Here is a 141465-nt window from a genome sequence, read left to right as displayed (position 1 = left end):
CAAAGCGAGAGGCTGTCGTCACCAGAAAACGTTTCCTTCAATCTGTTCGTCTCCCTCGTCTGAATCTGGTCCCTCAGACACAAAAGCTTCAGTGTGGTGATGTTGATAAAGTTTCAAAAAACAAGATGAGGGAAAAAGCACAGAAATGTAAGTTCACATCCTGATTAGCGAGTAAAGAAATAACTAATTTGTCTATCTTGAAATATACTTATAATAAAACCTGTGTGTTAATATTTAAAGCTAATAATCTGGATAAAACCATATAAATAAACATGACAGCCGCACAAAAGTGAGGCCAAATACTCTTGATCGCCCCCTGGAGGCTGGCTGCATTATAGGCCGTAAACCCGCCCCCTACGTCTTATCAAATGGGACATGGACCAAAGTGAAACACCAAAGAACACGTTAAACAAAGGTCATACATATAAAATATATAAATTTACAAGATCACGTTTTCAATAATCAAGTAATAAGTGCAGAATCCACTCATCAGAGATTATGCCTCAGTGCAGGTTTTCCCTCGAGGCCTCACGTCTGAACAAGAACTCAGAGAACCAAACGTCGGACGGACTCACACTCGATGGGATCCGACCGAGAAGAAAGAATTTAGTGAAGCTAAATAAATCCGCGGTGCTGCAGGCACTCAGGGCTTTAATGGGAGACAGAGGATATAATCTATGCTAATCAATTTAGTCTCCGTTGACGAATTACATTCTTAAGCCAACAAACATAACGGCTGCGTCGTGGCCGAGCGCGGCAGACATAAAAGTAATGGAATCTGTCAGAGAGTGAAATTATTCCAATACTTCTCATATTATAACAATATGTTGTGTAATGTATTTCTGTCAGGTCCTCCTTAAGAGGCAGAAAACAAAGTCACATCCACAGGAGAAGCAGGGAAGGAGGTGTTTTAAAAACGGCATCTAAACAATAAAAGCACCGTCATTAAATCATCCACAATTTATTCCCAGTCGGCCTCTGCATACACTTTTTTTAAATCCTCCATTTTATTGTTGTTCACTAAATCACTTACATACATTTTTAAGAAAATCTGTTTGCGACATCATTTCCTTGTGTTTTGATGCAGGAAACAAACGGGAAGAGATTATGATGAGATAATAACCGAGCACTTCCTGTTCCTCGTCTCTGATCCGTTTACTTGCTGATGGCATGTCCAGCCCCTTCCTGGGTTTTTCCTCCTCAGACCCAGAGAGTCATTTGAGAATCAGATCTCAAACGTGTCTGTGTCTCAACATCAATGTTCTTCTGCTTCATGCTTAAATCAAAACTCTCTCACGAGGCAAAGTGAGATTTGAACCCACTGAGTTATTGACTGTGTGAAGCTCGCAGCTCGGTGTCTGCTGCTAACACCCGTTAACAGTCATCGCCTGAATGGAGCAGATGATTCTTTCCTCCGTCTCGAGGACAAGAGAGTTTTTAAAATCTATTATTCCGCCAGCGCCTTAATGAGACTGGACCAGGCTTGAACATCCTCCAACACCCCCGTCCTCCTCTCAGGATGACACGCGATAACGTCAGTGACTTAATGTTTGATGTTCCAGAGCCGTCGTCGGGTCAAATTTATAATTTGTCCGATCCTCTGGTTTATGAGCTAACACCTGCAAAAGCATCGGCCTCAGCTGTTCTGTGTGTTTAGTGCTAATTAGTGAACTAACACATCAGCATGTTAGTGTTGCCATCGCCCGGCTTCCTCCTCCTCCTCCTCCAACACATCCTGCTTCTCCCGTTACCAAAACCGTAGCTGCCAAAAGCTTCGACAAATCACCTACACAGCTGCATCTTAGGGCTATAATTATCTTTTACGAATAAAAGTCCAGGGATTTAAAGGAGAAACTGCTGATCGAGTAGAAAGGAAACAGAGAAAAAGATCTGACGTGCACCAACCCGAAACTATTACACCTTCAAAATAAATAAAAATATGTTCAAACCTCTTTAAAATGTTAGGTTATTAGAGATTATTATTTATCATCAGTGGTCCGTCTGATCTGTGGAGTTCCCCAAGGCCTCATCCTTGGCCCCCTGTTGTTTTCTATATACATTTCCCTTAGGTCATATTTCTTTTAACCTCAACATTCATATCATTGTGAAACAGATGTGTCCAAATAAAAAGGACGTTATTTTATTTTACTCATTTCCTTCTTGGCAGAAATAATTAAGGGCAAATACGATATACAATAAAAAAGAAAATTCAAAGTCTGTTTACATTATGCTAAATAATCGGTCCTGCTCCCTGATATGAAACCAGCAGACAGAAAACGTTCTGTGTTCTGTGATGTGACCTTTAACTAACGAGTCACACAAGTCTCCTCATGACGCTCGAGCTGAGGAGCTTTTCAGAAACCAGGTCTTCTCCCTCTGAGCCTGAGACGGTTACAAACACTTTCACATCATCTGGACTAATGCACTTCTCTGTGTTTGTGGCAAAGCTGAAAGGAAACGTCAAACCTGCAGCCGCTCGACTTCTAAAGCGACATTAAAGAGACGCCTTCCACTTCATCGTCACCGGCTGATTCCAGGTCTGGGTTCAAGGACGTCAAGGTTTTTTGTTATTTACACAAACGGAGCTGAGTAAAATTACGGTGGCAGGCTATTGCTAATCCATATCTAAAATGAACCTGTGTGGCCAGTTCTGTTCTGAGCACCATCAGCCGTAAATCACCTTGTCTATACGAGGCCATTACTGAGAGCTCGTAAACGACACAGTAATCAGCCGTCAACTCATTAGCAACAAGAAGATAAATCAACGTGGTCTTATCACAGCGTAGATTTGTAAAGAGGGGCAGCGACACGGAGGAGGAACCAGCATGAACACACAAGTCGACGGAACCTTACTCCACTGAGCTAAAAATATTAAAAGAAGCATTGGGTGTTTAAATCATTAAACTGTTAATGAAGATGGAAGGCATGTCTCGGCTTCCTCCCACTCATCACATCACATCATCACATACATTAAAAACCAAACTTATAAGACACATAAACACTTGAACAAACATCAGTGTGATAAGAACCACGTCAAAATGACAGAAACCATCCTTTTTTAGTTTGGTCCATGTCCCATCCACTAACATGAAGGATACCTATACTGCTGCCAGCCACCAGGGGGTATCAGGATGCCTTGGGGAGCTGTCAAGTCATTACTATTATTTACAGTCTATGGTTTAAAAATAAATACTTGCTGCACACAGTAGCTGCATGTTTATGAGGTATAAACATTAAAAAAGTAAATATGCGTAATTATATTTAGATTAGTGCGAAACTGAGGGGTATTTTCAATTTGTAAGTATTGTATCGTTGCTCCACAATACATTTGAAACCTTTTAAAGAAACATTATCCAGACGGAGGTTTATGACTGAAACGCTGTGTGAGGTCATCAGAAGAGAGATGAATGGGTCCTGGTGGCATCAGGAGGTTTCTGGATCGAGGTCGAGATTAATGAGCTGGAAAATGAGCAGCTTACGTTCAGGAGAAGCCTGAGAGGTTCACACCTGTGACACGTCTCTGTTTCCAAACACAGCAGCAGACAGGTGCCGCCGAGCCGCGGGGACCAGCCACACACACACACACACACAACACACACACACATATTATGGCTGCTACACAAACTGACTGTAATCTCCTCGTGATTAATCACATTCAGAATCTGTCCTGTATTTGCAAACCCCCAGCGTCGTCCATCTTGAGGACGACAAGAGCACGATGTGTGTACACAGGGAAATGCACACAGGACGATTATCCACACGTGCACAAAAACAACTAGTCAGTGACTGCATGTTGTCTCCTTCAGCCGAACCCCCCCCCCCTCCCTCCCTCCCTCCCACGCTTACACTCTTGATGTCTCACTATTATGTCGGTGAATTGGAGCTGAAGAGAAAGCGGGAGTTCCTGACACAGAGCTGCTAATGCAGAGGCGCTACACTAACACGTAGTGTGAACGGTCGGGGGGGCACGTCCAGAGTACAGTGAGGGATGGATGACGGTCACACTGCACTCACTGCACACTCTCTCGAACCCCCCCTCCCCCCCCCCCCGCCCACCGAGTGGCCTCACAAACACACAGATGAAATGATGTTGATTATGCTCAACTCATCGTCATCTTTCATATTTTAAATAAATAAAATGCAAAGGCCAACGCAAAGGAAATCTGCAAATTTCCACATCTTGAATTTAACGAATGAAACATCAGACCGATGTGGAGCAGGAGAGAGAAACCTGGAAACATCACGTTGACTCTCAAACCACAGAAACAGTCTGTGTCCACTCTTCAGTTTATTGTATCTAGAGCGTGAAAACATTTCTCTTAATTCAGGGTTCAGTCTCTTGCCCAAGGACACTTCAGAATCCAAGCTGGAGGAGCCGGGGATCGAATCAGCAAACGTCATGTTAGTGGACGACTCTCTCTGACCCCTGAGCCACAGACAGACCCCCCCCCCCACCACCACCACCACCATTTGAACCATTTCACGGCCCTGCTCCTTCTCACTACTCACATGTTCATTATTTACTGTAAACACACTTCTATCTTCTCATCCGAGAACACACGTGTCCTTCAGCAGATTAAATAGCGCACGTCTGTGTTGTCTGAAGTGTGCATGTGTAATTTGTCATGGTGTTGTCCATCCTCAGGCTCTGTGAGACACTCTCTGCATGTGTGTGTTTGCGTGTTTGCATGTTGATCTATGAACATGTATGTATGAGCCCGCCCACATCTGCCTGAGGTTCCTGTTTTTTGGCCGAGTGACAGCGGAACATGTTCCAGAGTCTTTTCACAGCTTCCTGTCCGGGAGGGAGAGCAGGTGTGTGTTTGGCTCAAAGCTTCAGAATAAGAGACGTCCAATCAGGCACCAGCAAGATGGAGGAAGAGAAAGAACGAGAGAGAGGAAAGAGTCGAGTGAGGTGAGAACCTATGACATCTCATACTATGAATTACAGGCAATGTCAGGATCTCACAGGATAGAAAACACACTATATGTTGATTTATTTTTGTCTGTGACCAGGTCCAACTAAATATATACACAGTATGTTCAACCTGCAGAACACTCAGAGGCCACTTGGAGCTTTCTACCTCTTTACATCCGCGCCAAGGTGGAAACCATCATGGATCCAGCACTTTATTTATATACGCTTCAAAATGTATCTTGATATATAGAATTATTAGAGATTATCTTAGCTACACTAGTGCTTATTGCAGGTTCCTGCTCTTTATGTCTCTGTGCAGCAACTAAATAAGTAACTAGGCCCTAGAAATGATTATTTAAATTTATAAAATCCAGAGCTGCACCAAATTTCCCCCAGTTCATAGAATATTTGTTACCTTCCTAACATGAACAAATCTGTTGTGTAGTTTTTGTGAGATCCTGCAGAGAGACAGACAAACAGCATTAAAAACCAAACCTCCTCTGCAGGATGTAAACATCACAGACAAACTTCTGTAGACAACCAAACAGAGAGAGAACAACACTCCTGCAACGCTGCTGCAGCCGGGAGAAACGAAAGTGCTTCACCAAAATCAAACATTGAACTCACCATCACAACACAACACGGCAGAGAAAGCAACAACAAATCCCCTGAAGGTGTTCTCCAGATGTTTCGTTCACAGATGTCCGACAGACAATCTGACACTGAGTTGTTCACGAGACAGAAGATCAGTGTGTTCACATGTAGCAGAGAACAAGCAGCTCATTAGCTTCCAGGTTAATCCTCTTTGAATCCTCCGGGTGTAAACAGTGTAGTAACGTGAAGAACATCAGCTTTCATCCTTTTTTCCCCGAGTTTCTACATCATTACCTTCTCCACAACCTCGTGGCGCCTGCACTCGCATTCCCTGAAAACTTCATTAGAATTAATAAAGCTAATTCGATCGGGAGTAAGTGAGATGAAGCGAGACGGAGAGTGTCGGGGGGGGGGGGGGGGGGGGCATGGACATGCTTGAAAGTCACTGGGGCGAGTGAGGGAGCACCGGGGCGAGAGAATCACCATAGAAACAGGAAGACGACATGACAATGGCTCCATCGGGATCTCGAGGAGGAACCACAGCCGGAGCGAAGGAACCAGTACCAGTCAGAAAGAGGAGTGGGCGGGAGAGAGAAGGGAGATCACATGTTTCTGTTTGTTTATGTCAGTTTGATTCTACGTATGAATTCATACGTCTCATGATTCAATGGAAGCTCCGGAGCTTTGTTTACACTCAGGTGATGTGTTCTAAAATGTGTCAGCAGAAACACACAGTGATGTGGGTTCAGTGGTAACAATAACAGGGAGGGAACCGTGAAGATGCACATGCACACACAGAGACAGACACACAATTTGACATCATACTGAATGTATTCACAATCGAGCCAGAATGAGATCTGTTCTTTTACCCAATCAGACAAACTGTTCCCCAATCAGCTGCTTTAACATGCCTCCCTGAATGTGGTAGAATTCAGACCGACACACACACAACACACACACACGCACACGCACACACACACACACACACACACACACACACACACACACACACACACACACACACACACGCTCTCACTTTCTCTCAGATCCCAGCCTCGATGTTGCCGTGGTTCCTGGTAACCAAGTGTGTTGACGGTGACGGAGCGGAAAGAGATGAAGAGGAAGAGGAAGAGAGAGAGAAGGGAAAGATGAACCTCGATGAAGAGGAAGAGGAAGAGAGAGAGAAGGGAAAGATGAACCTCGATGAAGAGGAAGAGGAGAAGAAGGGAAAGATGAACCTCGATGAAGAGGAAGAGGAAGAGAGAGGAGAAGGGAAAGATGAACCTTGATGAAGAGGAAGAAGAAGAGGAAGAGAGAGGAGAAGGGAAAGATGAACCTCGATGAAGAGGAAGAGGAAGAGAGAGGAGAAGATGAACCTCGATGAAGAGGAAGAGGAAGAGAGAGGAGAAGGGAAAGATGAACCTTGATGAAGAGGAAGAAGAAGAGGAAGATAGAGGAGAAGGGAAAGATGAACCTCGATGAAGAGGAAGAGGAAGAGAGAGGAGAAGATGAACCTCGATGAAGAGGAAGAGGAAGAGAGAGGAGAAGGGAAAGATGAACCTTGATTAAGAGGAAGAGGAGAAGAAGAGAAAGATGAACCTCGATGAAGAGGAAAAGGAGAAGAAGAGAATGATGAACCTTGATGAAGAGGAAGAGGAAGAGAGAGGAGAAGATGAACCTCGATGAAGAGGAAGAGGAAGAGAGAGGAGAAGGGAAAGATGAACCTCGATTAAGAGGAAGAGGAGAAGAAGAGAAAGATGAACCTCGATGAAGAGGAAAAGGAGAAGAAGAGAATAATGAACCTGGATGAAGAGGAAGAGGAAGAGAGAGGAGAAGGGAAAGATGAACCTCGATGAAGAGGAAGAGGAGAAGAAGAGAAAGATGAACCTTGATGAAGAGCGTAAAAATCACGTCACGACTTGAAAAGACTGATCTCAGCAGCCGATGCAACAGGAGGCCGAGTGTGTAAACCAGTATGTTAACACGGAGAAACCATGGCACAGGCCACAGTGGAGAGGCTGGGAAGTGACAGGGTGCATTGTGGGGGTTCGGAGACATCTGAGGCGGCGTTAACATTTAAATGTCATTTGCTGGGACGGGAGGACTTGTTGGCAGCGCGTGACCTCGGTGGGGGGGGGGTGATCGTCAGAATAAAGAAAAACGAGAGAGAGACGGAGAGAAAGAGATGAAAAGATAAAGACAAGAGCGGAAGGAAATAGAAAGAGATTTCATGAGTTGCACTGACGCCAAATGCTTTATTGTGTCGTGGAGAATTCACTGACTCCCAGAGTAACACCACTATATTCACTCTAACCACCGATTTCACAGCGAGAAGCCACAAAGAAATCTCCCACGAGGACGATAACACTTTCTCTACAGTTTGTCTCTGAGTATAAATCCGATGGAAGACAATAACTTCACTGTATCTGAGCAATAAAGAGCTGCTCCCCACGGGGACATCGTGATTGATGCCTGAGAGTCCAGGCAATAACGTTACAGCATAAATTTATATCAAGAGGGAACATTCAACCTTCAGCGTTGATACAGACGTCCATATGAAACCATGCGTCTGTCTTTATGAGAACATCCAATAAGGGGAAGAGAACTGGTGTCGTGTTCGTACTGGTTGAATCCCCCGCGGTCGCAAACCTGCAACACTTGAAGAAGTGAAATCAGCTCTGAGCCATTAGCTCCTGACAATGAAAAGGGAATTTGTTGCACGTCAGTTAACTTGATTGACTGACACGTCCCTCGGTGTGAGTTGAGCTGTATTGACACCACAGAACCCGGTGGAACGAGGCAGCGCAGAGGCCTGACTGTCTGCATGGACGGGAAAAACTTCAGGGACAAGAGTGCAAGCGAGCACACGGGGAAGAGATCCACGTGGAAAAATGTTTATTGGTTCATTTTGAGACCGTTGACTGAGTGTCAACAAGGATTTGGCCGAGAAAACCAAATAAGGAGAATGAGGAGGATAATGAGGGAGTAGAAGAGGTGGAGAAGAAAATACAGGAGGGGGAGGATGAAGACGTTGATGGGGAAGATAAGGGAATAAACAAAGGATTAAGAGGAGGATGAAGAAGTTCACGAGGAGGAGATGGAACTATTCAAAGAAAAGGAGGATGACGAAGAGGAAAAAGTCGACTAGGAGGACATTGAAATTAAGAAAGGAAATGAGGAAGAGGAGAAGGAAGATGAAGAAGAGGAGAAGGATAAGGAAATAAAGAAAGGAAAGCATCAAAATTGACCTGTTTGTCTCTGCAGGTGCAGACGAGGTGTGAACGTCCATCAGCAGCACTGACGCTCTGTATCTGGACTGAATCTGACATTTCTACAGGACGTCCAGGTTTATATCTGACAACAGACTCATCTCCACATCATCGTTATCGAACGCTCACATCACTGCCACGAGAGAAAAAGGTACAAGGCTCCAGTTGATTCATTCCTCCAGCTCCTCACACTCTCTCCCTCCCTCTCCCCCCACTCTCCCATCTGTCTCCCTTTTCTTTCTGACATAGTGAATCGCTCCTTGTGGGAACTAAAACTCCCAGATTTCCTAAATATCTGCGTTCACGGCGACGCAGGCAGAGACCGTGGAGAGGGAGTGGGAAGCAGCTGGAAGTCGGAGGCAGTGCAGAGAGGTATTGATTAAAAGAAACACACACTGTGGTCCGAGCCGCGCTGCCTGAGCCGCCTCGCCTTCCAGGAAGAGCTGCTATCAGAAACACACAATGTGCTGGAGGTAAATAAACCATCACATCCACACCAGTTGGCATGGGGACCAGTAGGTCTGCACTGGGCTGCCTCCCTCACTCACTGCTGTGGGTTTTTTAAGGATGAAATGCTCTCAATAGCTTTATGGCCCAGATTATAGGAGTTCAGCGATGACTATGAAAATATACACAACACGTGTCTCCACCTCCAGGTGCTGCCATCTTGAAAAAGGTGACAAGCGGAGACACAATGTTACACAACTCGACCGATCGCAAGTCAGTCGATCGTGACCTCTCATCATTTTTAGAGCATCTAAAAGAAAAAAGAACTAAAACCAAATTTATAGAAAGCGGGCGGGGTGACCTATTTTGCAAGCAGCCACCAGGGGGCGATAAAGACACTGTCATGTCCATCCTCATATACAGTCAAAGCTAAGTAGTCGCTCCAGCGTATGTACGGGACATTGATACCGAAGCTCAATCATCTTCAGCTCCAATCGACGCCATCTTGCCCTGATGACGTCGATTGACTCCAGGAGGTTTTGGCTTCGTCTCTGGATCGGGGGAGGAAGTGAGGACACGTCATCCATCTTTACAGACGTCTACGCTTGAACACACTTCTGTCACAGGTTCCTCTCCGGTCATCGATTAAACTCTGTTCTTCAAATGACACATTTAATTGGATTTTCCATGTGACCGAGCTTCAGCTTGTTTGTAAATCCACGTTTAGTATTCACGGCTCCATGAATATATAAACTGACCTCGGCTCCATCTCCCTCCACCTCTGACTCTGCTCATCAAACACACAAGTGAAGTCAAGTAGACTCACTTTAAACACTGATCCTGGGCTGAGTGAGAGTCACGATTCTACACAGGGAGGAGCTGCTGCTCGTTGTTGTTGATTGGTGGCTCAGGGTGCGTCAGGGTTTGGGTCGGGTCTCGGGATCCTGTGGCCTCCGTCAGGTTTCTGCCCAAATGTTTGAACTTGAGCAAAAAGGGACTAAAAGCTGAATTTCTGTCTGTCCAGTTGTTAACCTGCATTCTAGGCCGACTCTGGGTTCTGAATTACAGGGGGGGGGGCTAAGTGGAGCTGAAAAGGCCATGGGTTCCCCTGAAGGTAAACTCAAATTATGTAAACCTTACAAATTAAAATTAGGAAGCTGCATGAGAGCAGTGTACACGTGAGGCTGTGGCTCGGGGGGGGGGAAGGCCATCAAGGGTTGTTGGTTTCATCCCATTCTTCCCCTTAATTATACATCCAGTGTCTTGTGTTCAGAACAGGAACCATCACTGACGTGAGCGTGGCACAAAAGGTCGGAGGGTCACTGACGTCATCAGAACTCTTCCTCTGGCTGCAGATGTCAACGCACCGAAACGCTGGATGAACCAATCAACCTCTTCACATTTCACTTCTCAGGCCCTGCTGCTGCTGCTGCTGCTGAGATGAACAGAAATAGAAAAACCCTGACAGATTGAGGTAATAGATGATGATAACTGTTATTATCTCCGTCCCAACACCTCTCTCATCCCAATAGCATCGCTGCCTGACCTGTGCTGCCTCCGCTCCAAAGATAGATCACAGAATAAAAGACAGAAACGCACTGAAACTCCTTTGTGCTCTGCGACTGCACGACAATCCCCCGGAGAAGCAGGTGAGGCTGGTGTAGTGTGAGTCTGAGACAATCTCCTGAGAGCCCGGCTCGTACCGGAGTGTAAATGGGAAAGGAAGTGGCTCATCCTCCGCTCACAAAGGGAAGCTGGACGTTTGTCCTTCAGGCTGCACATTCAAGGTCTTTGAGCCTCGACACCAAAGAACCACGACCCGGCTGCTTCATTGTCAGATCTGTGCGATGTACCGAAGAACACAAAACCAGGTGCATGCTTCTGCAAACCTGCGATAATCTGAAAGGTCAGAGTTCCACCGACCCACTGACCTTTGTGCTGGTGCAACATGAGGCAATGAGACATTTTCCAGTTGGAGATTTCTTCCTGCGACACGAGAATACCAACTTTGTAAACAAGGTTGAAAACGAGTCCTCTGGAGAAAATGTGTCACCGAAATAAACCCTTTAAACCTCTTCTTCACGCTGTAAACTTAGCAAGTTAAACCCCTCATTTAAGTAAAGCTCTGAGAAAAACCCCAAATGTGTTTGTGATGGAGGATGAATCCGGAGAAGAAGCCTCGATGAAGAGTTTGAGAGGTTCCAGCTGCGCGAGGCATCGACCTGTGAAGGACAGAACGAGGTCTTCATCGATTCTGAACACGGCCACCGACAGAGTGTCAACAGGCTTGTTTGGTCCTCACCCAGAGTTCTGCCTGATCACATGGACCAAGAGAGAGAGAAGATGCTCATCCGGCAGATTGCTCCAGAGATATCACCAACTCCCTGCCCTCACCGAGTCTCCACTCCTCTCCACAGCCAATATTGATTTACTGTAAATTGGTGAGTTGTCCCCGCTGCAGATAGTCCAAAGGTTGTTTTGATGCAAAAGAAAAAAGGTTTTCCTAACTTATCTGCTTACAGCCGAGCTAATTATGGTGTTACAGAACATTGAGTTAGCAGCAGGAGAACATTAGAGCTCCAGCGGCAGTAATGGCTCGGCACACGCCCACTAAATGAATGAGTCTGAGAAGGACACATACTTGAGGAGATAATTTACACCGGTGCCATTTAGAATAACATCTCTGCTCATTAATGGGAACACACTTCAGACGGCAATTTTAATTATTTGCACAAACAAGACAAAGCAGAAAGAATGAATGCAGCGGTTTACAAAGGTCCCGTCCTCGGGCCCGGTGGGTTAATGAACTCGTCTGGCGGAACTGGTACGACACAATTTGATGCTGCAGAAATAGCCGAGGGTGCAGAAGCTGAGACGACTCGAATATTCACACGTACACACACAGCGAGGAGAGAGCCTCTCCTGAGACGAGCATCGGGTCCCTGAGGCCCCGGATAACGAGGATTCTCCAGAGGAAGCACGAGGCCGGTCGTCATATCAATAGACTCCACTGCCAGGATCAATAACTCCAGAGCACAACCAACACAGAGAGGACGAGGAGCACAGGAAGCAAAGTGCACACACTACACCACAAGCACAACAACGGACACACAACCGGCTACTTTCTGCTTTTATCTAGTCTGTAGTTCCTGATCCCCCCCCCCCCCCCCCCCGAGTTAAATGTCCCTAAGTTCTTGAAGCCGAGCGAGTGGACGTGTCGAAGAAACAAGAAGAAGAACATTTTCTTTGTGCATCATGTAAATACACAGAATCTGTAGGTGAGGGACAAGATCTTTCTGCAGCATCCTGGTGGATCTAACGTCTTCTGAACCTGAAACCTCATCAAAAAGGATCACCCTTTGATTTAAACGGTGAAACGGAGACTAACAGGAGGAGGAGGCGTGACCTGGATCTCCACCATACCGGGAAAAACATTGGCCCCCAGAGGCCGATTCATTTAACAGACGACAGGATTTGAAGATGTGTATCGAGTGATGGAGGAGTGGAGGAGCCGCGAAATGTGCTCAACCAATCGTGAGTCAGTCTCAGCTGTCAATCAATGCAGCTCAGACCATGAAATAACTGTTTATTCACCTGGACGACCCAGTGAGTCCACTGGAGAGGACAGAGCTCCCCTCCAGTGGACTCACTGGAGAGGAGCTCTGTCCTCTTCACCGTGAGAGGGTCACACAGATTGACAGGAAGTGGAGAACAGAGCTGCTGCAGATCGAGTAAAGACCGAAGGAGACGAGGTGACGTCCACTGTTCACTGTTCATACTTCAGCCTCTTATCTCCCTCCTCTCAGTTGTTCCCTACACCCCCACCCCCCCCTCCCCCGTGTGCCACTCCGTCAGTTATTCCACAGCGAGGGCCGCGGAGAGGGTGAACAAACAGAGCACCTCTCCACCGAGGCGAGACGGAGAGGAGGAGGAGGAGGAGGAAGAGGAGGAGGAGGAAGAGGAGGAGGAGGAGGAGGCGAGCGCAGCAGCAGCAGCATCCTGTTGGATCTAATGAGACAGAGGGGAAGAGAAACCGGAGGAGGGACGCTGCCTGTCTCACCGCGCCGTGCAAACAAACCTCCCCCCCTCAGCGTCTCCTCCTCGGCGAGCAGGAGACGCTCTCTGTGTCGCAGATGTTTGGGGAAAAGGAGGCGACGCTGCTAAAAGCCACTTTAATACGACTCAGAAGAAAAACAACTGGAGACAACTCAGCCATTACGCCGAGTGTGGTGCAGCTGCCGGTGAAGGTGAAAGGCTTGAGGGAGAGTGAAGCTCACAAGATGCAGATATCTCCAGATCATCTGCCTCATCAGCCAGGGAGAAAGATTAATAATCAACTGAATCCTTTAATACACGGTTTAAAAGTCTCTCTCCTCACGACCCTGCAGAGACGGTTCCTCCACAGACAGATGTGTCACTCCAGATGTTGTGAGGAACCTTGTGTGAGTGACAGGTGACAGTCATGTTGACATCCTGCAGACTGAGCCGTCGCTCTTTCCTCACGAGGAGTCGACACGTTCACCGAGAGGTCGCCGCCGAGACTCAAAGGTCACCGTTGTTTACCGTGAGTGCAGGAAAAAATATGATGACATGATTTTATTGAATCGAGAGATAAGCGGATTGTTCCAGCTCTAACATTTATCAGTTTAGAAACCTTTATATTTATTGTAGCTCTGAACACATGCTTCCTTTTGTCCATTTGAAATATCACTGCAGGATAAATAATCCCGTTCCACGCCCGTCACTCTCTTCTGTCTCTCTCCTACAAACCTCTGTTGATCACCTGCAGAGCGACCGGCGTCTGCCAAACAACGACACACTGGTTTTAATTAGCCGCAGACTGAGTCATGTGTGACGAGGGAAACCTGCCAGTCGGCCACATCAGCTGCTGCAGTGCACTTCCTCTGCCTACAGGAAAACGACAAGCATCGTTTTCAGCCACGCGTGACTGGAACGCTGGCAGCCGAGCCGGCAGAGACACAGAGGCGTGTGCACCAGTGTGTGTGTGTGTGTGTGTGTGTGTGGTCTTCTAGAGAAGTGCTTGTGTGTATTTCACTTGCGCATTAATTAGTCCAACAGATCTGTGATTAATGTGCACTGTAGTGTGTGTGTCTGTGTGCGCTCGCCAACTTCCCACTGAGCCCGATGAAGACGCATCGTTCCTCGGAAGCGCCCGGATCCCGAGGACCTGTGGCTCTTCACCAGGGGACGTCTCTCACGACCGGAGCCGAGGACGCAGAAGGAGACGGACTCGCCAGGAACCTGCCAGATGTGCGTGTCGGTGATAACTGGCCGCCAACTGGCCGCTAGCCGCCGTGAACAGGCCCGGTGGCGAAGGGGCGGACGTGAGGCGGATGTGTCGGATCCACCGTGTTGTAGTGAGTCACCTCGGCTCTACTGTAATTTCTCTTCTCATTAATATTCACAGAACTCGTCGGCTGGTTGGCGCGAGCTGTCGTTAGTCAGGAGTTATGTACAAACATGCCAATGCTGCAATGTGATAAATGTCTCCTCCACGTCAAAGCATCCATTGGAACAAAGAGTGCCGTTCATACCGCTGTCAAGAAATAAAAACATATTTTATATTCACGACACTCATAAATATCAGGACCCTCCACGTCAAGATTCATGAATTATTCTCTGAGAAATCAATAGAATCGTGGAAAAAACGTTAAAAGAAATTCATCCTCTCTCTCCGCCGTTATAGCTCTACACAAATCCGAGAGCAAGCGTTTCACCTGTGATGCATCGAGGGCAAGAGGAGGCGAGTTGAAGCTGGAGCGCAGGAGATCCGAGTGCAAGCAGCACAAATGGAAAAAGGATCTGGCTCCGCCGTTTGCGCTCACACACACGTCCTGTGTATCTGCAGCGAGGTCACGAGGGTCAGACCGACGGCCGCAGATCGCCCGAGGTTCAAAAGGAGCATTTATATTCCTGCTGCCGGGGTTCAAACATTAAACTAAAGTGACCCACCCCCCCCGGTGTCTGAAAGAGCACTTTGAAGTCTCCCGCTGTGTTCGGCCTGTTGCCTGAAAGAGAAACATGAAAGGAAATCACAACTTTGAAGAAGACACGAGCGCCCGACCCTCGCCCTGACCACTCAGAGCTTCCGGGAATCAAACCCACGGGTAAACAAGTCTCTGACACTGGGATGGGTGCCGCTCTGCAGACCGGAGCCTCAGACAGCGGTTACCACAGGAGGCCGTGGTCAACAGCAGCAGCGTGACTTCATATCAAAGGTCAAGAGGCTGTGAAGCGAAGACGCACTGAAGCGTTCAAATGTTACTGACGCACAAGTAATATTTTAAAAAGTAAACACAAACAAATATATAAACAGCTACAGACATTAAAATATGAATTATCTGCAATTATCTGTTCATCAATGATGGAACAAATAAAGACAATAAGTCAAATCTGCTGTTTATTTAGATTTCAGGAAGATTCTCTGTTTACATAAGTTCAGGAATTAAATAAACTGGCTCCTACACTTCCCATAATGCATCATGAGAGTGTCTTTAATCCGTTACCTCATGCATGTAGTTACAGGCCCCATGAATAATATCAACAACTTAATCTAGGACGGGAAGTTGTATCTGGTGAGACAGAATAACACCTGACGCTGCAGTGGTTTAGAAAGTCGGCACATCGCTCCACTTCAAAAACACAGGACGGCCCTTTCCTCACTGTTCAGATTCTCACAGCTTCGCCTCTAAAAGCAGGAACAACCCACTCGACTGCAGAATCAACCACAAACAGCAGAGTGTGAGCTTCGTTCGGTGTTGTGAAGGTTCCCAGTGGCTGCGGTGCTGCCCTATGATATCAATGTTCTCTCTAAGCAGCTCCTCTCGCCCTCTCTCCTCGTGTCCCCGCTGCCTTGCCCAGCGTGTGATTGGCCGCGTCGGGCACTTCATCAGAGCTCAGGGCTCATGGTCTTATTGATTAGGCCTTTCAGCAACACAGGCAGATTCATTCTCTTATTAGAGGGCTGCTAATGCCTGATCAGGACGGATTAAAGGTCTGCCACCGCCTGCGGCTCCACCGGCTCTCAGGTCGTTTCATTAGGCCTGGGTGGAGCCGCGTAATGAGCCCGAGCACTGGGATCCTACGGTAGAACCACAGATTCCCAGCAAAGAGGAAAACGCTGTTCATGTGAGAAAATGTATTATTGGCTTTCAAAAGAGCAGAAGTGAATGCGTGTTGATTTGAAGGAAGCAGCAGCCGAGCCACAGTTACATCATCTCACAGGCTGGATTCAAGGATCGATAAAGAACTGACGAGTCCCTTTTGATTGATTGCAAAGTATTTGTGTATGAATCTTTCATCCATCATCGTTGCATTGATTGAAAACGTGCAGCACGAGGAGCTTCACACACGTCTGTGGGTTTCCTGGATACTCAAAATATTTATCCCCTGTTTGCAATCTTCCAAAAAAAGGGAAACCTAGAGAAACTAAATTCTTATCAAACAAATTATCACATTTATTGTCAGAATTCGTCGTCGGGGGCCAATCAGATCTCCAGTTCAACCCTGGCCCCACCCCTGGATCCGCCCCTGCCCTTTCCGTTTGTTCGTGAGCAAGATGACGTGAAATCAAATGAACAGATTTCCATGAGACTTGGAGGATGGACGTGGTGTCGGTCAGGAAGTGACACATTCAATGGATCTAGTTCCTGAACTGAATTTGGTGAACGGACATCTGTGAGTGTGTGAAATCTGGTGCAGCTCGACTGAATTCGAGGGAACCTTCGGGTTTGAGCTCAAACGAGAGTCGTTCTTCTTTCACCATGTTATTTTTTTTCATCATTTAAAACCAAAGTCTAATGACGATGACTAATTCTCTCCTGCAGGCAGCTCCTTCTCCCTGTGGAATAGATTTCTCACACTCCAGGTTAAGTCGATTTAATCCTCTTGACTTCCCTCCTGAAGATCTGAGGACGTGTTCTAATGTCTTGTTTTTCCGTCTCTTGTCATTTGACATCACTGAATCTCTCAGGATCAGATTGGACTGGAACCCAGTGATTTGACTGGAACCCAGTGAGTCGAACCAGTAACCCGGAGAGGATCTGATTGATTGAGCTGTGCCCGGACACCTTCAGACCCCCCATCCCACAGGAGCATGCTGAGCACAAAGCAAATGAACCACACACACACACACACACACACACACACACACACACACACACACACACACACACACACACACACACACACACACACACACACACACACACACACACACACACACACACACACACACACACACACACACACACACACACACACACACACACACACAGAGAGAAACCCCCGATCACACCAAGCCACATACTGCCGTTGCTTGGCAACCAAACAGACACTCTCACACACACACACACACACACACACACACACACACACACACACACACAAATACACAACATAATGGATCATTCGTATCCAGCTGTGTCAGCGTTGAGGAACAAAAACTAAAAACCTGCTTCTCTACCTTCAGGTTTTAATGATAAGAAAAACCTGATTCTTAATACATGACATCATAGAAAACCAGCAACAATATGTTGCTGGTTTTCTATGATGTCACGTATTAGGAATCAGGTTTTTACATGTTTAAATATTGGTTTTGATATGAATCAGTGCTTCATCACCTCGGAGCCTCTCTGGGCTCGGCTCCACATCCACTATCGACCTGGATTGATTGATTGATTGATTGATTGATTGATTGATTGACTGTCATTTTTAAAATTATTTACGGCACAAATCGAATCTGGACCCTCGAGCAGCATAAACACAAACACAGTAATATGTCTCTGAGTTCTTGAGTTTAACCAAGCAGACGAATCGTATAATTATCAGCCTCTGCTCAGCTGAAGCAAACATTTCTAACATAGCAGATATGATGGCTTCAGACTCTCTACGATAATGATCCCTCCTCCTCGAAGTGTCAACTGCCTTCAATGTTGAAAAGCAAAGAGAGGCACCCCCGCAACGAGAAGCTTGATGTTTAAATCCCAGCAGTAAATTACTCAGAACTATTGACCCGTCCGTCGCTCTGCCAATCACGACTCTATTCAGACAATAAGAAAAACCCCAGGCCCATTACATGACGTGTGCACAGGCCCGGTTTATCTGAGCGCTACCCCCCCTCCCACCCCCCACCCCCTGCCAGCCGCCCTCTTCTCTTGGAGCTAAGAGCTTTTTCCCAAAAGCTAAATGACAACTCGGAGCTCTGAAAGCATCTGTCACACAACTGAGGCCCATTCAGCTGATCAGTGGCAGAGCTGACGTGGACTTGTTCCTCACGTATCAAACACACTGAGCATTGATGTAGTGTCAGTACAGATCGGGGGGGGGGGGGGGGGGGGTTGATCTTTCCTTCCACTGTGTTGCCAGAGGTATGCGGACACCACAACACAACATGAGGAAATCTGTGTCCCACAATGCATCTTGAGACGTAGAGCACAACCGAGGGTCAGCAACCCGGGGTTATTATTTACCATCATGCACTGCAACGCACATTTTCAGAGTCGGACGAAACGTGTCATGATGTGAAAACAAAATGGTGTCATTTTCTCGAAGAATCAAGGACGTGAATTCAAAGGTTGAAACAATAAACGTGCACAACAACTATCTCTGTTATCGTCTTTACAGTCGTACTTGTTGAAGAATATGGAGCAGCTGCTGGAAGTGGGTTGATTCCACTATTCATTCTTTCTCTCTCTCTCTCTCTCTCTCTCTCTCTCTCTCTCACTCTCTCTCTCTCTCTCTCTCTCTCTCTCTCTCTCTCTCTCTCTCTCTCTCTCTCTCTCTCTCTCTCTCTCTCTCTCTCTCTCTCTCTCTCTCTCTCTCTCTCTCTCTCTCTCTCTCTCTCTCTCTCTCTCTCTCTCTCGCTCTCTCTCTCTCTCTCTCTCTCACAAAAGAAACCACTCTTCCACTTACGACACCCAGCGGGCGAGCTACTCACCCGGTGAGGACCACCACGAAGTCCATTACATTCCAGCCGTGCGGAGGTAGGAGCCTTTGTGGAACGCGAAGCCCAGGGCGATGATCTTAATGGCGGCCTCGAAACAGAATATTCCAATAAAGTAGGGCTCTGTGTCGTCCTGGAGAGAACAGAGAGACGATGAGGAGGCCGATCTTTGTGTTGGAGGTAATAGAGTTGGTTAATGAAGCGCTCTGTCAAAGGGGGGGGGGGGAAGCAAAAGATAGGAAGAAAGATGGCTCCTTTTTACTGCTCGCACCAGCGTGAAGAAGAGAGCAGGAAGTGGAGCGCTCTACTTCGGATGAAAGGAACGTAAACACAGTGAAAACACAGATTCACACACACAGCATGATCTGAAGGGCCCGTCGGTGTTGTGAGTCCGAAGATCCAGGGTCAGTGGTGCACATGGGTTCAACAGGGGCAAGGAGCCACAACGTCAAAGGGCCCCCCCCCCCCCCGGACCCACCAGCATCCAGCTTTTGTGTTAAATCAAATGAATTCAATATCTTTGAGTCTGCAGGACGCTTTTAGCTTGGATGTCATCGTCATTTATCTCCATAATGAAGATTTAACCAACATCGACTCAAGGTGCATTGAGTTCTCACGTCATTTCAAACTGTGCCGAGGTTTTGCCATAAATCTGCCGACAACCCCTGGTTTTAAAAACATTTGCACGATTTTTTTTACCACAACTGATCTTGGAATTGTATTAGTTGCTTCGCTGTCGTTGCTAATGATTGATAAAGAAAATTCAGATTAGGGAGCCGGTCAGAAAACCTATTTAAAAAAAAAAACCAGGGACAAAACCACCGGGTCAGAAATGACATGTTAGTTAAACGTCATTTGGACGAAGCACCTGAGAGACCATTGTGTCGTTCAAGTTTCCATCGATTTCAGGCAGAACCAGTGAATTCCCTCCCACCATACCAGCGTGTCACAGTTGGACCAGGTGCTCCATGAGGGGCAGTTCGCCTCGGGCCCTGCTGTGAGTCGGATCCAACGCGTACAAACTGACAGACAGTGTCCCCGCCCCCCCAGCCTCCTACATAAATAACCAGGTGAAAGCGGTGTGACAGGCCGGAGCGCTGGAAGACATGTGACCTTTTCTAATCGCACCGACTCCAGTCGACACGCAGCGATAACAGATCCGTGGGACGGGGGGGCGGCAGATCGAGCGTGAAGGACGCCGCGGTAAAATATCAACAGTTTGTTTGTCAATATATCGAGAAGCCAATAGAGCCGTCGTCGGCCAATAGGAGAAGCTTTGAATTGTTTAGTAATGATTATATTCATAGAAATCACTGGATGTGTTATGTAACGAGGCTGGAGCGCTGCCCGGGTAAATGTTAGCGTCTATCAAGCCCATGTCCAACACGGCTGATTTGTGATTACTGTACTTGTGGACGACAGCTGGGGAAATCCCAGAGGCTCGTGCTGCTGAAGACCTGCGACCGGGACTAGCTTCCGTCATGGCCTCCACTCACAGCACACCTCCTCCTCCTCCTCCTCTGCTGACAGAGCTTCATAAATAAAAGCTGATCCCTCGTTCTAATTAAAAGGCTTCTCGTTGTGTTACATCCTCGAGGTGGAGGGGGCATGAGAGAGAGTGAGAGACGCTTTGTGTAACCACTCCAATCACTTTCTCAAATGCTCGGCACTGCGTTTTGTTGTTGTTCCCCCCCCCCCCCCCCCCCCTTACAGAAAGAAGCCTTTGCATCACAGCCGCTGAGAGACTTCAGCGACGGGAGCAGGTGGTTCGACACGAGGGGAATTAATTGACTCTTTCCCATCAAGCTGTTGCTCTGTGTTACACTCTCTGACGCTCTATTTGCAGACAAACCCCCCCGAGCGACGAACGCCCTCAAAAACAAAAACACGGCAAAGTGCTGAGCCGCGAAGCTAAGTGCTGTTCCGGGTGGATGTGGGGGGGGAATGTGCCACTTGACCCTCGGCGTGCCATGGTCGAGTTTTGGTTTCTCCCTCAGACTGGTGAGCGGAGCGCAGATCAAAGTTTGGTTTAATACATATGTTATATATGAGATAAAAACAGGGGAAAACACCCGGGGTTATTGAATAGAAAGAGGAGAAACTATACTGAAGAGGAGATGCTTTTACAGATTTAAATAAAGATGTAACCCATAAGAAAGTTGTACTATAACGTGAATATAGTCGCAATTTAACAAGATTTATTTATTTATTTAAGTTGTATTTTATTGAGGAAAAAGTAATATTCCCGATCTAAAAAAGACACGTAGCCTAAATTACGACTTTATTCTCCCAAAAAAATGACAACTTCATTCAGGAGATCTGATCTCAAACAACAGGAAGTGATGTTGGAGGAACTCACCAGACGCTCGGACATGGGCGTCTTGTCGTGGGCCGGCAGGTGCTGCTCCAGGGCCAGGACGATGCAGTTGGCGATGATGGTGGCCAGGATCAGGTATTCAAATGGAGTGAGAAGGTTAAGGAGCAGTTGGAGGAGAAGTTGAATCATTTTTCAAAACATCACAACAATCAGGGCTTTTCAGATTTCCTGGAAACTTGCGATATGAGTCGGGGGAAGAAGCCATTAATGAATTCTGGTGGATCTGGATCAGAAAGCAGATGAGCCTTTGAGATGTCCACCATTTTCTCAGAGAATAATTCATAAATCTTTATGGTAAAAGAAAGAAATCTGTCTTATATATGGAACTGATATCAGAGTGTGTGGTGCAGCTTGAATTAAAGGTTCCTCGACACTGAGCTGGTTTCAGAACCAGAAGCTGCACCGAGGCCCAACTGATCCAACAGATCAATTCACTACATCTGGATTTCTAACAACCAACTACCTGTAGATGTTAGCAGGTGTTAGGTGGTGACCAACAGATGTTCGGGACGTAACCTCAGATGTTCTGGCTTTGGTTCGAACATGACGGGAACACTGAGGCTAAAAGGAAATCTGATTATTAGCCATGTGACCACTCAGTGGATTAGACATCTTCACCTCTTTGACTTATTGAGACCGAACGCTTTGCCAGGACTCATCTCTCCATCCCTGCTCACAATCAAACCAACAAACAGACGTACAGGGGGGAAAGCGTAACCTTGCTGCTGCTGTGTGTTCATTCGATGATAGTTCACTTGCACGAGGAGAACCAACACTGAGATGTGGAGGCTGAACCCTGTGGACGTGTTCGTGCGTGTGGGCGCCTCCAGCACCATGGAGAGTGCGCGCTAATCTGATAACGTGGCGCTGTTTGCTTCCTGAATACGCGGCTCTGCGCTTTTACGCACGCAGCTTTTTTTTATGGACTCGTCGCGCAAATCAACAAGCGATGTTTAATCATGAAGAACCGCCACGCACGGGCGAGGGGGGGTTCTGAGCCGACAGTTGGCTGCTTATCTGTGAACGCGGACGCCCAGAGGCTCCGTGAAAGGCCACGACAATAGGGGGGGTGAATAGTGGAGTGTGGGGAGATGTGTGTGGAAGGAGATAAGGAGCAGGAGCGACAGGTGCAGGAGGAACAAAGCCCCCCCCAGGAGGAGGCACCTGCTCCGCGCGTCAGGAAGGATATGGCCACTCCGTGATGCGCTTGGCGTACTTCCTGATGAGGTTGTCCTCCCGGAAGATGAACAGGGAGCGGTTGACAGTGAAGCAGTTCTGTTTGACCGGGTTCGGGTTGTAAATGGCCATAGTCCGGGCTCTCTGCGCCATCGACTGCTTGTACATCCTCTGGCCGCCCGGTGCGCCTCCGCCGCCGGCACCGCCGCCCCGGGCTCCCCCTCTCCCCGCGCCCGGTCCTCCTCTCCCTCCTCCGCCTCCGCCGCCGCCCGCGCCTCCTCCATAGCGGCTGGGGAGGTCTTCTGAGAAGCGAGGCATCCTGGAAACAACGCACAGATCCAAACGGGGAAATCCAAAGCGGTGTCAGTGGGAGCGGGGGGGGTGCGCATCACAACAAACACACTTCATCCGAACCGCAGGTCGGGAGGAAGCGAACAGAACCCAGAGGAACCGCGGGGGGCCTCATCGAGGAGCTCCTTCTCTGGAGCCCCGCCGCTCACTCATCCTCGGGAAATAAAAAAAAAAAGTTTTACGCGTCACAGATTCTGTTGCGTCCTCATCAGCTGGAGAGAGGAAAAAAATCAAATCACCCCCCCTCCCCAAAAAAATTAAAATCCCCAAAACATCGCGTCCGCATCCAAACACGCGCTGAGGCGTCAGACTGTGGAGAAGCTTCCTCCAGCTGAGAGCAACACACACGCGGCTGCAGCACCACCGGGCACCGTTTGATTCCTGTGTGGAGGTGGGCTGTGTGTGTGTGTGTGTCTGTGTGTGTGTGTGTGTGTGTGGAGCTTTTATACCCACTTCCCCGTGCAAGCAAGGAAGGAGGACATGTGACGTGACTCAGCCAATCAGGGACTGGAGCGTCTGTTCGCTGCTTTTATTATAAGAGAGTGTAAAAGTGATCCAGTTTAAAAGGATCGGTGATCAAAGAGTTCTGTATCAAATAAACAAGGAAAATATGATTGCACAGATTAAAGCAGCTTGAAAAATATTGTTATTGGCTTAAAAAACATGGGGAAATACGAAGATAGGTAAATAATGTAAAAACAAAAGTGCAGACTCACCTTGTTGGCAGAATACACTTTAAATATCTACTGTGTTCAACCTGTGGATGTTGTTAGTGTTTGTTTCATCCTATGTTTTGTTTTTTAATAATCATCATCATCCTCATCCTCTGCAGCCAAAGAATCGTAAAGATACAACAGAGAGGCCATCTAGTGGTGAAGTGTATGTACTGCAATAAGAATAAAGGATAAATAGCTGTTGGTAGATTTTATTTTTTTTGTACAATCTTGACTTGTTGTTGCAGCAGCTTCTGTCGAAATAAAATTGCTAATTGTTTTAAATTGAAAACTCAGCTTCCCTTCCACTGTCATCCAGTATTTACTTTTATATTTAACAAAAAAAAGAATAAAGGATTTTTATTGTAGATACGTTTAACCTCACCTTATATTGTATTCCTCAGTTTCAACTTATTTTTTCCTTTTAATGAAATGTTATGTGCTGTATTTATTCCTAAAGTTGTATTTTGGCTTCTTGTTTTTGCTATTTGGGGAATTTGTTTCTTGTTAGTGTTTTCTTGCAGAGTTTGTGTTATTTTATTTTATTTCCTGCACTCTGTGACATTCTAACAGATTTAAACTAAAGGCTGGATGGAGATGATTCAGTGGGTCTGACCTGCGGGCCCATGGGGAACTGTTGAGGGTCTCGTGTCTCCAGATCAGCTGATCGACCCCATCTCTCCTTCCGGTTGAGTTGAATCCATCCAGGTGTAGAACCGAGTCGAAGTTGCTGCAGGTGCTTTTCTCCACATCTGTCCAAGATGGCTCCTCCGGTTCCTCCGGTTCTCTCGGTTCCTCTGGTTCTTTCGGTTCCTTCGGGTCCTCCTGCTCCCCGGGTCCTGGTGGATCCTCTCCCCGGGGCACCCTGGCAGGTGACCCGGCCCAGGTGTCCTCATACTCCGCCCCCAGGGTCAGCATCCTCCAGGAGCCCAACGTGGCCGAGCGCACCGCTGGTGGTGGGTGGAGGTAATGCAGGTCAATGCATATTGATTTATTCTATTCTGTTAAAATCACACATAATCCCGGTATAGTGCTATCATCTGGTGTGTCGAGGTTTGTGTTGTCAATGTGGAAGGTTTAGAAAAGTCCAGTAACTCTTCATCCATCCCATCTTCAAGAGGGTGAAGATGTGAGTGAGTTAAAAAAGTCCATTTTGCTTAGGAACCACTGGAACCAGGTGAAATGACCCGGAATTATTTCAGCAGCCGCCATGATGAGACCTGTTTGAATTCTATTAATCACAAGGAAAGGGTAAGGAGGCCCGAAGAGCTCGACAAACTCAACAAGCAAATGAAGCCCCTGTTTCCCCCGGATGCTTCTTAACACCACAAAGAGATGTGAACACATGATGAGAACCAGGATGAACCAACCATACTCCACCGTGGATCGTTTCTCTGCCCATCTGGAGACACGAGGAAGAGCTCTCTTCATCGCTGCTCTTCACAGATACATCCAGCCGAGCGGTGCAGTGGAGCTTTGACCCCTCACACAGCTCATGAGCGACTGAGGCTTCCCCAAAGGCAGCAACAAAAAGGTTTCTCCCACTCGGGAATGCGGAAAGGAACTTCCTGTCCTGCCAGCGAGGAACCTTGTTATCAGACCAACCATCCTCCGAGCCAAAGGAGAGATTTCTCTGATTCAATCATCGACTGGGATTTCGGCGTCCGCCCTGGTAATCAGGAAGCGAGCAATCATCAGCCAGACCTGAAAGGCCTGAAGACGCCCGGCCACTCACTTCCCACTGTTTTGAATTCTCCTCCCTGGTGCCACAGGCAGAGCTGCACCTTAAATTCATTATTCTGTTATCCTCCTCTTTGTCCATTTTAATAAATTAGAAGAAGTTTCCAAATTTCTGTTTTCCCACCATCATCTTGAGATATTTACAGCTGATTGATGAGGGGGAAAATGTGTTAAAAACTGTGACATTAGAATGATTTAACAAAATGTGAAAAAGACGCTCAGTAGTATCACACACAGTCAGAATATAACAAACATCTTCACCCCCTATAAATCCATACTTCAACTTTAAATGGAGTATTTGTCCATTGTGGTAAATTCTGCTTCTTCCACCCCCGGTGCAGTTTTTGTCAGTTTGCAACGAGCTCTTCTCTTCTCTTCAGCAGCTTCACCGAATTCACAGCAGAAACCGAGAAGCTCTCATGAAGGCAAATGGAGAGAGTGGGAAGCGTCGGCCGCTCCGATGCTACAGCTGCTCAAACGTCTCAGCTCCAGGCCCCCCCCCCCCAGGCCCCCCCGAGCCACGGCTGTCAGGACTGAGCCGCTGCTCGCTTCCTGCAGGCGTCAGGTTGGAGATATTTCAGTCGTGGTTGATAAGATAACGTGTTAAAAAGAAATATCCTGGTGGATAAGAAAATCCCTGAACACATGAAGAGACGAGCGAGAAGCGACCGGATGTTTAGAGTCTGCAGAAAAAAACGTTTTCAGGTAAGAAGAGAAACTAGTAAATCGGATTAAATGCATTAGTAGTAAATTTATTGAAAAAGATACAACCAATTAGATGAATGGTTCACGGTCCAGAAATATGTAACAGAACGTACTGGAAGTGCATTTTTATAACCTTTTTTTACCCATTTATATCTTTCAAAACTTTGCACAACAGTCACTGCTTTACTAACAACATTTAAAAAGACGGGTTGGCTTCTGTTGGCAAAAATGGCGAAAGGAAATTAAAAACAGGCTAACTACAGTAACTACGATTAGAAAACTGGAGATAAAATTAAACATAAAAAAAACTTAAAATGTTCTCTTATTTTACAAACTATGTTCACTTGGGTAATACAAATGAAAACAAAAGTAAAAACCTTTGTCAGCACCATGTTATTTCTTTCAACTCCACTTCAGTTTAATAAATTCCTCCAAAACCGTGGCAAAGTATCTGACACATTAAGATCCCCATGCGTAATAAAAAAAGATCAGCCAATTTATTCAGACTAGAAACGCCTCGTTCTTGAGGAATGGTACAACATCGTTCTATCATCTATACTCACTCGAGTAGCAAATAAAAAAATGGTTCACTTTTTTTTTTACATCGTTTGAATCAACTTTCAATTTGGAACCAGGTGTGGTAGCAAATGTTGGACATTCATTCAAACACGGCAACGAAGATGAAGTGACACAAGGAAAAGGTGGCAACGAAAGTCATTAGTTATCTGCTGATTCTGCTGGAATGGTTCATGATCAACGACCACATCGGTCAAACAGGTTAAACCCGGCTGTACGCCGAGGTTGTCTTCGCAAAAGACAACGATACGCTCATCCCGAAATCCTTTATCATGATTCTAGGAAAAAGCCACTCAACGATGTCAATCATCTTTATCAAGACCAAGCGCACAGGTCTCCTTCCTGGAAAGGATGAAATGTCAGGACTGTTGTTTGAATCATCCCTGTGAAGTTTGCTGTGCGTGACGTCGCTGCCCCCTGCTGTTACACCAGGTGGAATCAAAGGAGCAGCGACTGGTTCCAGGAGTCTGTGCATCTGCTTCTCAGTGTGAGTGTCGTCTATGGTCCATGGTCATTTAATCAGAAGTGGAGATACAGTTCAAGTTTATAGATAAAAGTCCAAAGTTCTTGGTGGATGGACGCGGGGGGGCGCCCTCTGTCCTGCACGTGCAGCGAGGCTTAGTGTGCGGAGGCGTCTACGAGGGGCTGGGGGGGCGGTTGGAGGAGCTGGTGTCGGGCGAGGCGCTCGGCTGCTGCTGCTCCTCCGGCGTGCTGTCGGCCTGCAGCGACAACATGGCCGCCGACGAGTACTTGCACTTGGAGGAGCTGCATTCGCAGTTGAACAGTTTGCTCTTGACTTCCCAGAAGTGGTCACCGTAGTTAAATCTGCAGGGGGGGGGGGGATACAGTAAAGTCATTTAAACAACCAACACACAGGGTCAGCAGAAACACGGGTCTACCGTGGAACACTTAGCAGAACCACTTTCTAAGGATAAACCTCTGAATTGGCTGTAGAAGCATCTTAAGGCTTTTCCCTGAGGTCAGAACCAAGATTCATGTGTTTGTTGCATTTTACACAATTGAACGTCCTCGTCCTTCAAACACGAGACAGGAACAAACGAGCTCCCTTCTCTTCTTCTATCGTTTAATCCTGTCTCATTATCCACCCGTTTATATTGAGCTCCACTAAAGTTAAATGGCTTCTTCTTCTTCTTGGGTCACAGAACATCGTGGATATCGGTTCAGGGTTTTTTCTGAGTCGTCCTGCTAACAGACATTAAAGGACAAAGAAAACCTCCTTTGAAGATGTAATAGAAAGTTGGTTTACCCCAGCTCCTCTCCAGCTTTGATGTTCTCACTGGCGAAGAAGGCGATGTGTGGGAACCGAAGGTCCTGGTGCGTCGTGAACACGCGACAGGCGAACAGGTTGGGCTCGCACATGTGGTTCAGGAAGCGGCTGATGTTTCCATAGAACCGAGCATCGATGCAGTACATGTCCTGTGGCTGGAAGGGAAATGAAGGAAAAGGCTCAAACTACAAGACAAAGAATCAGCTTCTAGTGCACAGATATCTATCTAAAAGAGTTAAACGTTACAATTCTATTGTAGTAAAAGAAAAAACCTAAATGGTCAAAAGTTTATTTAAATATAAATACATCAATTAAAGCTCTAATTTAAATATTTGTTTCCCAGTAAAACCTGCAGACTTTACCTTATCGTCCAGACTGAACAAGTAGGCGTCGTTCTGCCTCATCTCTGCTTCGGCTTCGGAGATGATCTCCCCGACGTACCTGTGAGGAAGCAGACGAGCCATCAATCAATCAATTAATCAATCCAATTTGATTTGTATAGCCCATATTCACAAGTCCCAATTTGTCTCAAAGGGCTTTAACATGGTGAGACATCCTCTGTCCTTCAACCTCAACAAGAGTAAGGAGAAACTACTAAAAACCCTTTTAACAGCGTAAAAATACTTAGAAACCTCAGAGAGAGCCACATGTGAGGGATCCCTCCCCCAGGACGGACAGAAGTGCAATAGATGCCACGTGCAGGAAAACATCATCAAGATTAAAGTTGTAAGCATCATTGATGAGGTGGTTTGAGAAGAACTCAGCTCTGAGATCCTGAGCCTCAAAGATTCAACAGCTCTGTGCCTCTTCACATCTTTTCAAATATTAAACCCAAAAGGTTATTTGTTAAATTAAATATCTGACCAGGGAGACGTTATTCAACACAGAGATGGTGAGTAAGTGGATGAGTCAGTTTAAAAATATAATCCAGAACAAACTGGTTGGTTGTTCTGTGTTTGTTAAAATTAATTTGACTGACAAATCATCAGTTCCTCTTATTTATCCTGCTTTAGAAACTGCCTCCCACAAAGAGCACAAATATCAAACTGGTTAGACTGGTTATAGCTGCTGTGTTGTCTGGAATGTAAACCTTTTAAATGAATCTAGTTTAATATACTGTCTATAGAGATTTCTTATTTGACTATACTTATGAATAAAAAAGTATTTAATTGACCAACTACAAGCTTCTAGTATCAGAATACTTAGAGTGATCACTATACTGATGGTAAATGTTACAGAAATGAATTGTTTATGAATAGAAAACTAAATTAAGCTGTATAATCATTAGTGTCATATCCATTAAGCTGGTTTCCAAATACGACCGTTACTCACAGAAACTCAGAAGTGTTGATTTTTAATAAAAGCTTAATAAGATGGTCACAGCTCATTATCAGGACGGTGACTGTCACCACAGAGAAACACCTCCGTGACACTTCTGAACACGGGAGGAGGAGAATGATAATTATGTCTCACGAGCCGCTACCATCTGGAACCGTGTGTGTGTGTTTGTGTGTGTGTGTGTGTGTGTGTGTGTGTGTGTGTGGGTGTCACAACATGTCTATTCGAGGTCACGCCAAGATTTCTGAATTAAAAAGAAAACAGTAGCAGAACTAAAAAGGACACAAACTGTTTGCTGTGTTTTGGTGAATCAGACGTTTTATCTTGTGAATAACTGGAAATGACACTGAGAAAAACCGAAAGACGACAAATAGGTTTAGAGATGCTCATGTCCTTGGAATATAGACAAAGTGTTTCATTTGTAAAAATGGGACTCACTCGCATACGAAGGTCCCCTGTGGTATGTCCTGCTGGGCCCGGACGCCCCAGCCCTTCTTACTGGTCCTGAAGAGCTGAAGTCTGCTCCTGAAGATCCACAACATCACAACGGTTTAACACAAAACCTTTAGTTACCTCTGTTCTACAACTTTATACAAGTCATTCTCATAGTGCTGCTGACATGTGTGTGTCCAGGCAGTTCATTTTTTACCTGAGTCCATTTTGCACGACCCGGTTCTTGCAGGTTCTCCAGCAGGAACATGCATGGTTGCACTCGAAGATGAGCGGAGGCTCCTCACGACAGAATTCAGGGAGAAGACAACCACTCTGAACACCACACAAAATAAACAAGATCTTAATAGTTTGAAACTGTAGTTATTATTATTATTATTATTAATATACAGCGATTATTATGAGGAGACCCGGATCATTTGTTGTACTTCTGGTGTTGTCTTTAGTGGTTTGGTATGGATGGGTCTGTCACAATATTAGATTTACATGGTGGCAAAAAGATTCACAATGATGATATTATCACAATATTTTTAGAAAAATTGAAAAATTAATAATAATGATCATTCAATTTAATGTGTTTTTCTCATTTTGGAAAATTAATGCTGAAACACTATAGAACTACCACCTACTAGGGCTGGTGACTTAATGATATCATTGATTGTCATGGATTTACCCAATATTATTATGTGTGTAATATCGAGTATATCCAGTATTAATTTACTGTTATGATTATCATCAATGAGGATATTGCAACAGCACCTCGTGTCCCAACACTTCCAGGTTTATCTGAGAGTTGTGTAGTAGTTTGTCGTTACCTTGTCGTACCAGCAGCGCAGGCTGAGCTGTCCACACATGCAGATACTCGCCGAACAATCTTCCTTACAAACGCAGTACTGTTGAAGAGAGAAGAATCACAACCGTCACTTCACGCTGCCCAACATTCATCCGTCCTGATTAACCCTGGGAGGAGACGGTGTCTGACTCGCCTGGAGGTGCGTTATGTTCCTGTCGATGTTCATGGGGGAGGTGACACAGTTCTCAGAGATGTATTTGTAGTTGTCTGGGTACGTTTCACTGTCCACAGAGTTGACACAAGGAATGGGAACTCCCTCCTGCCCCAGAGCGATGTCACTGTAAACGGAGGGGACACCATGGTTAGTGCTGGAAATCGGTCAAAAAGAAAAAGGGTGAAAACGGTGGCGTTGTCCCCTCTGATGAGTCCAACTGTCCCTCCAGTGGAATCCTGCACAATGTCTATCAACCTGTGAAGGACTTTCTCCTCTGCTCGACCGAGTCTGCTGCTCTTGGCGTCCCTCTCCTTCCTGTTGGCCTGCAGAGCCGCCCAGGCCTTTGAGTTGTGGCTGCAGCAGTCCGGAGGAGTTTCTCCTTCGCGGTTCTTCAGAAAAACATCTGCTCCTCGAGACAGGAGAACCCTGAGGAGAGCAAGGCCACGTGTCATTGACCACGCACAGCACATCAGAGTCACTCCTCTTGTTTTCAAGTGCATTAAAAAGCTCATTGTTTAAATTCTGTTTCAAGGAGGGGGATCTTTATCTCACGTGACACATTCCAGGCGATTCTCCCGAGCAGCGATGTGCAGCGGAGAGTCTCCGTGGATGTTGACAGCCTGCAGGTCGCAGTGGGCGTTCAGCAGCAGCTCTGTGATCTCCACACTGCCGGAGAACGCTGCCCAGTGAAGGCAGATGTTTTCCTCCTAAATAAAAAGAGGAAATTTCGTAAAACCAACAATTACAAAATACTTTTCTGTAAATGGTGACGGACGGGGGGGGGGGGGGGGGGGGGGCAGATGCAAACCTTGTCCCTGACGCTGATGTCCGCTCCTTTGGTCAGAAGCAGCTTCACCTGGTCAGCGTGTTTGTACTCAGTCGCCCAGATCATGGCCGTCCAACCTCCGTCATCCTGAAGAAACACAATCATCAGCGATCAGAGTGCAGATACAATCTTCAATGATTATTATTTTTAAATCTGAAACAGATTCTGTCTTGTTTGTCATGATTCAATTCAATTCTTCTGCATCTTGGTTCATGTCTCCTTGACAGATTAATCCAGAGTTTCATTTACCGCTTCAGATTTAATCAGAACATTTATTTCATATAAAATCCCTGAGAAAATCAAATGTAAAAACGTTCTGACCTGACAGTTTATGTTGATCAGTCCTGTGGAGAGAAGGTGCTCCACAATGTTGTAATGACCGGACTTTGCCGCTAGGTGGAGACACGTGAAGCCCTCAACATCCTGAGAAGAGGAGAAGGTGAAGTAGCAATGAATGAAGATTCGATTTTGATGTCTCACAGTCGACAGTTGACTTCTAAGACCTTGAACATCCATCAAAGAACATTTCTACCTTGTGCATGGCGCTGGCTCCAGCTCTCAGCAGGTACAGCACCGTCTCCATGTGGTTGTTCTCACAGGCCTCCATCAGTGGGGTCCGCTGGTCCTCGTCACACATGTCCAGGTTTGCACCGGCCTGAAGCAGGACAGTGAATGTAAAGTAAACCTGGTGGTGGAGTTACTACAGGGGCAGAGCAGAAGGATCCTCAGGGTCTTACCTGTACGAGCATGTGGCAGATGTCTTTGTGTCCTCCCTCAGCTGCAGCATGAAGCGGAGTGCGTTTGTTGTGAGTGTCCATCTTGAAGTTGGGGTCAATGCCGTCCACTGGAGGAAAGAGAACAGGACGTAGGAGCAGAATTAAGATGCTTGTAAGTTAAACAATTGTAAGATGCAAAGAAGATTAAATGAAAAACAGGATCTCACACGTACCCAACATGAGCAGCACCCTCTTGAGTTCTCCCTGTTTGGCTGAGAGGTAAAGTTGCTTTGGGTGAAAACGCAACTTCTTGGGCCTGATAGAAACAAACACAGGAAAAAGAAAATCTTAATATATCAGACTTTTGATCGTTCAGACGGATGAAGTTTAAGTTCTTGTGGCAGAACTTACTTCTCAGTGTCGAGAGCGACCAGGATGCTCTCCAGAGTTTCTCGCGGTGGTCCTAGAGGAACTGTCGGCAAAGCGGTTGTTACCAAACTGGCCTGAAGTGTCGCAGTCCTGGACGACCCAGGGGCCGCGGAGGTGTCGGGGGGGTGTGCAGAGCGAACAGAGAAGGAGCTGTCGGCCCGGCCGCCGGCCTCCGACCCGACCGCTAAACGAGTAGAGCTGGAGAACAGACGAGAAAATACTTCAGCGATTCGGTCCACACATCTTTTGTCTCCGATGCTTATTATAAAGAAAGAGAACAGGATTCTTTAGTGAATGTTCTATAGAGAGAATACACAAAGGTTTCTACCTTCACATCGTGTACGCATATTCACCTGTAGACTACTGTAGCTAGTTGCTTTCGATTATCGTTTCAGGTAACTTCCCGTCTATTCTGACGCCACAGTCAGTAGTTTACCTGCCAGTGGTGGTGTCGGCTCGGCCCTCGGGGGCCCCGGGTGTGGCCGGTCCGTGTGCGAGCGCGGTGGGCACGGTGGAGGTGGTGTCCGCCTTGGCGATGGTGACCTCCTTGGCCTTGCTGGCCTCCTCTCCACAGTGAGGGCAGAAGCTCTGACCTTTCAGCACCGAGGCACAAGCGCGATGGAACCGGTGAGAGATGCTGACGTCTGGTTGGCACTCCATGAATGTCCCCTGCTCGATCGACAACACAATGGATTATCACTGTGTTCAGGTGTGGAGTAATGTTTTGTATAATTTGGCCTCCAGCGACTACTCACAGCTCTGCAGAAGAAGCCGCAGCCCGGGCAGCACTGGTGCTTCACCATGCCGTTGCGGTGGTCTTCACACAGAACCAGCAGCTGGACAGAGTTGGACGGACGCATCATCTCGTGTTTCAGGACGGCACTTTGGCACCGGCTCAGCTGTCCGTCCACGCTCTCTGTGGCCATGCACTTCCTGTCGGCCAGGATGAGGATCTCTCGACTCTTGGGCGTCTCCATGCGGCAGCTGCAGAGCGGAAGCTCCTGAGACTCCTCGACCGCCGACACTACAGCCACAGAGAAGACAGGTTAACCTCCATACTGGTGTAACTCAGTGTCAGTTAAAGAAGGGATTTGATTTGTGGGAGTGAGTGATGTCCAGTAATGGAACTTTTTCAATTCTTCCCCCCAAAAAAACAATCCAGCCAAGATGAGTTCTCACAATATCAGTGTGAGTAATGAAATAAAATATAAAGTCAGTAAGATGATCAGGCAGTAAACTGAGAGGTAGCTACTTTTTCGGTTGCTTTACAATCTAACATTAGGATGGGTAAACTCTTTATAATTATTAAGAGCACGTTCCATCTTCCTCTCCTGTCGTCGGCACTCACCTTTATTCTGTGCCGGAGCCACCAGCTGTTGGGGTTTTCTGACGTTGAGTGAATCTGGAGGGACGATCCGGGTGTTTTCCTTTCCTTCAGCTTCCAGGGCCGGAGCTGAAGCCTGAGGATGAACCACCAGCTCCAGCTCTGAGTGGAAGAGCAGTGAGCGGTGAGACAAACTGAAGATACAGCCTGAGCCAACTGTGCTATCGTCCAATCTGATCTGACACTGTGACAAGCAACCAGACAAACCAGTCTGTCCCAGTAATTAGCATCTCTAATGTTTTCATTGTGGATGGAGCTGAGCTAAGAGTATTCAATATTTCAAAATATGTTTGATGTTACAGTCTTGATTAAAACCAAAAACAATCAGCTGCCACTTTTGTAGAGAACTTAAGAATCCACCGTGTCACTTTTGAATAGGTCAAAGAACATTTCTAATATGGACCTTTGGCACCAGGTTTAAATTGACTTCTTAAATTTAAGTGCAATATGAACAATAGTGAATACAAATAGCTTTTGTTGTTGTGGCGGGACGGCGTTCACCTTTGGCCTTTAACCTCCTTTTCCGTTTCCTGGACGGCCGGAGCCACGCGCTGTCTCCTTTCGTTTTCTTTTTCAACTTCTTCTTCAGACCCGACTCGGTGCTCTGAGGCGGAAAGACGCGGTTAATTCACAGCGATGATTTCAGAGGCACGGAGAAAGTTTTTCAATAACATTTCAGCTGCACTCACTTCCTATCATTTTCTGTCAAAAGAGGTGGAATGAGATGAGATCTAATGCTCTGATGTGGTTAGAGGTGGAGTAATGGTGGCGAGTGGCTCTTACCATGTCGGACTCTGTGCCCTCCTCCTCTCCCTCTTCTTCTCCAGACTCGTCAGACTCCTGCTCATCTCCAACCTCCACCCCAAACACAAAAAACCCAGCCTTCAAAACATCACCTCAGAAACGCTTGCAGGTTAAAGTGCATGAATTACACATCTATTTAAAGACACTGCCGTTGCCCACATATCCACTCAGATGTCTCAAGTGTCTGATGTTCCAACCTGGGAGATGGGCTCAGAGGTTTCCTGAACAGCACTGACGGGTCCTTCTGACATCTGTGGTCCCTCCTCTTCCTCAGACTCCACCTCCTCCGACTCTTCCTCCTCAGATGCGTTTTCTACCTTCTCCCCATTTATGTTAACTGCCTCTGTCGTCTGTGCGATAAGAAAGGATTTAAAATGGTCACCGCAAACACATTTATTTACTTTTTACTAAGCCAAAGAAAATGTGGCTCTGGAACAAAACATATTTTTAACCTCCACCACAAACAACTGAATGAATCGCTACGAAACTCGGTGGAAGGATGGGACAGAACCCAGTAACTGTTGGCATGGATCCCAACAACCGAGTGGTAAATGAATGTTTGGGTGTTTTCAGGAGAACAGACCTGTGGGATCTTCGCCGATTGTTGTAGGTCCTTAAACATCTCTAGCACAGATCTCTGCTTAAGCACTTTGGTTTTCTTCTTGGGAACCAGGCTGTACGTTCCCATCCTCCTCTTCTTCTTTCGGGATGACAGTCCTCCTGAGAACGAGCCTGTCGTGTGAGAAGACAAACAACACATTAGCACTGTGTGTGTAGTCAGTATTTCTACAGTAGATCAGTAATCGTCACTGGACCCTGTCTGACCTAGTAGGAGCTTGGCGGGGGCCGGAGCAGCTGGAGTAGTTGGAGGTGCTGGTGAGGAGGATGACGTGGTTTGTGCAGAAGCTGGCGTTTCTGATGGACTCTGAGGTAGATGGTTCTGAGAGGGTTGCTGCGAGGGTTTCTGCACATCAGGTGCAACGTTAGTCTCCATAGTCTCGACCGTGGCACTTTTGGCTTCTCTTAATTCCCTGTTCAGAAGCTGGAGGTGAAAAGAAGCAGAAACCTTTAGGATGACGGTTTTGGGAGGAGACACAAACCACCCAGACTATTTTCAAAAAGAGTAGATCACAAGTCTCAATTGCATTTTTCAGTCACAAGGGTTTGATTAATCCACAACAACCAGGTTGGTTCTCAAAGGTCCATAACTGTCGGGCTGTAGAAAACACTGTGGGGAAACATTTCTCTATGATCTATATTAAAGGAGATATAACCAGTCAAATCAGTGTCCCCCACTTAAAGTTCAAACTGGGTCCGGGACATTAAATTCTGGTTCCATATGTTTCTCATGTGATCAACTGGGAACCAGGTCGGTGTGGTGCAAAGCTAGATATTTCCCCGTGTTCATAACGTTTACCTTTTGTGCCGGGCTGACAGCAGGCCGGGACATGGTCTTGCGTGCTCTGTGTATTGTGACGGGAGCAGGAGACGGCGCTGTGCCATTTTTAGTGTCCGATATACCCTGTCCCGACGTAGTAACTGTACTGGGGTCAGTCCGTAATGCACCCGAAGTCAGTGCACTCCCTGATGCCGGGGCAGGTTTGACCGCGTGTCCCCCTGCTGATGTGCCCAAGGGCAACCAGCTAGTCCTGTGAGGGGAAGCTCCCAAACCTGGCATCGCTGCAGAGCTGCTGTCCTGCTGCTGCTTAGTGAGAATGAATCCATTGCTTCCAGTAACAGAAGCGTGCGGTGGCTCCAGGTCCATCATCCCATTTTCATCGATCAACAGTAAAGTCTTGCTGCTGCCTGTCGCGGAGCCGTGTGTCGGGCTCTTGTTCCTCGTGCCGTCACATTCGATGCCGTTGAGCGTTGCCTCGGCTGCAGGGGAGGAGGCCAGTCTGGCTGCTACCTCTTTGTCTCCGCCTGTGGACCAAGAGAATCAGAGACATGATTATAATTACAATGTGAATTCACCCCAGAAATAAATTGGTTTCAGGTTTAAGTTGTACAATACCTGACTTCTCCTCTCCGTTACTTGCTGGATCGAGTCCCTCTTTCTTTGCAGACGCACCTTTGTCCACGCTGCTCTTGGCTAGACCAGCCGGCTGATGAAAAACAAAACAAGCGTGAGTTTTATTTTCATTATTAATTATTGTGTTGATGACTGTTTTCTACAGTTAGTTGCTTTGTATGTAATGCATAGGTCTTCATAGGTTTCCTAAGATATGCCATTTAGAATTCCAGTGCTGAAACAATGAATCAATTAATTGATTAGTCAATTAGCAATTTTAATAGTCAATAAGTCCTGAGGTCATTTTTCAAACAAGATTTTCTGGTCTACGCTTCTCCAATGTGACGATTGGGATCCTGACCATAACCCTAAACTGAGTTTTTTTAGTTTGAAGTCTAATGATAAATAATGTCATGTAACTCCATACAGGTCTTTAATAATTAATTTTCAAGGTTTTTAATTGTTGCTGTAATAAGGTTTTTCAAGGACTTGGTGAATTGTGATTAAAATTAGGATTAAGTATCAAAATATATCTTGAGACTAATCGTCCTATTTACCTATGACTTTCTTTTTTATATTCAAAAGAAAATGACCTTGTTTATGCCTATTTAAAAATCACCACGTTTGAAACCAAGATTTCCTGAGAATGACTTATTTGAGAAGCTGAGACCAGAAAACATTTGCGATTTCTGCTTGAAAAAGAATGAAGGTTTTAACAAAATGTCTGTTGGCTCCTTTTCTGATTACTTCCAAACCGACCGTGGTCTGACTTTTATTCCCGTCAGGCTAATCTTCTGTGTTTGTGCTTTTCAGTAACGTGTCACAAGATTAAACAGTTGGCCAAGAGAACCTCTAGCCAATCAGAGGAGCTGGAGACGTTTGCTGCAACCTCAAAAGAAATTTCAACCACCCACGGACTGTTCTTACACAGGAGGGAGCAGCTGAAGAGGCAACACCAGGAAATGTGTCTCCATTCAGAGCAGGCCATCGACCTCATGCTCACACCGGAAACAAAAGAGCCCCGAGAGAGAAACTTCATGAAGCCGCTTCGGTTTTCTTTTCGGTGCAACTTAACGTGAAAACTACGTCTTTGTCCCTAAACACTCGGGGACCAGTGTAATGTCAAAGGAAATGAACCCAGGCCAGTTTGTCCCTAAAGAGCAGCACAACCACTGCACTCTCCTCAGCCGTGTGTGAGTCTCGTACCCAGCAGAATAAAGGTGAATGTACAGTCACATATCTCGATTGTCTGGAAGCAGAGGAAACACAATTTCCTACAACGAGCCCAATCACAACATCTACGAGTGACAGAGAAAACCGGAACAGCCAGTTAAACGCTCTCATCCGAGGACGCTCACAGTCGAATCCTCCAACCTAACAGAGAGCATCTGCCCTGACACCTGCAAACAACCGAGACGCCAACTGAAAGAGCCACGAGGACAGACGTGCAATGTGCTCCCGGGGCCCGGAATCGAACACCAACCTGCACCTCGTCAAACAGAAACAAGGCCAGGCCAAGAATCGGCCTGAGAGCTGAAAATCTGAGGGCGTCTTGCAAAGAACATCTATGAGGACAATCCTGTGGTGATGACGATCTCAAGGAATCTAGTGAGCACGTGTGAAGAGGAGAACAATCCTTCAGTTCCTTGTTTCAATGGATTGAGAAAAGCCAGTTGCATATAAAAAAAACACACACACACATAAGCACCATCCCTCCCCCTAGTGGTGGAAAGTGGAACATGCACATTGGAGACAGAAAGGAGAGGGGGGGAAGGGAGACAGAGAAGGCCGCCTGCAGATCTCCGCCATTTCGCAACCAGATTGTTTACAGGCACGACGTGGCCATTGCAGCAGTTTTCCACTAGATGGGGAAGGTAGGGATTTGGAGGCTGGTGGATGGGGATTTGGGTGCAGCTGAATGAGGCTCCAACATGAAGCCAAGGCAATGAGAAGAGCCTCTATTTAAATAAAGATGTTAGAAGAGACCCAAGCTTCAGCCATGACTGCAAAAGTGAAACTCTGGTCAGATCGGACCTTTTTATGAAACTGCAAATAGAAATAAGAAAAAATTCTAAAGCTATAAAAATGTTCATGGTTCAATCACTCACTGTCCTAACAAACATAACCTGGACCTGGTGTGCGACAAGGCCCGACATCCGTTCTAATGTGTCCTATCTTTAGATTTATTGCGAGTGGGCTGAAGAGCACTTCAGAGCCACCTAAACACAAAGCAAAAACACATTGCACAATCAGCTGCGCACACTGCTAACAACGAGCTGGCACCCCGAAGATTAAGTACACAAATGCATTTTCATGCAGCCTTTAGAAAACAAATGATGGATTTCCATCTCACATTTTTCCATCTCTCACCCCTGTATAGTAGCATCTGGTTGTGGGCCTCACCTACAGGTTGTGAATGTTTCCACAAGGCCTGAAGAGGTGAAACTATCCAGGATTGGCAAAATATCTGCTTTTTTTGCAGCAGGTTTGGTTTTAGTTTATTGTCCTATCTAGTACTCTAAGTAATTAGATCTTACAACCACGAGTTTAAGAGTGCGTCTTGACGAGGCGATTATCAAACCTCAAATATTAACAACCTTAGTCCTGAAGGAAACAGCTCTTCTACCAGGACACCAACCTCCCTCTCCCCCCTCGTTTCCTGTCGCCTCTCTGTTGTCCAATCTCCAAATAAAGAGGAAAGGTGGCCAATATATAAGCCCCTTTGAATAATCCCCAGGAAGATGCCAATGATTTACCTGCAACTGTAAACTAACAGATAATGAGACGGATTGTATGAGCCTGAGTCAGAGAGTGGCAGCTGGTACACAGCAGCCTAACTATCGTCCTTTAGATGTATTAGCACTCACAGGCTTCTTGTGTTTCAGTATATTCCTGATCTCACAGCCAAGGCTGAACAAGCCCCAGGAGCGTCAATATAACACAACAATGAGGAATACATGAGCGAAGAGGTGGAGGGATAGAAGAAGAGATAAGAGAGAAGAAGATCCACCGACAAGGTAGCTTCCAGATCTTCAGGACATTAGACCTCAGTCCTCCTCATATAGACTTCATATATCGAGAAAGGCATCACATTTCCTGTGCTGTTAATACATCAGCTGTGCTATTCCATGACATCTCGCTCGTTACCACTGCTCCTCCTCCTCAAGTCCTCGGTTTCAGGAATCCAGAGCCGTCCCTGTTGCAGATAAAGCTGCAGCAGCTGAGAAGCAAATCATACACACTGAGAAATCATCTCATTAAGAAGGCATCAGTAGCTCAGACCAATTGTAAAAAGGAACATGGGAAACAAGACCATGCATCTCCTCAGACCATCGTACCCAACTAAGGGTGAAGAGTATACAGCCATGTCTTTTCCCTCGTTTGCCTCCAGGAAGCATCATACCTGCTTTCTTCTCATGGCCTCCATTGAGAAGAAGAAGGCGTCAGAGGGAGTGCGTGTTAGAGAGAGAGAAATAGAGAGAGAGAGAGAGAAAGAGAGAGAGAGTAAGAGAGGAAGGACAGGGAGAGAGAGAGAGAACGTGCCGAACAGATTGTTCCTCTTTCTCCTTTTTCTTTCCCCCGCATGCACATTCACCTCGTCGGTCATGTGACCTGGTGGCTCCCTCTGTCGGCCCTCTTCTTCAGAGGGTCTCCACGGAGCATGCTCAGTCACTTCAAACAGCTACACCACTCCATGTCTGCAAAATGGAAGACCTCATTCCCAACAAAGAGATCCACTGGAGCAGAGGCACCACACAGAATGCTGCACATCCGTCCAACCCAATATTTCTATCCCAAACACACTCCCTCGTTAATCTGTGTCATCCTGCTTCTCCAGATTGTACAGATCGCTTCTGCTGCTTCTTCTACCCGTCTGTGAAAAGGCCTCTAAGCCTGTGTGCTGGCCCAGTGACGAGCACCTCGGGAAGGTACAAAAATAATAATAAAGGGTCAAAGTAAAAAGAGATAACAGCCCTAGAAGCATATCAGATGTCTGTCAGGGTCCTGACAAGTCGAGCATTGGCCGTTGCAGACGTCGGGCCTCATCCAAACCTCTCAACAGGAGAGTCTTTTGTCTCTGCCAAGCCTGAGGCCAATGAAGTCAGCAAAACACAACGCTGCCAGGCCATGCAACTCATAATAAGTCACAGGAGTAAAAGCCTTTGTTCTTCATGAGGTCTGTTCTCTTCTCATTTGGTCTATGATCAAGCTCATTTTCATGCTGATTCTAAATTAGGGCCTTGCAACTACTGATTAGTTTAATTATATTAATCTGTTTGTTACTTTTCAGGACTCATTTGGTCAAAGAAATAACATGGGAAGGCAGAATTGCCCATCAAAGGTTCCCCGAACTCACTATGATCTATGTCGAAAGTCATAATCAGATTATATAAATGAGCACCAAGAAGCAAATCCTCCATTTGAGGAGCCAGGAGCAGCAAATATCTGCAGAGTACAGATGTCGTGGCTTAACCTGTATTAAGAAAATACAAACATGACATAATTTGTCAGAGGTAAAGGCCAACAGGGCGGGGAAAGAAATACTTAGTGCAGTTTAACAGGAACAGATTACTGTCTAAGCAAAACCCACAAGGCAAAAGGAGACGCCACCCATGAGCAAAGAATAATCAAACTAATGACAAAGCTTCGACCTGCACACAACTAAAACTTGTGGTGGTGAGTCTGAAGCTCTTAAATCTGAAACTCGTTTTAAAAAACATTACAATTATTATTTTCAACATTCTATTTGAAATGCGATCATTCATTCGGACGTGTGGGGGTCAAGTTCATATTCGAACTTTAATGAGGCTTTGTAGAAATGCATCAATGCCTCTGAAGCAGTTTGACTCCTCATCCAGTAGAGGGGGGTCATTATCGGCATATTTCGTGGTAAAGTAAGACCGTAATGATTTACTATGAAAATGGAGGAAGCTAGCAAGCAACGCTATCCCGAGTGGACACCACAGAATCTGAGAAGCAGAGTGTGGAAGTGTTTTGGGTTTTAAACCGTGGATGTACACAGCAAAGTAAAGCTGCTTCCAGACATTTAGTCTAGAGCCAATTCTCTTGAATTTGACCAAGAGGTTACGTCTGAAAACAGGTTAAGAGACAAATGCTACACTGTCCCCAGGTGCTGCGGTGGTGCTCTTTTCCAACTGATCAAAGAAATATGCAGAAGTTGTCTGTACGTCAATTTAAACTACCGTCCAATCTCATCTACGATAGATAGCATCCTTTAGTCATAGTTTTTCTAGATGTGTCATGAGTGTACTATAAGCAATTGGACATACCTGCAAATGAATAAACAGTTTTGTGTCCATCGCATGTCAGACAATTAATCAACACCCCCACTAGCTTACTGTGAATTTTCCAGAAATGTTCCTGCTCTATCTTCACATGGGCTCTCACTGACATTTTACTAGGAGTTCCAGAACATTTCAGGAAAATACCTGGATGTCAGTCTGACAGTAGTTTAAGAGGCTGAAACACTACTAAACACATCAGTGAGGATTTCTTCTTCATGGCCTGAAAAGAACTCTTGAAACTTCACATCACGTAACAATCCATCACACATGATGGTTGAGGAGATCTCGACAAAGTGAAGCAATATCTCCCTCACATTCCTCACAATATTACTCAATCATTTTGGCGTCTTTTTCTCTAGAAGCATTACCAGGTCAAAACCACTTTGGTCAATGATAAAAAAAATATATATATATATCTTTCCAAAAGCTTCCTCAAATGGGAAAATGTCATGCTACTCTAGTAGCTCAGCGAGAAAACACGTCAAACCTGAGTGCCTACAGCCCAGGTTCGATTTCAGCCCAACGCTAATGGTTATAGATGACCAGTTCTCCAAGAAAAAAGCGTCTTTGAATAGTCAACTGAATTATCTTTCCTCTAGCGCCACCATCAGGCCAAGATCTCCCAAAATCAAACACTCAATTTATTATTTTCAGCTAAGCAGACAAAAAGCCAACAATCCTTCCTCTCGAGGGGATTCACAGAAAAACACATTGTCTAAAATATCTCTGTTCAATGCGGGTATGCTGCACCTTTATCTCTGCCTTCTCTGTTAAAAGGTGTGAAGGCAGAATGGCTAGCCTCGAGGTTCTGCCTTCACGCCAGCAGCAGACATGTCATCGACCTTAATGTCTATTGAAAAAAGTGAAAGAGCACGAATGACGTCACTGTTCTGTTGCATGAGACATCGGAGAAAGGGTGGAGGCTGAGGTATCAGTTGAAATGAATGTTCAACATCAGGAAATAACAAACACCTGTACGTCATCATACAAAGCAGCGGCCCTGCAGATCCTATTACCTCACGTCAAGCTGAAAATATACCCAACACAATACTTATCGGTACGGTTAATAAAGTCATCTGTGTCTAACAGTTCACACAGCACGTTGCTACCGGCCTGGACATGAAAATGAATTATTTTCAGACTGAGGCGTGAGGTAATTGGTTTCCCACCTTCTTATTCATCTTAAGGAGTGAGATTGATAAAGCCTCGATGGTTGGCACACATCACCGATTGATTCCAGTGAACTGCAGGGTTTGACACATTCCTGAGCCCCGGGTGCAGGAGCTCTCGTCAGCAAGATGCAGCGACACAGTGAAGCATGTCGCTCAAAGATGAGGGAACATTGCAAGTATGCATGACTGTATGAACTGAAACATACGGATGTGATTGTAATTCCCCGGAGCCTAATGTAAAATGAGTTTATTCTATCCTCACAACCACCGATTGGCTGGTTTATTTGCTTGAAAGAAAGAAGCCTGAGACAACTAAGCCACGATCAGAAATAATTACTGGTTCATTTTCTTTTCCATCAAATATTCAGAATCAGCCCCAGATTCATCATTCAGATTAATCAATTTATTCAAATCAATAGTGAAAAACCAGTGATAACAATATCAGTGATTTTCACTATATAACAAAGTATAAGTTAAAACAATGTTTGCATCATGTTAGCACAGTGAGGAGGTGTAACACATGATTAGTCCACCTCGGGTTTGTACTATGTGTCCTTGTTTATCAAGTGTTTATCAGCCTCGAGTCTACAATCCATGTTTCCAATATGCCAGCATGGATTATGATTATTACTACATTGTTTAGATATACAACACCTGACATATTGGCAATACCTCCATCTTTCCTATGGTCCCTGCTGTTCCCTTCACATCTGTCAAACTTGTTCAAACTTGAAACTTCGATAGACCTTTGTGTTCGACGCTGTCCTCTCTAGTCAATATTGTATATTTTGTTGATGTGCTTTCTTTGGTAGTGTTTCCTCACGGTTGTCGAGGATAACAAATCTTGTTAGACCCCATGACACAAACTGTGATTGTGAACATGGGCTACACAAATACAAATGTGATTGACATATATCTTGATGAATATCGATACCTTCCCAGTCACGTCTGGCTTCATCCTCCAGCCCTAGTTCATCGTGTCTGTCTCGAATGCATCAAAAGGACAAAGTTGTGTTAGCGGAGCTTCACAGATATAATCCACTTTACTCCCACAACTATGTTAGAGCGACCCCTGCAGAACAGGCATGCATCGCATCTCTCCAGTAGAAAGAAAGAAGGACAGACTGAACCTGGGACACATTTGCACATCTCTGTGTTGTTGTGCCCGAGCAAAGAAAGTCACATCTGTCTGTCTGTCCTGGTGCAAACCTGCAAAACAGCGCAACATGTCACAGGCTGGTTTGCAAGGACTTCGGGCCAGGACAATACCCCACGAACAGCTAACAAAGCCGGGCCTGCAGCAGGAGGACGGAGCCTCGCTGCTGGAGGGGTCCACGGTGGAGAAAGGACAGTGTCCGGAGCAGGAGAGCCGGTGTGAGAAGTGGCGCCATATGTTGACAGTGGGAGCTTGCGAGCAGCGCTGCCTGCATTTGACTGCATCATTGATCACGGAGCTAACACGCTGCACAGCCCGGAGAGGACAACACAGAGACCCGGGCATGAAGCCGTGTTGTCCCGCATCACATGCACACACCAGCCCCCGACGTTTAAACACAACCATCAACACAAACATCCGCTTTTAGAGGCGATTTTTTGGGGGGAAAGTGTGCACAGGCTGCTAGCTAGCGCGGCAGCTAGCTGCTAGCTAAGCAGCGATGTGGAGATTAGCCATCGGTGAGCGGTTGACACACAACGCGGCAGAAACGATGAGCAACGACGGGTCAAAGGACAACGCGTGCATGTGTGTGTGGAGCTTTATTATCCGCTAAAGCAGGAGCGGGGGACGTGAGCCGGGAACGTGTGTGACGGAGCCCCGGAGAGGAGCCGCCAACGCGCCTGCAAGGATCATTCATGTTCCGGGGTGCAGCATCTTCCTGCCCTCCCGGTCCGACACAAAAGCAGGAGGCTCCGGTGGCGGCCGGCGGGGAATTCACGACGCCCCGCCGGCTCGACACCGAACACTCGCCGGTGTGTAAGAGGGGGCTCGGGCTGCCGGGGAGCGGCGCGGTCCCCGGGAACCGGAACACGGTGTGAAAGTAAAAGAAGGTGGCCGCGGGTCCGGCTCACACACTCACCTCCGTCCCGACCGAAGCCATGGTGCTGCACACTAACCCCGCCCACCCGACACGACGTCACACTTATGCATTTACTGAGGGTGTCATACCTGGAGGGACGAGCATCAATAACCAACAATCATAACCATAATAATAATGACAACAATAATAATAACAGCATTAATGATAATAACAAAAGTAATAATAACAATAATAGTCATAATTATCCTCAGATTCTGAAACAGACAGAACTGTGTTATAACAGAAAATGACGATAACATAATTAAACATATTGAAAACTATACTAGACAATACTATTATTAACTTTATTTATATACCTCCTTTCAAAACACAGTGACATGTTGCTTTATGAGTTAAACTTTTTTTTAATTTAGGCAAACCACAGGAAACCATTAAAAAGCAAACAATAAAGAAGCAATATGAATCATGGAGCAATTAAGCACAGATACATTAACATTTTTTATTTTTATTATTTATTTGCCTTTATTTAACCAGGTTGGTCCCGTTGAGATACAACGACCTCTTTTCCAAGGGAAGCCTGGATTTAACATTTTTAAAAAGAAGATCAAATAAATACAAAAAGGCCATCTAAAAACAAGGACAATTGCCTCTAAACTGTGTCATCAAAGGACAATTCCCCCTAACAGTGTGTCATCAAAGGACAATTGCCTCTAGATTCATGATTCAAGAGTTTATTGACATATACATAACATTACATCAAGCAGTCGCTTGCAATGAAATGCTTTGGTCAAAGGCTCTCTTAAGGCAATGCTCAGGATATTAAAAGCAGTCAAAAGAATAAAACAGGAAATAAGATAAGATAAAATAGAATATAAAAATGTAAATAGAAATAAAATATACATATTGAAAATATATATATACACCTGAAGGGGAAAAAAAGAAAACAATAGATAACATTTCATAACATATTCCAGTAGCAGACAACCTCTCCATTTAAGACACTGTCACACCAAGCAACGAGATTCAAACTAAATACAAATTGACAAGCTAACTTAAGGTACGAGAATAAATTCCTCTAAAAGTGTCACGATATAAATGTATACACAATAATACAGGACAGAGGTTGTGCTGTGGCTGGACAGTTGCATCAAGCTCTAACTGTTGTTTTTAAATATGTTTGTGCCTCTGTAGCTTTCCTATCATAAAGGCATCTCAACCACCCCTGTTCCAATTCATCTATCACCATAATCCTGGAGGGATCCTCCCAGGCATAGTACTGTTGTTATTCCTAATTGCACAACATCATTTACAGTAGCTGTAAGGATGCCCAGTAAATGGTTACCTGGTTTGTTTAGCTGTATTTGTAATGAACTTGTTTGTTTTATTGTTTAGGAGATTTAGAGAAGATCTGGTGTAGAATATGTCTGGCCCTGTTCCAAGCCGCTCTCGAGTTTACCCTGATGTAAACACACAGAGACCTCGGGAATACTGGGACTATGAGTCCCATGTTGTTGAATGGGGGTTAGGCATATTGATCGGACTGTTTGCAGTATTTGTTTTATATTGCTTTGTTTGGGAAATACTCTAAAGATTAACTGACTGTTATATTCGTCTTCTTTTGTTTAAGGAACCAAGACGACTATCAGCTTGTCAGAAAACTAGGGAGAGGCAACTATAGTGAAGTGTTTGAAGCCATAAACATCACAAACAATGAAACAGTGGTCGTCAAAATACTGAAGGTATAGGGTCAATCACTCAACCAGCTCTTCTAACTGTGAAACAATTAATAGTTTTTCATTTTATTGGGGATTATATGTACCTCACCAAACCGCCCCTGTTCACAGCCGGTCAAGAAAAAGAAAATCAAGAGGGAAATAAAGATCCTGGAGAATCTGAGGGGTGGCCCAAATATCATCTCACTGTTAGATATCGTCAAAGATCCCGTGGTAATTTGTTCTCCTTATTGCACAGTGATTCTGGACTAATATTTTAATACATATATGCACAAACCAATGTTTTCCCCTCCTTTTCAGACACGAACGCCTGCTCTTGTCTTTGAACATGTGAACAACACAGACTTCAAGGTTTGAAATCTGTGAATTCAAAAATATATCAATATTTATACAAATATATAAATTCTGATTCATATATTTATTTATTTTTACAGAAATTGTACCAAACCCTATCTGACTTCGAAATACGGTATTACATGTATGAAATCCTAAAGGTAAACAGCTTTTGATAATGAATATTTACTGTACGTTTTATGTTATGGCCTTCATTGGTTCTTTTAACATTTGCCAGATACTTCACATCAGAAAATACTCCTAACACATTATTGTTCCTCCATTACCATTTAGGCCCTGGATTACTGCCACAGTATGGGGATAATGCATAGAGATGTCAAGCCACATAATGTAATGATCGATCACGAACACAGAAAGGTATTGTCTATTGCGTCAAGCATTTTCTTAATGTTATCTTTCACCTGTGATATCAATATGATCATCTAAATTATATTATATTTTTTAACTTCCAGCTCCGTCTAATCGATTGGGGTCTGGCAGAATTCTACCACCCAAACCAAGAATACAACCTGAGAGTGGCCTCCGGGTTTTTCAAAGGACCTGAACTGCTGGTGGATTACCAGGTGAGCCTCACATTTTTATTCTGCATGTCAAATCATGCCAGTTTGCCTAACTTGGCAAGTTAGGATTTGTATTATTCAAGAGGAAAGACATTTTTTCAAACTTTATCTCTTAATGTTCACGTAGCCACCTCAAGCATTTGCCCCTTTTAATATTTTTGTAGATGTATGACTACAGTTTAGACATGTGGAGTTTGGGTTGCATGCTCGCCAGCATGATCTTCAGGAAGGAGCCTTTCTTTCACGGTCATGACAACTACGATCAGGTATGAAGAACTCTGGTTACGGAGCTTGTGGCTCGAGCAGTGCAGTGATTAGGCCTAATAGTACAAGGTTTTAATTTCTACACACTGAAACTACAGATGTTTTCCACAAGGTTTTTCTCAAACTCACTTCAAACGTTTTTTTTAGCAGGGGTAGACATATCTATTCGGTTCTTTGATGCTCTGAAAGTAGAAGAAAGTGATTTAAAGACAAATGTGTGACACAAGTGTTAAAGTGGTGTTTATATAATTAAACAAATAGTGTAATATATATACAAAAATTACATCTTGAACATAAACCGGATTTGCCTGTAAATTGAGAATTATGCCTATTAGTATAAACCATTATTCATAGAGGTAACACTTACAGAGGGAAGATCACTGGTTCTGATAGATTTTATAATAGAGAAATGTGCATTCTCAAACTGTAGGAACATTTCACAGCTATTTCATGAAGTCAAATCTATATCTGGACCACTTTACTGTCATAAGATATAAACTTCATACAAATTCATACCCATAAATATCCCTCTCGGGATTCAGCAAATGTCTGTATGTATCTTAAACATTTTGAAATCGGTGTTTCCTGAATTTCAGCTGTTGCGGATAGCAAAGGTTCTGGGCACAGAGGCCCTGTACGACTACATCGACAAGTACAACATTGAACTGGATCCATGGTTCATTGACTTTCTGGGACGGTAAAACACTTTGGCTGGATGACCTCAATTTGAATATCATTGTATACTTTGAGCACACTTTGGGCTCATGAACACCTCACAATATAACTCTGTCCCTGGTTTGATCTCCAGACACTCCCGTAAAAGCTGGGAGATGTTTGTGCACAGTGAGAACCAGCACCTGGTCAGCACAGAGGCTTTAGACGTCCTGGACAAACTGCTGCGCTACGACCACCAAGCCCGGCTCACGGCCAGAGAGGCCATGGATCATCCCTACTTCTGTAAGTTCGCTGTTTGTTTTCACCCTGTCTGCTCGTCCTATGTTTTTTGTGCACTTTATTTAAATTGGTTCGATTCTTGTCACCACATGAATTTGGTTAACGAGTGGCTCAAATCCAATTGTGTTTGCAGATCCTATCGTTAAAGATCAGGGAACAGGGGCCACTCCAGGAGGGATGGCTGCAAGCTCCACACCAGTCACCTCTTCAAGCATGGAGTGGTATTCCTCTCTGGAATGAGCCGCCCTTAGGAGCAGGAATAATCAAGAGTTGTTTTTGTCATGTGTAATTTGCAATTAAAACTAGATTGTGACTGTTTACCAGTCTAACAAAATAATCAATACGTCTCAATAACACTCGTGGTAATAAAGCTAAGCTTTAAGAAGTGAATGTCGGTGACTCTCACCCACTACTAACCTGTAGAATACAGCATGAATGCAGCAGCAATAAAGAGCCGGAGCATTCAGTTCATAAATATATGCTCTCATTTTTATTCCTAATGATAAACGTGAGGCATTCCACATATACAAATAAATAATATACGTTAATAATGAAAGAAAATAAGCAAATGTTATTTTGATCCAGCAGTTTCTAGACATCGCCAGTAGAGGGGGTTAGAGGATTGAAGCAGAAGGATCTAGAATACTTCGAAGCCGCCTGAACGGACTCGCATTGGCTGTGGTTCAGACATGAAGACCAATGATTGGTTGTGATATCATCAGAATGTCAGATTGAGCCAATCAGAGGCCGGGTAAAGGCGGGTCTTAGTGGTAAAATCAAATATCACATCCGGCGGCTGCTTACGTTCAGTTGCCCGGGAAACCGACGTGAAGGAGGAAGTCGCGAATACAATAACTTTAAATATGAACCTGTAATTTAGCTTCGATCAAAACAACGGGATAAACCAACCGCTCCGTTACATCCAGGAAGTAACGGGGACACGTTAGCATTAGCATTAGCCGCCGGTAAACGAGGGACAGCGGCTCAAATCGTGGCAACTGGGTCGAAACAGTGTGACATCAAAGGCAGCTGGGTCTAAACAGAGTGTGATCAAAGGCAGACACGCTCTCCGCTCTCTGGATTCGAGCTTCCCTCACCGCGGTTGACCGTAAACATGGCCCAACAAGCTGCTGCTCTTCAGACCTACAACAACGAGCTGGTCAAATGTAAGTCACTTCATCTCCTAATGAGCTTTTATTAACAGTCGCTGAGCATCATGGGAGCTGGGTTGGTGTAGTTCTCACCACTTAGTTTAATATTGTGGAAGAAGATGTTCCTGTCCCCGGTGTTTTCTCAATGTACCCACATCCACGTCCTCTATTCAGCCCCATGACACTGAGGTCCGAGCTGAGGTCGACTTTCTTCTTTTAGTAAAATTACCTGAGAGAAAACACGTTTACATACGTGTGTAATTAATTTAACAGAAAAACCCTGAACCCGCAGAGACATCAGGTTCCTACAGTTCATTCACCTCTGCAGTAATTTCCCAAGTTTTACTGTAAATACTATTTACTACAACTTGTACATTACATTATCTCCCATGAAGTTTTCATGCACTATTATGATTTGCACTCCTCATCCAATCCACCTTGTGCCTTATGACTGTGTACTGTGTCCTACTGTGTACTGTGTCCTACTGAATATTATGTTTTACTATATATTTCGCTTACTTGTATGTTCTGTCTATCTTTACACCGGGGAGAGAGACAAACAGATGTACACATGGAAGGATTGATGATCAAATGGACTTTAAACTTTTGTCTTCACTGTTAGTTTGATCCCATCCACAGCTGTTGTTTTAGATGAACCTGTGACATGATGGTATAACCCGTCTCCTCATGAATGTGGCTCAGGAGACACACTTGTGTTTCCTTACTGTGACGCTGTCTCTACTGCACAGAGAATTAAACTCATCTGAACCAGCCACCTGATTTCCACCTGAAGGAATATGTCCTCTTCCCGCTCACTGTGTTTTCATGCGTAAAGCGATCTGTGGCTCCGTCCCTCGTCTCACTGAAACAGATTATGAGTCTTCTTTGCTCTGCTTGTTGTAGTCCTTTGACCTTCAGCCGACACTGCAATCAGATTAACTCCCACTACAGATTACAACCGTCTATCATCTGGAAATCACTCACACAGACTAACACAGTGCATCTGATAGTATAAGCGTTTTACATTGAGATCCAAATCTGTATTTTTATGCATTTTAAGCAAACAATGAATAAATATCAGCATTTTTATACCAATGAATGTGTTAGATTTACTTTAAATAATACTTGGGCTCTGACTATCATTTTCTTAAAATAACAATAAATGTATTATGTTGATAACACGTGACCCAAATTCTGTAGGTGAGATCTTCATACTACTTCTGTTCTGACCAAATTTTACCGTGATGAATCAAATCCTTGCATTTCAAATGGTCTAATAAACCCTCCTTGTCTCTGTCAGGTATCGAGGACCTGTACCACAGTCGTGACGAGGACGACCGTCAGACCAAAGACGAGGAGGCGGAGAAGGATCGAGTGCAGCACGACGTCCGCGTCCTCACAGAGAAGCTGAGCCGACTCAACGAGAGCCTGGCGCAAAGATACGCCAACCGCGCCACCTTGGACCGCACCATCGCCGAGTCCGAGGCCGCGTACTCCAAGGTGTGTGTCCGGCTTCCTTTCCAGTTTCTACTGCAGAGCGAACGATGATCGCATTCATTCCCACTTCAGAGCAAAAGTCCTGCTAGTGGGTGTTAGTGGTTTTCTGACCAGTTAAACTGACTGAGGGTCACAGCTCCAGCAAGTTGAGGCGTGATGCTGAACTGTAGATCAGTTAAAAAGACGTAGAAGTTATTAAAAACCAGAGTTTAATTTCCAATATTCAGCAGGAAACTCGTGTTAGCGAGTGATGACAGAGGCCTCAGTAGATTTATGATGGCATACCTGATGCATTCAAAACATCATTTACTTCAGGCTTCTACAGGAGATTCAGGCTGATGCAGTAACGCTGGTATACTGTTATTTTACTTTATGAGCCGTACTGGATTCTCCATCATTCCCTCCTGCAGCAGTTTCATCTCACTCAGGTACCCCCCCCACGTTCCGAAGCTGAACTCCCCGCTCACACTAATCACTGCAAACACACTCCTAAGCTGCTCTTATTAAAGAACAACAAAACAGCCATCAGTCTCCACCCTGTTTAAAGTACCTCCACAGGGCAGCACCACAACATCAGCTCATACAGCTTGTAGATTTTACAGTATGTTGAATATGACGTGTTTAACTTGTGTTCCTCTCACAGATCCTGGAGAGTTCCCAGGCTCTGCTCAGCATCTTGAAGCAGGAGGCAGGAAACCACAGTAAAGCCTCGGAGTCTCGGAGGAAGGAGCAGTGATGTCACCACAGCACTTTTTATCTGTTTATTCTCCACGCTGAAATATTTATGTTTGAAATGTTAATTCTTTATTACAATAAATGTCTCTTACTATCATGACTCTTTGTTTAAAACACAACTAATCAATGCAGTGCAAGCATGAATTGTTCAATACTGATATTAGGGGGTAAAATTGGTTGACTTTGACATAATGGCTGATATGTTTGTATAAGAAAAGGTCAATGAATGAAACAAGAAGTCAGCCTCTGGAGTTTTTTGTCCATGTTATTTAATATTTTTAATCTTGGATTTCCGACTTTAAAATGTTCACGAGGATAAAAAGACACAAAAAGTACATTTGTTTGTTCAAGTCATCTATTTATTGAGCTTCATTTGTACAAGTAATGACATCACTTTGTTTTTGTATTTTATTTAAATTTTCCAGAATCATCGACGATAACTTTACAGTAAGCACATCTGCTGCGATGTAGATTTACAAACGAGGGGGGGTAAAGAAGGAACGTGACGGAGCTTCAACCACAGTGAGACCAACACAGAAGGAGTCAGAAGATAAAACACTGCAGGGACAGAATGTGTGTGTGTCATCAGAAAGGTTCTTGCTGGTGTAAGATGGTCGGTGAAGTTTCCCACAATCCATTGTGCCTCTTTAGTCCCTCAGTTCAGAGAGCGACAGACGCAGATCCCCACAGAGTCCACGTCCTCTCTGGGGTTCGGTTTGGATCCACAGGAGCATCTCATGACTCCATCAGCTTCTCCTGAGCAGATTCACCTCAGACGAGGACAAGTCGTTCAGAAGCTTCAGCTCTGGAACTTCACCGAGAGTGGAATTCACATTGTCGCTGAATATTTTAAGTACATGCTGCACAGGTTTGTTTTTCTATTGTTTCAAGCAGACATTAGTTTCTATCCACTCACTCATGGTGTGAAAACCTAAGAGCAGACTCCTGAAACTTAACAATAAGCATGAATCAGTTATTATGGGGATTTCACTTCATTGTAATGTGCTTAGGTGCAGATCAATTTGAAAAGTCTCCATTTCCATCTACTTTATTTGTATTACTTTTTCTCCTTCAACTTATAAACTTATTTTTTAATTTTTACAGATCTATCATCTTTATTTCTTTAACCGTTTTTCCGCTCTTTTCTGATTCAAACAGATTTCTTGTCAGAGAAAGATATGAAAAACAATCTCTGAAGTAGATTTAGTATGAAACCAGTTCTACTGGATTATGAAGCAACTTGATCTTCGCTGTGAACTTTAAAACTAAATATTAAAAAGTCTTCTTGTAGATTTTCACACCACTAAAATGAATAAGAATTTAATGGACACTTGGAAATATTAAGAATACATTCAATCTTCTAAAACACAGAAGCATGGTTTCCAAATAGTTTGCACTAATGTTAAATACATGCATGTTAAAAACAACCATCAATTTTCGAGGCGACTTGTGTGGAAACGATAGATTGTAAATAAAGATGGACGACATGACAGCTCCCTTAAAAAGAAGCCCAATCATCTTGGTCGCCCCCTGGTGGCTCCAGGTTAGTAGATGGGAGATTTTTCTCGGAGACTCGTCGTCCATTTTTATTTACAGTCTACGGTGGAAACCTCCCTGTGGACTGTTTGTGGTCACAGTGGCAAAGGCTGACAATCATAAGACTTTCCATGCAAGGCTGTGGCAGACGATACAAACATGGACATGGCATCATCGGCAGTGCATTCATCACGTACGATTGAAGAGTTGAGTTTCATTCATTGTGATTCGAGTGGTTTTATAACAAGATGCGAATAGTGGCTGTTGTTTTCGGAACAGAACTCCTGAGCTCTCGTTCCGTTAGTGCACGTTCCCGTCGCCTTTGATCCCTCAAATCAAAGCTCCAAGCAAGACAGTGCAGAGACACTTAAGAGTTTAAAACATCCACGACTCCAAACAGGACATTTCCTAAATTCATCTGACAAAGACAGAATCTCATCTCCTAACTGCAAAATCTGTCCTAATTATGAAAACAAGGTGGAAGCTGTACAACAATACTGGCCGTAAGGGGTGAAGAATGAGTGTGAGGCTGTCACAGCAACACCTAAATCAGTTGGCATTATGAGTTTCTTTAAAAAAAAAACGCGGAGCATTCTTGTACTGGATATAAAACAAATCTTAATTAAAAAAAAATCATCACTTCCTTTCAAACACACACACAAACACACATGGTCTCACATTCGCTCTCACAAACATCATGAATGATGGTGATCATCATTGCCTTCATTACTTCAATGGAGCGGCTTCTTTCTCTGGGGAATGTTAAAGTACATGAGGTCCGACTGGAAGAAAAGAAATAAAAATAAAGATAAGAAAGATCCAGTGGGCCTGTTTGGACCCGTCCGTTTTTTTTTCCAATACCAGCAAAGTTTTCTTTACAAAAAGTGTTTTTGTTTGTACATGAACAGGTCTCAGACATGCAAACTTCAACTTGAAGCAGGAATAAATACACAAGAAGCCAAAAGAAAAGTGTCAGGACGCCTGACAGCTTTTCATAAACGTGACCACAGACTGTATATAAAGATGGCCGACATCACTGATCCCCTAAATTGAAGCCAAAAGCATCTCCATCGCCCCCCGGTGGCTGGCTACAGTAAAGGTTATAAACTCTGACTCATGTTAATGGGTGAGATATGGATCGAACTGAATTGTTCTAATTTTATGTAGTTCTTATTAAACGTCATGATTGACAGCTGAGACCGCCTCGTGATTGATTGGTCAAGCAAGTGCATCAGCGGGACCTCGATACAGCAACTCCACCCCCCAATCGCTGCTGCACCAATCACAGAGCTCGTCGGCTAACGTCTGATGATGAATTAGCATCTGGGGGCAAAGGGCAATATTTTGGGGCTTCCGGTGTAGACGACAGAGATCCGGACACAGACTCCTTCTCCAAATCATCTGCACAAAATGGCTGCTGGGAGATGTTGGCTTCGTGTCTGGATCGTGGCAGGAGGCGGAGACGCCATCTTTAGATACAGTCTCTGAACGTGACACAGAGAACTTTGAAAGAGAGGATATACAGAAACATTCTACAGTATGTTGCTTTGTTTTGTCACCAGCGTTACGGACGTACAGACATTTATTGGCCAAGGTCACTTCTTCAAGCATGTGATCGGGGCTCAGAGTTGCTACTGGTTGACAGAAATCTCCCCCCGGGTGCATATGTTTCCTCCCCCGTCACCAAAGGAGGAAGCGTGTTGAAGTCTGTTCGCGGTTTGACTCGTCTACCGAACGTCCGGCAGCTCCACTACAGCATAGTCTGCTGCAAAATGTACAAAACTAAAAGGCATAGAGAAGCTTTACAGTAAGAGAACCCATGGAGGTGTTGGTCGGAAACCAAAACATGCAGGTACAAAAAACAAAGAGAGACAATAAAACTACATTTGTGGCACCCTTTAACCTTTTTTTGTTCTTCACTGTTTGAGTCTGCTATCCAGCTGCTATATGAAAGCCAACTTGTCCTCCAGGACCTACGCTTCTGGAGAATGACATGTTTCCATGCTAACACTGAACTCAGCGTGGCCGTGGTGATACCTACACATGGGCACTGGCGGCTTCCTGTTCATTTTCCGGGGTTTTGGTCCCTTTGCCCATTAACGTCTCCCAGAAGGTGTGATGCAGACGAGGAAGCAGGAGAGATGTGAAGCCAGTGGACGGAGTCTGGAGAGGAAGACAGGACGTCTCTCCAGGTTCTGTCTCGATATGATTCTGTCAGAGGACGAAGAATGAGGGGGGTGGGGGGGGCGACAGATCAACTGTCCAGGCTTGAGGGGGGAAAAGACAGTCCAGCTGCTTTTGTTCAAAAAGAGGGTGGAGCTCAAACACCAGCCGCCTGGCGAAACGCTGTCCTGCGCTGATACGCAGGCGAGCCCGTGGCGTGTGGCGGTACCGTGGCAGGAAGTCAGCAAAAAAAGTTTTCCTTTCCGATCAGGACGATGTGCTTAGAGATGACGTGGAGCTGGAGGCGGGTCGGGCCCAGATGTGACTTCCTCTGCGTCTCCCGCTGCTGTCGGGTCCCACCACCAGTGTGATGCTGTCAAGCTACAGAGCAGCTGATTGGTCCGTGTGGTCAGAAGTACAGAGCGGGCTCGCTGCTGTAGTCAGAGAGGGAGGAGCTGTCGGCTGGCGTGAGCTGAGGAGGAATCACAACGTTTAGTAAGATTCTAAATCCACGTCCGTCTCAGTTAATTACACAGGAAGTGTACTCCTACACCTGAATGTGTGATTTCACTGATCTGCCACTGACTCGTTATCATATTCTGATTGTAATGAGCAAACACAGTAATATTTCTATTTGTTATTTAGATGCATATTATTCCTCTACTTATCTAGTATATAAAGTTATTTAGGATCAGAACATATTATTATACGAGACGATATTGTGCTCTCTCTCTCTCTCTCGCTCTCTCTCTCTCACCATAACTTCCTCCGTCATGAGCGTCTGAGTGGAAGCGGCGTCTTCCTGGTAAACGCCGTCATCGTGCTTGTGCTCCTGCCAGGCGCTGAAGTCCACCGAGTGCTTGGGAATGTAGCTGGAAAGGTCTGAGACAACAAAGAGACGAATAACACACATGTTTATAATTCTTCCTCCATCTCTTTTCCCTCAGGCTTCGACATGTATTTAGAAAATACATAAATGAGCAACTGACAAAAGAAGGTCCTCATATGAATGATTTACACGACACTGATTGTTAAGATTATTTGTAAACGAGCTGATGAGGTGAAACCATGAGTCCACAATTTTCTCTGGTGCAGTTCAGAGTTTGTCCAGGAGGGGTCCCGCTCACCACACCAGTCTACTGGGCCACACTTGCACCAAAGAGGGAAGTGATGCTGATTTTATAAGGAAGCAAAGACCTGATCGAATAAATATCTATATATTAATAATCATTTTCTCTTGTTCAAGTTGATCATTTCGATTCAATTGTTCATTTTAACCTAAATTTATATTTTGATTTGCACCAAAATGTAATAAGCTTCATTGAAATTTGTAGTTTTTGTGTAAACCTGCTTAAAAACGTGTAAAACTCAACTCTGTGATTCATCGTTGTGTTAAAAGGTTCACATGCTAAATGATGTTCAAGGAATCAGTCCGTAAAGCGATTAGATAATAAAACGCAGTCAGACGAGCAGCTCTCCTCCAGTTTGCATCTCGTCAAGAAGAACCAGCCTGAAAATCCACCGGAAAACCAGTCACACCGAGACGGATCCACAGAGCTCACGTTGCATCGCTAATCTGTTTATGTGGTCATCAGTGGGTCCATCGGGGGAAAGAGCTGAAGCTCCACTTTCACTTCCCCCCAAGAACATTTCAGTCTGCAGACGAGTGAACACTTGTGAGATGTAAACTCATTTCCTCGTTATCTTTCCATCGGAGAATCGACAGTATATTCAATAATCGCTGTTGTCTGATCTGCATTGAAACTTTAGTTCCTGTTATTTAATTTCCTATCTGCATTAATGTGTCCTTTTGTTTTGTTCTCCCGCAATCATCTGGATTCTAGTTCTATGTGGCCTGGACAGAGAAGCCGTCATCTCACCGTTGCTGTTGGTGGAGTGCGTGGGCGAGTTGGTGAAGCTGGGCCGGGGGATGTGGATGCGTCCCACCATGCTCGGCTGTTCGTCCGCTACCCTCTCGTCCTCGTCCTCGTCCTCGTCCCCACTGTCCCACGCAGTGTTCTCTGATGGATACTCGTACGTGCTCTGGAGACTCGACTCGTTGAATGAGATGTTGAGCTGAAAGAGACAAAGGACAAAAATAATGTGTCAATAAATCATCCATTATCAAAAACTTTGATTTGGGCAAATATGTTAATTTCCCGGAGTATATAACGACAAATATTCAGCCTCCAAATCCCCAAAATGAAAGGACATTTTGTGTTAAATCTTTATGTTAAATTACACAAATTGTGTTGTAAGGCCCCGACAGTAAATCAAATCTACACCTTCTACAGAATCCCTCTTTTTTGACAGTGTTAAACTTCATAATTATAGAAGAATAAAAACTGAAGACGCTCAAATTTCCATTTGTAACGGAGGCATTTGTTGTCTGTGTTGTCCCCCCCCACCGTTTGTTTGTTGAAATGTTTGTTTAAAAAGTCCAACGACTTTTCAGCGATTTCACAGAACCTTACATCTTGATCAGAATCAGGGAATTGAACAAAACCCAGACTTCCCGCTGCTTCCGCTGAATGAGGAGCCATGGAACATTAACAGGTTATTACTTCCTTATTGCTGTGATTAAACTTCAGCGCTGAGCCTCATCACGTGCCGCAGCTCTGTGCTGTAACGCCGCTGTAGCTCAACATGAAACAAGCGGCTCATAACTTATTCATCGGAGCTCTTTAATGGAGACTCTCGCTGAGCCGGCTGCAGTTTGTTTAGAGCTTCCAGCGGCTGCGTCTCCTCGGCTGTGTGTGATCTCTGAGTGGGACAGGTGGCGGCCTCGCAGCAGCTCGCTCTCTGTGATTGATCGTCTCAGGGCGTCTCACGGTGTGGCGTCGCTTCAGCGGTCTGTGAACACGGATCCGTGGGCTGAGACGGGCTCTCGCACTTTGAGGCCTCAGTGGTCGAAGCTGTCGGCGAACACACTGACTGACAGGTTCTCCTCCAAGGAGACGTCTCATCCCTTCAGAAGGAAGCCATGGCTCCTCTGAGGAGTAAGTGCTGAGTCACTTTCTGTCCTAACATCTGTAGGATTCAAATACTTTGGAGCGATTAACATCTGTAAACTTTACGTCCAATTAAGCACAAGGCGACTGTTGATTGCTGTCCACGAATTACAAGTAGAACTCACCGATTTACCACTTAGCCAATACAAATCAGGGGATATGAGCTTTTCACAGACATGTTGTTAAAGACCATGAATGATTTATACTGACTTACTATGGATGCACTCTGGCCACACATGTCCCCATGTTTATACACACACACACAATCAAACACAAAGACAGGTCTGTCCATGCCGTCAGCTGACTGCTCTTAACCTACTGTACCTGGCTCCATCTACTCTGAAGGCCGTGATCTAAATCTGCCCTAATCTCCATCACAAGGCTTCAGGACAGAAAGGCTCTCCTCCGACTCAAGACCCTGCAGAGTTCACTCGTAACGTCAACTCCATTATGAAATATCAAAGCTTATTCCATCACCCTCAAGACTTCTCTGTGACCCATCACTGTGATGTGGGACAGGTTGAAAATGAGACCATCTTTGAGTTTGAGACAATAACCAGGACGCCCCCTTCAAGTCAAACTCAAATTTATTTCAATACGGGGGGGGGGGGGGTACTGCCACAGGGTTCACAGTCTGAAGGCTGTCGATGTGCTGGGTCTTTACTCCGTTTCCCGTGGACCTTTTTCCTTAATCTCTAGACGCTCGGCTGGAATCTAGACCCCCCCCCCCCCTTAATCTGTAGACCACCATTTAAAATCTATAGATTCTGTATATTTTACGACTCTCTTCCCTTATCCATATATAAATCTACGATGCCCGTTCATAGTTTATAAACCTTAGTTCTAATTAGATCATAAGTCAGAGCCTGTAAACATACTTCTTCAGCCCATAGAAGTCTAGAAATCCTAATCTGTAAACTAGTTTTGAATCAAGTGTCTTTGATCTAAAAACATGTGTCTTTGATCAGTTGAGTCCTGACGGGAACCTATACATCTATAAATAAACCCTTGTTTGTTAGATCTATAGATCATTAGTCTCGTTATAGACTCTCGTCCTTAATCTGTCTGTGAACCCTGTGAAGTCATCAGTGAGTCACTACTCAACCTCTCACTCACCTGATGTTCAGGTTGAGCAGCTCGATGCTTTGTCTCATGTTTGTTATTTCTAGCCGAGACGTTGAGCACAAACTATTTAAATGAAAGATTTACTAGCTACTCAGAGACGAGGGCAACTAAGAGCCCCGAGCTTTTAATAACGACCAAACTGAAACAGATAACAATTCTGTTTCAACCCCAACTGATCTCTCTTTTCAGCCTCTGGGTTTTAAATAAAACATCAGAGTCTTTCTTTCCACTTTGTGCAGCCAGAACGTACCAATCCACAACACAATTCAAATGTTGTGCAGAGACACAAGCTCTGACGCCGTGTAAGCATCTTGAAAAAGAGCCCTCTGTCCCAGACATCCACTATTTTTAGAGCCAAACCTCCTGTTTTTAAGTCCCCGTGTTGAATCTTACACCACAGAAAGTGTTTCCTTGCTAAACTGGCTTCCTGTCTCCGAGGAAGTCTCTGGAGGCCAAATGCGGGTCTATCAATAAATCAGGTTCGCCGAGAGGCTCGCATCCCCTTTCACTGTCTTTCACTTTTCTTTCTGTCTGCTCTGCTCACACGAGACTCTTCTCAGACGAGACGTCTCTGCAACGCCTCGGTCGTTAGCCTGTCTCTGACTTCATGTCCCGACTGTTTAGCTGCAGCACTGATCCGTTTCAGAGACGATGGACGAAGACAGAAGAAGAGAGAGATGGGGGTTAACACAACTGTTTTCTTTAGGCCGCGTCTCGCTCGCTCGTGTTGTGGGTCTTCTTCGGCTGCTTGTCTGTCCTCGGGCTATGGGACAGCCATCAGGGGCCCGGCTCAGGCCGACAGGGGCCCCACTCAGGCCTGCTGTCTCCTCACTCAGCACAGGCTGTTCAGACACGGTGTTGTGGCATCGACCGACTAATTATTTGGCTTTGTGTTCATCAAAGACTGACTGTGCTCTGCAGTATGTGTGTGTGTGTGTGTGTGTGTGTGTGTGTGTAAGAAGCTGTTGCTTTGCGTCAGCTTGGGTTAGATATTAAATGATTAATAAATCTCTACCCTGCAACTTGTTTTGAAAACAGCACAGGAGAAGAAATCACGTTGTTTTAGCAGCTTATTCTTAAAAGTGGTGATTTACTGCAGTCATTCTTTAAAAGTGATCACCTGTGATTTGTGTATATTGTTATTAAAGGAAGTTCAGGAAACCCTGAGTGTGTGTGTGTGATAAGATAAGAAGAGCTTTGGAAAGTTTTAAACATCTTGCATCAAAAGGTTCATTTCTTTCCTGGCATATATCACAGGTTACTTGTTGACTTGAGCTGCATGGGTCAAAAATTAAATATAGTGTTCAATTATAAACAAGATTTAGAGAGGCTCAGAATCTTGTCGTGAATGGTGCATGGTAAAAAATGATGATACACAAATATGGTTCTCTGTGGAAACTTCTTTACTTTCCGTGGTTGTCTGAGCTTCTCCTACACGACCACACTGACGCATCAGATGCAGAAATGTATTCCACAAGTTCCTCGCTCATGCTTTTCTTTAGCTGTGTGTTTTATTCTGTTGTTCGCATGTTCACAAATGGACATGGGGGGGGGGGGGGGGGGGGGGAGTGAGTGAGTGAGTGAGAGAGGAAGAAAAGAGTCGGCAGATGAGACGATTATGTCGACATGAATGTGCCTCGGCCAATTGGCAGTGCCAGGAATTTTCCCGAGGCCACCCAGCATGGCCTGTCCTCGTTTGGAGACAGGTAGTTTCTACTGAATGGACACACACACACAGACACACACACACACACACAGACCTATATGCACACACAGGGTTCAAATGTACGTGACGTTCACAGGCTTCTTTAAAATAACTGTCTGTATTAATCTCAGTATCACCATGTGAAAAAAGCACCTGATGCCTCTGGTTTATTAAATATAGTTCTCTGTAAAAGCACCTCACACAATGTGGGATGTTACAGATCCCGTAGTGGAGCACAGGTGAACAGCGGCCTGCAGGAGCCTGACCATGTGCCTGATTAGAGCTAATCTCTTGCCAGGTAGATAATATTAGAACAGCCCCACAATGCACCGGCTGAGGAGTTGAGCTGCTGAACAGAGGGATCATAAAGCCCTCGTACGTGGACTTAAACAAAGCATTTGGTGCACATCTACCCCTGTGTGACTCAGAGGATCTCATACAGATGGAGAAAATGTTCAGGTCACATTTCAAAAGAACGCCCTGTCTTTTGTCTACTTTTATTCAAAACATTCATAGAAACCGAACAACAGCGGTAGCAGTAAAGACCTGGATCTGTAGTTCCATCTACACCAAACAGCCCAGACTGATAGATATCTGTTCCATAAATGTGCTGCATTATTTTCGTCAAGATCCACAAATTATTCTCACTGAAATTGATGAAAATGTAAAAAGAAAGTGTAAAAAAGCACAATCTTTGACACAATCTTCAAGAAAGTTATCAAATAATCTTGGATCTGCGTCTTTGTCTCGATCCTGCAAAAAAAATGACTGGGTCCTTCTTTTGGGGTCGCGTCCCATCTTTCAACTAAATTCTGTGGAAATTCATTGAGTAGTTTTGGCAAAATCCTGCTGACCATCCAACACACTCATGGACAGAGGGTGAAAACATAACCTCTTTGACGGAGGTAATAAAAATGTGCTCTCATCACAGATACTGTATCGGACGTATTAATTTATTATTTACAGCCATGATTAGATTAGACCGGATTCTCTGATTATCAACTATAAACACGTATCAATAAAAAACGCCTCTCCTGTTTTATATAAGTTTTACCCGACCTAATTATTTGTAATCATGTGCAGCGTAGTGTTCGAACCGGTAAACTCATTCTTCACAGTAATTACAAGTTAGGAGTGCCGACAGCAGCCGGCTATAAAAGAGACACAAAACTGAGCAACAGATTTCCTTCACTGAACTTACAACCGAGACGACACACGAGAACACGGGATAAACTAACGTCGCCTCTTATGTGCAAGTTCAAAACCTTTGAGCTGTAAATATGTCACTGAAAGGTCCGTTCACACCAGAGCTAAGAAAACAGCTCAGCCACTCGAAGCCGCTTCGGATGTAAGCTACGCTGAAAGGTCTGAAACGTTCAGACTCTCATGTGGGTTTCACTTCTCGCTCGTCACTTACGCTCCACAGTCTGAAGTTGAACCAGTTCAGTGATTGGGTGGGAACTCCTCAAGTGATACAACCATTAAGGAGCCAGTATCCCAGCATGGATGAACCAGAGAAAGGGCTTCACACGTGTTGGTGGTTGGGACTCGTATCGCCTGCTGCCCGGCCTGGTGGCACGGGCCAAATAGGAAAATGTGTGTTTACACTTCGATGTCTCAAGATTGTGTGACTCACGGCTGTAATTGTGTGCTCGCCATAGCTCCGTGTGTGTGTGTGTGTGTGTGTTTAAGTCTCCCTGTGCTTTTATTATCAGATCAATCCGACTTGGACGAGAGAGGAGACACAGTTGACAAACTTGTTAAGCCTGAAACATGCTTCTGCGACTGCGTCTGCGTCTTTTCACGCCGCTGTGGCGCAAGACTCATTTTCATTCATGCTTCCCCAACCGTTGCGCGTCTTACAAAGCAATTCCGCGCCAGAACACTAGGCGGAGTAATGCTTTTTGTCGAGACGACCTTAGAGACGCCTTCTTTCTTCTTCGTCGATTGTTTATTTACATAGCCACTGCGGCTCCTCGTAGCCCTTTTCTGGCGGACAATCCGCCAGTCAGTGACAGGTTATACAAGTGATCATACTATCGGATATCTTCTGCCAAGTGCTCTTCTATTTGGTCCATATTCGTTCTTCTAAATCTTCCGTGATTTCTGCCGGTATTATGGGGCATGAAACCGGAAATGCAGCTCCAGAAGGGATGTAGAGCAGCCCAATCACAGCCTTGCGGGCTGAGTGAGCTTGCGGAGCTTTGCCGTAAATTTTAGAAAAGGGGGTCGACACCCGTCAGCACGTAAGGAGGGATACAGAAGCACGTAAGGGACCCGGAAGGGCTCTTGCGCTTACGGGCCAGTGAAAACGCAGAAGCATGTTTCAGGCTTTAGTGACAACGACTCTTTAATTATCTACCTAAGATCAGAGCTGCCGTTTTAATGTTCTCTGCTGCCTGACAACATTTCTGTTGATAAGAGCAAACCTGGCACAGACGGAAATAGCCGAGAGCACTGTGTGTATGAAAGGTGAGACCGACAGGGTGGAGATCAAAACCCACAATCAGCAATCTCCTCCTGACACACGCTGACGCTGTGGGAGAGTTCAGGGCGTTCAGCACATAAAGGTTCACCTGGTACCAAAGTGTGAATGGTCGGGCGTGTCTGGAAGACAACAACCAGGACAAAGGACGGCTCAGGATCCCGAGCACTGGACCAGGATTATGGATATGAATTCTATTCAGACGATGGGTGTGTCTCAGTGTCCATAGTGGGCCACGGTCACATGGATTTCAGGAAGTGATACGGTTATTGTGTCAGTGAACCTCGGGTCAAAGATGAGTCTGTGATTCACGGTGCAAAACATCACAAAGCAAACACAATGGAGACTTGTGCTCATTCGAAGATGTTGCAACAAGAAACTCTTTGAGGAGGAAGTTTGCAGCATCGATGAATTTCTAAACGAGACGCGGAGGCTCACGTTGAACTTCAGAAATCTAAAAATCTCTCAGTCACTGTTGGGTTTGAAAGAGGGACTGAAGTCAAAGATAAAGAAGAGGAACCACCTTAACGTGGTCACTGGTCTCCATGGTGGTTGCTTTTGTTCCATTGTGCTTGAACATGACTCAAATCAGAAAAGCAAACTTCTCACCTGGCATGTGAAATGAGTCAATACACTTTTTGAGTGGGTTATTATGTGGGGGGGGGGAAAGTCCTGAGGAAAAACTCATGAATTCTGGGGCGGACCCAGGTCGTTTTCTTTTAATATGGCGAGATGGGGCGTTAGCTTTAGTGGAGGCATTTACTCTCAGAGGGGCCCTCGAGAAATAAGTGACCGTGACTTCATACTGAGCCTCATGAACACATACGACTCCTCCTTTAAACTTCGGACATGTTTACTCTCAACCCACAGATTTAAGGTTGCTTATTAAAAAAACATGTTTACCAGGAAAACGCATTCAAACGTGTTTAATAATATGACGTTTAAATTTCACGCTCCTCTTTTCTTGTCGGGGTTAAAACTGCTCCGGACATCACAAAGTGTGTGTTTGTGTGTGTGTGTGTGTGTGAGGGAGACAGAGGAGTGTGTTGCTTATCCTGGAGTCGTAATGACAGGATAGAATGGCCACGGCTCGTGTTGCCCAGGCGACAGGCGCCATTGATATGTGACGCGGGGGGGGGAACGGGAGAGAAACCAACATGGCAGCTATTAACGTGTGAACAGAGGAATGATTGATTTACATGAAGACGGACTCTTTGCCATGTATTTGAATAAAATTTACAATAAATTGAATAACGCAGTAGTTCCCACACAGCGTCCGGCTCACAACAGTGATGTGTGTGTTTGTCAAAGCAGAGGGTGGAAAATAACACTAGAGTGTGTATTAAAAAGTCAAGAGACCACTTCCTGCTTCGTTCACTCGGATCTCGTGTTTCTTTTTATAAACTTCCATCTTTAACATCCTCGGCTCTTAGTCTCTCCCTCCTCTCGCACATGCACTCTTAAGATACACACACACTGAATTAAACATGACCATGATAGTGGGGCTCTGCCGGCTGAATTCTAATTACCTCGCAGGGTTTGCACGTGCACCTGCAGGGCTGTGTGGGAAACATGTGTTTTCACATGTGGGCGTTAATGCCTGGTTCTGTATCAGAAAGGGCGTTTGAGTCCGCGACCTATAGCCACACAGCCCCCGCAAGAAAGAACAAGCTTCTACAAAAGGAAACCATGTTTGCACGGCCTGTCGATCATGGAAACTGCACAGATCACAACCTGTGCACCACAAAGACATTGTGACCTTCTTAACGTTGCTCGTGGGATTTGAACAAAGATCTAGTGAAGTGATTTAGATGTTTGCCCACGTTTCGAGTTCCCTTCACTTCTATGCAGCGTTAATCCTCTTTAACCTCATCGGTTCAGTTCTGTGATCCAAGACTTTACTGATTTGATTCTATTTTCAGGGATTATTGCCAACACTATCGGTCCAGCACCAAAAAACAGCCGGTGGACACAGTGGAGCATTTAGCAGCTAAGATGTCAGATGTGTCCCTCAGCAACTGGTGGAGACCAAAACCAGAGCTGAAAGAGAAGCTAGAGGTATAAAAATGCTACTTGGCCAAGATGTTGGATTCTGTTTTATATAGGGGGCAGGTCTGAGTATTTTCATTATAAAAACACAGAGTACTACAACAATGAGCTTTTCAAACTGGGACAATAATGAATAAATATCTTTAAAGTACAATAAAGCAACAAACTAAAATGTAAATGTCTTTTCTTGGTTCGTAGGAAGTTAGTATCACAACTTCAAATACTTAGTCCTGTTGCTTCAGCTCAGCCTCAATAAAGGAAAACAAAGCTTTCAGGATAGTTTGAAAACTATAGATTAAAAAAAGGAAAAGGCGAGGGGGGGTGGAGTGGTGGATTTCAGGAAGTGTGAGGGAGGAGAGCTGGGGAATGTCTGCGGGTGGTAAATAATTAAACACAATGGACTTTCACACCTGACGTCCACGCTCACAATGTAAATGTAGGAGTGTGCCCTTTCATTGGCCTTCCTGTGCTACTCAGCCTTTAAGCATTGAGGTCTGGGTATTTTTAACCTGCTCTGTGAAAGACATTAAACCACAGGTAGAAGAAGTGACTGTGGCTTTTCTAAACACGGTGAAGGAAGCAGCTTCACATCCGTGCACAGAGAGGAGTTTGCTCAGTGCCATAAAAAAAAACACTGGTTTGCCCTTTCGTTTTGAAGCATTCTTATCCACATTCACTGGACAGTTTTGATGACAAGTGACACATGAAGGCCAATAACTGATAAGCTCCCTTAAAAATAACTGATAATGAGCATTATGAGATCAGACTGCACTTTGCCTCAATCTCCGACGCACCAGGGAAAATCCCTGCAAAGTTCTTATGATGCATTTACATGGTCAACGGTCATTATTCATATTTTCCCTATTGTGATTTCATTACATCTATTTTTCCCTACACACCCCCACAATCCTGTCAGAGGTGTTCAGGTAACTATTCAATCAACAGAATGGTCTTTATGGAACGAGTCAATAGTGTTTCACAGCATGAGAACCCTGGTTGTGGTGAATCTGGAGCTGCCTGGAAAAGACTGAAGTCATAAAACATTTCCTCGTTTCTTTCCTTGTTCCTTGTCATAAAGCACAATAGTGATCCTCTCCTCCACAGACGTTCATCCACTAAAGATAAAGATTCACCTGATGCTGACCAACCGTGTTATTGCATCACATGCCATTCCAATGTCACCTGTAATCCCACAATGCCTTGCATGGCACTTTGATTGTGTCCCAATAAAATGCACAAACCACTGCCAGAACACAACTTACCACTGGAAAAAAAACTTTCTTGGTTCTTTCTTGGCCCCATTTTCAATTTCTGTGTAATGCTTCTAAAAGACAAGCAAACAAAAAAGGCACAGGGGAGAAAACGTAACCTCCTTAGCTGATGGGCGGAGCTTCGCTCTGTGCTGCCTTCAGTTGAACCTTTGCTGCTTTCTATGTTTGGTTGAGTTTATGTTTGTGTAACTTCCACTTGGGGCGACAAAAACTAAATGTTTCCACTCTTTATACTTTTCTGCTTGACCACCAAGTTGAGGTTTTCTAACCAGCTCCATTCAGAGAGAACCCTGAATCAGCTGAAGCTGTGGAGTCACTGGTGCTGGTGGCAGAACACATGAAAAGATCAGCATCACACTGGTTTGTGTTTATCATTGAGTCTCAAACGCAGACTTCGTTTCACTGACTCTTTCACGGTTTGTCTGATCTGCACCAAACAGTTCATTTAATCATTTGATAATTTTATATTAATATAAACTAAATACAATATTAAACCCAAGGCCAACTACCAGTAGAATAAATGTCCCTTGTGTGAATAATCATCCCTTTCAGTGACAAACACACGTCCATTTTAAAACTGGCTGGTTACTTTGCGCAAATACACAGAAACTATGAACTCTGGGAAAAGGCGGGGTGCACCATGAAATCTCTTCCTCTCTCTCTCTCTCTCTCTGGATGTTACAGTCACACATGGATCTGTCTCCCTTTTCCCATAATAACCAGTCAGAGGGAGCAGAGACTTCAAAAACAAACCACTCCGCCCCCACCCCCACCCCCCCCATGTCTCGCTGCCAGCTGCACCTCTCCTCGACAAAGAGCGGCCGCATCCACCACAAGGGTGAAATGAATAAATAAATAAATCAGACAATACTGCCAGAAGCTAAGTCAAGAGATCCCGATCCAATCAAAGTGCAGATTGAAACAGAGTCAGTCCGGGTCTGAGCACCTCACTGGGAAGCCGGAGTCGATTTTTATGCAAATTCCGGAGTGATGCGGTACAAGAAGCTGCACTTGACCTACATAGCTCTTCCACAGTTCCTACCCCAATACAGCGAAGAGATCAGAGGAAGCTGGAAGCCAGGGGACAGGCCTTATTAACCACCACCGCACAGGAATAAAGCAGTGCACTGTGGGTAGAGGAGAGAAAGCACAAAGCAGAGTGGTGCTTGTGCAGCGATACGGACGAGTGTACGGGAAGGAAATGAGCTGGATGTGCTGCTCACACAAGTCTTGAGTGGGTTGAGAAATCACGGAGAGAGGGTATAGAGGAAAATGCATTTGGAAAAAGAGCTGATGATCTGCGTTGGTTCTCAAGGTCCTGACGTGCATTCGGAACATTCTCTTCCAGCCAAGCTACTCGTAAAAAAAATGGTTTGGTTTTGCTGGGAAAAAGAAAAGAGCGCTGAAAAAAAAAAGAGATCCAAGACCAGAGCCCTGAGCCGAGGCCATTCTCGGAGGCTGCTCTCACACAGAAGCGGCACGGAGCAAAAATTCCACACAAATTATACAGGCCAGGCCAAAGCCTCGATGCTTTTGTAATTGCTTGCACAGCCCTGCCCAGAAAAGAAAGGAGGAACAAAATCTGGGCCTCGGTGATGACCAAGAAGAGCAGACAGACAACAAAAGGAGAAAGTGTTTGGTTCATGAGCATCAAGGACAAAATGAGATGTGTTCCTGTCTCATGGCCACGCTCACGGCTAATCTACATGCACATGCACATGCACAACCAGCTCATTTGGACGAGTCTGCAGCCTGAAGATTGGTCTTTGTAAAGTCAGGATGTGCACACAAGCATCGCACACAACTTTATCTTAAAATCCAGTTCCATCGAGAAGATGCAACACGATGGTGCAGGGATTAAAACATACTGGCATTCTCCTTTACTCATTTTGGGATAATGTGGTTTGGAAAATACCACAGATTCTGCCCCAAAACCAAATCTGTACTTTATACATACCCTAGTTTGCAAAATGTAAATAATGGGATATCATTCTCTGTTTCCGTTCTGCTGCCAATGACTTAAAAGCTATAAATCTAATTGGCTGCAGAGTTTCCACTTGATAGAATCATGAGTCGGCTCAGTTCCTCGGTTGTAAGAGGTTGTGAGATTTACTTGGGGAGCCAGAGGATTACAGCGGACCAGGTCAAGGGAACGGGACCGAGCGCCAGGAGCAATTCACAGCAGCACCTTTTGCCAAGCAAGTGTCACATATCTGATTATGATCGCAAAGATCACTGTGATGGCCAAAACACACTTAGCCATCAGTCAATCCTCAGAAAGTCCCTGGACCGAGCTGCCAAAGGGCTCAACATATCCAGCCAGGAAGGTTTGAAGCAGTGTTGTTGTTGTTGGATTGTTTGTTTGCAGCATTACACAAATACTACTGGACGGAGAATCACAAGACTTGGTGGAACGATGCAGAGTGGGTCAGGGAAGAAGCCATTAAACTTTGGTCCGGATCCAGGGGAACATGCAGGAAACTTTTTTCGCTTCGTTAAAATTGCATGATGGGATATTTTTGGTGATTTTAAATGTAGTTTCATAAGGGACGTTTGGTCCTGAGTGCCATTCTGGTTACAACTCCGCCAACTGAGGCCCAACAGTCTCCTGATGAAACCACAACTAAACCTGCACTCAATGTGAAACACTCAGACACAAGTTCACTAAATAGGCCTGATTTCCCAAATTATATCTGAAGGAAATTGGTAAAAAGTCCAAAAACAACCTGTTTCACAAAAAAGCAATTCCCCAAATGTTAAAGGGTTCTTTCTTGACCCCTGTTTGCTTCCTATCAGCAAGTTTCAGGGGAATCTGTTCAGAAGTTTTTGTATAATCCAGTTGATTATCGGGTGTTGTTCCAGACGACGGTGCTTCCAGGCTCCACACCCTGAACATGGAAACCAGCTCCATAAAACGTGTTACATAAGCCTCTGGCTGTAAATCACTGGCTCCCTCTACTTAATCAGCAACTTAAACTGCAACATGTTGAAAATGCTGCTCGGCAACACACACACAGGCTGATCCAGAGCGCCTGCAGCACTCGCACAATTAATTAGAGACATTCTCTGATATCTAATTAATCACCAATAGAGAAGAAACAGGAGCAATTTAAGGAAAGGCCTTCGCCGAGCAGGCAGCAGATCCCTGATTATGATTGTTAGATAACTGCGAGGCCCAAACACACACTTTGTTATCATTTAATTATGATTAAGGACCCGGCCTGAGGAAACCTCAGCTCTGTACAAAAACACAGACGGGATAAAAAGTGTGACAGGTCAGGGCTGGCCCGAATCCCCGAGACAAATCCTGAGAACTGAATACAGCCTCCATAAGAGTGCTCGGTCAATTCGCTCGGAGGGCCACCTAACCCAATAATGTGCTCTGCAACAAATAACAGGCTTTTGTGGGACGACAATCTACAGGAAAGAAAAACTGCTGCTTGTCGTTCCAAGTGGCTGTGCGAACAATTCTCAATCCACTTTGGCATCGAACCCCCGAGAGCAGGTCAAGAGATGGAAGATCTGATGCTGACACTCACACATGAAGAACAACTGAGTGGATTAACCATAAGGTGGATGGATACGCTGCCTAAAAAAGCAAAGGAGGGAGATGAGATGAAAACATAAACAGATCCTTTTCCTGTCAGACGCCCGATGACTAAATTTAGATCAGAGGAAACTTTAATGATTCCTCAGGGAAGAGTTGGCACGTGTTCTGCATGAGACTGTCAGGAAACCTACTACTACACCCTGTGTTCTGCAGCATGAACAGGTTCTCTGGAGGATAAGGGCTGCCAATAACTATTATTTTCACTATTGATCAGTCTCTTGAAGCCCGATTGATCAGTTGGTATTTAAAATGACAGAAATTATGAAGAGTACCCGTCACACACACATTGTTTTGTCTGGAAACCCAAAGAAATTCAGTTGAGAGGAAAATCTTTAAATCCTCACGACCGAGAAGCAGAAACAATCTCTTTCTGCTTCATGGTGACTTAATCGATGAATTTATCCTGAAAACAGTTTGACAAATCAGAGAGCAACCTATCAATTCAGTTCTTATTCTCACCTTCTTGCCCGTGGAGCTGGTCTTGGAGAGGCAGGACCTGGCCAGAGACTGGTACCCACCGATGACCTCAATCTCCTCCACAGCTGGGTACCGCTTCTTCAGCAGGGACCCCAGCTGGGCGTATGGGGCCTGGGGAGGTGTGGAGCCCGACGGGGCCACGGTTGAGCCCTCTTGAGGGGGCTCAGGTGAGCTGGGCTGGGCCTGGAAGTCCGCCCTATGTTTAGGCACCACAGTGAAGGTGTTGCCCTTTCTCCTCTGCACCATGGGGCTGGGCTCAGGGGCCAGCTGCGAGGGCTCCACCTCAATGTCATCGATATTTGTGACTGGCAGCTGATCCACGAGGGGTTTGTCTGGAGCCGGGGAGGGGGCAGAGGGGAGAAGAGCGGAGGGAAGAGGGTCTGAGGAGACGGGAGATGAGGCGGGTGGGGTGAAAGGGGGTGAAGATGGGACAGCCGCAGAGGAGGGGGGTGAGGACAGGGCAGGTGGAGTGGAGGGAGCTAGGTTGAGAGCAGGAGATGGAGATAAAGGTTCTGAGGGTGGAGGAGATGGTGGACTTGTGGCAACAGTAGGAGGTGGTTCAGGCTTGGATGAGCTGTCTGCCCTCTCCAGCTCCTTCTCCTCCTTCCTGTGTGAGGGTGTCAGACTGGGTGTTATGGCGATGGAGGTTGGCACTGCTGGCACCTCTGCCATTCTGTGAGAGGGTGAAGACCTCACCGGGCCCGAGGGCACCGGGCTGCTTGTTGCAGACGAGGCAGCGGGCCGGCGCTTGGGGATCACTGTGAAGGAGTTGCGGGACTGCAGGCGCAGGTTCGCAAGGGCCCGAGCCTGGGTGTCCCCGTCGGGAATCCGGTTGAGGTCTGGCTTTGGGGCGGGACGGATCTCAAAGTCAGGCGTGGAACGAGCCACCTTGGATGAGATGGGGCTTGAGGGGGACTCGGCACGGGCACGGCGGGTCTCCGGAGAGCATGGCACCTTGGGTTGGGGCGACACCTCAGTGGCCTCCCAGTCTCGCTCTCTGGTGACCTTTGTTGACCCCCTGTCTGGCTCATCTCTGGAGGTCGCGCCATGACCCCCAGTGTCCTCAAACCGCTGACGGAAGGAGGACACAGACTGGGGGGACGCTTTGGGACGCTGGGGGCTTCCTGGTTCCAAGGCAGCAGGCTGTGGCTTTGGTTTGGGGGAGCAGGGACTCTGGAAGACGGGCAAGGACGGGTGGCTGCTGCCCGGGCTACCCGGCCTGGGCTTTGGCACCAGATCTGGCTGTGGCTTGGCCCAGAGTCTCGGCCTGCTGCTGTCCAGCTCCAGCAGGTTCTCTGTGCTGTGGGACTTCTTCTGCAGCTTCCCGTAGTTGCTGTCGAACTTCTGCAGCATCCGGCTCACCCTGCCCGGGCCCTCACCCGAGTCGTACAGCGGGGTCCCGTGGTCGGGCCGGCCCAGGGTGCTCAGGTTCTCCTCGCTCCTGCTCAACGTGGTGTCATAGATCACCACCTCCTTGGCTCGGATCTCGGTCACCGCGCTGCCTCTCTGGTCCAGGAGGTCGTTCAGGGAGCTGTAGCTACTCACGCCGTTCTGCTGCCACTTGGACCCGGGTTTCAGCGCCCCAGCTGCCGGGAAGTAATCCGGATCCGATTCGATGATGATGATGTTGTCGGCACGGATGGTCCGTATGCCGGGCACGCTGCCGTACAGCTCCAGGATGTGCTGCACCGGGCGGGCGGCGCTGTCCCGGTCCTGCCGCCTCCTCCGCTCCTTCTCCAGCTTAATGAACGGGTTCTCCTCCAGCGGGCCCAGGCTTTCCTGCAGCACCAGGCTCTCCTCCCGGGGCGGCGGCGTCTCCTCGGCCGCCGGTCGCGTCTCTTTGTTGTTGGCGGCGAAGTGCTGGCTGGCGGTGGTGATGGTGTAGTTCCGCCCGGACCCGCCGCTCGGTCCCCCGTCTGTCTGGGCTCCTTCACCTCCAGCTCCACCGGAGCCACCGCCGTTCACGCTCCCCGCCACCTCTCCGTTAAGCCGCTGCGGCCCCGCACCGCCTCCGGGGCTCGTCTCCGTGGAACTGGCTCCTCCAGACCCGCCGCCCTTCGCCTTCCTCCTCTCCAGGATCTCTCGCTTCCAGGCCGGCATCCTCGGGCTCTCTTGCCCGGCCTCTTGGCGGAGGACGCGAACGTCTCCTCCGCCGGACATTGCAGACGGTTGATGGGAGAGGGCTGGGGAGGACTCCGGGGCTCCGAGGAGGTGTCGCCGCGGCTGTGAAACCAGTATCCGGCTGTGACTGTACCTGCAGCGCCGCTACCTCACACTCATCCCCGCCGTCTCTCTCCTCTGCCTCCGCTACCTCTCTCCGCACGGTCCCTGAATGCGGCTCCGCCTCTCCGCTGCAGCACGAGCGGCCGGAGTCGTCCCACCGCGGTCCCTGATTGGTTACTGTGTCTGATGAACACGCCCCTTCTCTCTGTGCCACTCCCGTTTCTATTGTTGACTGGGAGGCGGACGGCCCGTCAATCAAAAGTGCTGTGTTCAAGTACAATCCGCCCATTTCAAATTATTTATATTTACCTTTTAACAAATGATTAAATTTAGATTTCTCGTCAGTATCGTTCGCTCTCAGACTGAATAATCTAACTTTTCATTGTGAGTGGTTTAAATGATTTAATTATTGTTATTAGTAGTAGGTAGGTCAATTATTTATATTTTCAAATTGATTGTTTTCCTTTCAAACTCCATCCACAAAACAAAACTGTCTTGGCCCAGATCTGACCCACATCCACATACTGCGTAGAGCGTTTGCCAAACCTGCGACACAAGTAGTCCACAGTAATACCGCATGTCTGCCAAAAGGTGCTATTCACCACATTAGCCACTTTAGGTTTACATCCAGATTGCACCTTGCCAAGTCCACCACACGTTTGCCCAAAATGGCCCCACATTTGTATTTGGGGATATTAGGGCCACATTTGCTATATTACAAGTGGCCACTTTAGGCTCATGTTGATTCTGTCTGGCCAGATGTGCCCCATCACTGCCTGACCCACATCCGGTGAGACTGCAGCCCTACAATGTGTTTTGCTGGCAGGTGCTGAGTCTCAGTGCCGGGTGGTGGCTCACCGACTGGCCACGGCCCACTCAGCATTTGTCGGTAAAGCCACCTGCTGCTAATCCTGCTGCTGCAAACACACGAGCTGAGGAGGAGCCTGCTGCGCATGAATCAGCACTTAGAGGGCTATTCTTGGGTACTACAGGAGATTACTGCTCCTCATCAAACATTCATCACCACGCCATAATTAAGAACTGCACTGGCTGGAGAGAGCAGAGGAGGAGAAATACACAAATGCACAAATAAACCAGTCAAAGTGCATCGTTTCATTTTTAAACCAGGCTCGAGAGATGGACATTTAAGCAGAATCTGTGTTTTGGGAGCTTCTGGAGGATACAAGGGCCCATCAGGATATTTCTGGGATTAAAGGGGGAGGTTTAAATGTCATAAAGTATTTATAATCAAATCTTATTTAAATGCTTATTATATTTATTGATGCATTGTATATTTCAAAATGAAACTATTTTAGGTCACACAGTTTACACAGGATTTCTGCTAGATGATTTTGACATGTTCCTGACTGTACAACACAATCATTAATATGAAAGAAGCATAATTTTGAAGCTGTGAAGTCACAGGAAAGCAGAGCCTCCTTGTGGCAGAAGCTGCAGCAACAGACACTATGACCCACTGACGACAGAATAGTAATTAGACAACAGTGATAAAATGTTGATGATTTATTTACATGTATATATACAGTTGGACAACATCGATGCCATAACATAAATAAAAGATATGGTGACTTCATTCAAAAAGAAGAATCTACATTTACATAATACACAATAACGGTTCAGTGTGGAAGATTTAGGTGAAAGGATCTATTGGTAGAAATTGACTATAAAATAATACTAGTGATGTTTCTACTAGTAGGTTTCATCTTAAATGTTTTCTTTACCCTCGGATGGGCTTTTATATTTAAACACATTATGGGTCCTCTCTACGGAGGCCACCATGTTTATTTACAGTAGCCCAGAATGGACAAACTAAACCTTTTGAGTTTTTTATGACACCTCAAGGCTTCCACAGGTTCTCTTTCATGATTTGGAAGGGGAGGGTGAAATGAGGGGTATTCAGCTGCAACATGCAACTTCACCACTAGATGTCTCTAAGCTCTACACACTGAACCTTTAAAACGAGGCACAAATACATAATATAATACAAAATATGAGCAGTACACACACACACACACACAGTGAAAACTTCACATATTGTACAAAATAAACCGATATCCAGGGAAGATGTGTGCTCACAGCTGACTGCTAGTGGAGATCTCATTCAGTTCCTCTACATCGGGGTCTTGTCTTGATGGAGCGGACAACGAGGCAATGAGGGAGCACAAAGCATGAGTAGCGCTTCCTGTGACGGGCAACAGAGCGAGACGTGAGATAATAAATCCGACCACGTCTCAGTCACCTGTTTCCTCTAGGGACAAATCACTAATGCTGCAGCAGCTCTTCGACCCACTAGAAGTTGCCCCAATGCCCGTGTCAGTACTGCCGTGAGGTTTCTTCCGTTTATTGAATTTGTGGTCTGTGCACATCTGCATTACTACATAAAATCGGCCATCTGGTATAAATTTCACTCATGGCTCAGTGTCCACCTTTGACTGCACCACAGTCATGGTTCAGGTACTACCATAGTCCCAATGCACCGTTACTGCTCTGACATCTTCTCCAAATCTTTGTGTTCCAACAACTCAAGTCACAAACCATCCTGACGGAAAAGGGGCTCAGAAACATTGAGATAAACAATGTCTACTTTCAGTCTCCTTCCATTCAGTGTAGAGATGGATACCATTTTGTTTATGTCTGCACTACAGGGCCAAAAGTATGTGGTCATTTTGTTATTCTTACATGTTCTCATTTTAAAACCATAGGCAGAACATGAGAGCCTTCACTCTTCTGCTTTCAGGGGATGATTTCAGTAATTCAAGGAGGATTCTGTGAAGCAATCAGGTTCTTCCACACCAGACAACAGAACACAGATTTCTACTTGGACCTGACTTTGTGCACTGGACCATTGTGAAGTCAAAACGTTAGTTACAAAGCTGGAAGGGCATTATTGTCCAAAAAGATCACAGTGTTCTGGGATACTTGGATTTCCTTTCATTGGAACTACGGGGTCCAAACAAGAAAAATCTGCCCTGGTTCAGATGTGCACTACGCTTATAGACAAGGTGGCCACATACTTTCGGCCACACAGCGCTTTCAGGAGGAAGCTAATAGATCCTCTGCTCCTGCTTTAAAAATACAACAATTTAAAGTTAAGTAAGCATCATGGACTTTATCGCTGTTGGAAACACAGATGACAATTCTGGTGTGACCTGGAACATGTATGTGGAAAACAATAAAAGTGTTGCCGTGTTTTTAAGGTGCCGATAAACCAAAAGGTAGAATCACACCACTGTTATTCAAATCTCAAAAGGCAGACGAGGACTGCTCTCTGACCGGTGACAGGACCGCACGACCACGAGCGGCCGCTCCTCAGTTGACGCGGCACGCTCGGATCATGAGCAGCTGCAGCAGGATGAACAGCGGAGAGACGATGAGGCCGAACCACAGGTCTCTGGCTTGCTCCTGCTCGGCCAGCTTCTGACACAGCAGCACCTCGCACACCAGTTTCAGGCTGAGCACGGTCAGCACCCACAGCAGCCGCAGCACCGCCAGGCGCTTCTCGTTCTCCTGGTACAGCCGGATGGACACGATGGCCGTGAAGTAGGTGCTGAGGCCGTCGGCGGCAAACAGCGGGACGAAGACCAGCCACCAGCTCAGCGTGGGCGTGAACATGTCGGCTCGCAGGGCCACCAGCATGCTGAAGACGAGCAGAGCCAACAGGTGGAGGAAGAGTTCGAAGGTGGCGAAGCCCAGCCACTGGACCAGTTCCCTCAGGGAGAACAGCATGGTGGCGGGCGGCGGGGGGGATTTCAACCAGGGGCGGTCTGACTCAGGGGCTCAATGGGCCCCAGAGAGGGGACAGCAGGGGGGGGGGGGGGGGGGGGGGGATGAGGCGTCACTGAGCACAAGTGGTGAAGACGTCCCTCTTCTCTCGTGGCTACATCTTCAAACCCGCCCCGGGGAGGTGGTGTTGCTAGGGCTGATGGCAGCTCGGCCACTCTGGAGACTGACTCACAACAAACACACAAAAACAACACCATTAGGAAAAGGGCTGACACCCACACACACTAACTCAGAGGGGACAGGGCCCACACCACGTCCTCCTGGGGGACAGACAGGGAGTCCAGCCTCCATCTTTACATCACAGTGACTTGTCAGTTCCAAGTTTAGCTTCATTAAACCCTCTTGAATCCGGAGTCGAGGATATAAACCGGTCCAGCTCCAGCTCCTCAGTGATTCACAGTGTAGCCTGTTAGCATGGGAGCTAACCCCTGCCCTAGATGTGCAGTGGTGCTCGTCACAACATCTGGACTCACCGACGGACACGTGGTCCCTGCCACAGCACGTTTGTTTACCTCAACAGCCGCGGGCCCCCTCCTGCTCCATGTGTCCGGGGGGTAAACACCTCACTGAGCTAACAGCCCGTTAGCATCGCAGCTGCTCAGCCTCTTCTTCTCTCGCGCTGGGGAAATGTCGCGAGATTTAGAGAACGGGATTCTACTGTGGCCGGTAAGACTTCTTCTTCTTCTCCTTTGGGGTTTCACAACGAGTGTGCATTACCGCCACCCGCTGGTTAGGAGAATGGACCAGGATGTCTTCTAATTATGTTATTTATTCTATTGAGCTAAAAAAAACTGTCCTCTCAATTTCTACTAAATACAGTTTCTACTTTTTATTTTTATTATAATTTATTCATGAAATTCAATGAGAGCAGCCAACAGAAGAGAATGTAGAATACAATCCCAGAGTCAGTGACTTCTATTAAATCACTTCTTAAAACCCAATACTTATAGATTTGCTTTCATGTGATGTTGTGTTTTCATTGTGTTTTTATTGTTGTCTTGTCATCTTTAATTTAATTGTCTTGGTTGTTGTCAAAAGCACTTTGTGAACTCTGTGATTATCAGCTCGTGCCTGGAACCTTGAACCCACGGAATTAGAAAACCTCAAAACTTTTACCTAATTTTCCAATTCTGTAGAAAAATGGTTACTGAACAGTGAGACATGTCATCAACTGGAATAGTCTTGTTGTTGTGAATCTACTTCGCATCTCCAGGCCAGCAGGGGGCGGCAATGCACCATAAACGCTAGTTTGCCAAGTAGTTCACACTCCAGCCGCTAGCAGGCGGTAGCTGCGTCACCACAAACCGTCTGTCCCAGAAGAAAACTGAAGTGAGTTGTTTGAGAAGTCGCAGGTTTTCATCACAACAAGGTAAACGTGTGTTTTTTCAGTAGTTATCGTGTTTTTATACACGTGTTTTTACTGTAACACCACGAGTTCAACAAACCACCGCAGTGTTGTTGTGTTTAAATGTCTTCTTCATGGCCTCGTTAGGAGCCAAGGTGACTAAATGACGTGCAGCTCTTAAGACACACAAATATGATCGTTCACACTAACCCTAACCCATTACTTTTGTGTTTCAAGCTTTTTAAACAACAAACCGGGAACCCGTATGTTCTCGTGCTGTTCGGCTCTGACACGTGATCTTTGTGTTTTCATTCATTTCCGTGTTGACAGGTTTGAGGAAAACGACATTTACAGGAAAACTAATATTCATATTGTCTGTTTAATACAATGGTTCATGTACAATCCGTTCACTGGACAGATTCCCACACTTTTAGTTTTTACACTTCATTTATTAGCTGCATTATTTTTTATATGCCTCTTTCATGTTATTATTTTCTAAAGCATATTTCTGACTCTAGCTGTCGTAATATTAGTAATAATAATAATAATTATTGTAGTACAGTTTAAAACCTTTCACAAATCTGAGGTGATATGTGGTATAAGCTCAATTAACATTATATCCACATATATTAGACTTGTGTCACATTGTTGATTAAATATATTGTGCAAAAGAAAACTCTATTGAAATAGTTATTGAACTTGCTTTATTGCCTAATCCTAATATTCAGGTTTCATTAATTCAAGTTGACCTGGATCCTGCATCATGGGATCAAACCAGTGATACGTGTTGATTAGTTCGGACGACAGGAATCTGTGAAACCACCTGATTCCTACTGAGTCAGCAAAGTCAGTCAACGAGAGAATATTGAATTAAAGCCCAACTTCATGACCTGTTACATAAAAGTCGTTAATTATTCAAGAAATTCAAGAAAATTATCTTTTTTACTGCCGAGAAATAAATGTGGAGTCACGGAGAAGGAATATTCGTGGAGGAAATGCTCCTAAACTACCAAAATAAAAGTTTGTTATTCAGTATGAATGCTCTTCATGCCGAGTCAGAGCCCCGGTGCTGTTTGGAGAAGCAGTGTCACGCATGCTTGGTCAGTTTGAACGGTGACTGAGCCGAAGCACTGGAGCGTGAGAGCGGGTGTTTTCCTCGGCCGGGTGAAAAGGGACCCGCCCCCGTCTCTCTCTCTCTCTGTTTCATCCCCGGTCGTCTCTTCTTTCACTTCAGGGCAAAGATGCAGACGCCAGCGGAGTCCATCGTCCACAGCGGGTACTTCCACCCGACGCTGCGGTGCTGGCAGACCTGCGCCGCGGACCTGAGAGCCGATAATCTCATCTACCCGATCTTCATCACGTAAATGACAATTCTTTTGTTTGTGGAATCGAAGTTTCTGTCGTAGAAAAAATGAGTCTTCAGCCAGAAGTCAACTACAGTGTGTGTTTTGACATTTCTCTGGTTGTCGTTCTCTCCCACAGAGACAGTGCGGACGCGGTGGAGCCCATCGGCAGCCTGCCGGGACAGGCCAGGTGAGAGGGAGAGGGACATCCGTGATCCATAACCATCATAGTCAAGTCGTAACTGTCAGGTTCCCCCACTGAGGCTGTGGTCCAGAGATAAGAGCCGTCAGGCCGGGTGGAGCCGGTCCCACTCTGGACCTGGACACAGATAAGAAGAGAATCCACCAAACCTTTTCTTCTTCACTAAACAAACTGCCAACTGGCCCTGAAGGCTTCGGACTCAAGCTTTTGAATTTCAGTTTGAAGTCTGAAATATGTTTAGTAGTATAATTACGACCTGAAAGACCCTTTTGTGTTTTCTCACTCTATGATATTTGTGTGTGCTCTCGTGAACAGATACGGGGTGAACAAGCTGGAGGCGCTGCTACAGCCGCTGGTAGAGAACGGCTTGAAATGTGTGCTGGTGTTCGGTGTTCCGGCAAAGATAGCAAAGGTGTGTAAAACCTGTGTCCTCCACGGCTTGTGTCTCTGTCTCTGCTGTGTCCGTGGGGCTGTCACATTCTGATAAACAGCCAAACCCTCTCTGGACATCTTGTCTCGTCCCCGTCAGGACGAGAGAGGTTCAGGCGCCGACAAAGACGACACGCCGGCCGTCCTGGCCGTGAAGAAAATCCGCTCTCTGTTCCCGGAGCTGCTGGTGGCCTGTGACGTCTGCCTGTGTCCCTACACGTCTCATGGACACTGTGGTCGGTGCCTCCTCAGATCATTCACCTCCGGTTTCTTTCACCTGAAGAAGACGATGTGCCTCACATGTTTTTCTTTCCAGGAATCCTGAATGAGGACGGCACTCTGAACAATGACGCCAGCTGCCTGCGTCTGGGAGAAGTGGCCGTGGCTTACGCCCTCGCTGGTAACTTCAGTTTCTCACGAGACAAACATGAACCACAACTCTTCTTCTTTTCACGGAGCCCTGCTTCGGGATCTTAACCATCTTTTAAGAGTAGGGACGTATTTGTACTTTCATGTTTACTAATCGTAAGACCAGCTAAAAAAATACAAGATTTAGTTTCACATAATAAAAGGGAAATTCAATTGTGAAGCGGGATTTGAGACAATACAAAGCCCATAATGAGAGATATGATTTCAAAACTGAATTACTGGTTAAAGTTGATAAAAAGATCAGCTTTTGATATGGCTTTGTTAAATCCACACAAATAATATCTCACCCAGAGATTCAAGGCTTAAGCTGAAGTTATTGTTAGATATTAAAATGTGTGTGCGTGTGTGTGTGTCTCCTTCAGGCTGTCACATCATCGCCCCGTCTGATATGATGGATGGAAGAGTCCGAGCTATTAAACAAGCGCTGCTGTCCAACGGTTTGGGAAACAAGGTAAACGACTGAAAACCAACTAACTCAATGTTTTCTGACTTTGTCCCTCGATGTTATCATATTGATGTTTGTGTGCGTCTCTCCTGCAGGTGTCCGTGCTGAGCTACAGTGCAAAGTTTGCCTCTTGTTATTACGGGCCCTTCAGGTGAGTGAGTCTGGAATCGAACATGAGACCGAACTTTGAGGACAGGCTGAAGCCTCCTGCTGTGTTTCTCCACAGAGACGCTGCTCAGTCCAAACCTGCGTTCGGGGACAGACGCTGCTACCAGCTGCCTCCCGGAGCCAGAGGACTCGCCCTCCGAGCTGTGGTGAGTCCCCCCGTGAGCCCCCCTGTGCGTGGTGCCGTCCCTGTTGTGTTGACACGGTTGTGCGAGACGTTGTGTTTTTTTGTGCTGCAGGAGCGAGACGTGAGAGAAGGAGCCGACATGCTGATGGTGAAACCAGGTCTGCCTTATCTGGACATTGTGAGAGAAGTCAAGGACAAGGTGTGGACCCGGATCAGTCGAAGACGATGAGGAGCAGATCCTCAGAGAGACAAGTCCCAGAAGTGAATTCTCTCTTTTGTGTCCGTTCAGTTCCCCAATCACCCGCTGGCCGTGTACAACGTGTCGGGGGAGTACGCCATGCTGTGGCACGGAGCGCAGGCCGGGGCCTTCGACCTGCGGGCCGCTGTGATGGAGGCCATGACCTCCTTCCGCCGGGCAGGTGAGGGGGGGGGGGTTAGTTTTGCTGTGCGGACGCCCTGAGGACACGGGACACTGGAATGAAAAGACGTTCTGGATGTGATGTGACTTTATTGTTGTTTTGCAGGTGCTGACATCATCATCACCTACTTCGCCCCTCAGCTGCTCACCTGGCTGAAGCAGTGACGACCGAGGATCTGAAGCCAAACGACCATCATGACAGATTCGTTTTAAAACTACACACCACATGTGAACAAAGAGCACGAAGGGGAACGAGTGAAGGTATGAAGACGAGCAGCCTCTTCAGCTTCAGGCCTCCATGATTCTTATTTTTGTTAGATACGGATAAAAAGGAAAAAGTACAGTAGCTTTATTCCTTCTGATATTTTTAGGGTTAAGAGCTAAACACTGAGAAGTTTCCAGGTTCTTGTTGTTGTTGTTGTTATCCAGAAGGAGGCGTCTCCTGTGTGTCACTGGGATCAGCTTCACATGAACTGAGCCGACTCCCTGAACTAATGTGATGATAATCAAACTTCTCTGTTGTGAGGCCGGACAAACGTCTGATGTGTGAACGTGTGACACTTCTCCAAACAAGCTTCTGTTGATGAGGGAAATAAATGAATAAATAAATATCATTCCCAGCTACACTCGTGTCTTTGTGTTATTTGTGTAATGCTTGAAAAAACAAGACTTAAACAACAATTTGATAAAAACTTTTTATCTGTGTAAACAAGCTGCAAATGTAAAAATCTAGAATTAACCAATTTAAGTACAAATTAATTTTACTTTAAAACGTTTGAAGTGTTCATTGACCTGTGACTGACTGCAGGGGGCAGTAATTCACCAATAACGTTGCATGGAAAAAAAGAAGAACTTGAAGTTTATAATAAAGATAAATAGAGTTTGACTGAATGTGAATTGAGCCAAAATATAAAAAAATGTCGAGCTGAGATTCGAGTTCCTTCTCGATATGAAGCCACAGTTCACGGTGTTGTAAACAAACCAAACGGCCACGTGACCAGTAAACAAACAAGAAGCTGTGAAGCAACTGATCCTGGGGTCGACCAGAAGAAGGTATGAAGAGTTTCTTCTCCTATTGCCTTTTGAATCTTGGCATAATAATGCATCTCTTCCAAACAATGCCTTAATTAATAATTTTTAAATTGATTGAGGCAATTCCACGTAGAGCCGGAAGCAGCAGAGTCAAGGGCCTCGTGTGTCCCTCACTCCTCATCCCCTCAGCACAGAGCTGGAAGTTCAGATAACAAAGGGTGTACAGGCTGGTTCTGGAGGAAGAGTTGGTTTGATTCCTGCCACCGAGCAAGGCACTGACCTCTGACCTCTCTGGGGGACAGGTGTAATCGAGCAGGGACGTGAAAAGACAAATTCCATCTTGTGCACAGCGCCAGTGACATTCTCTTGTAATGTCGATGAAACAAAACCTGTCGTTGAAAACTTTATTTATGACTCGTAGGATGGAAGGAATCCCTCAAATCTGCTGAGTCATCAAATCAGCCAGGAAACACACATCCTCTGATATCTCAGGTCAAAGGTCACCACAGGTTCGCCACAGGAAGCGAATGATACAGTCCTGTGACTCACATGCTGCCTTACACACCAATCACACCGATCAGCCAGTCAGTCTACAGCGCCACCAACAGGCAGCTGCATGTTTACTGCAGGAAAGACTGTTTCAGGCCCAGATCCTGTGAAACTTCCGCGCGTGTTGAATGACCGCCAGGGGGCGACTCACCTCCACGGTACTGGATTTATTTACACACTGCAAAAAGTGTCACGCACTGAAATTCCACTTGTTATTCAGTTTGTGTTGCTTTTCTTCGCTGTGGTATTTTGTGTGTGTTCTTGTTTTCGGAGGCAGATGAATCTGATCCTTGAGGGAAAGTGGCAGGAGATCCTCAACGTGCAGTGGAATCACCTGAACGCACCCAGATGCGTCTGAGACTCCGGGACTCGGCGGTGATTTATTGACGCTGTGGACACTTCTTGCAGTGCGTGACGTGAGGGGGCAGAGCAGTGGGCTGCTGTGATTTAAGTTGCCGTCATCTGGATGGATGTTATCACTCTGAGACAGACCAGCGGCTCCAGGACCGCGCTGCGCCCGAGGAACCTCCTTTCCACCTGGATTTTACGCATGGCGCTGCCGGGCTGGCTCCACATCAGGACGCACGACCTGCTCTGAGTGGTGTAGAGGGAGCGAAGCAGGGAAACTGCGGGAGACGGATACTTATGGTTTGGTGGGAGCGTGCCACAGCCGCCCGTGACTCCTCTCCTAACGGTGCGCCCTCCGTGGCCGTACTCGCTCTCCGGGACTTCCACGCGGCTGGCACGCGCGATGGGATGCAGAAGCGCGCTGGGATGCTGCCTGCTCGTGGCGCTGTCCTGCTGCCTCCCGCCCGGCTGCACAGGTAACATCACCGTGGCCGTGATGCTGCCGGACAACCACCACAAGTACCCGTGGGCTCTGCCGCGCGTCTTCCCGGCCATCCTCATGGCGCACGAGGACCTGCACGCGAAGCACGGGCTTCTGCTCGGCCGGTTCATCAACATCCTCAACTACAGCACCGAGGACCCGGTGGCGGGCTCCTGTGCGGAGAGCCGTGCGCAGGTCGTGGCCGTGGACGCGAAGCTCTACATCCGCCCGGACGCGTTCTTCGGCCCCGGGTGCGTGTACCCGCTCGCCTCCGTGGGCCGGTTCGCGTCCCACTGGAAGCTCCCGCTGATCACAGCTGGAGGTCCCGCGTTCGGCTTCGACAAGCGGGAGGAGTACCGGACCATCGTGCGCAGCGGGCCCTCCACCACCAAGCTGGGCGAGTTCGCCAACGTCCTGCACACGCACTTCAACTGGACGTCCCGCGCCGTGGTGATCTTCCACGACCTGCGGCAGGACGACCGGCCGCACTACTTCCTCTCGGAGGGCATCTTCCTGAACCTGAAGGAGGAGATGAACGTCACGGTGGAGGCGCAGCCGTACGAGGACGACAAGGACTACAAGGACCTCATCGCTTTCATGAAGGAGCACGGGAGAAGTAAGTTCACGCTGGTTGACACCAAAGTGGCGTTTAAAGTTCAAAACCCTGTGCGTCATGGAGCGACATCTGGTGTTGTTCCAAACTGAACATAGACATCGTGTTGTTGTGTCTGGGTTGTTGTTGTTGTTGTTGCAAACTCGTTAGAATAAGCATCTGCCTGTCAGGGGCTGGAGAAGTGGATGATGCGCACGGGGAACAGCTCAGTCAATTTGTCACCAAGACGCCTCTAGTTGTGTGTCTGTGGATTGAAGTGCACGTGTCTGTTGTGATAAATGTGTAGAGTTTATTGGACGTGTTTGACTGAAACGCTTCAGCGGGAATGAGGTCAGATCCAGACTGAGCTGGACTGGAGGACGCAGAGGAATGTTTAGGCTGCTGGTTTATTGCCCGAGGAAGACCACCACCTGCGTTTATAACACACACACACACACACACACACACACACACACACACTCAAACACACTCACACACTGAGGTTGTGCCCTCTCAGCCAAAAACAGGCTTTTTGTTTGTGCGATGTTCAGAATCTACTTCACTCGTGTTGCGATGCCAAACTTCATTAAAACGTGCACAGAAGTTCATCAAAGTTCACCGAAGTTAAATCAAAGTGCAGATGCCAAAGTTCCTAAAGGCAATGTGAACTTCAGCCACATCTCATTTGAGTTCCTGTGCGTAAATGTGCGTAAAAATGACGCTCGAGTGATTTTAAATATTTCTATTCGATGGAGTGATTGGGGAATAAACTTGTGAGTTTGAATTTCTGGAACAACATGATACGGAAAGAAAATTAAAATCCCTCAAATTTAAAAATAGTTCTCTCCCAAGTCGCAGAGCAGCAACACGCGAACAAACTCGTTTCTATATTTAAGTAATGAAGCATATAAGCCACACAGAGTTAAACGTCATTCTGCTGTTACGTTTAATTAAGTGGAAACATTGTGAGGTGGACTCATTACTGCTGTTGTGTAAAGGTACTTGTGTGTGTGTGTGTGTGTTTGCTGCAGCTCTGAGGTTGTAGCCATGTTGCTTTATTAATAGTAAACTTTTAAATTAGTCATCATAACACAAGACATTAATAGGAACGTTTGGGTTGCCAGGTTGTGAAAAATCCCCCCGACTTATCGTTTTATATGGAAAAAAATTGTTATAAATGTCAATCTTCATCAAAATGTCTCAAAACAACTTGATCTACGAGAGTTAAAGTGTAAATGCCACGTTGGATAAACATGAGATGAATAAATCATAACTTTGTGTTTGAGGGAACGTGTGATCAAATGAATTATTACTTGTTAAAGTAAAATTAAAAATCAAAGCAGAAGATGAGGATTATAATTTGGGGGATTTTCATGCTGCTCAGAGCAGACGGATCAGACGCTCCTCTCCTTTTAGTTGTAAATAAAACATGTAAAGACACAACAGTTCCCACGATGAGCAAACACTTGAGAGTGGAAAGATACAACATCACTGTCTGCCTCGACCGGCTGGGGAGAGAGGAGAGAAATGTGAGAGAGAAGAGAGGGAGAGGAGGAGAGAGGAGGAGAGATATGTGGGAGAGAAGAGAGTGAGAGGAGGAGAGATATGTGGGAGAGAAGAGAGGGAGAGGAGGTGAGATGAGGAGAGAAGCGAGGGAGAGGAGGAGAGAGAAGGAGAGAGGAGAAAAATGTGGGAGAGAAGAGAGGGAGAGGAGGAGAGAGGAGGAGAGAGGAGGAGAGACATGTGGGAGAGAAGAGAGTGAGAGGAGGTGAGATGAGGAGAGAAGCGAGGGAGAGGAGGAGAGAAGCGAGGGAGAGGAGGAGAGAGAAGGAGAGAGGAGGAGAGATATGTGGGAGAGAAGAGAGTGAGAGGAGGTGAGATGAGGAGAGAAGCGAGGGAGAGGAGGAGAGAGAAGGAGAGAGGAGAAAAATGTGGGAGAGAAGAGAGGGAGAGGAGGAGAGAAGCGAGGGAGAGGAGGAGAGAAGCGAGGGAGAGGAGGAGAGAGAAGGAGAGAGGAGGAGAGATATGTGGGAGAGAAGAGAGGGAGAGGAGGAGAGATGCGAGGGAGAGGAGGAGAGAGGAGGAGAGAGAAGGAGAGAGGAGGAGAGAGGAGGAGAGAGGAGGAGAGATATGTGGGAGAGAAGAGAGGGAGAGGAGGAGAGAAGCGAGGGAGAGGAGGAGAGAGGAGGAGAGAGAAGGAGAGAGGAGGAGAGAGGAGGAGAGAGGAGGAGAGAGGAGAGAGGAGATCAGTCTCGTGCCAAACTAAACTCTAACAGCAGCAGCAGCAGATCAGCAAACACTTACATTAATGTCTCCATGTTTTCACGAAGCTGATTTGTGGCGTGTTTGTGAGGCGGAGACAACCCCCCCCCCCCCCCCCCCCCCCCCCCGCCTGAGAGGAAACACTCACACAGGTCGAGTGAGAGCGACGTGTTTCCGTCCTGTAGTTTGAAGAACACAACCTGACGCACAACTCTGTGAGTCAAATGTTTTCTCTAAATATTTGGAGTCTTTAGCAATGCCCGGTTGATCCTGACAGTACATGTGTGTGTGTGTGTGTGTGTGTGTGTGTGTGTGTGTGTGTGTGTGTGTGTGTTACAAACACTCATCGGCCTTCACTCCCGGGAGCGTTTGAAGAGAATCCTTTTTGGAACTGACTCAACATCTGAGAGCGAAATCTGCTTCCAACAAATAAGTGTTTGGGTCGTGAGGTTTCTGGCTTTCAAACATTTGAACCTGTTGTTGCAGTAACGCCGTCAACAAACAGTGGAACAAACACAGGTAATGAACTGGTGGTCGAGCAGCGGGGGAAGGGGGGGGGGGTGAAAGGTGCATGCCACCGACCTCCCCCCCTCCTCACGCCGGGGGTGAATTATGGTGCTGCCACAGCCAGCTGGAGGTCACGGCAGCTAATGGTTTTGTCAGGGCTTGTCCGGGCTCGGAGTTCAGCTCGCAGCCGATAACCTCCGGCCCGTCAGCTGGCAAGACACTGAGATGAGGGGGGGGGGCTTTAGATGTGAAGCAGCAAGTGGCTGTGTGTCGATGCCAGTTAAACACAAACACCTAACTCCCCAAATTCCTGCTTCTAATCACCATATAACCGTTAACCTGAGGCCTCTACTGATTAAATGAGCCAATGTGAGACATATCAATATCTCATTTTGTGTTTGCCGATGTAAAAAGTTGTTGCCATGTACATTTATTGAATCATTTGTTCTAATATTTACGTTAAGAAATGAATTATCTGATCCTGGAAAGCTCGTTAGTTTGTTAGTCTCCATTCAGGGACTTTTATCGTCTTAAAACTCTGTAACGTGCAGATTTTACTTCAAAATCTTGTACTTCAGTGTAAATGTATTTCATGGGAGCTGTACTTCACACGATCGACTAAATAAATGTGGCCTCACTCCCTCCCTCCCTAGATTGATCCATGTCCCATCTACTAACATGGAGGAAGTAGGTTTAATGACCTGTACTGCAGCCGGCCACCAGGGGGCCATCAAGATGATTTGGCTTCACTTTTGTGGATCTGTCATGTCGTCCATCTTTGTTGATCAATTCTTGATCGTCCATAAAATAGATCTTAATAAAATGAGTGATAAGTGCACGGACGTGTTACCTTTTGATTTCTAAAATAAACCTGTGCACCACAGCCTGGACGGATAATGGACGTCCTGCTCTGCAGATCACTGTGAATGTATTCAAGCTGCCATCCCACTGCCCCCCCCCCCCCCCCCCCCGATGCTCCTCACTCCATTAGTGACACACGAGAGCGCAGTGAGTGGAATAACACACCCGGCCGTGTTGCATGTGTTTCTCTTTGTGGAGGACACACTATGCCAGTGGGTCGTGATGAAAAGAGAGTCCCTTCACAAAGGAGCTCAGGTAGCGGCTCGGCGTAATTACAGAAATCCCGTCTCCTGTGAAAAGACTCCCAGGATGCAGCAGCGCCGAGGCGAAGCTACAACTCGTCTATTTAACAGAACAAAAGCCCCCCCGACTGATTAGATGCTGACAAAACCTGCGAGCTGGAGGATAATCCACAAACATGTGTCATCACAGAAGAATCCGGCGTTATCCAATTAAGAAAGTGGCAAAACCACAAGACTGGCTCCAGTGGGGGATCATCCACGGAGCCGTCCAACACGGGGACAAGTCCTGACTCACAATCTAAACTCAGTGGGATAACTAGAAGTCCAATGGTTCCTTTAATTTAAATCAAGCTTCACCAAGTTATCAGACTCACAGATTTCAGTCCTCGATGTTTCTCATCAAGATCCGTGAATCGTTCTCAGTGGAAATATCAAAAGAAAAATCCCAAAACTTAGCCTGTGTGTAGTTCTTGCTCCGAGTTGTGCGGAAATGTGTTGAGTAGTTTGTGTGTAATCTACAGACAGTCTGTGATTTCCCAGTAACACCGACTTGGTGGAACAGGGGCCATTCCAGTTGGAGGCTGTGGTTTGTGCTGCTGCTGCATTGTGTGGGAGGTGTTCCTAATATTTTGTCGACTCCATGTTAATCAATGAGAGTAGATTAAAACAGGAAGTGAAGTTTGGGTCCTCTGTGGTGGACGGACCGGTCGCAGGACTGCAGCTGAGCGTGGGACACTGGGATCAGAGGTGTCCTCATGTCAGTGATATATTATAACATAACAGTCCTGATATTAGAGGACACGGATATCGGGGGGGGCACACACCCTGCTCGAGATGCAACAGAATCCGAGTGAAGGCTGAATCTGTTTGATCCGAACTCTCTGTGCAGCTTCCTGCTGTGTTCACCAGGAACAGCCGCTCCATCACATCCAGTGCACGAGTGGGCACGGTGGTTGAACCGCGTTCAAACACAGGCCCCGCGAGCGACCACGAACGCCACAGTGCCGCGAATGTCCACTGATGAAAAAACATTACGGGCCTCGTGAAAGTGTCGAAACAAGGAGTTTGAAGGATATTTCTCTAATGAGCTCAAATCCCTTTGTGCTTCATCACGTTGTCCCTGTTTCCTTTTCTTGGTTTTAAGCCCTTTCTTCTGAAATGACACAAAGAGCTCGTAAACGTCTGTCGTCTGTTGTGTCGTTTTGTGTGTTTGCTGTTTGTATATAACTCGTGTTTAGAAGTGTGTCTCCACCTTTGGATCATGATTTCTGGTGGTTTCATTGTCAGAAGACAATCGTCCAAATAGGGACACAGTTAACGCAGAGTGGGGACAGAAGGCTGCGAGGGTTATACACCTATTCCACGGATCTGTCACTCAGGATGTTTGTGTCTTTCCTTCCTGAACATTGGAGATAAACAATGGTTTCTAATGAGCTTCTAACGGATCCACAGTCTTCAACTTACTGGACCAGGAAACCTTCTCCTGATTCCAAGTCACTGAACCATCAGACTCATTTTCAAGCTGCTGTTCTTGGGGTAAACAACCTCGACTTGTTCTTGGGCCCAGCTCTCCGTCAGATGGCTCCACAGGTTTCTATCAACCACCAGGCAGCAGATCCCAGCTCCTCCTTCAGGTAGAAGCCTCGTGACAACCTCGTCCAGATGAAAATGTGACTCTCAGACCTAATGACTCATCTGAGAAGGAGCTTTTTTACTGCAGCATGGTGACAGGAGCCGAGTCTGTGGAGTGGAACAACTTGTACCGACACAGTTTAATGTGCTGTTGTGTGAAAAGCCCGCGCAGGTTCCACGCGTTGTGCGACTGCTACGACACAGGAGGACATTTTCCACCCGTCGTGTGGAGCCTTTACTTTGGGAGCCGTCCAGGAGACAGCAGGACGACTTGGCACGGCGTCAAACACTGGAAGAGACCAGAGTCCAACTGGTCTCACACACCAGGAAACGTCTGCTAACTGGGAGCGCTGCCTCGGAGCTGGCAGCAGACGCTCTCACATACGCTGCAGATGGAAATAAAGCTGAAGTTCTTTTCTTGTATGTGACTCACCAGCGGGGGGGTGGTAGGTGGGGGGGTGGTGGTGGCAGGGTGAAGGTGTTGGAGACTGCGACAGAGCAGAGGTCTCACTCCGAGCCGAGCGCTGGAGGCCGTTTTTTGAGGAGATTGTGAGGAAGCAGCTGGAGACGGGTTCAGGGGTCGGACTCGTTCACCGGGACGAGGACAACGTTCAGGCGGGGGGGGGGGGGGGGCCTTATCACCTAAAGCTCCCAGATTCCATTAAAGTTGACGTCTTCCGTCTCCTACATGTGCGGCTCCTCTCTCTTATCCTGAGACGTTCCAGTTCCGCAGCCGGATCATGTCAGAAAAAAAAATTGACTTGAATTTGTTCAAGTCAACCCCCCCCCCCCCGCTAAGTGGTCGACCTTCAGTGCAGGTCTCAAGATCCTCGACTTTAAAGCTATAATGTCTTTTCCCTTTGTCTTTAAAGCACAGTAATATTTTTTTGACTAAGACAGAAATGTTTCTGAGTTGAAAATCCACGACTTATATGGTATTTTTTATTTCAGGTTCCTGAATGATTGCTCGTGTTGACATTTAACATTTCCAGACCGGGTGTTCTTTTTGAATTGGACTCGTGTCCCGGTCGTCTCTGACTGATTCCTGTCTCCACTCCCACGTCTTCTCTGCTGTTTGTCTTCAGCACATCTGCTGCAGCCCCGAGACACACGTCAAAGACTTTTATTAGAAGCAGACACATGTTTGAAATGAGCTGCTCACGTAACGCTGCTTGTTTCATGAAGTGGTGAACCTCAGGATGAACCTTATTGGTTTTGCGATAGCGAGCCGGATCAATTAGAAGCCGACGGATGTTTAATCATCGAGACGACTCGGCCGCGGTGGAGCTGCAGATGTGAGACGTCACCACCTCGCTGATGACATCACTGTTTCCAAAACGTCCTCGAGTCTTTGCAGATTTCTGCTTTGAGAGCGATGATGATTATCTGAAATATCTTGGCCAAATTTCCTCCCAAGCTCACTGGTGCTGTGAAACCGAACACAGGGAGTTAAGTCTTCAACAGAGGGCTTATTCCGAAAAGGAAACATGAGGATATCTCAGAGAGAACGGGCCCACACCCCCCGATCGAGGCCCCTGGTTGGTACGGCCCACCCTCCAGCCCCCCCCGACCAGCAGGTTCCCGAGCTCTCAGCCGGACTGATGGTGATGTGGCTCCGTTTGACATCTGGTGTTTATCCACCTCTTGTTTGGTTGTAAGGAATCGAACACAGGCCACGCGTCCCGTCACGTGACTGTGGCCTTCCACTTCACACCGAGAGGAAATGGAATGGATCCACAGGTCAGAGCTGTGGGATCATTTTCGGCTGCGTTCCAATTCCAATTAACTCATTTCTCTTCTTCTTCGTCGTCTATTGTTAATGGAAATAAACAGAAATGTTGCTGCAATGACCGATTTATTCATTTGTGTGTTTTTTTAACTCAGTAAAACACAGAGTTGTCGTATTTGAAAGAAAAGTGAACACGTTATTCTTAACCTTCTGGTCTGTGGTGCTCCCGTCTGCAGTCGTGTACCTCTGTGGCCCCCTGGAGACGTTCCTGAACATCATGAAGCTGTTCCAGAGCGAGGTCCAGGACCCGGAGAACTACGCCATCTTCTACCTGGACGTCTTCGCCGAGAGCCTGACGGACCGCCGGCCGTGGCAGAGCCCCGACTTTGACTGGGCTGATCCCATTGACGTCTTTAAGGTACAAACACACAAACATACACACAGGCTGTCACATGTTTGGGTCATTACTCCAGATGAGTTGAGGCTGTGCTCAGATTCCTCGTGCAGTAGATTTATTGGATGTGAACTGTCTCAGTCTAAGCAGCTTTCTAATTGAAGGCAGGAAACGACAGCAGAACCCAAACCACCATGTGGCTCCGGAGGAGGACGTCTGTTTCTGCTCATTTCCTCCCAGCGTCCAACAATCTTTATCAGACTGTGCTCGGCCGAGGGCCACAGAAACACCGCGCGTTCGAATCCGGACGAAAACCAACAGTTTGATAAAGAGACGTTTTTTTAGAAGAAGTTTCCCTCGATTCCAGGAAGTTTCTGGAGTAGTTTTTCAAAACCTTGGAGCCAAACGAGTCAGAGTTTGAAGATCCGGAGTATTACATGGAGTAGTGGAAGCTGTAGTTTCTTACAGCATTAAAGATAACAAGCTGCCACGTGTAGTGAGACAGATTTCCAACAGACACTTTGTTAGAAACAAGGGTTTTAAATCTTGGGACAACGATATATATAAACTCTAAAAAGAGCAGAAAGCCTTTTTTTCGGGGACCTTTTCAATCTGACATCGTTTCCTTCTTGTTTCTGAGCTGCTCACATTCACTCGATGTTTCTAAGCAGCTGTGAGTTGATGTTATTTCCCCGGACGTGGACGCAGGCCTTTCTAATCGATGCAGATATCAGAAATGTGGGCATGGATTCAATGTTCCAGAACTCGTCCCACCGACTGACACGGCCCTGTCAGAGCCTCTCAGGCTGCGGCTCATCGTTCATCACTGTTTCCACTACACACATTCTGCAAAGCACCACACACACAACCCCACAGTATGAAGTCGTTGAAAAGGAGCAACAACTCTGAGAGCCGAGCTTCACTTAACACGTCCAACGACAATTAGTGCAAGGCCGGCGTTGGAAAGTTGAATCAGGGGAATATTTAATACTAATGACGCTTATGTATATGTAAAAACATCATATTTTCCGGTAGGCTAATTGAGCCCCCCCGCTGGACATGCCCCCCCCGTCGCTCCACCACTTTACAGGGTGAAATTCCTGCATGACATTAATGAATTAGAGGGATGTGTTTCCACAGGAAGCCGAGCAGCGCGGGCGCAGACGTGTCGCTCGTCTCATTAGTTTCCTCTAAATGTCACGATGGCTTCTCTTCATTCACCGAACACTAAGTTCTGAGGGAGAGCGGCGTCTGCTCGATGTGCTCTTAACACTTAACGTGTTCAAAATGCATTTACGTTTTGTTTTAAATTAATGTCGTGCCTGAATGTATCTCCACCTTTTTATCTTCGTACGTTTAAAAATACCATCTTATCTCTTATTCTCTAATTTCATGGGAAGTTTAATTATAGTTCATTTGTTTGTTTGTGTGGTGACATTGGATTCATTTCAAGCTTTAAAACCATTTAAGATTATTTGATTTATGGACGAAGTGAAGGGATTTGCTGTTTTGAAACCACTAATGAGTATTAAACAGCTTTTGCATTATCTCTTGATCTGGTTTGAATCCGTCTGCCTCTTGAGCTGAACCTTGACTGGAGAACAAACTGTTGGCTTCCAGTTCGCTGATGGTGCAAAGCGCTGGTTTGCCTGCGAGCCGTCACAGGGCTCATTATGGCAGCGTGCTTCCTTTCAGTGGGATAATTGCTCGTGGAAGACTGTGATGGTCGGGTTCAGACGACGGCTGTGACGTGAAGAATCGACCCGGGAGCTTCTCCAGTTTGGAGGAAGAGAAGCTGAGAGATTCCACAGAAACGTCTGAAGCTTGTTTTTGTGACAGCAGCGAGGAGATTTCATCGACTGAGAGTTCTCTGTGAAAATCTGTCAGACTTAACTGAGTCACTTAAGTTGGAAAGGTTTTATTTTAAATGATAGATTTCATTTGTGCTATATTTCATGTTATACTGTGACTCCAAACGGCTGATGTACTTCCACTAGAACTACCTTTGTTGAGTAAGTGATTAATCAGTAGTTGTTATCCAGTATATGTCTGTTTCTTATTCCTAATGTTTGCAGAAACGTGCTAAAGTCACTCGACAAAATGCTAATAGCTCAAGAAAGCTTAATAACCGTTAGCCGGTACTCGAGTGTGAGGCTAAGTCAGCCGGCCCGTTTCTCACGTTGTGTGCTCTGTGTCTCCTCCAGTCGGTGTTTGTCATCACGTACCGGCCGCCCGACAACCCGGAGTACAAGGACTTCCAGACGAGGCTCCACGCCCGAGCCAAGAAGGACTTCGGCGTGGACCTGGAGCCGTCGCTGGTGAGTTCTGCAGAGCGTCCAGACTCGAACCCTAACCCTTGAGTCTTTGATGGGAGATTCTGAGCAGAGAAAATTACCCTCTGTGCTGTTGCTGTTTACAATAATGTTTGCAATTAATACGTTTATGGCTTCTTTCAACACGGCCATTAGTGTTTAACAGCAGTGAATTAAAGAGCAGTTTTTTAAAGATCATCATAAATGCGGGTGTTTGTTGGTATTTGGCGACTCCACCGGTCCAGAGCACGTCTTCTCATGGCGGCAGGCTCTTGGAACCTGAAGGATTTGTTTTATAATGTTAACCAACTTTTCCATCCATCAAAAACCGTGTGTGTGGCATGAAACCCTCGGGCTGCTTGTTCCTAACGCCCTCGCTCCTCCCGCAGAAGGACCTCATCGCCGGCAGCTTCTACGACGGCTTCGTGCTCTACGCGATGGCCCTGGAGGAGACGCTGGCGGAGGGGGGGGCTCAGAACGACGGCATCAACATCACCATGAGGACGCAGAACCGCCGATTCTGGGGTGAGTGCCGCGAGAACTTCTTGAGTGACGCTCGGTGATGAACCGGTGCAGCTCTTCAGTAAACAAGTGGCCGAAAAGCACCGTTTAACCCCCAACATGTGATTAACAGGCTCCTCTCCAACACGGTAATTACAGTGTTATTGAAGAGTTAACACTTCAGCTGATAGTCAGTTGATGCTCCACGTGGGCGCTCGGGCACTCGCTCGGTGTCATCGTGCACGAGGCAGCACGATGGGAGAGAGAGAGGATGAGGGTCGAATCTGCTGGTGTTCATTTTAAATCATCATGTTGTTTTGAATGAGTCCATCAGAAAGTGCAGAGCGAGGATGAGTCGCTCGTCTGGAGACGTTCGTGCGATGTAGAAACTCGTTTTGTATTAATACACGAAGATATGAACAGAGAGAGAGTCGAGAGCAGATCAACTGACGGACCGTGTGTTGTGTGTGTCTGTTGTTTTCAGGAGTGACGGGACTCGTGAACACCGACCACAAGAACGCCCGAGAGATCGACGTGAACCTGTGGGCCATGACGGACCAGGAGAGCGGGGAGTTCGGGGTGAGTGCTGCATCCATGTGGGGGGGGGGGGGGGGTAACTGGTGACACATTATGGGATGTGATTCAGAGAGCACGGATAAGAAACAACAACAGTGTGGACACTTTCATTTGATGGTTTCAATTTAGATTTGACACCAGGATGGAGAACATCATCTGGTTGTGTCTCATTTCTCTCCACGCTCAGTTTCTGCATAAACACACATGTTGGTTGATATTCTGTTGGGAATTAACTTTAATAATCAGTTTATATATGAAGTCATTTGATTTGTTACTGCACATCCGGCAGTTTATAATTTTTTTTTATCTTGTCTTTTCACATAATGTCGACCATCCTTCAAAAAACAGTTTCAAGCGTTTCTTGTCTTCTGTCAGTTCCTTAAACAAAATGCATGTTAGTGATGATGGTCATGATTACATAACAGTGATCAACACATCATGTTGTTGTGTGAAACAAACTAAACGTTGTCGACCGCTCCTCAGTGTGCGTCTCTAATCGTTGTGATTAGAACTTTATTGTGATTCGATTCGTTTTTAAACCTCAGCTTTTCCTTCTGTTCTGCCTCGGATGCAGTGAACTGGTTGTTCCTGGAGATATTTCCCTCACTCCTCTAATGATAAGATGCATAAAACCTCAAATTTCCCTCTCGGCCCCCCGATGAAAATATTTGTGCATGTCGTGCTCGGGCAAACACGGCTGCGAGTGTGTGAGCTCCAGTGTTTGTGTTTGTTCTGTGAGGGCAGAAGAAGTGGGTTCGGAGCTGTTCACTTCAGTTAGGATTTCACGGGACTTCCTGGTCTCATTTATCCTCGGCTTTTAATTGGTCGATTCCGTGTGGCCGATTGACCCGAGGAGCCGCCGGCCCCCGGCTGGAAGCATCACAGGCCGGTGTCGGCTTTCAGGACGTCAGGCGGCTGAGTGCGTTGTGTATTTGACGATATATGAAACCGGAGACGCCAGATGGGTTCAGAGAAATCCAGCTGCCGGGGACATATGGACGTTTCTTTCAAAATAGAATAATATCCATCACATGAACTCGGGCCGACTCCATGGATCATAGCGTGTATTGATTGTTATTTTCAATGTAAAATCATTATCATAATCAGGATGCAGTGTATTCTTCATGTTGCAATAAGTACAGCTCGTCTGGAGGATTTTGTTTTTATCGCTTTACACATTATGATGAGATTAAAATCTGAATACAGATCTGATTCTCGAGGCTTCAACACCGGGGACCTTATGTTGTGGTTCTGTTTTTCTGCTGAATCATTCACGCTGGGATCTCTTCAAACAGAGTCTGTATGTGAATATGATCAATCGGATTTTGGGGCAAGAAGCTTCTGGGTCCGTTCCTGGTTTGATCTTTTAGTCATCTGGATCTAAAACACCTGAAACACCTTCTACAACTTCTTTTCACGCTCATATTTACACGTGTCCTCCTCATGTAGCTGAACGTGAGCTCAGGTTGAGCCGTCTTCAGTCTAAAAGCTTTTCCACGATGAGCTGGAGATTCTCCCGGTGGCACTGAGCAGTAAGCTCCGGCCCTGAGGCGAATCCACCGGAGCTATTTCAGCCTGTGCATCCTCTGCCCCCCCCCCCCCCCCCCCATCACCGTCACATTCTGCATTGTTTGGTCGACCCTCTGTCGGGGTGACGGCCTGCCAGCCTTCAGCACAGAGGACAGAACATGCTGGGACCACGGCTGGGAAATGTAGAAACCCCTCCGGCTGGTTAGAAACACAAGAGTCGTGTTTCACAGCAGGACAACAGATGCGGCTTCACAAAGCTCCACTGTCAAAGCAGAGCTGCAGGATGCTGCTCACACTCTGCTCACGTAGACGTGGTTTTCTGATCAGATGATGTGTAAATACTATTCTCTGGTCTGATCTGCACTTAATTTCACTCCTTTAAATATGCCAGATCTTTTCAAATCTAGATTAAGATGGATTAATCCCTGGGAAATTGATAAAAATATATTTTTTTAATCTCACAGTGTTAAAGAAAGAGATAATTGATTCCTGCCTGTTTGTCCAGATCCACGTTTACTGGAAATCTGGAATCAAACAAAGAAACCATAACCTCTCTTCTGGAGGTAATCACAACAGTATATATTTTATTTATATTATATATAAGACGAGGAGCTGAGCAGATTGTTGAGCTAAACGCTAAGACAACTTTCTCACACGACGATAACAACTTCCTGATGTTTCTAAAGAACGATGGAAACACCAAGTGACAGATTTCTGTAATATTCTTATTTCCTGTGTTGAAATCCGTGTCTCTGTGTCTGCAGCTCGTGGCCTTCTACAATGGGTCCACCAAGGAGATCATCTGGTCCCAGTCAGAGAAGATCCACTGGCCCAGCGGGGGTCCGCCGCTGGACAACCCCCCCTGTGTGTTCTCCAAGGACGACCCCTCCTGCAATGATGGTATGTTCCATGACGAGTCCAATCTGCTCAAAACAACCAACTTAGGTTTGACTGATGATCGGCTCCAGGAAACTGGAGGTCCTGTGATGAGTTTCACGGTGATGAAACATGTGTTGTTTCCCTTCAACTCTTGTTGCCTCAATAAGGTGAGAGAAGTGTGAGAAGCCGTGTGAGAGATAAGAGCTGGAAATCGTCTCTGGTTTATGAAGCCAGTGACAGTTCCAGAGCGAAACGTCCCCGATGATGAAGTGTGGAGGAAAACCACAGCAATTATAAATGTGTTTTGGAATGAAGGAGGGATAACGAGCGGAGGAGCAGTAAATCTGAAGCCATTAGGAGTTCAGAGCCTGGACCCGGAGATCCATGGAGGAGCTTCAGTTCATGTGTGAACCAGTGACTGTGAGAATAAAGATGGACGACGCGTCTTCACTGCCTCACGTGGCACAAATCTAAAGCCAAAATATCCTGGTGCTGCCATTTTGTGCTTCTGTTATCATTTGGAGTCGGTGTAGGGGAGATTGAGCTGCTGTTCTCAGTCTCAGCTGTCAATCAGGATGCCCCCCCCCCCCATTTTTATAACATCAAATAACTAATTAAACCAAACCAATCAGAGAAATTAACACAAACATCAGTGTGATGGCAACTATCTAATATGAAAGAAACCATTATTACTTTAGAGGTCTTATCTGCTATCATGGAGTAGGCCGCGATTCTGCAGCCAGCCACCAGGGGGCGATCAATTTAATGCTTATTTTGAAAAATGGATTAGATTTATTAATCCAATGAATATTTAACACTGTAATCGTGAGTTCCGATGCCAAGAACGTTTGCATTTTAGAAGGACGACGCAAAATCGGAAACTCGGTGGAGTACGAACAAAAACTTGTTGACTTTTGATTAAAGGGACTTTCTGGAACTTAGTGAAATACGTAGTTTTTGAAATTTCTCAACAAATACTGGTGGAAAAAACAGATGTGTCCAATCAGCCTCAGTGGAAGTGTGTGTCCCAGAGTCTCTTCATCATTCAACTTTCATCTCATCAAAACCATCGTGTGATTGAAACATCAACACAGTTCAGATAAAACCCCCGAGGGTCGGAGCCGGGGTCAGTGTGTGACACCGCTAAGGAGGAGCAGCTGTAGTCCAGGAAGTCACCGCTCCGTGTTTCTCCTTTAAAACAAGATATGTGGACATGTGTTGAGCACGTGACAGACGACTGAGTGTGGAATCCGATCTCCTGTTTCCAGGTCATCTGCCGGTTCTGGGCATCGTGGCCGTGGGCTCCGGTTTGGCGCTGATCATCTTCGGAATCTCCAGTTTCCTCATTTACAGGTGAGTCTGTTCCCGTCTGTGCTGCTTAGAGCTCCAACTGCAAACAGTTTTTTATTTTGGGATATTTCTTGCAAAGAGTGAAAGCGAGAGAGAGAGCGAGAGAGCGAGAGGCAGAGACGTGTTTGGAGAAGGGTTTATGGGTCGTGCTGCTTTAGGTGCCAGTTGCGGTATTTACACAATTGTTGCCACAGAAGCAGCTCAGCAGGTGAAGTGTGTTTAAGACGCAGAGTGAGCTCATGAACTGGCCCCAGACAACCCTTAGTGCTTCTCTCCTTTAACGATCATTAGTGTGTTCATTTGGTTTGTTTCCTTTGCTCTGGATTAAAGCTAAACGCCACCTTTTCTTTTTAATGATCCTCACTCTGCTGATGTCGAGCCAGGTTTCCACCCTTCACACTGCTAACATAGAAATCATGAGCCTTCAATGCAAATCCACTTTCTGGTTGATCTTGTCCTGCATCACGCCGACGCAATCGGACTCATCCTGTTGTTTCTAGACGAGTCAGTGAAAACTCTCTGTAGATGTTGAGTTAAATTTGTGTTACTTCTTAACAAGGTGTACGTGCTCTACTTGCTGCAGCTCCTCTTTTCAGCCTCTGTCTCAAACACTTGGATTCCTCTACTGTTTCTTTAAGTCGGCTCTGATTGGCGGAACTTTTACATTCACAAAAAATCCGGAGAACTGGCTCCGGAGTTCACCTGTAGTTCGTCTGCACAGCAGGAGGTTCTAGCAGCAGACGGAGACAGGAAGTGATGCGTTAACTCCGCTGTGGAGGTCATGTGATCATGTTTACATCACCTGACACAGTCTGAACTCAGCGTTAAAGGAAAGAGAGATCTATGACTTTGCCTTAAGTGTTGGCTTGAACGCGGCTGTGGACTGTGGGAGCTCATGTTCTGTCGTTGTCTCCGGGAATTCTTAAGTCAATTTGTACATTTTGAAAATAGCTGGTAAACTCAGTGAGATACATGTGGTCAGGGTGTCGGGGTCGTGCTGGAGGAATCTGCACTCGCGACCTCGGTGTTCCGATCCAAATATTCGAAACTCTCTGCTCCGGCAGATTGTTTCAGGGTCTTTTGATGTTTTTTATCTTTTTATGACAAAGATAATATGATTAATGGAGATGGGGGTGCTTTTTTTATCAGCTGGATCTAGATTTGTTCAGATATTTGGCCGAATCTGCAGAAGTCGAGGAGCTTGTTGGACGGCAGTGTGAGAAAAGAAGAGAAGTGAAGCACGAGGGACTCGAGGCGCCGCATGTGGAAGGTGGTGCAACAGATCAGAGACAGATTCTGGGTTTGAGAAGTTCAAAATATTGTTGAAATGATGTTTAACTTTTTTCTATTTCCACCCCCCTGCAAAAATACTTACCTGCAATTCATTGTTTCTGATCATAACGTTGTGCCCAGCGTCCGGGGGTCAAATATCAGTTCAGTCTCATTTAATCTCATTTAATCACAGCCTAAAATGAATCATGCAATCAAGCTACTGGAGGATAAACTAAATACTGGTTATTCTCACGGGTAAAAAAAATGAATCTGCATGTTATGAAATGTTTCTATTCCCTCCTCCCCCTCTTTTTTCAATCAACTCTTCAAAATTGCCTTCTTCTTCTTCTACTCGACATTTAATTCCGCTGCCAATAATTGCAGCCACGCGAGCTCTGCAGCTCACTTACAGATCACAGCGGTAATCTGAACACTTTTCCAAATACTGACTATTAACACGAGCGCGTGTTGATCACCAGCCACTCGCAGTGGATTTTGATCCGAGGAATGGTGCAAGAAAGACGGAGGAGCAGCTGTCCACCTGAGGTAAATCCCCTAAACCTGAAATCTGACTTCATCCTGTTTCTTATCAAATAACTTGCAGATGATTAGATGCACTTGATTCTGAAAAGGTTAATGTTTCCTTCTCTGGGTTCTTTGCAGCTCCGGGTGCAGCGGGTGCCTCACGGTCTGCTGATCAGCTAGCTCCTCTTGGCCGGTAAGTTTTTTTATTGAAATACGCTTTTCTCCTTCTGGTCTTATTTTTAAAATCTGGGCTCCAAGTGTAAAATTCTGTGACAAGAATCTATTTCTGTCCCAACAGGGGAACTCTGTGATGCTTTTCTTGGGTCCTGACCCACAGTTTTACCCTCCCCGCCCGACTCCGACTATGTTTAGATCCGTCATTTGCATCAGGGACAGTTTTATAAGTGGAAAAAGCGTTTCCCTCACACCTGGACATGTTGCCTTTTACTGGATCTGAGCCCCGAGGCCATTCAACTGTAAAGCGCTGGAGGGAAATAAAGTCCAGCGTCTTTAGAAGCCCCGAGGTTTTTTTCCGTGACAGCTCTGTTTGATACCCATGCTAACAAGTTGCTTCCTGTTTCCGCAGACACCAGAGGAGCTTTGCTGATGGACAGAGATGCAGAGAGCAGAGCCTCACGACCGGCCGGCTGCTGAAAGGCCTCCATGTTCACTACTTGACCTACCAAAACACCACTAATGCCTTTCAAACACTTTGGAGTTGTGTCACTGTTATTCTGTCGTTATGTCTCAGATCCGACTGTCAGTAAGTCTCTCTAGCTCGGGGGGAGGGGGGGGGGGGGCGCTTGATACACTATGAGGGTTGCAGTTTATAAGACAGATATATATTTATTTTTTAATGAGAAGAAAATTAAATAGAAAATACGTTTGTCGTTTCTATTAATTATTATATTATATTTGCTGCTGCTTACGTGTTTGTTTTTTAATACATGTGAGATTTTATACTCAGATTAACAAACTCTTATGGGAACAAATGGGATCTGAACCAATTGATCTGCAATGAAACGATGAAGCTCTATACTGTGAACTTGTATTTTGTATTACAAATCGGTGGCGGGTTCGATATATTTTTGTAACACATTTGTCCTATGAAATAACACAAGTCTTAATTGGCGCCTGTGTCAGATGCACACAATGGTAAAATGTGTGTGAGTATACAATTTAATAATAAAAAGCAACCTGTGTATTGAATCTGTTTGTTTGTGTTGTTTTGTGGTATTTAAACTTGAAGGGTTCGGATCTCCGCCAGGACCCAACAGCCCCCTCATGAAACCACATTAAAAGTCCCCAGATCCGGATTCTGATTTGAATCTGGATCAAATTACTGATAAATATCAGTCCCCTAAACAAGATCCATGTCGTTTTAATATAATCCTGCAAATTAACAAAGAATTAAACACACAATTTCCTGCTTAAAATGTATATTAAATATTAATAAATGAGATGGAACGGTATTGTTGAAACACCAGCTGATTTGTTCTGATTATTAATCACGTGTACATGTTATCGAGCTGTATTGAACACCACCCTGCAGCCGGTGGACGTTTGATTCTGGTGCAGCAGCAGCAGGGTGGGGTGGGGTGGGGGGGGGAGCAGAGCAGCAGTGGCTCTGTTGTTTTAATGGAAGGGCTGGTCCAGCAGAGGTATTCACATGTGGGACTTATGAAACAATAGGCCCAGTGTGAAGCCCCACACTTTGCCCCTCTGGCTGCCAGAGGTCTCTGAGCGACGCTCTCTAAATAGAAAAATACCTTTTTTTCTGGGCTGCAGGTTTTAATGGGGTTTCCTGTTCTGAAAATGTGCAGCGGCACGGTCTGGAGTATTTACAGACACAAACAAGCATCCGAATCCCCCTTTAAGTTCCCGGGTCCACCAACACCGTCTGTCCAGGTGAAACAATAAAGAAAGAGGTGATTCTTTTTCACCGGGTGGGGTTGGGTGGTTCGGGGGGGGGGGGTCGGGAAAAGGCTAAAACGCGGTGATGTGCAAACGCTGCAATAATTTCCCTGCAGCCATCTGGAAGAGCTTTACACCTTTTCAGATTGGACTGGAATGTGTGGGCCCGGCTCCTTTTTCATTTCTGAGCGTTTCAACCAGAAGATGACTTTTCTTCGAGAGAGAAATAATAATGGTTTTCACGACTCTGGATAAGTAGTTTTTTAAATCTTGTTTAAGTCAGTACGATAAACACACAGTCGAGTCTGAACGTTTAAAGAAACAACATCAACAGCTTCTCTTCTCCTGGGACTGGCCCCACATGTGCAGGTTTACTGGAATTCCTCCTGGCCTCTGGCTCTTGGTGTTTTCCAGTCAGACTGATGCTCAAAAATAAATGTTGAATATATCACTGACATGTTAATGACTAGGTTCATTATTTACTATAGTTTTTTTAAGCTGGTGGAACAGACTCTGTCTATAACACGAGGAAGAACAATATTACCAGTTTAACTAAAGTCTGTGACCCCAGAGATTAAGGGTTGAATGACACGTAACAAATAAACTGTAAAATAGATTCAGACATTTCTATTTACATGAAATTACAGATTAATAATCGGTCGAGTCAACGAGATGAAGCCGGCTCTTCACTGTGGACGCGTTGTGTTTTCTGGAGAGAGAAAGAAACCTTTGTCCTGAAGAAAAGTTTGTTTTACTCTTCACCAAAGTTCAATAAGCAGAGGGTAATAACCGAGCAGTGGAGTTGAAATCTAAAAGAACACAAACTTCTGAATTTGCACTTATCAACACATCCACACATGAACGCAACTGATTAGCCAAACACTGGAGGTGAAGATCAGATCTGAGACCAGCATCGCAGGAAACACCTCCAACTGGAAAATGGAGCAATTAGCTTCTTAAGGTTAAATCTAAGTTCTTTCAAACCAAACCTGTGACTCATCAAACCACCTTGACTCTGAACGATGGTTAATTCATAATTAAAAACATTTTTATCCACAGCGTCCTTCAATCACCTGAATAGGATCTTCGTGCTTCGTGTTCTCTTTACTGATCCCCCCCCCCGAACCTGTTTTTCTTTCTTCTTGCAGGAAACTGAAGCTGGAGAAGGAGCTGGCTGGGATGCTGTGGAGGATTCGCTGGGAGGACCTTCAGTTCGAGAGCCCCAACAAATACCACAAGCGAGCCGGCAGTCGACTCACCCTGTCGCAGGTACATGATCCGATGCTCCGAGCTAGAGAGCTAACGTCTTGAAACACAACAGTGTGAACAATGTGATGTCCAGGTGATGATGAGGAAGTTAAAAACTAAACCACACACACACACGATGTATCCAGAAAATGATGCACGGGAAACTATGGGACCTTCAATCGTTCGGTAACATTAAAAGAAAGAAATATTCGTAACCTTACTTAACTGATAGGTCGAGCTGATGTGAGCGCCCCCTGCTGCCTCACGAGGAAAAGTACCTCCGACAGTAAGACGCGCTTCTAGACTGTATTTTGAATTCGAACACGTTGAATAACAATCTTCTCTACGATGTGATAACAAGCGACAGGCTCAAGGAAACAACTTTCACCCGCAGATTTCCTGATGATCCCGAGCTTCATGTTGTTGTTGCTCCTCGGACACACGACTGATTATCAGCCTCGAGATTCTGCCGTAAAGAATCGGACCCACCAGGAACCGAGCAGCAGCTGATTGGAGGCGTGTGGAGTTTGGTGCCTCTCCCTCTTTACGCACCGTGAGCTGTGTATTAAAAACGCAGTTTGTGGTTTTTCTCAGAAAAGGCCCGAGCTTCAGCACCGGAGAGAGAATCCAAGTCCTTTGTTAGTTTACACATTCCTGGGATCTCTGCCTGTGGTTTACTGAAGGTGGCCGGGCTCTGCGGTGGCAGACGCATATTAAATGATTGTTAAAATAAGCTCTGGCCCCGCGTGTGTGATACCTCATCACGTCTTCTTCAAGTATCGGGTTGTGTTGTCTGAGGGCTAATGCATCTCCTCTGGGTTGTGTTTCATCCGGCACATGCGAGCGTTCATGAGAAGCACATGCACACACCTTTCTCATTACTGGCTTTCCGTCCAGTTCCTGCGATCACGTGTGTGCGTGTGTGCGTATGGAAAACACAGTAATTTTCCAGACCAATGTATTTTTCCAGTGTGCAATGTGTTGCCAATATTTGCATTCTATACAAACGTGTAGTTGACTGCGCTGGCAGTGTGTGTGCAGCGCGCCCACTTGGTTTTTATTCACTTTGTGTGGACTGCAGACATTCGCCCAAGGACTCGAGTTGGCGTTGTGTTGAAACTGAAATCGCTCTATTTTCTCAAATATAAGTGAAAGGCAATTTCATGTTGCACGGAGAAATGTATTTTGTGTATGAATGTCAGTGGGTGAAAGCCCTTTAGAAGATCTACATCACGGTGAAGAGGAAGATTAAATCCTCCTTTGTCTAATCTACACATTTCTTTCTCCTCTTTCTCTCTCCTGTTCCTCCTCTTTCTCCTCTTCCTCCTCTTTCTCCTCCTTCTCCTCTTTCTCCTCCTTCTCCTCCTTCCCCTCTCCATCTTTCACAGAGAGGCTCCAGCTACGGCTCCTTGATAACTGCCCATGGAAAATATCAGCTATTTGCTAAAACGGGCTATTTTAAGGTAAGGCTTAGTGAGTTCTGACATTTTCAACTCCTGCGCACTCCCTTCCCTCCCACACATGTGCACACTCGGCGAGAAAGAGCCGGAGAGGAGAGAGAGAGAGAGAGACAGAGAGAGAGTGTGGGCGAGTTTCACCGGGTTTTGATTGCGAGCTGCAGAAATCGTTTTTTTTTTTTTATTTTCTTCCATTTCTCTTCCTCCTCCGTCACTCCGGCCTCAGTCTGGACACGAGTTTCTGCTGCTGCTGTTGTTTTGTGAGATGGAGGAGGAGCCAGGAAATGGGACACAGAGATCCTGCTGACTAATGAGACGAGTGTCTCGGTGTGAGGCTGCACAACGTGAGGTTTCATATAAACGCTGATGTCACGGTTCAGCTTGAAACAGACGAGCACGGATACATTTCTCAAATTCAATACAGACCCGTGTCTCCGATTAAATCTGAGGCCGAAGCACAAACGGATCAAACCTGCAAATTCTGGAAAACATATTCTACGCTTCTGTCCGTGTGTCACGTGTGCAGCTCGGAGGAATTCACCTTGTGTCCTGATCTGATCCTCACGTTTCAAAGAGACAGATCCTCCTCCTGCCTCAGGCCCAGAATTCACCTGTTCTCTCTCTCTCTCTCTCTCTCTTTCCTTCTCCATCTTCAAGATCCTTGTTTGTCCTCTTTTTTAGACTCTTGCATGTCGCTTGTTCTCGTTTTTACCTCCTCACATATTCAAGGTTTTGTCTCTTGTCGTGCTGCACACAGGGAAACCTGGTGGCCATCAAGCACGTGAACAAGAAGAGGATAGAGCTGACCAGACAAGTTCTACTGGAGCTCAAACATGTGAGTGGTCACTAAAAGCTTTCACTCTTTTTACGGGTTTGATTTGATTTTTTTTTTTTATTGATTTTATTGCAATTAAATCTGATGAGATGGTTCCTGGTCTCCAGAAGATAAACCCTTGTTTTTAAAAGTGTAGCTTTAACCCTAGTTGGAGTTAAGTTTAAGCAAAGAAAACAACTTTGAGACACTACACAGAAATGTTGATTAAAGTATTTCATTAGTTTTACTTCATGAAGATGGATATTATCACCTCTGTTCCTGTAAGACTTTAAAAACAGTAACGTCTTCGTTGTGTTTTGCAGTTTAAATTGAATATTTCCTTTTTATTGCAATCGATCCAAACTTCTTGCATTTGGCCCTGAAATCTGTTCAGTGTCTTGAGTGGCCTCAGTTTGAAGGAAGCCTGAGACCTTGGGGTGAATTGTGTAAAAAATTAAAAATAACAAGATCTATTCATCGAAACATTTATCGTCCGAATCCAATGAAACGTGGTACTGCCGCGGGGGGGGGGGGGGGACCTTCGTACACGGTTCAGTCACTCCACCTGCTTCACAAAACAAACTCCTGCACAGTTTCACCAAAGTGGCTTTGAGTATTTTCCTCTGAGTCACTGCAGCGGTTAAAGCTTTTCATTCTGTACTTTGTGAGAACTGTCGTCTTGTGAGCACACTCCACCGGAGGCTGTGACCCGGTCCCCCCGCCGGATGTCTCTTCTTGTTACTGAAGAATGAACGTCCTCAAACTGTCTCTTCAACGTCAGCAGCTGCTGATGAAGACGTGTGTCCCCCCCGGTTGGGAAGTATTTTAGGAGAGAGCGATAAGGAAGCTGAGGGACTCAAACAGCTCCACACAGGTCAGGTGGTTAAGCGATGGAAACACGGTGTGATGGCATCGGCTGCGTTTAAGAATCGCCCCGCTCGAGGCTCAACGACCAATCAGAGCACTTCACTGTCACTCGCTGCTCAAGGGCTGCAGGCACAGCCGTCAGGGGCAATCTGGGCTTCAGCGTCTTGCTCAAGGACACTTCAGCTGCGTTTCCACTGCAGGAACTTTCCCAGGAACCTTTGCAGGAACTCTGAGTTTCCATCGCAGGGAACTTTCCCCGTAAACTAGGAAGCTTTGTAGGAACTGTGTGTGTTTCCCCTTCAAGGTTCAGAGTCTATATTCAATTCTAGGGAAATCGTTTTACTAATCAGGGGGTCCTACTTTACAATACAGGAACCAGAAGCTCTGAAGATGCCTAATTGGTCGTTGCTTGTTGAGAAAAGTTCCCAGGAATAAAAAGTTCAAGGACAATTTTGTGTCTTTTCCCCAGCACTGGAGGAGCTGGGAATGGCACCCCCAACCCTCTCTGTACTCAGTGTGGCTCAAGGGAACCCCGGGGGCTGTGAAGTGCAGAGTTCTGGCTCCTGGAAGCTACTGTGGCCCCTCGGTCAGTCCGCAGGGGCCACATGGGAGAGAGGCGGCTGTCTGTGCTGTCTGTGCTGTCTGTGCTGGCGGCTCCTCCGACGCCCCTGGGGCCTGATCAGCTGTCAAACCTCAGCTCGTGAAAACGGCAACCAGATGGGGGGGGCGGGGGGGGGGGGGGGGGGGGACAGACAGATCTGCCAGTGGAAACTTAACCACTTGTGTCCCAGCTCTCTCCTCCTCCTCCTCCTCCTCCTCCTCCTCCTCCTCTTCCTCCTCCTCCCCAGTGTGCGGCGGGGGGAATTATATAGGCCAAAGGGTAGGCTAACATCTCCGGAGCCGTGAAACAGAAACCACCAACTCCCCGGGTTGTTGGTGCGAGAGCGGCCGTCACTCACTTTGCTCAAAGGACAGAAGTCGACTGTTGAGATCCCGGAGACCGTTATTGAAGTTTCACGCCGCAGAAACATTTCTTTCTTCTCTCGCTCACACGGGTCTGAACGTCCATGTTGGAAGAAGTCTGTCCCTCACTCGCCCTCAGACGTCCCTGTTTGCAGATTGTTTTTATTATTCCTGTTGATTCATGTCGAGGAAGACGTAAACATAGAAGAACCGGCGTGACTCTGTTTGCGCTCTCGTCCTCCTGCTCGTTCATCCTCTCAACACCTCCACAGGTTTTCTTTCCCCTTCATCACCCGCTGCACACTGGCTCATTCATAAACCTCCAAGGCCAATTTATGCACATGCACATGTTTCGACCGGGTGCCCTGAGACGGAATGTGTCTCAACACGTAGAAGAAGACAGCGTGCCAGCTCGCCAACTGCAAATAGTCCATTCTGATGAGCCGCTGCCAGCGTGATCCTGAAGACTCTGTGTACACATGAACCGGCAGGCGTCTGTTTCCACCGGCTTCGGGAATGTGATGTTTGGAAAACGGCTACGCTCACAGTTGTGCGTTGTGTGTTGTGTGTTTGTGTGGTTATTTTCAGATGAGAGACGTTCAGTTCAACCATCTAACCAGGTTCATCGGGGCCTGCATTGACCCCCCCAACATCTGCATCGTCACGGAGTACTGTCCCCGGGGAAGCCTGCAGGTAGAGTCTCAGAGTGCACGGACCTTCAAACTGATTTCTGCCTTATTCCTTCTGCTGGTTTTCATCTGCTGAGGGTAGAAAGTTCTGCTGTGAGGTTTTAACAAGCTCACACATGAGAGTTCTGTAACATCAACATCAGCTCGAAGCCAATCAAGGTCCAATATTCATGGGTTCATAGAGACAGAAGACGGGGGGGGGGGGGATTTCAGGTTTTTTAATAAGATAACTTTTTCTGGGAAACACAAATTATTAATCCAACTTTATTGAAATGAATCAGCCAATACTCAAAATTCAAACATGAATTCTGACAAAAAACTGAGCCAATTATCCTTGAATTTGTGTCTGTGAAAACTTCATCTATGTGAAATCCTGTTTAAATTGTACATGTTACTGTTATTTTATTATTTCCTTATGTTCATATTGCACGTTTACTTATTTATTATATTTTCCTTGACGCATATTATTTTAATATCCCTTTCACTAATGTCACTTTTGTGGGACTTATCAGAATCAGAAACACTTCACTGATCCCCAGGGAAAATTAGGTAATAACAAATAGATAATGATTTCTAATGCATCTTATTAGTCCGATTTTATCTTATCTTAAAGATGTTATCAGCAAATAAAAAAGCCTTGAGAGACCAACTCCTCTGTTGAAGCTGTAAAATCCCTCTACGTCGGTCATCTAAAGGAAATATAAATTCTCTCAAGTCCGTCCATTAAAAACCAGCAGTGAGTTAACTGGGAAGTCGATGGAAACAGAAAGACTCCATGTGTCTGAAACTTGTAAAATCGACCCACCAGTCGCTACCAGAGAATACCAGTTGGCTGGAGACCTTTACATGGGACATATTTTATAGCTCGTGAAAACAAACCAGTACCAATGGTTCTTTAGATGAACTTTACAACTTAATCCTTCAGCAAATTCCTGGATCTACAACATAAAAAACACACACACACACACAGATCCCCTGATTATTCGCTTGTGGAATTTGCCAATTGTTTCCATCGAATTTCACCCAAATGTTAAAACTTTAAACAACCAATCAGACGTTACACTAACAGTGGAGGATCAAACAGCTGCAGCGTGGGCGGTCTGTTCCTGGCAGGTTCCTCACCGAGCTCTACCCTCTGGGATCCGTACAGGACAGACTGACATCATCATTAGTCCACAGAGAGAACACACCATATATACATGCTCCATGAAAACTGGTTCTAGGTCTGAGCTCAGTGTTCTCAATATGCCAGCAGCTGCTTAACCCTCTAGAGTCCGGGGTTCATGCTCTGACCATCAAATCACGGGATGTGCCGTCTGTGTTTTAGGGTCAAATCTGTAGAAAAAAGTAATTTTCGGGTCCTGAGGGCAAAAGGAAAAGATTCCAAACATGAACGTGGTAACATGATTTTTAACGTGGTATTCAAAAGGCTTTGAAAATCAAGCCCAGAACTCCGAAGGGTTAAAATCGACCCTGGACTTCATCGCTCACACTCGCAGAGACTGAATTCTGCAGCTGATGTGACTGGACCCAGACTCCGGCCACTGGCCTGGGGTGGGGGGTGGGGGGGGGGGGCGTCTGGGGGGGTTATTCATCAACTGTGCTGCCACATCTGTGTCAAAAAGAAAACACAGCATGCAAGAGGATCTGTGTCTGGTCCCAAAATAAACCTTTCTAGCACAAAATATTGTTTTAACTGTCTGTAAAGTTGTTGTGTCTGTTTTCACGTTGTTGTTGTTGTTGTTGTTTTTCTCTCCTCCAGGACATTCTGGAGAACGAGAGCATCAACCTGGACTGGATGTTCCACTACTCGCTGATCAATGACATCGTGAAGGTGCGTGGAAACAGGGCCGTCGATTCATCGGCTGCTTTCATAGAAATGGTTGCAAAGCGGCTCCTTTTCAATGTTAAATAAGATGATTGTGTTGCTTTGGAGACACACACACACACACACACACACACACACACACACACACACACACACAGACGTCTAGGTTGCCATGGCTTCACATGGACACAGGGAAAGTGCGGCTGAGGCTCAGAAATGTATTTTTGGCTCAGAGCAGCGGATGAAGCTTCAGTAAACATAAATCCATTACACTGTGCAACGTGGAGACAGAAGCTGCTTCTTTCCAGCTCAATCAAAACTAATCAGAGGATCAGTTTGAATCCGCCCCAATAAAGAGTCTTCGTGTCCGGGGGGGGGGGGTCAGTGTCTCGGTCGCCACTCGGCATCGAACCACCGCCCTGACGGAGCTCTGCTGCGGCTGGAGAGCTCCACCCGAGGCTCCTGCTTCAGACAAGAGGCGCTGGTGGAGCTTAGAGAGGACGGTTGACTCACTCTGTCCATTACGTGATATTTAACATGAGTACATCGAGTAGCCTCCCCCCCCCCCCCCCACACACCCCCGGGATAGAAATTAACTTTAATTTCACAGACAAATAATAGCATATTATTTCCATATGTCTGGATTTGTGTGTTTTCATTTATGATTTGCTGTAGAGGAAAAAAGAGAAGCAAGAGAGAGAGAGGGAGAAGCAAGAGAGAGAGAATAAGGGCGACAGAGAGAGACGGAGAGAGAGAAACGGAGAGAGAGGCAAGAAAGAGAGAGAGAGATAGAGAGAGAGAGAGAGAGAGAGAGAGAGAGAGAAACAGGGAGAGAGAGAGAGAGAGTAAGAGAGACAGAGAGAGAGACGGAGAGAGAGAGAGAGAGACGGAGAGAGAGAAACGGAGAGAGAGGCAAGAAAGAGAGAGACAGAGAGAGAGAGAGAGAGAGAAACAGGGAGAGAGAGAGAAAGAAGCAAGAGAGAGAGAGACAGCGAGAGAAAGAAAGAGAGAGAGAGAGAGAGATGACACCCCATAATGGCTGACTTGACGTTTCCTCTCCACCAGGGAATGAACTATCTCCACAACAGCTACATCGGCGTCCATGGGAATCTGAAGTCGTCTAACTGCGTGGTGGACAGTCGCTTTGTTCTGAAGATCACAGACTACGGCCTGGCCAGCTTCCGCTCGTCCTGCGAGAACGACGAGTCCCACGCCCTCTACGCAAGTAAGTGGAGTCCGAGTGTTTGTTGCTCAAGGGCATCTTCAGCCGTCACGTTTTCGGGGCGTTTGACTTGTGACCCGTCCTTTTCAGAGAAGATGTGGACGGCTCCCGAGCTTCTGATCTACGACCGCCACCCCCCGACGGGGACGCAGAAGGGCGACGTGTACAGCTTCGGAATCATCCTGCAGGAGATCGCCCTGAGGAACGGGCCCTTCTACGTGGAGGGCATGGACCTCAGCCCCAAAGGTAAACCGACCTCTACAGGCTGAGGAAGGTCAGCTGACCCCTGAGCCATCCAATGATCCGGGTCCTTTAAAATCAGAAAACACAACACGTAAAAATATGAACACAAAAGAAAAGGGATGATTTGGTACATGCACGAGTTTTGTGTCACTGAGAAACTGGTCTGAGGAGGAAGTGAGGAGAGGGCAGAAGAACCCGGGTGAGGGCCAGAGGTCAGCGGCAGGTGGAGACACAGAGACGAGCTCGTCTTCGTCTCTGAGACACAGAGACAAGCTCGTCTTCGTCTCTGAGACACATAGACGTGATCGTCCCTGAGAAACAAGCCAAGGGAAATAAACACAATATACATAGAATTCAACGAGATCCTTTTCATAACGGATTTCTGTGTAAGTGATGGATGATTCATCCACGTTTCAATTCTGTGTAAAAGGATAATAAAAGCTGATTCAGCATTATAAAGTTGTCTCCACCACAGATCATATGAATGAGTAATAATAAAGAATAAAATAAAAATGCTAATAACTCCTTAAGATCTCCGTGATTGCGCCACTTGTCCATTGCTTCCTCTGCACGCTGACAAAGGAGAGAAGATTCCAAGGAGCAGTTCAAGATCTTGATTTCAACTTCCACAGTGGATGGGGGCGGGGGGGGGACTTCCTGATTGAACAAGTGCCTCATCCTGATCCATTAACCGGCAGCGAGCGGTGGAAGCTGTCACCTGTTCTGCAGCGTGGTTTAACCAGCGCACTCTGTAACTGTCAGTCTGTGGAGTCTGGAGGGGGGGGGGGGTGTCTCCTACAATCTGTTAAATTGATTTAAAGCATGTTTCACAGAAGAGGAGCCGTCGGTGAATTAGCTCAGTGGAATATATCAACAGAAATAGATCATCACCAGAAACACAAAGACATCAGAGGAACGTCAATAATCCTGGAAATAGGAATTCACAAGGCTGCTGAAAACCCCTGAAGACAAATATATTATTAGTGTTAATATCATCAGTTAAATAAAAAGCATGTTACCGCAGAATGAGCCTTTATATCTGCCATCGGGAACAAGAGAGAATATCTGTCTTCTTATCCAACTCTCGGCAAGAAAGGAAATGTTAAACTACTCCTTTAAATAAGAAAGTAAATGTCCATCTGTGTCTCACCCTCAACACGTCTGTCTGTCTGTGTCCTGTCCCCTAACACATCTGTCTGTGTGTCCTGTCCCCTAACACATCTGTCTGTCTGTGTGTGTCCTGTCCCCTAACACGTCTGTCTGTGTGTGTCCTGTCCCCTAACACGTCTGTCTGTGTGTCCTGTCCCCTAACACATCTGTCTGTGTGTCCTGTCCCCTAACACGTCTGTCTGTGTGTCCTGTCCCCTAACACGTCTGTCTGTGTGTGTGTCCTGTCCCCTAACACATCTGTCTGTGTGTGTCCTGTCCCCTAACACATCTGTCTGTCTGTGTGTGTCCTGTCCCCTAACACGTCTGTCTGTGTGTCCTGTCCCCTAACACATCTGTCTGTGTGTGTCCTGTCCCCTAACACGTCTGTCTGTGTGTCCTGTCCCCTAACACGTCTGTCTGTGTGTGTGTCCTGTCCCCTAACACATCTGTCTGTGTGTGTCCTGTCCCCTAACACATCTGTCTGTCTGTGTGTGTCCTGTCCCCTAACACGTCTGTCTGTGTGTCCTGTCCCCTAACACATCTGTCTGTGTGTGTCCTGTCCCCTAACACATCTGTCTGTGTGTGTCCTGTCCCCTAACACATCTGTCTGTGTGTGTCCTGTCCCCTAACACATCTGTCTGTGTGTCCTGTCCCCTAACACGTCTGTCTGTGTGTCCTGTCCCCTAACACATCTGTCCGTGTGTGTCCTGTCCCCTAACACGTCTGTCTGTGTGTGTCCTGTCCCCTAACACGTCTGTCTGTCTGTGTGTCCTGTCCCCTAACAGGTCTGTCTGTGTGTGTCCTGTCCCCTAACACGTCTGTCTGTGTGTCCTGTCCCCTGCAGAGGTGGTGCAGAAGGTGAGGAACGGGCAGAAGCCGTACTTTCGTCCCACGACAGACAACAAGTGCCACTCGGAGGAGCTGACCATCCTGATGGACGGCTGCTGGAACGAGGACCCGGCCGAGAGGCCCGACTTCGGCCACGTCAAGATCTACATGGCCAAACTCAACAAGTGAGTACCCACAATTCACTCTGTGCCCCCCCCCCCCCCCCCACTGACCCCAGTGTCAACGTGTGAGACTTTCAGATAATTCAATCACACCAGAACACGAGGAGCTGGGATTCATTTAACATTTTCTACACTTCGGTCAAAGCAGAGACATTTTGACAGATTGAAATCAACAGTTTGTTTCCGCCCCCCCCCCCCCCCCCTCTATCAGAATCATCCCTGTTGTGTAAGTAGATTTTTTTTAAGACATTTAAAAAAAGGACAAACGGGGAAAAACAAAGCCTGTCCCGGAAATCAAAGAGACAAGTTAAGAAAAAAGGCTGGTGAATCCCGACAGGAAGTTCTGATTGTTGCCTTTCCATCCCCGACTGTGTGTGTGTGTGTGTGTGTGTGAGAAAGACGAATGTGTGAGTCCATGTTTTTGGTTTTGTTTTCAAAGATTCCATGAATCATTCATATGCATATCTTGGCTCCCGAGTCGACAGAGGAGCAGAGGCACACATTCCCCCCCGAGTGGAGCGTCTCTGTCAGACTCAGTTACTCTGCGCTGATACAAAGTGACTCTGGAGCGAATCAACACAAAAAACACACAATGTCTGATCCACAGCTCGGCAGCTTTTACACTTTATCTTATAATGTGCAGGAGGAAATGTGACAACGCGACATCAAGATTTATCTGACATAACTGAATCATCAAGAATGAAATCATTTGATTCTGGACAGTTTGACTAAATATGATTGAGTTGCCGATTTATATTTTTCATATCCTGGATTCTAAACTCTCTATTCAAGGGGTTGGATCAGCAAGTTCTGTTGAGAGCTCTAATCTAATCTCTCTCTAACTTGTCTACTTTTGTATTTTATGTGTACTTCCCACCATGATTGGTTTCCTACACATTATTTCCTTGTTTTTGTTTTCAGTATTTATTCAAATTCACTAATGATCCTTTTATAACTTTGAAGCGAACCCTGGTTTTTAAAAATGATCTTTATATAAAGATATCCATTTTGCTAACTCACTTTATTTCAGATGACAAAATATTTCAATAAATGGTGGTGATTCACTAAGTAGAAAATGCTCCATTCCCTTTTAGTTACACAATGGCCGTGGAGGCGATGTGAGCTGATGTATTCAAGTGTATGAATCCAGCTTTGGCCTTGAGAGAGCACCGACTGTCCAGGTCCAGCTCTGATGCCTCCAGTCCATCGTCAATACCTGCTGGAGCCGAGCACTCTCTATAAAATATAAACAGGTTATTACTACCAGGTTATTACTACCAGACTACCAGATCAAACTACCGGGACAGAACAATCTCTTTTGGAATACGCAGGTTATGGAATAGATGTTATATTTCATGTCTGCTGCATATTATTGATGTTGTGGTTCCTTTTCAATTAATCAGAACTGTGCACCGGTACATTCATGACTAACTGCGGCTGTTTCGCAGAATCCATAAGACGCCTTTGTTCACCTGTGCTCTGCGATCTGCTCCAGAGACGACCGAGCCTTGAACCTCGAGCCCAGGCAATGAGCCGAGCAGCCATGTTGACGAGGAGGAGGATACAAGAGGTTTCACATTTTCCACTCACAGCTCGCTGCTCTCATTTGAAAAGCAGGCGGCGGACGTCAGACCATCTTTCACACAGATTGGATTTGATGGAAGCCGGTTTGCGGCGTCCTTTCCTCGGACAGCAGCGTTTACCACAGCTGCAAACTAAAAACTGTAAAGGAAGTTGTGTTGCTTTGTCGAGCAGCAGCAGCGTGTGAGAGCAGGTGGTTTGGAAGAGAATCTATAAACAGATCTGTGTGTGTCTCCCTCAGCTTGACCTCATCCTCTGTTTGCTTTGTGAGTCAATGCGGGATGAGCCCGATGATGTACAGGCGTCCATTTGTAGCAGAGTAGAGAGCTCTCTGTGATTTATATCCTCACCAGCACTCAGGGAAGCTCCTGACGGCCCTGTGTGTGTGAGTGTGTGTGTGTGCGTCCCCCCCCCCTCACAGGCCCTGTGCGTTAATGCACTGTTTGCCGGTTATTTTCATTAGGTAAATGTGTGTTGTTGACATGACGTGATGGATGGGCTGTTATTTCTGGTGTCCATGAAGGGCGCGGTAACGGGAGGGGGGTTCAGCGGCCAGTCGGTTGGTTTGACCCGCACGAGGGGGGCGGGGGGGGGGGGGAGCGGCCACTTCACTTGCCATGAATAGCCGACCTGTCACCAGGCTCATCAAGTGTCTCCCTGTTTGCCATCACTACTTACACAGCCGGAGAAATTCCCCTCACCGCGTGTTCACCACTGGAATCTTCCCTCTGACCTCAGACTTGTTTTATTGTGACGAGTGTCCTGAAGTGACGCTGCTGTTAAAGTTCTGTCTAACTTTTATTTAGCTCAAACAAACTAGGAGGCTTTCTGCTCTATTGATATATTGAACTATATTTATATATTAACTGCTAGTTATTATTATAACCTATAACCTATAACCTTTTCACTAATTCAATAATCTGCAGTTGCATATCAGCTTCTTTCTTAGAAGTGATAAACTATGGGAGACATAAAACAAAGCTAAATGCTTTAAATATAAATAAATATAAATAAATAAGGTAATAACTTCAGTTTTCAGGCTCATTCACATGAGTATCCGTTGTCTGGAGGATTTTATGAAAACACAGAATGCTCTCATCCATCACAGACACTGTTTACACAGAAGTCATTATGTCGATTAATGGGGCAGATTTAAGATGGTTGATATCGTAAGTTTTGCCAATTAATATCATTAACTTTGTTTGTTGGCCTAGAAAATATAAAAAAAACATTTCTATAATACATTATTTGAGTCGTGGTGAAAAGGTAATTTAAAGTTTTTTGTCTCGTCAGTTAGATTCCAGATGGTTTGTGGTGTCTGGGGATTAACTGTTTATAGTTTATAGTTTGTTAAATTCAGGAGAACTCGAGTTGTCCTCTGACGACCCCAGTGACGCGGCTGCTGGGTTTTACATTGGAAAATAAATAGTGGCTGATTTATGAATGATATTGTGGTCATTATGATTTATTTTCCTCTTAAATTATGACTTTATTCTCGTCATATTGAGATTTGTTTACAACTTAATTCCCGACTTAATGTTTAACATCTTTCAAAAAATAATAACTTCTTTCTCAATTACGACTTAATTCTCGTAACATTCTCGAAAACAGAATTTTTTTGGTAAGTATTTCGGCCCCAGTACTCCGTCATACTTTCTACATAAACTGAGAAAAGTCCATAACCACAACATTCATCAGCGTTTCCCCTCGTCCGCGGCCAAACGTCTCACCGCGCTGCTCCATCACCAGACACACGAATGGAAGAGCGAACACATCCTCCATCTGATCCATTTATCTGGTTCCTCTCTCCATCCTGCTCTGAGAGGAAAGAGTGTTTGAAGTGAAAACGCTTCGTCCTCTCCGTCAATGGGGAGATCCGGGCGTCTGTGATGTGTGTTGATGCTCATCAGTGTCGTCCACGTCTCCCTCTGGTGTTCGGTTCTTTAAACTTAAACAACCCGTGGGCGTGTGTAGGATCCGTGACCCGGAGGAGACGTGGCAGGAGGCCAGGCAGTGATGCTTAGAGCTGCCACGCCGGTGAGGATGAATCACCTTCTCGCTCCGCCGCAGGAAGTGCGTGTGGAAATATCCAGAGACACACACATTACACCATACAGGTATTATATAATTCGGTCAATATATATAGGAAAGGCTACGACGGTGAGGATGGAAATAGATTGGTTCATATGGGATGTTTGTCTTGTCTGTTTTCCTCCATGTTGCAAACAGCTGCAGAGAAAACAGTGTGTCGGTGTTTTACCTGTTTCCCTCTCTCTCTCTTCTGAAAGTGGTCGGTAGATAGAAAGAGACTCAAACTCCTCTCGAGGCCTTTCAATGAATGGACTGTTCGCTTTGTTCATTTAAATGGTTTTACTTGTATTTCAAACTGGTCACATGTCGATGGAGAATGAGCCTCGGTGGAAAGTGGGTTCCTGGCTGGAGCCTGTCAGAGTGAAACTGGAGATCCGACCATTCAGATGATATTTCAGATCATCAGGATCTAGAGCTGCTTTGGAAAGGGTCGTTCTCTTCCTGTAGTGTTACTGGCTGCAGCTTTGATGAAGATCCTGCTGGTTTGTCTCGATCTATGACTCTGATTCCACTGTGTGTGTGTTTCCCACAGGGAGGGCAGCACCAGCATCCTGAACAACCTGCTGTCCAGGATGGAGCAGTACGCCAACAACCTGGAGAACCTGGTGGAGGAGCGCACACAAGCTTATCTAGAGGAGAAGAGGAAGGCCGAGAACCTCCTCTATCAAATTCTACCACAGTAAGAAAAAAAAACAAAAAATACAATCACATTTGAACCTTGTCCTTGAAGCCGAGAGCTTAGAAGTCCAATTAACTTGAGCCCAGCGAATATGGAGCGGATTACCGAGCCCGGCTCCACGACGCTCTGTCGCTCGTCTGAAATCCCTGCGTTAATTAGGAACCTCGGAAATCCTCCCGAGCACCACATCCTGTTAACAGATGCACATTTTCCCCCCGGTGGCGTGATCGCACTGTGAGACGAGGAGGAAAAAGTTAGCTGTCAGGAGAACGGCTCGTTAAGGCCGAGACGGGCGAGGTGACACGAGGGTGACTTTAAGAGATTCTGCAAATCCCTCTCTCTCTCTCTCTCTCTCTCGCTCTCTCTCTCTCTCTCTCTCTCTCTCTCTCTCTCTCTCTCTCTCTCCCATTCATCGTCTTTTTCCTGCTGTACAATCTTCCCTCCTTCAAAGGCAGCAGCATTAGACTGAGGGGAGCTGGAGAGAGAGAGAGAGCACAGATAGAGCTTCTCACAGCGCTGGTGAATCACAGAAGCCGAATTCTGCCACAGAGTTTTTTTTTTGCTCGTGCTGTTATTTGATTTAGAATTAAGAGATGAATTGATGAGTGGTTATAATTGAAGGAAATCCTTCCTGATTGTTTTATCGTCTGCTGATTGACCTGTTGTCCTAACGAACGCTCTGACCTCACGTTTCCCTCTCGACACACAGTTCCGTGGCAGAGCAGCTGAAGCGGGGGGAGACGGTGCAGGCGGAGGCTTTCGACAGCGTCACCATTTACTTCAGCGACATCGTGGGCTTCACGTCCCTGTCTGCAGAGAGCACGCCGCTAGAGGTACACACCGACTCCTCCAGGGAGCTTCCTGCTTCCTGCTCCGTCCCTGACTTCTCACCCGGAGCGTTTTTCTAAAAAGTCGTGATCAGAGTTGCACTGATTCTCCTCCCCAGCAGCGGCAGGTCTCTTCCCACAGCGTGTCTCACAGTTCCCATCGTGCTGGTGTTCCCACACATCCACCACGACTCAGAACAGTGCAGTAGTTTGATTGGAGCGTGAGCTGACGCAGGGTTGAGTCACTTTGTGCCGTCTCATCTCTCGCTCCTGCTCCAGGTTCAGAGACCAAACCCGTTATGATGATGTCTCGTGTGGGCAGAGGGTCTGACGCGTTGCTGGACTATCTCACTCTTTCACATGTAGAGGAAATAAACCGGGTCCTCGCCTCCACCACCACTTGCTTCCCTGATAAAGCCAGAAACTCTAGAACCAGTGTGCAGCCAAAGAACACACAAAATGTGTCTCCACGCAGAAGAACCTGTGTTTTATTTGAGGTTCGGACCCAATTAAAAGTAAATCAACAATAACGATGGAGCCTAAATAAATAACGGCTCTAGGGATAAACAGCCGACTTATATATTACAACATTTATTATTACGGCCGACACGTCTTTGTGAATGCTGTGCAGATTGTTTGTAATATCTGTGGATTTGATTTATGAGCCCGAGCATGTGTTTGTCTCAGTGGGCGAGCGTCCAGCGACAGACGGGAGATAAAGTGAGAGACTGTGAGGTTTTGCAGAAGCCTTGCCCCCCCGCCCCCCCCGGGTCTGGCAACCGTTAAACAAACGTAAACAACGAGTCCGATGTTGGATTTACGGTCACTGGAGTCACGTTGCTCTCAGCTGATGCTCACTTCATGCTCCTCCAGCACTTCTGTTGTTTCATTCTATTAAAGCCGGTTTCTCTGTGCAGGTGGTCACGCTGCTCAACGACCTGTACACCTGCTTCGACGCCATCATCGATAATTTCGATGTATACAAGGTGAGTTAGGACTCATCACAGGAACTGGAACTGATGCCGGGAATACAACAGCATTACATCAAGCTTTCTGATTGGCTCTACCTCAGGTGGAGACCATCGGCGACGCCTACATGGTGGTGTCCGGGCTGCCGGTGCGGAACGGGAAGCTCCACGCCAGAGAGATCGCCGGGATGTCGCTGGCGCTGCTGGAGCAGGTGAAGACCTTCAAGATCCGCCACCGACCCAACGACCAGCTGAGGCTCAGGATAGGAATACACACAGGTGAGTGCGAGGCCCCGAGCCGGACCTGGAACTGGGCCCTGCTGCAACCAGACCTGGGCCACAAAGTCCCAGGTCCCGACGGGTCCTCAGGTCCAGTGTCCGAGCTGCGGAGACGTCCTTGACCCGAGCACAGACAGATTGATTTCCCATTAGATGCACGGAAGTATCTGCTGAGTCAGCAGCCGGATAATGTTACAAGGAAAGGTGTTCACTCGTCCACTGACAACAATAAGTCCCCGTCTTCCTGCCGCCATTTCCCACTGAGGAGAGGAGGAATCTCTCATCCCTAATGGCCCCGGACAACTGAGACACTGGTTACACTGGTGCTCTGCACTTATTATAATATACTGCACACGTTCCTCCCACGAACGACCAAACATCAGGTGTGATGAGAACTAAAAACCACATAAACCATTTTGAGGAAAACTTAGACATGTTCTTTGAGTTATTGGTTTGGTCCGTGTCCCAGTTCCTAACCTGGAGGAGGCGGGGTTTCTGAAACCAGTATGACCTCACCGACCCTCACATCTTCATTTCCAGTCTGTGGAACCAACGTCTGTGGTTGTTCCATCTCGATGTGTCCTCATCATCGGGTCGGACACAGTATTTAGACGACATCAGCTCAGGGTGGAACTGTTTATGTTCTGATTCAGTCACTTGACGTGCGGCGGGGATCGAACCGGCGGTGTGCGTGGGCCGGCTTGTTAGCGCTGTCAGACAAATCACTCACACGGCGCTCGTCCTGGCAGCCGCACCGAGCCACCCAGAGATTACTGGATATGATATTTTCCATTGTAACGTGGGCCTGTATTTATCTGGTGCCTTCTAGGTCCCGTCTGTGCCGGAGTGGTCGGCTTGAAAATGCCCAGATACTGTTTGTTTGGAGATACTGTCAACACAGCGTCCCGGATGGAGTCCAACGGGGAGGGTGAGTGAACCCTGCTTTTTATAATCTGGCTTTGTTTTATAGCAGAAAAGTAAAGTATGTGAGATAAAAGACAAATATCTGCCAATCGCCCGTTACTGTGTTTTTAAAAGAACCTGCGTGAAGCTGCTCATTTAATGATCTTCTTCTTCAAACAGAACTAAACAGTGCATTTGTCGGGGAATAGTTTCAGCTGTGGATTAATTCACATTTAGTGCTCAAGCAGAGTGGTGTGTGTGTGTGGGGGGGGAGTTTCTCATTGATTTGTTTTGGAGACAATGGAGACACATGTTTTACTCATGTGTTGGATTTTTGTGTATTTTAGTGTAGAAGTTAGATGGATGGATTAAACAGTTTTATATACTGTATATAATAAGAAGAATAATAATAGTTCATTTATTTATATAGCACATATCTACAAAGTACTTTACAAAATACATGGCCTGCCTGTGTATTACATATATCTCTGTATTTTGTCAACATTGACGTTTAGTAATAGGAGCTAGTGGGTCTCATCGTTTTTTATCATACTTTTGCTGTTGGATGGAAACATTTAATAAATAATATTATTTCTAAGCTTAATATAAAACTGTTGTCCTCCTGAGTCTGTCTTCTCGGCCACTGTCTGTCTCCTCACTGGCACCGACAGGAAACCAGTGCCATGAAACTGTGGTTTCCTGTGAAGCGGATCATCAGATGTATTGATTAAATACCGAGTCGCTTCCTGTATCGTCCTCTGCTGGTAAATAATTGATAGCACTTACAGCAAAGGGCCCTGAGCCGGCGATAAACCGGCCTGACGCTCTGCAGGGGGGGGTCACAGCTCACATCTCAGCACTGAGGGAAGGAATCAGACAAAAACAATTCAGATTTTCATCACCGCTGCCGACGGGGGGGGGCACAGCGGCCGCCCTCCTCCTCCGCCCTGAGGCCCGGGTGCTAATCAAGAGGTCACACGTCTTCAACTGTGGGGAAATGTTCAGTCTGCTCTGCTTTGTGCTTCACAGCCTTGAAGATCCACTTGTCCTCGGCCACCAAAGAAGTTCTGGATGAGTTCGGCTACTTCGATCTCCAGTTACGAGGAGACGTGGAAATGAAGGTGAGAAGCGTTTGGTGCTTTTTAAAGATAAACACAAGTGGTGACCTGGGTGGTGATCACTTGTGTTGCTGATGGTGAACAAAGCAACACACTGCAAAGAAATCTGAATGAACAAGTCGTTTGGCTGATGGACCTTTTCATTTGTCTGAGGAATCAAAACAATATTCATAAATAATAATTAGTAAATAATCTTGTTTCTGTGTCTTTGGAGATATATATCAACCTGTAGTTGACTCATTTCAGTGCCGTTCAAACATGTGGATATTATAACTGTTTATGATGAATATACATGTGGATGAATGTATGAACAAATACAAAATGAGATGGGAAGGGGCAACGAAGCCAGTAGATGAGGAAGAAGGAATAAAAAAAGTACAATGTAAACACAGGAAAGAATAAAAGATACAAATATGTACAATGTAAACAAAAACAATATATAAAATAATGATACATGACCTAAAATTACAACTTAATTATCATAAAATAGTAAAAATCAAGATCTTGGAATATTACGACTTTGAAATCTTAATTTTTCCATTCAATCTAATTCTAATACTCTGCTGTACTATATAAATAGCTCACAGAATCAGGGTGAGTAGAAAAAGGTATGAGATATGATTTTGTTCTGCTTGTGTACGATGTGTGTCTGAGGGTGGAGGGTGGAGGTGGAGGACCAGGGTCACCCTGAGAGAAGGGCCGCTCACTGGAGGACACCACCTCCCACCCGCCGCTCTCTCTTCATCTGCATCGATGAACATATTGATTTCTGTGTGTTCTTCCAGGGGAAAGGCAAAATGAGAACGTACTGGCTTCTGGGGGAGAAGAAGGACGTGTATGTAATCTGAGAGGCGTGATGATCACCTGACCATCACCTGCAGCCGCCGCCGCCCCCCCACCGAGACCACAGCGGGGGCTGCGTCGGCCGAGCCACTACTTTATTTGTTCTAGAATAAGTCCTTATTGGGGATTTCCACACAGAGGAAAAATCTCCATAGAAAAGAAAACCCCAAAGGGAATTCCAGGTATATTTATTACCTGCTTATTGTAACTGCAAAAAAAAAAAAAAAAAAATATAAAAAATCTGTTTTTGTATGAAGAACCTTTGTGTCCTGAGAGTGAAACACTTTTCACTGATAAATTCTTATTTTTTGTGCTTTCTATATTAAGATTTGTATGATGTGTTTGGAAGTCAATGATGTATTAATATTTCCTCGGAGCATCCAGTGGAATTTGGAGCGTTTCAGATCAATGTCACTGCAGGGGTTCTTCAGCCGTGTTACACAGTACAGAATATGATGTATATATGTATATCCAAGATACTGTAAAATATTTTGTTCAATAAACTGAGTAAAATACTCTTTTTTTTCCATTTATAGACCAGACAGTGTTTTTATACTTGTTTAGAGAAAGAACGAGCAGCGGATTATCTTCAGGATTTATACAAATCAATCTGAACCTCATCCCTGTCCCTGTTAACTCTGAGTAACTGGGCCAGATCCTCCTGACAATACTCACTCACATGTTTTCATCCAAGTTTAACCCAGAAAGAATAAATACATGACCTGGTGTAGCCCCCCCCCCCCCCCCCCCCACCGCACCCTCCATCAGCATATTTAAAAAGACAGGAGCAGATGAGAGGCATCAGAGGAGCGCGTCTAAACTTTAGGGAACAACAACTGGTTTTCCTGAGGACGTTAGGAGGACATGTAACTGGATATCAGGTCATCTATACACTGGAGTTGTACCATAAACTCTAAAGGAAGCCATAATATCCCATCATCTTCCACTGGTGGCATCATTTGGAGCCAGAATCCGCCCAGCAGCGATTGGTAGATGGGATTCAAAAGCTGTCAACTTGGGGATGGATCACAGAAAACCACATGTTAACATTTTAAAAACATGTTTCAGTGTTTGAGACAGAGGCTGAACAGAGGAGCTGCAGCGATGGACAGTGAGGAGACCCTAAGCCACTAATTTAAATGATCAACCTGAATATACAACCTGTGCTTTTACCCCTTGTTAACCAGGTTTGGGTTTGTCCCACGCACATCAGCCTTATTGCTTCTACATGTGAAGATACCGGTGTCATATGGTCTGATCCTCATTATCTGGACGTGTGCATCGGAGGAGCAGAGCGTGGAGGGTCTGCAGCCTCATTAGCTGCCGGCTCTCGTGGACGGAAAAGAGAAGAAGAGGAGGAAATCCAGCCGGTAGCAGGCAGCTGTATGTTCCTTGTAATGACATCACTGATCATTAGATGCTCATTATCAGTGTGTGGTAGAGGGGGCGTGGGGGGGGGGGGGGGGGGGGGGGGGGGGTCGCAGTGTGTATGTGTCTGTGGTGTTTCATCTCTGCGGGAGAACATGTTTCCCTCCTGCACAGCTGTAATTACCGCCCACCTCCTCCCAGTGACAAGCGGCAGCCGGCGCCCACTGGATGTGAAGGTCTCTGCCGACCTCCTCACCACTGACCTGCCGACCCCTCACCACTGACCAGGCCCACCGTCAGCATGCCGTGTGATGCTTCCCGCCTTTTCACTGAGCCGCGACCTCCAAGTACAAAGACATCCAACACACTGAGAACTGCACCTTCGAGAAATAATTCACAAGGAATAAGTCAACATATTGAGCTGTTTGATGATTTCACGACTCTCGTGTCAGATTAAAAAAACAAATTAATTTATAGAAGGATTCATAAATATTTGGTTTTATCTTTATTGAGACAGTAAATGAGGTTAAAGATCAGAACATCTTTCAACACTAATTATGAGGTTCATTCCTAACTGCTGCACAGTAGATAAGTATTCTCTTTTACTTGGGAGACTGCAGACACCATCACAGATGTGCATGATTTTGTCAGATTACACAAAAATGACGTTTTCATTAGCAGAGAAAGTTCATCTTGATGTTTAGGGGACTGATATTGATGTGTATGTGCATTTTGGTGCAGATCCAGATAAAAATGTGAATCTAGTGAATCTAAATGTGGTTTAATAAGGGAACTACTTATACTTAATACACTATAACTCCACATAACTCTATACAGATGTTGTAATAGGACCAAGATCAAGTGTGTGAGCATCTGTTTTCCTGAGAGACGAATCTCTTGCAAAACCAAGGTCACTTATCGCTGATGTGTTCCCAGAATCCTCCGACTCGTCAAAGCATCTTCGCTCGTTAGCAAAGCTCCAACTCGATTTCTAAACATTAAGGAAATCGGTCTCTGCTAATTGTTTACAACAGAATACAAATCTAAAATATAAACATGACCTTTTGATCATCTTTGTGATTTTCAGGCTGATGTCCTTGACGTGTGGCTTTAAGGCTGATTCACTCTGAAGCCCAACGTGACTCAGAGACAAAGACACACAAGTGGGAACACGACAAAAACGAAAAAACTGCTGAATGCTTGAAAACAGAATTGAATTTACAAATACAAAGTCGCTCCAAGGCCTCGTGTTTGAGAGGCAAATTGGTTTTTACTGTATCATCCAATGAGATAATTAAATGTTTGTGAAGAGAAGCTGCATGAATATAAGCTAAAGTGACTTGTCTCCACAGCTACCGCCTTCTAATCCCTGCTGCGAGCTCGGAGAGGATCAACAGCCCCTGAAGGTTCGTGCGACTGACACAACACACACGTGCAGCTGCAGCGCAACACTGCGGATTCCCGACGATGCATTGTGTTGCACATCTGCATGCTGTGGGCCGGTGTCTCTGTGAAGGAGGAGAAACAGCCTCTGTGCTATTTTCAGTGTCCTGGTAGCTTCTCTCAGCCAGATGTTGGTCCGGTGTAGGAGGGAGGAGGTGCAGCTTGTTGATGCAACAATTAGGAGGTGGCAAGAGGAGAAAGGGAAATGACAGAAAGAAGAATGGAGCCTGGAAACAGAGCAGCTAGGGAGGAGAAGAGGAAATAGAAAATAAGAAATTAGAGGCTGCAAATAGTTAATTTAGAGTTTCTGTAGGTTTCAACGAGTTAAATTTAAATCTTTTTGAGAGCCAGTGAACTGAGATTAAATCTGAGTGTTTGTAGACGATCAGTTATCATTTCCACGTTGGTCTTGTTGGAAGTTTTATTACAATTAGCTTATATCTGCATCACTGAGAAAGAACTACAACAAACTGAGACATTTCAAACTACACATGTGGCCCAAATACATCTCTTGAAAATAAAAAATAAACTCCTCTTGGAGCACAATGGAAAAAGTAGCTCTAGATAAAGATTAACATTATAAAGATATAAACCACAAAACAGAAATCCACTCATAACATTCTTTGCTATCAGCGCTGACCAACTTTACACACAGAGCTGATACTGATAAAGTAAATAAACTAGAGGGAAATGTTTCTCAGCAAATCCACACAACACAAACTTTCTGTGTTTCATATCAAAGTACCAGCGACAGTTTGTTCTGCAGGTTTAAAGTCCACGTGTCTGTGCTCTTCTGTCTGTGGTCTGTAAACATGACATCAGCTAATATTGATTCATGCACATGTGATGGTGATGTAGTGATGTCATGTGACGCACTATCTCAGTTGACGGGGGGGGGGGGGGCTTCATTCATCCAGCCACTCGCCGACTTGTTTGGTGAAAAACGCCGACCTCCTGAAAGGTGATTCCAGGAACTCCACGGCGGTCACACCCTGAGAGACAGAACCACAGCGGATCAAATGTTAAACCAGGTTTAATCTGGGCCTCGGATTGAAGAATTGTTTTATATTATCTCTTTAACAAAAACTAAAACTGTCCAATATGATTTTATACGTGACACAAACAACAAAACATCATGACAACAATAGAACACAACATTGTCTGAGACGTGGAACAACGTGACAAACCTCGACCCGCTGCTGGTTCTCACTCCAGAAGGTAATCGCCTCCTCCGTTTTATAATCATGAACCTGGAAACACAACAACAACACAACGTCATTCACCTTCTTGTTTCCCAAACTATCTAGTTTCATATTTGATCCTAAACAATTCTGATGATTTGATCTCAGTAAACTCGTGTTCAGCACATACTTGTGTTGATTCCGGGGAGAGAGGAACAAATCCCTCCACCTTGAACTCCCTCTGGCTCGTGGAGCAGAAATCCGTTTTGGGAATCGGTGGATTCTGTTCAACTTGAATCCTTTCGCTGGGAACACGAGTGGAAATCGGATTGTGTCAGTATTTACAGCAATGATGCTCCGACTGCCTCCTCACGCTGCAGCACCATTCACTGTGTGTAAAGATGGAGGACGAGGCTGGCTGCAGTAAAGGTCCCACCCCCTGCCTCCTCTATGTTAGCAGATGGGACATGGGCACTTAACAAAATGGAGATGCGTTGTCCATCCTCATTCACAGTCAATGCTCCGGACATTAAATCTGGTTCCTTCATGTGTGACGAATGATCAAGTAAATAAATATACATCACTAAATGTTTTCTTGCTCCTGCTCTGCGAACTTTGACCTTAATGCGTTGTCACACATGAGGAGACGTGGAAAACAAAGTGACAGTCACGTGAACAGCCTTGAATCCACAGAAATGGTCAACATGGAGATTATCTCGGGGCCGACAGGTAGAAGAACTCGATCAGGAGGCCGAGGAACACTCGTCATGCAAATGTGTTCCCACACAGTCCTGAGAACAGGTCTCATCAGGACTGTGTGGGTGAACCAGGGATGCTCGAGCCTTTAACACTGATCATATAGGAAGGTAATTATCTTTATGTAGATTATTTAACCCTTTGAGGTCTTTGGGATGTTCTGCTCATTTCTGAATTCACAATTAGACAAACCTCAGAGAGTGTAAAGTTCCCAAAAGGTGCAAAAATGAGATGTATGACAATCTATAGCCAAACTTTGAGCCAACATTTTAAATAAACAAATCAAATATGCCAGAGCTCATAACTGTGTTTGTCAGCAACGATGCAGTATTAGTAGGATCTGTATTTCATGGTCTGAGGTTTGGAGGACAAAATATGACAAGTTTAAATAAATAAAATGGTAGAAATAAATGAATAAAAGGCTAAGAGCAAAAGAGATGAATACATTCAAGTTAGAGATGAGAAACTAAACTTTTTCTTCTCGTCCACATTTATTTATACTATGTCATTATTTGTCCTTCAAACTGAGGTTCCTGTTTTGGCTGCATGGTAACAGCTTTGAAAGATCCCACAGAATTATCATTATCCTATCTCTGTCTCTTATGTTTGTTGGTTTTTCCGCAGGATGACGCAAAAACTACTCAACAATTTTCCACAAAATTTGCTGAAAGGATGAGAAGTGGGTAAAAAAAGACCTCATATTATTTTTGGGGCAGAACCAGAACTTGTTTTCGTACTTTATTTTAAAACATAAGGAGACAGCTGGGCCTCGGCTGCTGGGACATCATGAACCAGTGATAAAGACTTAAAGTCGCTTAGTGGATCAAAGGTTATCAAAAGTAAAAATGTGATATAAAACTTTCCCCTGTTCAAGACTCTGTTTTTTCATTTGTTCAAAAATGAAATTTTTGTTTTAACAAAACAGCCGATGTGTCTGGAAACCTCTGTTTAGTCTCTTTGAGGGACAGGAACCCAGAAGGAACCAAGAAGAATTGGTGACCTTATAAAGTCCAGGGAATTTAGGGTAAGACTTCAGTGATGAGACACTGTCGACTACTGGACGAGCCAGTTTTCATCTGAGAGACGAAGGTTTGTATTCTTTATGAGCAGTTCACTGGTGTTAATGACCACATCTGTGGGGATCCACTCTATAAACCCCACTAGGACAACAGGCCTCCATGTCAAATAACATCATAAAACCCGATTTCAAGGTATTACAGCTGCGATCGAACAGTAAAACAAACCCAGACGAGTAAATATGACATCACTTCGCCCCGACGTGTTCCCGACAGGACCGGGTCGGTCACGGCAGCGCGGACTTACCGAATCCTCTCGGCCAAGAGTGTTTCCATGAGCTCGCCTCTGATGCCTGGACCACAGAAATAGAGAAAGAACACAGAGGAAGAGATTTACTGAGTGTTAGAATGAGAGCAAGGTTGTAGTAGCCATCAGTGTCTATGTGAATACTGTAATTCGGTATTTTAAATAAAACCTTTTAACTCTTGTGAAACGTATTTGTAGAAAATGGAGCCCGACCAAGAGACACACACCTTTCTGCCTCACGTTGTGACTCTCCGGAGCGACGAACGTTGCTCTGGATGTGGTGAGCCTCTCCAGTTCATGATCCTGGTTCATCGTGATAATCCCAAAGTGTCCACGTCTCTGGACCAGAGACAGGTTGTCCCCGTTATCTAGAGCTGCAATGCTCTGCTGGAGTAACGGACACAAAGAGACACAAAAAGTGTTACGATCGAAAACAACGCAAATAATACGACCTCTGCTAATTCCTATACTCTATATATTACATTGTGTATTGTATTTGCACTACTTTACATTTACATCTCATTGCAGTTTTTAACTATTCTTGTTTAGTTATATTATATTCTTTATAAGAGTTGTATTTATTCTGTACCTTTAATACCCTGATTTACCTGATGGGGAAAATAGTGGAATCTTATCTTATCTAATCTTATCATATATATCTTTAGTAAATAAACTGGGCGTAAGTTTTATTGTACAATCCAACTATACAGCTGTTAGTTAGCTAACTTTTTTTCTGGCAAAAACCAAAGTATATTCTTAATAGACTGATTGATCAGCGTGTTTAAAAATCTGCTTCTGATTTTCTTTATCCAGAGCGTTAGGATGGCTGGTCTCACAGTGGACATGGGGATGAAGAGATGAAGAGCAGGATGAGGAAGATGAAGAGTCTGAACTCTCTGACGCTGAGGATCTAGACTTTGTTCTACAGGATCAAACTGGAGTTGTGGGTTTGTCTTAGAATCCAGCTCCGCTACATGAAGAAGGATCCTTTGATGACTTTGATTCTATGTCATCAAAGGGGTTTGTATCAAAGGGTTAATGGTAAAGTTAGCTTGTGCCTTAAAAGTAAACAATCCTCATTACAACATGTCTCCACTCACCTCCTCCTCCTTCTTCTCCTCCTTCTCCTCCTCTTCCTCCTTCGTCTCCCACATCTGGGACAAACATTCTCCTATTTCATTTCCCTGTCGGCTCATCGTAGCAGCGCTAAGCTAACGGCTAGCAGCGCTAAGCTAACAGGTGTCACCTGGCAGCGGGGCTCTGATGACGGAAGTGTCGCCATGACAACGGCAGCTTCTTTCCGGAAGTCAAATAAACTTTTTTTTTAAAAACTTGATTGACTTAAGCAAAGTAAACAAATGCTTTAGTTGCAGCACTCACAAAAAACACATACATACAATATTAAAAGATTAATAAAAAAATAAAGTTAGATATAGTAAAATTTAAGAAACTGAGAAAAATAGTTATAAACTAAGAAGTCAGTCTATTTGCAACTATATCCGTTTGAGCACTGGCTCAAAGGAATATGAATTATAACAAAGTGAATATAAAGTATTTACCTTATTCGTATGATCTGCTTCCAATTATTATAAGGAGAAATGAAAAAAGTGTAAATATGAACAGTAGAACATCTACAAACACAAGTTACAGACAACGCGTTTGGGTTAAAAATCATTAAGGTAAACTTAGTATTTATATGTCGTATTGTTAAGAGACTTATTCACTTTTAGAAAAACAGTTGAAAGCACCAAAAAATATATATATATATATATATATATATATATATATATATGTATATATTGTTATATAAACACTGATCAATAATCATAAATACACTTATAAGAAATGTTACTGATCTTCTTTTACACTGAGCCCCTTTTCAGCGAGGATACCTAAATCATGAGACCATCACTTGATCATAAGGTGGAAAGTGAATTACGAGGGGAGATAAACTTTTCCAGTATTATTTGACATATTCACAGCTTTGCAGTATTTCTCTTTTCCCCACCTCAACACATTCTGCACCTCGTCACCTCACATTTCTGGCTTTCCCTCCAAAGACCTTCATCATTTAAAGTATTTATTTGCTCTGTAACCATCGTTGAATGACTCGTTCATGGAGAATCACACACACCGTTTCTCCGTATCAGTACAAACCCTGCCGAACGCACCTCCGTGCTCGTGGATATGAGACACGGCCTCAAACCGCAGGGTCTGTTGCTGAGGAACAGTGGAGGACACGTCTTCACTATCAGAGCGTCTGCAGCTGTCCAGCAGCTCAGCACTATGGCATAACTTTCTGCTTTTACAGTCGTATATGTTAAGTCTTCTCAAGGACCCCATTACTCTAGATTATTCAATATTCCAGGGGCCAGGGGACGAAGTCTTTGCCATCAAGGCCCGAAACTCCAGGAAGGAATCATCCGAGGAAATTGGGCCGTCGGATTCAGAGTCAGTCTCATCTTCTGAGTCTCTTCTTAAAACAAATCTTGAATGGAAACTCTTTTTGGATTTTATTGGTTCTGGAGCTTACGTTCTGAAGTTTACATTTCATCTATCTTTGTTTTTTGAAATCAGACCATATTTGGAGGAGCAGGGGGTGGAGCCTGAGGACAGTTCTAGCTGTCAATCACACAGTATCCAGGCCCCAATGCACATGGGGCTTTATGGCTTATTTGACTCTTAATTTATCATATTTCACAAAATGAACATCAGCTGAATTGTAGAGGATGTGAAACTAGAGATTGAGAGATAGACTTATTTGGAAAATGTTTACTGACATTAAAAAATCATGTCACAAATCAACATTCACACCAAACAAACATCTACTGCTCCCAGGGATGATGAGATGTGATTAATTAAAATCCTGACATTTAGAATCTTAACCATGTGACTTGACATCATGTGGAAAACTATTTAAAAAGTGGAACTGTCTCATGAAAGCACGTCTGGATCTTCAGTCATATCTCAAGTGACGACTTTACCTGTGATTTTCAGATGTAAAAAAATATAAGAGACAAACCAGCAGCTGTCATCACATTCTGGGACGGAGTAGGAACCATTCCATCGTATAGTGAAGTGCATATGAAATATGAAATGACTTCAGACACAGGCCGGTCTTTATTCTTACATCATTAAATTTCGAGTGGCGCATGGAAATAGCTGACATCATCTTTTACAGAGAGAAACAACCTCTGAGCAGCAGCACACACAAAAACTTAAAGCTACTACACGACAAAATAACGATGTGTTGGCGAAGGATTCCAGAATCAGACGCTGACTAAGAAATCTGGTTTTTAGGTCTCAGTGATATTCACAAGCCGTTCTCCAAGAATAACCCAAAACATATTCAAAGTGCAAACGTGTGTTAGGAGCTTTTCAAGTGAAAGTCTCAGATCTCGAATTCCTGAACCCCGGAGAAGCGTTTCCTCATCCAGCGTTCCCACTGTGGCTTGTGTGTGTCACTGTGGCGAGTGTGTGTCACTGTGGCGAGTGTGTGTCACTGTGGCTTGAGTGTGTGGTCACTGAGGCGAGTGTGTGGTCACTGTGGCGAGTGTGTGGTCACTGTGGCTCGTGTGTGTGGTCACTGTGGAGAGTGTGTGTGGTCACTGAGGCTCGAGTGTGTGTGGTCACTGTGGCTCGTGTGTGTCACTGTGGTGAGGGAGTCCAAGCTGCATGAGGACCAGATTCTCCGAAACCCTTCCACATTGTCCATGACCCCTTCACGCCGTGCACAGACCTGATGCCGTGAGGATTTCTCCACCATCTCCGTGGTTATTTTTAAAATGCATTGTTCTGACATGTTGACTGACCGACTCCATGTCGACCAGCATCCCTGCAGATGCACTGATGAGATGTGAGAATCATCTTTTCATCTTTACACCTTCATCTTCTCCTGAGGTCACATCTCAGCCCACACACACTGACACACACCCACACACCCACACACCCACCGCCCACCGCCATCATGAGCGTGAGCTCCAAGGACCTGAGAGTCGTCTTCTGGAGTCGGCTCATAGCTCAGAGAATGTCAGAGTAAAGTGTTTACCTGCAGCTGCAGCAGAAGTGAAGTAAACAACAATAAGTACCTGCAGCAGTGAGGTAAAGTTTTAATCTTAGCTTGTCTGAAAACAATAAACTGATCTAAATAAGATTTAATAAAGTTATTGACTCAGGCTTCATAATTTAGATGTGAATCAAATGTGACACGGAGGTTTCTGACTTTGGATTTGATTTCGAGGCGTTCAGGACCAAAGAGGATTTTGTTCTGTTAAATTTGAGGTGAGGTGATTATTAAAACGATGAAGTCTGCACACAGAGGTCAAACACAGGACCTTCACTCTGGAGTCTTCATCGTTTTTTATTTGTTTGGTTAGTTTCAAGCAACACAACTCGGTTCAGTTGCTTTCCCGCCAGAAAAGCTTTTCCCTGCAGGAAGCCTGGGAGGCGAGCGTCCGTGTGCGGCCCCGAACAGGAAGTCCTCCGTGCACGCTGCGGTCCAGGAATCCTTAACCTGTCTGTAAATGAATGAAAACAGATTTCGGCGAGACCTCAGGAACAGGCTGGCGGAGCGCGCTGTGTTGGAATCTCAGCGGCGTAATTCAATTTGTGCCTGTTAATACGTTCACTGCTGTTAGATGTGCGTCCTGTGTTGACCTAGCTGGAATAACACTGGAGCCTGCGCCGTGCAGCTCACTGTCGTAACAAAGAGACGTGCCGCTCTGCCAGAGGTGCTGCCGCCATCTGAGAACCCCCCCCCCCCCCGTCTCCCTGCAGCAACACTCTGGCCTCTTTCTTCTTCTTCTTCTTCTTCTTCTTCTGGAGGAGGTGGGGCTGCGTCTGGGGCCCAAACACCCTCTGCAGACGACTGCTTCTTCACACCTGAAGGAAAACATGCTCAATAGTTCCTGCCTCCGCTGCTCTGCTTTCCAGGAATGCATGACAAATGTTTATTTCATTGACGCATTCAACAGATGTTATTAACCATCGCTCGGGACGTCACCCACTGGAGTGACTGGTTTCCTCTAACCTCACACAGGATTAATGAGCTTAGAGCATTTAAAGTAAAGACTCTAGAGAAGGAGCTTGATTCTTATCGTGATTGAAAGTTGTGGAAATCACTTTGCTTTACACTCTGGTATTATGAACTCCTTCTGCAAGATCTAAAGTGAAGAAGTTTCAGATTTAAGAGGAAAGAGGAGCTGGAAGTCACAGACATCATTAAAGCAACAGAGATGCTGCGGGACATGAAGACGTTCAGAAGCATTTTCAAATAAAACCTTGTGCATATCCTGCCTTTTGCCTTTTGGCTTCATGACTTCATACAGTGTTTTTGCACATTCCTTTCCTCTGTCTACCATCGTGTCTGTTTTTGAAGGTTTAAAAAAAGAAGCTTCTTTGATTCAGAGGAGAAGAAACCGTACGCAGCTGAAACCGGTAGGTGTGAAGATGAGAGGCAGAGAAACAACAAGTCTGGTTCCGTCTAAAGCTCAACAACAAACCTTCCAACACCTCTGTAGCTCAGAAAGCTTCTCTACGTCTAAGCCACCATGAAGGAACACATCTGACAAGAATCTGAAAAGAGACGCACGAGATCTGAGGCAGAATTCAACGTTTTTTATTCTCACATCTGCAATAATTTAAATATAGATACACAGGATCTTGGGTTATGTTACATCTCAGCGCGAGGTTGTCGAGTGTCCTAGACTTCCCAGCATGGCCGGTACACCCGTCCCACCATGCACCTCATGTTGTCCCTCCTCAGGATGGGGATGTTCACGCCCTGGCTGGCGTCCTTGTGCTGGGCCGCCTGGTCGCTGTGGTCCGCTCGCCTCTTGTACAGGGGCAGGCCGTTGTGCAGCACCCGCAGGTCCCTCCACACGCTGGGGTCGGCCACCACGATGACCCGGGGCCCGCTCAGCTTCTCCTCGCCGGCCAGGTCTGCGTCGCTGAAGCCGTTTTCCGTCGAGGCGAAAGTCTCCTGCTCCAAGGAGCCGTCTTCAGCCTTGCCCATGGGTAACGCCCCCGACAGCACGTAGCACTTGAATATGAGCGCCGCGGCGAAGACGATGGACACACAGGACTGCCTCATGGTGAAGATCTTCCAGGTGGTGTGAGGTGGAGCTGGTTTCGGTGGATTTGTTTCCCTCCAGAGAGCTTGAGTTGCTGTTCTGACTCCGGGATCGAACCCAGGTCTTTTATACCATTTCACACGCGCTGGATCGGCCACGTTGAATTGTTTTTCGTCCCGTTGTGTTGAGGGAATTAGCCACGAGCATTAAAAGGAGGTCGGGGGGGGGGGATCTCCTGCAGCGCTCAAGTGCGTTGTTTTGCCGTAAAGTTAATTAAACTCGTCCCCAGTGTGGAGACTGATGTTAGACCCTTGATGCTGGAACAGTGGGAATTCTTTGAACAGGTGACGCCAAGAAAAACCCTCATCCAAAATGGCTTCCTGGTAAAACAACGAGGCCGGATTACCCCCCCGCCATGAAGCCCTTTGTGCTGCCGGACGCTTTCTGATGGGAGCTGTGATGTTGACCTATTGTTGTAATTTAGCTTCGGATTAGTGCACAAAAGAAAAGGAAGAGATGATTCCTGAAGTGTTTGTTTGTGGCATCGACTCGTTGACGTGTCACAGACGTGAGGTGAGCTGACGACATGTGAGGAGGACGTGTGGTCAGATCCCGAGGGCCTGAGTAAACGTGGGGTTTGGTGCAGATCCTGAATTTAAAATAGAAAACATTTAATCCAGCGTTAAATATGATTAAGACAGATAACTAGATGTGATTGGTGTGTGTTTGTTCTCCCTGTGAATGAAGTCAAGAGTGAAAGATGGCGGCCGGGGGGGGTTGAAAGAGAAGCTTGTGATGGTTGATTGTTGTGGGTCTCGTTAAAGTGACTCGGCCAACGACTGCTCAGCATTCCTGACAAAGTACAGAGTGCGAGCGGTGACTCAGCAGAACGGACGACGTGATTCTGGGAAGGTCGGCACCTTTTTTTAGGAGAAAGCTTCTGGTTGGAAAAACACTCCGGCCGAGGACATCAGCAGATCTGCAGCATGTGAAGAATGTAAACTCTGACCAAACGACTCTGTGGTAAACTCCGGGGCTTCGTAAATCACCGGAGACAAACAGTTATGGCAAAGTAGATCCTTTCATTTTTTAAATTATGGAATGAAAATCTTTACCTCCATTAAGAAAGCTTTATCAGTAGTATTGTGTTTAGTTATTAAATATATTATATCGTAAATCCAACCATAATCCTACAGATTCTCAAAGTACTACAGAGCTTATCTTTACTTTACTGGAGTACAACAAATATTTGACTTGCCCATATTAATATGCTATAAAAAATCTTGAATCATTTTAGTCTTCAGCCTTCATTTAAAAATGCAATACTACAGATATTTATACCAAGAATGTTCCCAAATTAATATTTCCTCATGTTGGCCAAGTTAAGAGAGGCTCAAAGTGATTTATCCTGTATTGTAAAGTAGAAAAATACTTTTAAGAAGCATCCCAGTGAAATATTCATGATTTCTCAGACTGACATTCATGTTAAATTAGATTAAAAACCGCATTGAAACCAACTACTCATTCAATATGAAGTTACACAGCCTCTGGTTTAACAGCTTCCAGATGTTGCTCCCCACATTTATCTGCAAAACAAAAACACCTTCCACATAAAACCTTTATCTGGATTGCGTAACATTATGAGGTCTGTAAAATGTAAATGTAATATGTCATAACTTTAAAAAGGGCTTTTTAACTTTTTAACGGTGCGTCAAACAGGAAGACACACACAGCGGTAGGTACGTGTGTCTCCTGGAAACAGTTTGTTTAGCATAAGTTACACAACTTTACTAAAAACGTCCCGACTTTATGACTCACTGGTGAATATTTGAGCTCCATCGGTCCAGGTGCTGAAACCATTTATCCACAATAACAAAGATTGAGAGTTCAGAGCAGTGCACAACCCGCTGTAAGAAATTAAAAAAAAATAATATGAGGTTAAACTTCAGTCTGCTTTTTTCAAATACGAGATACACAAGCTCGGCCAATCATGAGCCGGTCTCAGCTGTCAATCATGACCTTTTCACCCCGTTTTGATCATTTAAACTAATTAAAACCAAACTGATTAAAAAGTCCCATCTGCTAACATGGTGGAGACACAGAGCTGCCATTGTTGAATGTTGAATTGAACCTTTAATTATTGCTCCACATGACAAAAATAAAAAAGCATGAAGGCTTTTTTCCGTATCACACTTCAGGGAGACAGTGAAACACTCGCTGGCCTTGAAGAGCGGCTCTATTAATAGCCGAGGAACAGCAGGACAAAGGTTGTGTGTCCACTGAAGCCGTCTCGGACTTCATTATCAGACAGTGACACCACACACAGCTCGCCCCCGTCCCCCCCGTCCCTGGGTTCCTGGAGCTTATACCCTGTGCACGATAAGGCTCTGGAGAAATAAACCTGCGGACAGTTGAATGGGGGATTTAATGGTGCAGCAGCCGTGACACAGGAAACAGTCTTTACATGTCGTTAATGCACCGGCACCACAGACTGTAAACTGAGGGATCGGGTTCTAAACGTGTTCCTACCGGGGACAGAGGGAGACTGATGGAGGCCTGTGAGGGTCTGAAGGGTCTGAAACAGCTGACACAGTGAAAGGAGGTGAACGGCTAATTATAGCCAGAGACGCTCATCTGTGTGTGTCTGTGTGTGTGTGTGTGTGTGTGTGGTTTCTCCACATCTCTGTTTGAACAGTGTTCACTTTGCACAGTCTAATAATAAATGGCTTTCACCCTCGATGGGGTACCTCGGAGAAAAACAACACCAACATCTGGAACCTATTTTTTGGGCAAAGAGATTATTCCGTCTGGGTCGAAAAGATAAAAATCACGACATTATGTTTTGACTAAATTGCAGCAGCAGTATTTTTGATTGATTTACTTGTGAGGTGGAATGGAGCTGAAGCCAGATCTCTCACTGGAGCAGGGGTTCAGTTCCCACCGACATGTTTTGATCACGTTCAGGATTTAAATAGTGTGATTGTGCAATTTTTGTCATGTAATTGTATTTGTTGTGCAGATGATGTGTAAGAAGATACTGATAAAACAAACAGTGCAAGTGGTGGTGAGTAGTTGTGATGTGGTGTTTTCCTGGTGATCCCGCCTACTGCAGCCTTAAGGAGGCCTTTTTATAAAATGCCCATATGACCAGTCAATGCCTTTTTCATGTTGACACAGTATATTTCAACGTTTTGGAAACACAACAATCATCACTCCTCTCAGACTCCTGAGGGATGAAACAGGAAAACAACAGAAATCTGCAGGAATTTCCAGCTTTGACGGAGGAAGGCTGCTGCCATGAAAAGTTATTACAGGAGTTTAAACGTGTTGTTATTGAACGATATCTTTAGACTTCTTAAAAAATAATGAGTACATAACGATTACGTACGAGGAACAAAGTGCTGCTTGATTTGGGGTCAAATCTTGACCCCGGGCGCAGTCAAACCTGGAGAATCGCCCTGAAGACATGTTGGAAAAACTGAGGTCATCGTAGAGTTCCTCCTCTGCTGCACTTTATTGATCCCTGAGGAGGAAATGCACCCCCCCCCCCGTGGAAGGTGAGAGCACGGAGGCCCGAGGTCACTCCGACCACAGACACTCGGCCGTCAGCCGGACGACTGCAGCCAACAGGAAGTGATTCATGGATCTTCTCAGGTCTTCCAGACGAACAGTCTAGTTTATATCATGATGTAGCATCATTACCATATCTACTGGTTTGTACTGGTTAGAATCTAAATCATAGATCAGTCGATTAAAAAAACAGTTCATCTCTACTTTTGTCTTTTATTTCGCAAATAACATATTCGATTATGCTAACTTTTGATTTCACACCTTTATTTACTCCTCCCA

The 141465-nt window shown here is 45.8% G+C and overlaps 10 protein-coding genes and 1 long non-coding RNA gene across 11 annotated transcripts in view; 5 read left to right on the top strand and 6 right to left on the bottom strand.

Moving 5' to 3' along the window:
• The window catches only part of LOC133975317 (voltage-dependent N-type calcium channel subunit alpha-1B-like), an 83516-nt gene extending 73701 nt beyond the window's left edge, over positions 1 to 9815 (bottom strand). The window contains exon 1 of the mRNA XM_062413244.1: positions 9697 to 9815. Within this exon, the coding sequence (XP_062269228.1) occupies positions 9697 to 9815 (119 nt within the window). The remainder of the gene's footprint in view (positions 1 to 9696) is intronic.
• Positions 9816 to 26280: 16465 nt separating this feature from the next.
• On the bottom strand, positions 26281 to 45664 carry ehmt1b (euchromatic histone-lysine N-methyltransferase 1b). Its single transcript, XM_062412861.1, has 26 exons — positions 45637 to 45664; positions 37087 to 37177; positions 36490 to 36995; positions 35898 to 36114; positions 35656 to 35804; positions 35270 to 35422; positions 35052 to 35123; positions 34770 to 34872; positions 34233 to 34370; positions 33640 to 33908; positions 33321 to 33553; positions 32867 to 33082; positions 32689 to 32771; positions 32477 to 32583; positions 32272 to 32394; positions 32061 to 32162; positions 31722 to 31826; positions 31466 to 31620; positions 31169 to 31339; positions 30893 to 31037; positions 30722 to 30799; positions 30106 to 30221; positions 29895 to 29981; positions 28481 to 28559; positions 28098 to 28273; positions 26281 to 27655 (listed from the first exon to the last, which is right to left on the bottom strand). The coding sequence occupies exons 1-26, from the start codon at positions 45655 to 45657 to the stop codon at positions 27466 to 27468; spliced, it is 3885 nt and encodes a 1294-aa protein (XP_062268845.1). The 5' UTR covers positions 45658 to 45664; the 3' UTR covers positions 26281 to 27465.
• Positions 45665 to 46993: 1329 nt separating this feature from the next.
• On the top strand, positions 46994 to 49730 carry LOC133975120 (casein kinase II subunit alpha-like). Its single transcript, XM_062413005.1, has 11 exons — positions 46994 to 47118; positions 47225 to 47336; positions 47442 to 47543; positions 47631 to 47681; positions 47765 to 47824; positions 47958 to 48041; positions 48137 to 48247; positions 48409 to 48510; positions 49105 to 49205; positions 49317 to 49465; positions 49596 to 49730. The coding sequence occupies exons 1-11, from the start codon at positions 47018 to 47020 to the stop codon at positions 49700 to 49702; spliced, it is 1080 nt and encodes a 359-aa protein (XP_062268989.1). The 5' UTR covers positions 46994 to 47017; the 3' UTR covers positions 49703 to 49730.
• Positions 49731 to 50249: 519 nt separating this feature from the next.
• ssna1 (Sjogren syndrome nuclear autoantigen 1) lies at positions 50250 to 52945 on the top strand. Its single transcript, XM_062413165.1, has 3 exons — positions 50250 to 50628; positions 51914 to 52113; positions 52754 to 52945. Exons 1-3 carry the CDS (start codon positions 50577 to 50579, stop codon positions 52844 to 52846), a joined length of 345 nt encoding a protein of 114 aa, XP_062269149.1. The 5' UTR covers positions 50250 to 50576; the 3' UTR covers positions 52847 to 52945.
• A 218-nt stretch (positions 52946 to 53163) lies between these two features.
• Positions 53164 to 74585, bottom strand: tprn (taperin). The gene is made up of 4 exons (XM_062413164.1): positions 72260 to 74585; positions 58425 to 58620; positions 57302 to 57426; positions 53164 to 57016 (listed from the first exon to the last, which is right to left on the bottom strand). The coding sequence occupies exons 1-4, from the start codon at positions 74435 to 74437 to the stop codon at positions 56954 to 56956; spliced, it is 2562 nt and encodes an 853-aa protein (XP_062269148.1). The 5' UTR covers positions 74438 to 74585; the 3' UTR covers positions 53164 to 56953.
• A 1424-nt stretch (positions 74586 to 76009) lies between these two features.
• tmem203 (transmembrane protein 203) lies at positions 76010 to 78342 on the bottom strand. Its single transcript, XM_062413360.1, has one exon. The coding sequence runs from the start codon at positions 78245 to 78247 to the stop codon at positions 77831 to 77833; it is 417 nt and encodes a 138-aa protein (XP_062269344.1). The 5' UTR covers positions 78248 to 78342; the 3' UTR covers positions 76010 to 77830.
• Positions 78343 to 79596: 1254 nt separating this feature from the next.
• Positions 79597 to 83833, top strand: alad (aminolevulinate dehydratase). The gene is made up of 12 exons (XM_062413359.1): positions 79597 to 79673; positions 80884 to 81009; positions 81132 to 81182; positions 81510 to 81606; positions 81724 to 81859; positions 81940 to 82023; positions 82415 to 82503; positions 82593 to 82648; positions 82724 to 82811; positions 82902 to 82988; positions 83079 to 83208; positions 83314 to 83833. The coding sequence occupies exons 2-12, from the start codon at positions 80891 to 80893 to the stop codon at positions 83370 to 83372; spliced, it is 996 nt and encodes a 331-aa protein (XP_062269343.1). The 5' UTR covers positions 79597 to 79673; positions 80884 to 80890; the 3' UTR covers positions 83373 to 83833.
• A 539-nt stretch (positions 83834 to 84372) lies between these two features.
• npr2 (natriuretic peptide receptor 2) lies at positions 84373 to 126003 on the top strand. The gene is made up of 22 exons (XM_062413358.1): positions 84373 to 86233; positions 93679 to 93860; positions 96041 to 96154; positions 96538 to 96673; positions 97134 to 97228; positions 99520 to 99655; positions 100903 to 100987; positions 105844 to 105964; positions 107332 to 107406; positions 108158 to 108235; positions 110633 to 110737; positions 112496 to 112567; positions 113627 to 113786; positions 113874 to 114029; positions 116020 to 116188; positions 120390 to 120536; positions 121246 to 121369; positions 122281 to 122349; positions 122436 to 122610; positions 123440 to 123538; positions 124543 to 124634; positions 125417 to 126003. Exons 1-22 carry the CDS (start codon positions 85540 to 85542, stop codon positions 125477 to 125479), a joined length of 3147 nt encoding a protein of 1048 aa, XP_062269342.1. The 5' UTR covers positions 84373 to 85539; the 3' UTR covers positions 125480 to 126003.
• A 2046-nt stretch (positions 126004 to 128049) lies between these two features.
• Positions 128050 to 131905, bottom strand: spag8 (sperm associated antigen 8). The gene is made up of 5 exons (XM_062413566.1): positions 131773 to 131905; positions 131546 to 131591; positions 129657 to 129771; positions 129473 to 129535; positions 128050 to 129277 (listed from the first exon to the last, which is right to left on the bottom strand). Exons 1-5 carry the CDS (start codon positions 131855 to 131857, stop codon positions 129191 to 129193), a joined length of 396 nt encoding a protein of 131 aa, XP_062269550.1. The 5' UTR covers positions 131858 to 131905; the 3' UTR covers positions 128050 to 129190.
• Positions 129273 to 131778, top strand: LOC133975584 (uncharacterized). The gene is made up of 3 exons (XR_009924762.1): positions 129273 to 129503; positions 130160 to 130332; positions 130847 to 131778. It is a non-coding gene; the product is annotated as an uncharacterized LOC133975584 (long non-coding RNA).
• A 5241-nt stretch (positions 131906 to 137146) lies between the features above and the next one.
• On the bottom strand, positions 137147 to 137727 carry pmchl (pro-melanin-concentrating hormone, like). Its single transcript, XM_062413112.1, has one exon. The coding sequence runs from the start codon at positions 137634 to 137636 to the stop codon at positions 137247 to 137249; it is 390 nt and encodes a 129-aa protein (XP_062269096.1). The 5' UTR covers positions 137637 to 137727; the 3' UTR covers positions 137147 to 137246.
• Positions 137728 to 141465: the final 3738 nt, after the last annotated feature.

The sequence above is a fragment of the Platichthys flesus genome, chromosome 19 (genome assembly GCF_949316205.1).
Source record: "Platichthys flesus chromosome 19, fPlaFle2.1, whole genome shotgun sequence".
Classification (NCBI taxonomy): Eukaryota; Metazoa; Chordata; class Actinopteri; order Pleuronectiformes; family Pleuronectidae; genus Platichthys; species Platichthys flesus.
Note: the sequence above shows the minus strand (reverse complement) of the source record. Positions and strands in the feature narration are given on the sequence as shown.

Excerpts from the sequence above, each read along its gene's own strand:
- ehmt1b (XM_062412861.1), bottom strand. The coding sequence starts at position 45,657 with ATGGCTTCGGTCGGGACGGAG. Across the intron at positions 37,178-45,636 it reads TGGCTTCGGTCGGGACGGAG|CCGGCTGGTCTAGCCAAGAG; the intron begins GTGAGTGTGTGA and ends GTTTTTCATCAG. Across the intron at positions 31,340-31,465 it reads AATCGCCTGGAATGTGTCAC|GGTTCTCCTGTCTCGAGGAG; the intron begins GTGAGATAAAGA and ends TGCTCTCCTCAG.
- LOC133975120 (XM_062413005.1), top strand. The coding sequence starts at position 47,018 with ATGTCTGGCCCTGTTCCAAGCCGCTCTCGAGTTTACCCTGATGTAAAC. Across the intron at positions 47,119-47,224 it reads TCCCATGTTGTTGAATGGGG|GAACCAAGACGACTATCAGC; the intron begins GTTAGGCATATT and ends CTTTTGTTTAAG. Across the intron at positions 49,466-49,595 it reads CATGGATCATCCCTACTTCT|ATCCTATCGTTAAAGATCAG; the intron begins GTAAGTTCGCTG and ends TTGTGTTTGCAG.
- ssna1 (XM_062413165.1), top strand. The coding sequence starts at position 50,577 with ATGGCCCAACAAGCTGCTGCTCTTCAGACCTACAACAACGAGCTGGTC. Across the intron at positions 50,629-51,913 it reads CAACAACGAGCTGGTCAAAT|GTATCGAGGACCTGTACCAC; the intron begins GTAAGTCACTTC and ends TGTCTCTGTCAG. Across the intron at positions 52,114-52,753 it reads CCGAGGCCGCGTACTCCAAG|ATCCTGGAGAGTTCCCAGGC; the intron begins GTGTGTGTCCGG and ends TTCCTCTCACAG.
- tprn (XM_062413164.1), bottom strand. The coding sequence starts at position 74,437 with ATGTCCGGCGGAGGAGACGTTCGCGTCCTCCGCCAAGAGGCCGGGCAA. Across the intron at positions 58,621-72,259 it reads CCAGCTCCACGGGCAAGAAG|CTCAACATCTCATTCAACGA; the intron begins GTGAGAATAAGA and ends TGTCTCTTTCAG. Across the intron at positions 57,427-58,424 it reads GCACTCCACCAACAGCAACG|ACCTTTCCAGCTACATTCCC; the intron begins GTGAGATGACGG and ends TTGTTGTCTCAG.
- tmem203 (XM_062413360.1), bottom strand. The coding sequence starts at position 78,247 with ATGCTGTTCTCCCTGAGGGAACTGGTCCAGTGGCTGGGCTTCGCCACC.
- alad (XM_062413359.1), top strand. The coding sequence starts at position 80,891 with ATGCAGACGCCAGCGGAGTCCATCGTCCACAGCGGGTACTTCCACCCG. Across the intron at positions 81,183-81,509 it reads AGCCTGCCGGGACAGGCCAG|ATACGGGGTGAACAAGCTGG; the intron begins GTGAGAGGGAGA and ends TCTCGTGAACAG. Across the intron at positions 82,812-82,901 it reads GACTCGCCCTCCGAGCTGTG|GAGCGAGACGTGAGAGAAGG; the intron begins GTGAGTCCCCCC and ends TTTGTGCTGCAG.
- npr2 (XM_062413358.1), top strand. The coding sequence starts at position 85,540 with ATGGGATGCAGAAGCGCGCTGGGATGCTGCCTGCTCGTGGCGCTGTCC. Across the intron at positions 107,407-108,157 it reads CTAAAACGGGCTATTTTAAG|GGAAACCTGGTGGCCATCAA; the intron begins GTAAGGCTTAGT and ends TGCTGCACACAG. Across the intron at positions 121,370-122,280 it reads CAGAGAGCACGCCGCTAGAG|GTGGTCACGCTGCTCAACGA; the intron begins GTACACACCGAC and ends TTCTCTGTGCAG.
- spag8 (XM_062413566.1), bottom strand. The coding sequence starts at position 131,857 with ATGAACCAGGATCATGAACTGGAGAGGCTCACCACATCCAGAGCAACG. Across the intron at positions 129,772-131,545 it reads CTCTTGGCCGAGAGGATTCG|CGAAAGGATTCAAGTTGAAC; the intron begins GTAAGTCCGCGC and ends TCGTGTTCCCAG. Across the intron at positions 129,278-129,472 it reads AGAACCAGCAGCGGGTCGAG|GGTGTGACCGCCGTGGAGTT; the intron begins GTTTGTCACGTT and ends TCTGTCTCTCAG.
- pmchl (XM_062413112.1), bottom strand. The coding sequence starts at position 137,636 with ATGAGGCAGTCCTGTGTGTCCATCGTCTTCGCCGCGGCGCTCATATTC.